Raw genomic sequence first — 144,179 nt, forward strand, 5'->3', positions numbered from 1 at the left:
ATCCATCAAACACATTTGGTGTGTCATCATAGTGGTCTCTGACTTGTGGTCAGACTCGCTCACGTGGAACAAACTTAAAGTTGTGCCCTTGTTCAATGCTGATTTGGATGTCATTGAGAAAACAGAAGTGCCCGTTTTTTTGGTTGCAAAATCCTTTCTGTATTTAAAAGTAATCCTTAAGGTAATCATCTAGTTTTTAGCTGGTAACGGATTAACAGGTACCTTTTTTGTTGTTGTAATCACTTACATGTAACGGATTACTTGTAATCCACCCATGATATAATCCGTTACTCCCCAACCCTGAATATATGGCAATCAGCAGTTGAAATAATAACAAGGCGTCTCCCACCTTTATAGTGTTTGTTTACATTTGATTTGGATCTCTTTTAGTCCCCATTTGGACTAATCTTCCAAGTCCTTAACATTAAAATACAAACACACTTTCACATATAACACACTATTACAAACATACATAATATTCTAGCATAATGACCCAATAAATACTCAATCTAAAAAATATTGATTCTTCATCTACTATAGTCCCACAACATTTTTATATACTATATTTAAATTGTTTTAAAATAATGTTTAAATGTATATATTGAAAGGTTTCTAGTTTGCTCAGTTAATTTATTCAATTTCTTTATTGCTCTAAATCGAAATGTTCTTTTGCCTATTTCTCTTTTCTGTCTGGACAACACATAGATGGTGGACAATCTATTCCTAGTATTTACGGAATGTCTGTCTCTTACCAACTGAATACCATTGTGTATAGAACTTGGCCGTTTTAAATGATGTACACTGCTCAAACAAATAAAGGGAACACTTAAACAACACAATGTAACTCCAAGTCAATCACACTTCTGTGAAATCAAACTGTCCACTTAGGAAGCAACACTGATTGACAATAAATTTCACATGCTGTTGTGCAAATGGTATAGACAACAGGTGGAAATTATAGGCAATTAGCAAGACACCCCCAATAAAGGAGTGGTTCTGCAGGTGATAACCACAGACCACTTCTCAGTTCCTATGCTTCCTGGCTGATGTTTTGGTCACTTTTGAATGCTGGCGATGCTTTCACTCTAGTGGTAGCATGAGACGGAGTCTACAACCCACACAAGTGGCTCAGGTAGTGCAGCTCATCCAGGATGGCACATCAATGCGAGCTGTGGCAAGAAGGTTTGCTGTGTCTGTCAGCGTAGTGTCCAGAGCATGGAGGCGCTACTAGGAGACAGGCCAGTACATCAGGAGACGTGGAGGGGGCCGTAGGAGGGCAACAACCCAGCAGCAGGACCGCTACCTCCACCTTTGTGCAAGGAGGAGCACTGCCAGAGCCCTGCAAAATGACCTCCAGCAGGCCACAAGTGTGCATGTGTCTGCTCAAACAGTCAGAAACAGACTCCATGAGGAGTTGTGGGGGTTGTGCTTACAGCCCAACACCGTGCAGGACGTTTGGCATTTGCCAGAGAACACCAAGATTGGCAAATTCGCCACTGGCGCCCTGTGCTCTTCACAGATGAAAGCAGGTTCACACTGAGCACGTGACAGACGTGACAGTCTGGAGACGCCGTGGAGAACGTTCTGCTGCCTGCAACGGTTTGGCGGTGGGTCAGTCATGGTGTGGGGTGGCATTTCTTTGGGGGGCCGCACAGCCCTCCATGTGCTCGCCAGAGGTAGCCTGACTGCCATTTGGTACCGAGATGAGATCCTCAGACCCCTTGTGAGACCATATGCTGGTGTGGTTGGCCCTGGGTTCCTCCTAATGCAAGACAATGCTAGACCTCATGTGGCTGGAGTGCCACAGCAGTTCCTGCAAGAGGAAGGCATTGATGCTATGGACTGGCCCGCCCGTTCCCCAGACCTGAATCCAATTGAGCACATCTGGGACATCATGTCTCGCTCCATCCACCAACGCCACGTTGCACCACAGACTGTCCAGGAGTTGGAGGATGCTTTAGTCCAGGTCTGGGAGGAGATCCCTCAGGAGACCATCCGCCACCTCATCAGGAGCATGCCCAGGCGTTGTAGGGAGGTCATACAGGCACGTGGAGGCCACACTCACTACTGAGCCTAATTTTGACTTGTTTTAAGGACATTACATCAAAGTTGGATCAGCCTGTAGTGTGGTTTTCCACTTTAATTTTGAGTGTGACTCCAAATCCAGACCTCCATGGGTTGATACATTTGATTTCTATTGATAATTTTTGTGATTTTGTTGTCAGCAAATTCAACTATGTAAAGAAAAAAGTATTTAATAAGAATATTTCATTCATTCTAGGATGTGTTATTTTAGTGTTCCCTTTATTTTTTTGAGCAGTGTATATTATAAAATAAGCATGTTTTTTTCAATTATCTGGTCGATTGATGACCAACCAAGAACACTGCGCATGACTGCAACAGAAGAACCATATCTCCACCTTAAAACAATCCTTGCTGCTTTATTCTGTGCATTCTGCAGCCTCCTAACTTCACTTGATGATGCATTTCCCCAGACCACCGAACAGTAGTTCACCCGACTCTCAATTAATGCTTGTGTTATATGCTGAATAATTTTTCCTGGTAAATATTTAGCTATCCTTTTTACTTTCTTTTACTTTCTTTAAAAACATTGTAGTTAAGGGGAAAGTAATCCAAAAGTAACGGAATGTAACCAGACTACGTTACTGGGTATTACTGATTACAATTTTGTACCGTAACTAGTAACTGTAACGGATTACATTTAGTAAGTAACCTACCCAACCTTGCTTATATTCAGACTCAAGATTGTTTCACACTACCATACATTTTTGTGTAGCTTTTCCACAAAGATGATTACAATGGCAAAAGGAGGCAATTTAAGTAGTGAAGCAACAATAGTGATTTGCTGCCTTTCTATTTTGAGAGTGCATTACTGTAAAATTGCTGTGAAGATAATGCAGCTCCCCTGGTTAACTGAGGCACCCCACTGACTACCGATGTGTTAAATGGGGAGTGAGATGAGTGTACAGAAAGGAAAAACAAGTACTGCAGTGGAAGGTGACCGTTCAGGCGCACTAAGTGGGTTTAAGGACATCTTTCAGACATAACTACTAATAGAACTAAATGGGAAACCATTGGATTTCAGGAAGGAAAATATGTCCCAAACATATTTTGAAGCGATCAGGTTCTGTCATGGTGACAACACAAATCTGTAACAGGATGAGACAAATGTAAAAAACAAAAAAAACTCTGGGGTGGACAGATTATGAAAAAGCCTATCCTGGCATTCTACAGCATTCGGGGTCTGCTAAATTAAGTTAAGTCAATCACAGGGGAGTCGTGAGCAAGGCCTACGCCCATGTAATCTTTGAACATAAAGTGCTGGGGGCTGGAGGTCTGAAAGCTGCCCCTTTGGCTCCAATCCAGGTGAGCCTCCGACAACATCAAACCACTCTGTGAGAGGCATAATAAGCTGCACCACCGATGCCAATAACAGTAATGGAGGTATTCCCTGTCGCCAACTGTGCCCCATTATTCTGAACAAATGAGTAGGGTATCTCTGGAGGGAGTGAGTGGGATAAGTGCACTACAGATACAGAAGAGGGCTGAGATCAAAGTGTAGAAGCGGAGGTATAATATTACGACATGTCACACAGAAGTTGAATGTTGTGACGTCCCAAAATTTCCAATGGGTTTTGTCAAACTAGGACAACAAAATTCCAGTAATTTTCTAAAAAAAAACTAGAAATCCCGGTTAGAATATTCCTGTAATCAGGAATAAGGAAATCCGGGACTCCTTCGTCCAGGTTTTTTGGAAAACCTGAGAGTATTACCGTAAAGGGACTTCTGCAATCCTAGACATACCCACACTACATGACCAAAAGTATGTGGACACCTGCTCGTCAAACATCTAATTCCAAAATCATGGACATTAATATGGAGTTGGTCTCCCCTTTGCTGCAATAACAGCCTCCACTCTTCTGGGAAGGCTTTCCCCTAGATGTTGGAACATTGCTGCGCGTATTTACTTCCATGTTGGGGGTTTTAGGCTTGGCTCGCAGTCAGCGTTCCAATTCATCTCAAAGGTGTTTGATGGGGTTGAGTTCAGGGCAGGTCAGTCAAGTTGGTCCACACCGATCTTGACAAACCAAACCTCACTTTGTGCACAGGGGCATTGTCATGCTGAAACAGGAAAGGGCCTTCCCCAAACAGTTGCCACAAATTTGGAAGTGCAGTATCATCTAGAATGTCATTGTTTGCTGTAGCAATAACACTTCCCTTCATTGGAACTAAGGGGCCCAAACCATGAAAAACAACCCCAGACCATTATTCCTCCTCCACCAAACGTTAATAGTTGGCATTATGCATTGGGGCAGGTGGTGTTCTCCTGGCATCCGCCAAACCCAGATGTATTCGCCGGACTGCCAGATGGTGAAGCTCGATTCATCACTCCAGAGAACGTGTTTCCACTGCTCCAGAGTCCAAAGGCGCCGAGCTTTACAGCACTCCAGCAGACGCTTGGCATGTTGATCTTAGACTTGTGTGCGGCTGCCCGGCCATGGAAACCCATTTCATGAAGCTCCCGACGAAGTTATTGTGCTTCAGCACTCGACGATCACATTCTATGAGCTTGTGTGGCCTACCACTTCCCGGCTGACCCATTGTTGCTCCTAGATGTTTCCACTTCACAATAACAGCACTTACAATTGACCGGGGAAGCTCTAGCAGGGAAGAAATTTGACTTACTGACTTGTTGGAAATCCTATGACGGTGCAGGATTGAAAGTCACTTAACTTTTCAGTTTGACAAACATTGGCAGTAGAATGTCCTGTGTAGGTTACATGGCTGTGCTCCATTTTATACACCTGTCAGCAACGGGCGTGGCTGAAATAGCCAAATTCACTCATTTGAAGGTGTGTATTTTAATATTAGTCAATGGATCTTTCCTTTCTATCAAGTCAAATACCGCAATAACAGGTGATAGGACGCAGATGGCGACTGAGACATGAAGGTATACCATTACTGTTGTTTTTGGCACAAGTGATGCAAGTTATGCTTCACCAAAGAAGGCAGTGGTTTGAAGTCATCGGAGGCTGCATTGGCAGAGCAGCTTTCAAAACATAGAACTGCAGTGAGGGGAGAGAGAAAAATGATGTATACGTGCTGAACCAGAAAGAGCCAGTGAGAGATGGAGAGAACAAAACTGAAAGAGGAGTGAGATGTAATGTGGGATAACAGTGTGATGGAGATCAACAAGAGTAAAAAAATACTACCGGAACAGCAAGAGAGGGAATTTAAGACAAAATTGTCAAAGGGACAGAAAACAGAGAGAGGTTTCGGGAGCTGGGAAAAGCATGTCTGCATAATGTACATCGGTCAGCCTGCCAGTCCCCCCTTGTAGTGTGCATCAGATCTCCTCTGGTGAGGTCACAAGGGGCTGAACGAATTATACATTCATTTCCTTCTAGAATGTGCCAAAGTCATTTACATCTGTGAAACGAAAAAGCTGAAAGTGGGCTTCAGGCTTTAACCAAGTGAGTGAAAGGTGGTCGTGTTGCACCTGCATCAAGCTAGAATCTAATCATATTACAAGAAACATCACTTGGAACGAGATGCAGAGAAACACACATGCCAAGGAAATGGCTGTGTGATTACTTTGTCATGAAATAGATGGGTACTTGAAAGGGTATTTTAGAACAATGAGAAACAAAAAACACAAGGTAGAGCAAATTACTGTATTTCAAATAAACACTTGAGGACATTTAAAAAAAACAAATAAATAGTATGTGGATGGGTACTAGCTAAAGCACTTGTTTTTCTGGTTGAATTACATTTTATGTACCAAACAAGCACACGTAATCACAGTAAAACAATAACAGGTCACTTGTAACTAACATACACTTTATTTGTTTTATGTTCCCAAAATATTGGGGAACATCCCCAAATTATGACAAGACATTGGAGAGGATCCGCCATAAGACAGTGTTGGGTAATTTGTTAGCCCTAGCTCCGGTTCCCCAGCAGATGCAGGACCAGTGCTTCGTCCTCGGCCAGAGAGAGGCCGGTGTCCAGGGGCTTGGCGGTTGCTTGTTGCCTGGGTCTCTTCCTGCTCCCCGCTGCCGCCTCCTCCTCTTCTTCTTCTTCTTCTTCTTCTTCTTCTTCTTCTTCACCCGAGTCATCGATGTGGTCACTGTGGATGCGCTTCCTCGTCCCAGCAGCAGGGCTTTAAACAGAGATAGGAGAAAGGGTTCAACAATCAGTTCAGAGCATATCAAGGGGAGTTGGGTTTATATTGAGGGCCAATCTATGGAGATGGGTTTGAAAGGGGTTATGAGCAGGGAGGGTACCCTGTGTGTTGCGCTATAATGTCACATGACCTTGTTAAGAACCTTTATTTTAAGCCTTTTCCAGAAATTAGAATTACACCAAAAAATTTAAAGCAATTGGGGATAGTGCTGGACCATCTGACATAAAAAGAAAATGGGACTGTTTGATGAAAAAGCTTTAACTAAAAAGGTTCAAATCCAGGTCATGTGACATGATTGTCCAAAACACAGGGCCTTAGTTGAGCCATACCGTGGATTATGGGAATCTGTGTAAGAAGGGCGTAGAGGAATGCAACAGAGGAAATTTGGTTAAAAGTCTTCCAAGGTTGCTAGCTGTGTGGTTGCTTGCGGTAGCCCACTGTTGGTTTTCTTTGTAATTGAGGGATGGAAAGAGGCATCCGTCACAAAACTGACTCTCTTTATTCAAAAGTTGTGAGATGGTGCGGAAAGAAGCAGTTCTATAGAGATCTCCAGGACTCCTTCAGTGTCAAGATGATCAGACACCAGCGATGGCATAATGGAATTAATCGAACAAATGAGCCGAACAAAGCAAGTCTAAGTCTTTCATGAAGTCAAATGGTGTGGATAAAGGGAGATGGGAATGCTTTATCATGTCAACGGGAAGCAGAATGAAACCATGAGTCGAGCCATCGCTCCTATTAGCCATGTCTCTGATTTTTGACACTCCACAGCTCTAGGACTGGGTGGCGAGCACTAGGTAAAACAAAATGGCTGCCGTGCATGCAGAACCCCATTGGGGTCATATTCATTAGGGCACACCATAGAGCTGTGAGATATGGCCAAAAATCCATATCACAATAAATGAACTGAATTAATCCTTTAAACTACTACTATTTTGATTGTTGTAGCCATCAATTGTCCCATTAACGACAACATATAACCAAACCTATTTCATTTCAAACGTCACATTTCTCTAGTATAGGCAACTTATCATAATGAACGATACATGCATCAGCAAAATGCCCACATTCGGTTTATCGTCCCAGCTCTAGCACACACTAACGAAACGGTGTGCAATGGAAAACTAAAACAAGCGTGTTTTTTTTTGTTAGAATGAGTAAGTTCAGATGGCCTCTTCTCGTTTCGGCCCATTTTCTTCCATTTCATGTCTAACGAATCAGGACCCAGGTGTGTACATGAGAAAGGTTACTTTCACATTAATCTTGCCAACCACAAACATGTAGGCAAGCGCATTTTGTTGACAGTCTTTCCGCTAGCCATAAGGAGGAGTGATTTCAGCTAAAGTAAAAAGGAAAGGGGAATACCAGTGGTACATTTGTCTTGCTTTGCTGTTTCGTTAGTGCTGACAGGGTGGTTCTCGCTAACCGTAGCCCATGGTGAACACAACCTGAGCCCAAATGAAGAACATAGTGAGCAGCACATCTGTTTGGTACAGGTTATGAGACATGAGGAGTTGGGGAATGGTCCCAACTGATCAGAACTTATATTTGCAATTATCATCTGTAATAGCTAAAAGGGCAGCAACAGTACATTTCAAAGAACAGAAATGGGACTCATTCTGACGAGTTCCTAATTTACCCCTTAGTCGGATTTCTGTGCCTCTGTCTCATTGCTCTTATCCTAAGTGTTTTTGCTTAGACTCAATTTAATTCCTCAGGCCAGCAGGTCTCATATAGTTTTGTGTTTAATATACTCCTGGGCGCCATAACACACCAGCCAAGCTGTATTTTACACTTGGCTGAGAACAAGAACCTGACCAGTGGAAAATAAACAACCGAGTGACAATAACATACCCTATATAGATACATGTCTATGATGGAATAATTACTACTGTGTCTTAAATAAATGAATTCATCTTTACACAAGTTCCAAAGCTTAGGAAGGCTCAATGTACTGTGTAGTGTTGAAGATGATTTCACCAAACAATTTCTGCCTGTATTGTTTGGTTCAATCACTGTCAAATCTAAGTCTCTGTTGAATTATTTAAGGCTTTTAGCCAACAGAACTGCATGTGCTAGTGTATAAAGTATAGACTGGAATGGGGTTAACAACTGATATGAGGGAACGTTTCACATGTCATGGCCCTCATGTCAATCATGGCTTGAGTTGGGTTGCTGTCCCCCTAGTGGTGGTTATACATAATTAACATTGTGCTAGAAACAAGAGAAATATGGGCTGCTCAAGGCTGTGCATTGATCAATAGCTCCCTTACAGGTTAGCAAGTAACATGCTTATGAATGTCTATATCCAGGTACAGCCAATTGGCCTTAGAGCTGTCTTGGGGACATCCATCCATCCGCTACTCCATAATCCTACCACCATGCATCATACCACCATCTGTTGCCCTGGAGATCATGGTCAAACAGCTCAGTGGTTAAGTCAGACAGGGAGACTCAATTACACTTCCATTCATCATCACCACAGGATGTGAGCAATGGAGTCAGACAGAAGAACTGGCCAGTACAGGCATGGATGGACAGTATATTCTTGGTGTGCTGTAACAATGGCCAGGCCTTATACAAGCAGCACAGGGAGGTTTCTCTTACAGATAGTGGTGTGTGGAAATCTGCCAGAAGAAGACACTAGGAGGAAAGAGAGAGATGGAAAGAGAGAGGAGGAGGTGCAGTAGAAGGTGTCAAGGAGAGGGTGATATATAAGTGGTGGTGTTCTGAGAAATCCCTCCCTAGTATAAACCAGCATCCTGGGGAGAGAGAGAGGCAGGCTGGCGGTAGATCTGCGTGGTAAAGGGCCATCGTAGTCATGCAGTGAACGCGGGGAAGTGGAGCGGACTGTAAATCTGCTCTCGCCTGCAGCCCCCTGGGCTCACGGAGGAGGAGGACGAAGGAACATCTGCTGATCCTCCACACACGGGAAGCCGAAGGGAGGAATAAATGCAGGCGAAGGGAGCGAAAGACAGGCAGAGAGAGAGAAGCATGAGGAATTGAAAGGGAGATAAGTAGAAACAAGTCAGAGCACAAAGACAATAGTCCGTAGTACAGTGGTTCCCAACCTTTTCCAGTTGCTCTATCCACCAACTGAATTTTGCTCTGCCCGGAGTACCCCCTCATGTGCATTTTACCAGTAAGACTATGGTCTCATGAGTCTCCTCAAGTACCTAGTACCCCTGAATGGGAACCACTGCCGTAGTAGAGAAAACATTGAGAAGAGAGAGGGAGACGTGGAGCAGAAAACCAGAAGCCTCGTCCTGCCTGCCTCTCCGCCTTTAAATCCTTGGTGCATTACCCTGTAGCGAGAGGCCGCGTTGCCCTTCACCCTCGGCTGCCACTTTAAATCTGCCTCTAATTACACACTTTATGGCCTATCTGCTGTCCGACCCGCGATCAATGCCTCGGCAAGCTACAGAGTGAGTCCTCCCTCCTGGAAAGGGTATAATTCTGCTCCGGAGGCAATTACACCACAAATCCCAATAACCCCAGGCAGCCAAGCAGTGATACAACATTGCAAATCTAATGAATCTATTAATGCTCAATAGAAACAACCCCTCTACGACAGACCACCAGGCCTAAAATGCTGAGCACCTCCTTTTCCCCAATATGGATTCCTTGAGAAATGTCAAACCATGGCTTCTCGACTCTGTCTGGTAGTTTTGAAAGGATTGGAATGCATCAGTGATATCCAGACATCTAATCTATGCTTGGTCGAGTTGATGCCTGTTCTTTTAGATTTACTCATCACAAAATCCGTACAGGTAAAAGCCCTGTATGGAACCTTTAGTCTATCATGCATCTAGTTTCAGCCTAAAGACTAGATGGTAAAGTAGCACTTTTTTTACCTGATCTGGTCATCTTCTTCCTCTGAGTCGTAGTGTAGTTTGTCCGGGTCGGGCAGTGTGCTGGGGTCAAACTCTTCTCCATCAGAACCGCCCAGGTACGCTACCACCTCCTCTTCATCCTCCTCACCGGACTTCTGCTCCTGGGACAAAATACACCATTACTACAAATACCTCAGGTGCTGGATCCAGTAAGCAAATCAACTAATTGCATGAAGACTATATGAAACCCTATGAATGTTCCACCGAATGTCTTGAAAAGGTTCTTACTGACCGAAACAGACACATTTAAAAAGGTACAGGTGTAACTGTGAGTGAGGGGAAGACAGGAAATTAGCAGTTGGCATTAGCAATGCAATCAATGAATTGACATGGTTAGAGGGAGAAAACGTCACCCATAAACAGTAATGTATATGTGCCAATGTTTGTGTGCCCAATTAATGAACGTCATTTTCCACAAAGCGAAAGATTGCCAAGCCACACTAAATCACACCCCTAAATGAACTCGGCGATAATGCTGCAAGTCTGACGCTGGCAAGTGGAAATACTGCAGTGGCGGACCAAAATAATAGTATGAAAATATATTCACAGTGAAAGCCTGACGGATACAAATATCTAGAAGGTTAAAGCAGTATAGGATGAGTCAAACAAACTCGGTCTGAATCAAGAGCAGGTTAAAAGAAGAGGGGCAAGATAAACGCAGCCCAATAAAAAGGTTTACAGAGACAGGCAGAGGGGTAAGCCTCTATGTGAGCAGTGTAAACACCGAATCGGGGGCACCAAACCACTCTGCTTCTGTGTGTTTCACTAATAACCCGTGGATCTCCCTCACACAATGTAACCTACATATTCGGAGGGCAATAAAAAGCTACAAATAAAACAAGTGGAAGTTTTAAGGCGTTTCACTGGGTGCTCTTTAATCTAAGCAGGGAATGAGAGGGGAGGTACTGAGGGAGGGAGAGGGAAAAGAGGGAAATAATTGATCTACTTAAAATGGATGAAACTGCCCAGTGGAACGCACTTGTTAATGAGCTCGGGTTCGCAGACCCACAGGGACGCCATTTTATGAAAGAATTTGGGACAAACGCATCTGTGGTAGATTTCTCTATGGACAGCTATAATGAGAGGGCCCTGTTTGTTCCACATATCTGAGTCCGTGTTGCTAACCTCAGTGTTCAACAAGCCTTATTTGCCCGTCCCAGACTATTAATAGCTTCTAGAAAGCCTTGAAAGAGAGGACAATATTGCTGGTTTTAGCAACTCGATGGAACGTTAAGACCTAAGCTGATTTTCATGACTATGAAAATGCTCAATTTCAACTGGCTTTGAAAACAGTCTTCAAAGCTCCGCTTTCTAAACCAACAGCTCTATCCAGAATGTTTTTTTTTTATCAGGCCACCTGATATGTGTGAAAGACCTCCCCCACGGATTGTTTGAAAAAGGTTAAAAAAAATGTTTTTTTTAAAAAGGCTACCGTGGAAAACAAAGGGTCATGAGCATGAAATGTTATGGGAGACTGAGTTAGCTACAGCACTACACTCTACCCCTTTCAGAACTTTCCAAACATAACCTGCGGTATGGATTTTCCTACATTCTTGTGACTACAGACTAAAGCGCTGGTAAGTCAATAGTTCAATGCACTTTGCTGATTTAAATGAAGAGATATCCACATGAAATGGAATAAAAGAGTTCTAAGCTTAGTGGATGACACTGAAGCAATAGCCATGCCGCATATGTAGGCTTAATATGGATATAGTAATAATACATTTCATTCTAAACGCTTTTCAAGACACCCCAAATTACTTTACATGCAGCAGGATGAAAAGCAATAAAATCCCATAGAAATAAGTAAGTATATAAAAGTACACCGAACACGATGACAGACTAACCAGGGAGAAGACTAAACACGATGACATACTAACTAGGGAGAAGACTAAACACAATGACAGACTTTTTTGAGTGGACCCAGATTCAGTGTCTGTGCAGGCTGTAAACAAATCCTGTATGGAGACCTGGCTTTTGTACGATTCATTTGAAATTCTGCTAGCAAGACCTGGGGCAAGAACAGTCCTGTCATATCCACTTGAACAGAATAAAAACAAGAGTTCGCCCTGCCTCATGCTGACGTCAGGGACAGTTACAAATCAGACCCATGAAACAGAGCAGGGAGAAACACACAGTACACCAGTGTCCCAACAAACTTGAAATCAGATGAGTAGGGCAATTTGGCCAAAATATCATATCACAATATTTGATGTATGGTATGACGGTATTTTACGTTTTTCAATAATAAAAAAACTTTCTAAATATGCTTTATGGGTAGTTCATGACCCTAGGTTGGAAACTACCATTCTGAACATTTTATACCGTTCGAACTTCAAACTAAAATTATCAGCATTTTCATCAATTTCTGCATTTTTGTTATCATTACCACACTGTTCCCCACAGAGCTGCATAATATGGGGGAAAAAAATATATGCCTAGTTAATTGGTTAACTGTTGGGATCATGGAAATAGAATGATTCATCTAATTCTATGGTTGGAATATAGTGGGCAGCACCTTGAATATATTGTTTGACATGACAATGAATGACTACGCCAAGGAGGAATTATTGACAGGGTAGGAACCAAAGTGTTGGTCAGTGTTTCCAGGGGACTAATTAGATGTTACATTACATGGTTTCTTACCATTGCACAAACATGCCTATCTAGGCCTACATCATCACTGGTACCCGAGGAGTATTTACGTTTTTAATAAAGCCCTTTTGTGGGGGAAAACACATTCTGATTGGTTGTGCCTGACTTCACCCCTGCCCAGTCATGTGAAATCCATAGATTAGGCCCTAAAGAATTTCAATTGACGTATTTCCTTATCTGAACTGTAACTCAGTAAAATCATTGAAATTGTGACATGTTACGTTTATATTTCTGTTCAGTATAGTAAAATATGGTATACTGCCCAGCACTATAGATGAGAACTGTATTTTTTTCTAACCTGATCATTATGTACAGATTAACAGCAACAATGAGTCTCTTTCTTACTTTGACCAATATATTAGTAATTATAACAACAAAAAACAAGGCTGACAGTATCATAAACTAAATATACTGAAGAACTGGCAGCATAATTCCATACCACCAAGCAGACCTGTGCGTGGTCTCATCTCATTATCTTCAGTACAGTCTCAGATGTTCAAGTTAGTGCAATCTCAGCTCCCTCTAGGGAGACTTATGTACTCATCAAAACAAGAATGCCATATTGAGCTGAGAGAGGAGCCAGTGTTACCGTAGAAACTGAAAACCCTTTAGACATATTACAGATACTGTCTGGAAAATAGCAATACAATACTCAGAGCACTTTTAGTTGTAAATTCCACAGTATATGGCATGCCATGTATTGATTGAAACAGGATGTCATATTATACATCAATAACGTCAAGTTCAGTGGTTGCCATGGCGCCGTGGGATCGTCTAGGCAGAAAGCTCTAAATGTTGTGCATATGTTCGTTATTTTAAGTGTTTTTTAACTGCATTTTTTCAATCAACTTCTTTGGTTTTTAACTTAATGAGGGTTGATCTGAAATAACTGGTGGTAACCCACAGAGTTACAGGAATGATGACGGCAAGCCAGTTTATTCAGCTTGGCTTGGCTCCCTCCCCTCAAGCTACTGCTACTGACTGCCTATCCCAACTGCCTAGACATCGGAAGCTGTGGAAGACCAACTGCCTGGACATCGGAAGCTGTGGAAGACCAACCATGAACTGCAAGATCCGTACATTAGTTTTTGTTTTCAATGCGACTGACATTCTTGTTTGTAATGAAAAGCTCTATATAAAATAAATAAATATATTATTATCTCAAAGCTTTAAAGGCACCACCATTATTTTAAGGTCAAAGTAAAAAGCTGACATTCAACATCATGCAATGTTTATTTCCCTTGTGTGTGAGCACAGCCTTCTTTTACACGCCTTCACTGTGTCAGCTAGTTTAACACACATCTTCAGAGGCACCACCTGGGATGTCACGTCGATTAAGGTGTCTCAATCTACACACACAGGCAAAATCCATGCCTCGTGCCAGCTTAGAATGGCTCCAGCCAGCACTTTAGCCAATGAATATTTAAATAAATGCTGTAATCACTTAGCATTTAGGAGACCATCAAATGTATGTGACGCTTTAAACGCTGGAATACTAGGCATTCATTTTTCAGGACACGCTCATCTAGATCATCCAGGAAGCCGTATTTCCACCTATTCATTCAATTTAGGAGTTTACTGATTAAAGCATGGGCTCTGTATCAACATTGGGCCAACAACTAGGCACAAAACACGAACACAGACAGAAATCCCAGTGTGGGAGCAATAAAAGAGAAGGGAGGACAGATTGATGAGAACACAGAAGTATTTTAGGAGAAATTCTGACATGCCACCACAGCTCACGCTCCCTGGTGGACTTTAATCAAATCTCTTCAGGCCCCTGGTGATGGATTCTCATTTAGAGCTTCATCTCTTGAAAGTCTAACTCTGGGAAAAGTGGAAAGCAGTTTCAGGCAGCATGGAGGGAACATTTATTACTAACCTGTCAGACATTAGGCTGTCTGAACTCATTGGCGCATGCAGAGCTACCACCGGCATTTCTCATCAGGATTACATAAAAGTAAGACCTAAAAGGCTTGCCAGGATTCGAAAACGCACAGATGCTAAATCTAAGAGGGTTTATAGATAATATAGTGAAGGTTATGAGACAAGGAAATGAACAAACCCGAAAAGCCTTGAGCTCAACATTGATACGGCTCATTAGATAATATTCTCTAGGTTCTTTAGCTTTTAGGTATCAATTGAAAGCAATAAATGATACCCCCGGTTCAGGTACAAAACACTGTAGATGTGGTAACTGAGCACAAGAGCACCACCAGGTCCATTGAGAATCGGTTGTCAAAGGGTGGTATGGATACCTCTTCCCAACACCTGCATTTGCATATGCTTGTTATACGAGGTATCCCCCAGAGAGAGTGGGAAAAGAATAGACATGACAGCTGCCATCTAGAAACTGTGGACGGCCTCCTGAAACGGATGACAACGGCTGCTTTCCAGTTATGTCGGACTCTGCCGGATAGAATTATTCCAGGAGGAGCAGAGAAACACTGGATTGGCCATCAGGTTGCTGCCAAGTTCTCTGCAAAGATTACTTTTAAAATACCAACAAAGGGCGGTTACCCCTTCTAACGTCAACTTCTGATGCAGAGAGTCCGGGCATTGTGGTTCTCCTGGCATGCCATCACAGCAATACACTTACCCTGGGTTTGGAAATGAGTCAAGCAAAATGCCATCTGTCCGAAGTGGGGGCTTTGTTTGATAAATCTTAGTCTTGGGAGATCTCTATTTAAAAGAGTTGGAGTGAGTGGTGGTTAAATCAGCTTCACTCAAACTTCAGCGAGCTCAGTGGGCTTGGTAGGGCCAGCATCAAAATGTTCATGTTTGTGTACTGGTCTGTGCGAGGATGATAAGGGACTCCAAAGCCTAACAGCTTTGTACATGAAATGTTCTTTACATGACTGAACTGTGTCACATCGGGAAGCACATCACATAAAATCAACATATACAGTCAGGTCCAAAACTATTGGTAGCCTTGATAAAATGAATACAAATACTGAGGTATATTATACTAATACAATTGCTCAGATAGAGATTTTGTTTAACAAGTACTATTATTTTCTCTCGACTAGATGGATGTCAAAATTATTGGTACCCCTGTTTTCAATACCTTACCTTGTGTACAGCTGTTACGGTGAACCGGCAGTCAAGATTAATGATTAGTGCAAAATCATGGGTAATAATATGGAGTTGGTCCCCCCTTTGCTGCTATAACAGCCTCTACTCTTTTGGGAAGGTTTTCCAGTAGATGTTGGAACATTGCTGCAGGGATTGCTTCCATTCAGCCACAAGAGCATTGGTGACGTCGGGCATTGATGTTGGGCGACTAGGCTTGACTCGCAGTTGGCGTTCCAATTCACTCCAAAGGTATTCGATGTGGATGTGGTCAGGTCTCTGTGCAGGCTAGTCAAGTTCTTCCACACCGATCTCAAACTATTTCTGTGTGGACCTCGCTGAAACAGGAAAGGACCTTCCCTAAACTGTTGCCACAAAGTTGGAAGCACAGAATCGTCTAGAATGTCCTTCTATGCTGTAGTTTTAAGATTTCCCTTCACTGGAACTAAGGGGCCTAACCCGAACCATGAAAAACCAGCACCAGACAATTATTCCTCCTCCACCAAACATTACAGTTGGCACTATACATTCGGGCAGTAAGCGTTCTCCTGTCAGCCACCAAACCCAGATTCGTCCGTCGGACTGCCAGATGGTGAAGCGTGATTCATTACTCCAGAGTCCAATGGCGGTGAACTTTACACCACTCTAGTCGACACTTGGCATTGCGATCTTATGTTTGTGTGCGGCTGCTTGGTCATGAAAACACATTTCATGAAGCTCCTGACAATTTTTTTGTCCTGAAGTTGCTTCCACAGGCAGTTTGGAAGTCAGTAGTGAATGCTGAAATTGAGGACAGATGCGCTATGATTTTCAGCACTCGGGGGTCCCGTTCTGTGAGCTTGTGTGGCCTACCACTTCGCAGCTGAGCCGTTGTTGCTCCTAGAAGTTTCCACTTCACATAACGGCACTTACAGTTGACCTGGGGCAGCTCTAGCAGGACAGAAATTTGGTGAACTGACTTGTTGAAAAGGTGGCACCCTAGTTAATGAGCTCTTCAGTAAAGCCATTCTACTGCCAATGTTTGTCTAGGTCAAAGGGTGTGGCAGATCTAGCAATGCGATGCAGTGCGTTAGACCGCTGCACCACTCGGGAGGCCCTATGCTTATACGTTTTGAAAAGGTTTGTAACAACTAAAGTGGCCAAATAACTCTAAACATAGCCTTTAGGCCCAAGATCCCAGAAACACTGTTGGAGAGCCCATATCTTAGTGATACATGTGTTATTATAAGCCCAGTCAATGAGCAACCGTGTGTGAAAACCTTGTTCTGACTGGCCCCTATTTAAAAGAGACAGCTTTCTCGTGCTGCTCTGTTGATTACTACATTCTTCAAATTAAGCACATTCATCTGCTTTACAAACCACACTTATTTTTACATTCGCTATTCAAGTGCAGGCTATAGATAACTTTTTTTTAATGGCCATTCTAAATAAAATAAAAATTCTGCACATATTACAGGCTCTATGTAAAGACCAGATTCAATTGAGAATAGTCTGATGGGTGAGAATATCATATGCTTGTCAACTTGTGAATGAGAGACTGATGAAGTGTGTGCAGCCTGCGCAAAAAACAGAGTAGCGCGACTGCCTTTCATTAAACTTTTTTCAAATAATAATTTGTCGCATCATGCAGCCTTAAGCCGAAAACACATGGAGGGACGCTGTTGAAATTTGCGAGTGACAGTAGAGCGTGTCAATTCAGCCCCTTTCACTTTATCCACATTTTGTTAAGTTACAGCCTTCTTCTAAAATGTATTAAATGTTTTAATCATGAATCTACAAACAATACACCATAGTGAGAAAGCTAAAACAGGCTAAAAAAAACAAAAACAGAAATATCTTATTTACATAAATATTCAGAGCCTTTGCTATGAGACTCGAAATTGAGCTCCGGTGCATCCTGTTTCCATTGATCAAATTTGAGATGCTGCTACAATTTGATTCGTGTCCACCTGTGGCACATTCAATTGATTGGATATAACTTGGAAAGGCACACATCTGTCTATATAAGGTCCCACAGTTGACAGTGCAATGTCAGAGCAAAGACCAAGCAACGAGGTCGAAGGAATTGTCCATAGAGCTTCGAGACAGGATTGTGTCAAGGCACAGATCTGGGGAAGGGCTACAAAACATTTCTGCAGCATTGAAGGTCCCCAAGAACACAGTGGGCTCCAAATGGAAGAAGTTTGAAACCACCAAGACTTTTCCTTGAGCTGGCTGCCTGGCCAAACTGAGCAATCGGGGGAGAAGGGACTTGGTCAGTGAGTTGACCAAGAACCCGATGGCCCCTCGTACAGAGCTCCAGAATTCCTCTGTGGAGACGGGAGAACCTTCCAGAAAGGACAACCATCTCTGCAGCACTCCGCCAAATCAGGCCTTTATGGTAGAGTGGCCAGATGGAAGCCACTCCTCAGTAAAAGGCACATGACAGCCCACTAGGAAGTTTGCCAAAAGGCAACTAAAGGACTCAAACAAGATTCTATGGTCTGATGAAACCAAGATTGAACTCTGGTAGATGCCAGGAAAACGCTACCTGCCCGAATGCATCGTGTCAACTTGTAAGGTTTGGTGGAGGAGGAATAATGCTCTGGGGCTGTTTTTCATAGTTTGGGCTAGGCCCCTTAGTTCCAGTGAAGGGAAATCTTAACGCTACAGCATGCAATGCCATTCTAGACGATTCTGTGCTTTCAACTTTGTGGCAACAGTTTGGGGAAGGCCCATGTTCAGCATAACAATGCCCCTGTGCACAAAGCGAGGCCCATACGTAAATGGTTTGCAGAGATCGGTGTAGAAGAACCTGACTGGACTGCACAGAGCCCTGATATCAACCCCATCAAACAGATTTGGGATGAATTGCAACGCCAACTGCTGGCCAGGCCTAATCGCTCAACATTAGTACCCAACCTCACTAATGGTCATGGCTACAGCAAATGTTCCAACATCTATTGGAAAGCCTTCCCAGAAGAGTGCAGGCTGTTATAGCAGCAAAAGGGAGTACCAACTCCATATTAATGCCCATGATTTTGGAATGAGATGTTCAAAAAGCAGGTGTCCACATACTTTTGGTCATGTAGTCCACACACACTAGGCTCTTTATTTATTACTGCTAATAGTGCACATTTTAAAAACACTTGCCCACCAATACCCCCTTCCCTGATACATGTGTAAATATTGTACTATAAATTGTGCCTTCCTGTATTATACTTATGCTAAACATTTTATTCAATTTTTATATTTTATTATTTCTTATTGTTGCATTGTTCAGAAAAAACTTGTACGCATTTCGTTGGACAATACCACGTATATACAATACATACAACTAATAAAATGTAAAATTTGAAACTTATTATAAATAGCGTACACTTCAAAAATGTTTTTCCTATAGCTGGTGCTGAGCTCCAAACAAGTGCAAAGAATGGACAAGAAACGCATATTTCAGAACGGCAGCCAATTTTTTTTTGCAAACAGTGAGTGAACTATTAGAATCTTAATTCATTACCATCCAATCTACTCATCAAATTAGGAATAGTAGGCTCTTACATTAGTCTGAAACTGCTAAGATGGATGCATTAAATGCTTCCCCAAATTTGAATCTCACGCACAGCCTAGGAGCCCGGTCATTCGCCAGAGACAAATCTCATCTTTATAATATCCTTAAGGCAGTGGTTCCCAAACTTTTTAAAGTCCCGTACCCTTCAAACGTTCAACCTCCAGCTGCGTACCCCCTTCTAGCACCAGGGTCAGCGCAATGTCAAATTTGAGAGTAGATTTTTTTTTTTTTTCTATCATTGTAAGCCTGCCACGCACACACTATATGATACGCTCATTCTTATGTTTAATTCATGTTTTGTTACAACCTGGCTTGTGGGAAGTGACAAAGAGCTCTTACAGGACCAGGGCACAAATAACAATTATAATAAATAATTGTACTCTTTAATTCAGATATTGGTAAGTGGACTGGAGGAAGGTTAGTGTTAGTGACCTTGTTAGTGCAGACAGAGAAGAGCTCCAAATTCTTAATCATAGCCTCAATTTTGTCCCGCACATTGAATATAGCCGCGGAGAGTCCCTGTAAATCTAGATTCAGATCATTAAGGCGAGAAAAAACATCACCCAGATAGGCCAGTCATGTGAGAAACTCTTCAAGTGAAAATTATGGTCAGTGAAGAGCTTAAAGTTTTTGTCTCTCAATTTTAAAACAATGTGTCAATACTTTGCCCCTTGATAACCAGTGCATGTATGTTGTAAAAGTGTTACATGGTTGCTGCCCATATCATTGCATAGTTCAGAAAATACACAGTGGTTTGCAGAAGAGGATGTCTTCCTTAATTGAACCTCCATAAATGTAACTGACATATACTAGGAGCTGTGCCAGGCCCGCCACGTCTGTTGACTCATCCAGCTGTAACGCATAGAAATCACAGGCTTGTATGTGAAGCAGTAATTGTTTCAAAACATCTCCTGCCATGTCACTGATGCATCGTGAAACAGTGTTGTTTGATGAAGGCATTTTTTGGGCCTATTCCCCCAGCATGGTCCCAGCCATATCTGCGGCAGCAGGAAGAATTAAAGTCCTCCACAATAGTCTGGGGGTTGCCTGTGCTAACTACTCCGTAGCTCACCATATAAGACGATTCTAACCCCTTCTTATTAATGGTATCGGTTGCTTTTATACATGTCTTACTACTCGAAAGTCTTTCATTCTCGCTCAAAAAACTCCTGTGGCTTATTTTTTTTAAATTGGCATGTTTTGTTTCTAAATGTGTGCGCAAAAGTGAAGGTTTCATTGTGTTGTGAGATGGTACTTTGCACATTAAACACACTGTGGCTGAGGAAAGGCACTACTCCCAATAGAAGTGAACCCCAAATCAATGTAGGGGTCATATTTGCGCCTCTTCGATGGTCCAACGTCATTGTCTGTTCGGTGCTTTCCCGGGTAAGGGGGCAGTAGCTCTTTCGGCTGCATGAGATTCACAAATGTACCCGCCCAAATGTATAGCCCTGTTGGAAACTATAAATGGACTGCTTGAAAATGTGAAAAAATAATAATTTATTAATCACATTTTTATTTGGCGTACCCACGACGGCAACCCAGTTTGGGAATACCTGCCTTAAGGTATCCAACTACTGGACATTGTGCTTATATGATCAATAGCACCCTTAGAAACAAGATGCTGCATCTTTATCTTGCCCAGAGAACTTGAAGATTAAATAAGACCTTGAAGACTAAATAAATACGCCAGGATCACAAAACCACACAAAAGCAAAACTTCAAATGACAAAAAAAACGTTAAACTCAAGGACAGTGTAGAAGGCACTTCATTTTGTTAACAAGCTATATCTGACCTAAGACTTTCCCAATTCCTTCCAAATCCTTAACAAACAAGCACGAAGTCTCCCCAAGCGTTAGCCTGGATAAGTCTGGCCTGCTGCTTTATTGAGGGCACCATGGTTGCGCTCGCAGGCTTTGGGGAAAAGTGTTAGCGATGATAAATGAGACAACAGTGGAGGGCTGAAGGCACGTTGCCCAGTGGAGACAGCCTGTAATGCTCTAATTGTCTCTGTGTGAGTGGGAGTATGGCAGAGTGAGAAGTGTTCAGTATGGCGGAGCATAGTTCAACACACAGCCCCCATCAATACCAGGAGGAAGCAGCCTGGTTTACCATGCAGCTGGTAAAACATAAGAGCAGACTTCAGGGGCAACAGAAGCTTAACGAATTGAGAAAAAAAGCTAAAATGGGCAGATTTAAAGCTGCAATGTGTAGGTTTTTGTGATACCCAACCAAATTCACAGAAATGTGTCATTGAAAGCAAGTCTAAGAAGTTGTAGATATGTTCTATGTGCTCTATTTCTATGATTCCCGGTCTTCTGCATCTTACTTTAGGTTTTGTCCACCAGCTTCAAACAGCTGAAAATACAATATTTTTAGTTATGGAAAATGTATTTCACAGCGTTTAGATGTTTAGATGGTACAAAAATTCTCTACACCAACCTTTTATTTTTGATTATACCCCTTTATCTCCCCAATTTCGTGGTATCCAAACAGTAGTTCGAGTCTAGTCCCGTCGCTGAAATTCCCGTACGGACTCGGGAGAGGCGAAGGTCAAAACACAACCCAGCCAAGCCGCACTGCTTCTTCACACAATGCCCGCTTAACCCGGAAGCCAGCCGCACCAATGTGTTGTACACCTGGCAATCGTGTCAGTGTGCATGCACCCAGCCCACCACAGGAGTCACTAGTGCGCGATGGGACAAGAACATCCCTGCCGGCCAAACGCTCTCCTAACCCGGACGACGCTGGGCCAATTGTGCGCCGCCCCCTTAGGTCTTCTGGTTGCAGCCTGCTGCAACAGAGCCTGGACTCGAACCAGGATCTATAGTGGCCCAGGTAGCACTGCCTTAGACCACTGCGCCATTTGGGATGCCTACCAACCTTTTCTAAGTCAAGATCACCAAGTCAAAATGCAAGCCGACCTCTACTGCTCAGATTATTAGAATTTGTTTAACATGAGGTCTGTGCTGTAGGCCCAATACATTAGCACTGCATATTGGCCACACTTGAACTGCCCCACCAATTTTGTGTGGCTCAGACCATTTTCAAAATTATATTTAAACATTTTAGGTATATGACCACACTGCTAGATCATTTGATGCATTACCTCGAATGTCGGATGTGAGGCTCCCTCCCCCAGCTGATGGCGAAACTTAAGTCAAACTGCATTATTTATGCCTCATGCGCAAATTAATGGTGTTACTCCTATGACCAGAGAAAGAAAAATACCTCTATATATTAAAAAAGACAAGCAGCAAATAATAACGTAAGCTTATCAAAACACGTCGCTATATTCATTCATTGTAGCTGCAGGCTGCTTGTAGCGTGAGTGGAATTAGAGAGAACGCATATTTTATGGCTTATAAAACTGTTGAGCAAAGTGTCGACAGTGCTGAATAACTTAATTATAAGCTAACTCATAATAACAGCAGCTCTTCGCTGTATTCGTTGAGTCTTTCTCTAGTCATGGTTTTAAAAGTGTTGAAATCTCACATTATCAACTTTGCTGTGCGGTCGAAGCTTCTTTTATCAGTCTATGGCTCGAGGAAACTGTGCAGACACGGTAATCTGATTGGCTAGTGGTAGGCCTATAGGTGCACTTGATTTTCCCTCTGGGCCTGCCGAATAGGCGGAGTTCTACTTTCAGACACATGAAGAGCTTAAAAAAAATGGGAACACCTTGCCTTCCCGGCGCTAGGGCTGCTGAATCAAGTGCACCTACCACCAACAGTGCAAAATGAAAAAAATAAATAGCAAGGCTTTATCGTATTTTTTTTTTTTTTACAGAAACGTTTGGTGAGCAACTAGGAATGGCTTGGAGATCGACCGATTGGTGAACACTGCGCGACACGATTGTTGCTTGTTTTGTCACAAACTGATATTAGGCGAAATATTAGAATTTTAGCAGCCAGGAAATGCAGGAGCTATTTCTACATAGTATTTATTTAAAGAAAGATGGGAAACGTGGATTCTGAACCCAATGAAATAAGGGATAATTGTGAAGTATTCATCAATGTCTGATTTAACTAAATCGGAAGTCTATGGTGTAGGAGTGGAGTCAGCGTCGAACGAGATCAGGGGGATAGGAGGTGTATGATAATCCCACCCATGACGCCGCATTCAGATGTTGCATTCATTTTCCCCTTATTAGTCTCCCGCGTCACTGAAGAGGCCAAATAGGAGTGCTAAACAGAGCAGGAGACGTGAGGTAGGCTATACACCAGAGTGCTAGGAGGCATCAGAAGAGCTGCCGGAAGGGGGATTAGAGAAATGCCACCCTAACACCTCCGGAGTATCTATCACTGCAAGCCAGCATTAATGTAATGACACTGGGTGTGTTTGATTGACAGGAGAGAAAGAAAGAGTGCTGGCATGGTAATTATGCTGAGGTTGAAGACAAGATTTTTCATTTCCACATTACGCAAGACGAATTCAGCAGGCGGGCAGACTGACACAAGCTGAGCAGAGGGGGATTTAATATTACACGGAGAGGAAGAGGGGCTCGCCTCTGCTGAAGACACCCCAGATGCTTTGTGACCGGGATCTTGCGTAAGACAAGGAACTACTCTCTGTCTCATCATCACGTGGCAGGAGTGGAGCGAATTCAACTGGCGATAAAGAAGCTCTATGGAGCGTTTGGTATTTGTCTGCAGAAAAGCATGTCCCCTTTTGTGAAGATAACACTTCACATGACTCACTAGAGGGGCTGACATTAATGACCCTGTAAAGTACCATTGTGCTTGTCCCATTCTCTCCTCAATGAATTCTGTTCCAATCTAAAAGCTAAGTGCTACATCGGCATCAGGGGACTCTGTGTTCTTCGTCTGACATTGGCTGAAGAAGAGAGAAGGCTCCTTTCTGCCTTTGTTACAAAGACGAAGGGGTAGAGTGTGGCCCTCACTTTTAGAGACTGCCTCTCCTTTTGAAGCTAGACTGGAGTTCAATAGCAGCATCCTGACAGAAGTATCACTTTAAACAGCCACGGTTTAACGTAACACGAGTGAAGGGGAGCTAGTGACTGGAGTCAAACCCATTCAGGATGTGATGGATTTTAAGAGGGGTTTGGGGGGAGAAATTCTAATGTAAAATGGAGGAGAGAGACTTACCTCAGCGTACTGCTTGCTGGCTTCTCTTCTGGCAGCGTTTTCCTTCAGTCTCTTCTCCTGTGGGAGAGAAGAGGGAGACTGAGTTTGGAGCAATGTCAGTCTGACCAGATTTAGGTGTCGTATATCTCTGACAATCCATGCCTTTCAGGGCAGGTTGTTTTGGGGTGAAATGGCTGTATTTCGTTAGATTGTCAGAGATTCCATGAGAGGATATGCTTTCTCTTTTTTGTTCTATGTAGTTTTTTTTAATGATAAGATTCTCTGGTTACTGCCTCTAAGCTAAGACATTTTCCATGGGTCATAGAAGAGAGGGGATGGGAGGAAAGAAAGCAGACAGGAGTGGAGGTTAGACAGGTCACAATAGAGTATCGAGAGGCAGCCACATCCTTCAGGTGGGAAAAAAACACCAAACAAATCTAAACAAAATGGCTGACTTGCAAAACACAGTCCAAAAGAAAGCAGACCTCCACCATTATCATTTGGCCAACACGGCATATTCAGGGAGAACTGACCACAGTAAACGACTTGACACGGGAGTGAAACCCTCACCAGAGGGGAAAAATAATGATAGTGTGTGAAAACAGAAGCCTATTTATATGCGGCGGGAGAATGCATTAGGAAATGTCAGCAGCTGATACATGAGTTCTTAATGTCTGCTCCAAATGTCACTCAGTGAATACCACCTTTTGCATTAGAATGTGTGTGTGTATTAGGGTTGAATATTTTCCCGGTATTTTACAAAATGTTCCATCCAGAGAATAAATAAGTAATCCAGTATTTCCCGCCCAAAACGGAAGTGTCATTCTAAAGCATATAGCTTTGATTAAAGCTTTGATCGGCATTAAAATGAAAGCCTGATGAGCCCTACATTAAAATACATGTTATGAGCCATACATTAAATACATTTTATGAGCCCAAGGCCAAATGATTGTGCCATTATCCAATACATAGAGACTATTGTTAGGTTCTAATTTTCAGAGTAAAAACTCCACGGATACTATGAAAGCTCAAACCAAGTTTATTCTTCTTAGAGGATCAATACAGCTGCATTAGACAAAAACATTGTTCACACAAGCACCGATATTTAACCATTTCTCCTAGGCTGAGTCTCCTCCTACACATCTGAACAAACATTGTTTCTTTATTGCTAGGCAGAAAACTAAGTGATACGTGCCATAAACTTTTTTCTCCCTTAACATGACCCTTAAAAAAACATGTTTTAATAATTTTTAAAATTTCACCTTTACTTAACCAGGTAGGCTAGTTGAGACCAAGTTCTCATTTACAACTGCGACCTGGCCGAGAGAAAGCAAAGCAGTTTGACACATACAACAACAGAGTTACACATAACCCAAAGTGATGAAGCTGTTTGTATGTGGCTGCTATGAAAGTGAACTGTGTGTGCAGGTGATCAAGGGTGTATTCATTCTGCCGATTCTGTTGAAAAACATTTCTGAAAAGGAAGCAAATGGAATGAAACAGGGATAAATATAGCTGAATTTGTCTAATCGAAACTTGTTTGCAACTGCTGTTGGGACTAATGATTACACCCTAGATCAGCTAGATGCAGGTGTGCAAGGCGGAGTGTGCAAGGCGGTATTGAATGAGTCACTCTCTGTCACCTTGAATACTCCAATGTGTCTTTCGCCCTGTGCACCTACGTTATAAACTTTCATTTGTAGACTAGGTTGTAGCAACCTTATGATGGGTATAGGGCAAATTCGAGTATCATGTAGTAGCCTAAATCTATCGATGTTACATTGAGCTGGGTGAATGGAATATGAATGATTCATCCAATATGCTGTAATTTAATTTTTATTTATCCTTTATTTAACTAGGCATGTCAGTGAAGGACAAATTATTTTACAATGACATCCTACCTCGGAAATAAGGCCAAGCAACAAAAAGAATGGTCCTCCCTAATCTTAAAACAGAACCGACCGCCACTAGTGGGTGTGTGTGTAGTGGGGAGGAGGGGAATGGCTGCTGTCCTACAGCCATCCACTCCCTCCTCATTTGTCTGTGATATGGGAGGAAGGCTAGAACCAGGCTCTCATTGGTTTTCACCTGACTCTCATTGGTTTTCACCTGACTCTCATTGGTTTTCACCTGACTCTCATTGGTTTTCACCTGACTCTCATTGGTTTTCACCTGACTCTCATTGGTTTTCACCTGACTCTCATTGGTTTTCAGGCCACAAGGTTCATGAGCAGGGGGGAGGGTTTCTAAAGCATTTTACAGAGCTAGTGAGGAGCACAGGGCCGTGACCGAATGAAAATATGAGAATCTACTCTGGCCCGGCCTCCAAACGATGCAGAAAAGTGGTGGAGGGAGAGCGATAGCAAGAGCATAAGAAAGGAAGTGGGAGAAGAGAGAGCAAACACCAGAGGGAGTCGTGACTAACAAATAAGTTATGGATCTATTAGGACGGTCTGGGGAGAGTAATACATTTTCCCCACTGAGCTGCCTTCCATTAGTATGGGCCACGGCCACCAGACTAGTAACTGCCCATCTAGTTGGCAGTCTGTCAGCATGCCTCCGGTCCCTCAGTCAGCATGCTGTGTGCAGTTACAGTAGCTACAGTGGTCCAGAGCGGTTGGCTCTCTACTGTAGAAGTATAGGGGGCAAGTTCAGTTAGAACGTCAAACTAAAACGATCACAACAGTGTTTGAGTAGGGCCTTAGTACAGCCAGAGACAGAGTTAGCTACATGAGGGATATTTAGCACGCCAGCCAGCCAGGAATGATTCATGTTGGTGAATGCTGCTAATTGATTTCTGGACACGCGTCTGAGTGTCGGAGGCAGCGTGCTGCACAGAAATTTAAATGGATTTTTAAAGTGTCTGTTTTTCCCTTCACGCGTCAGCCGTCATCACAACAACCATTCTTGCCAATGCTCGGCGAGCACGACAAATGAACGGGACAAGGCGTTAATCACAACAGCCATGCCTAATAGACGTGCGGGGGGAGTGCCTGCGGCATAACTTAATTGTCGAGACCATGAGATGAGCCACTCGAGGGCCGCCCTTTACGGGGGAGGTGGCTCACCTACACAACACTTCAGCAGAGCTAATGCATGCTTGACATTAACCACATTTTCATCCACAGTTTGAGTAACGTCATGTTTTTTTAATCACGACAGATGGTGGAAACAGGTAGCTTCGGTACAATTTTATAAATGGCAACAGAATTTGTTCGTTCGACACGGGGGGATCTTTTTGTGTCTGTAAAATGAAGTATGTGAGAAATGGTGGTACAAATGCCTTTGTGCGCAAACATTGATATAATAACCATCATATCGAAGTAAACTTGGAGTCGTGCTATGACATGGTGTTGTCTTGCCAAGGTGACTCGGGAAACCATGCAGTTTATTAGGCTACAGATGAAATACGTTATGATGAACTTAACAGGGTGGTGAGAGTGCACATCTTGATGCTCCTTCCAAATAAATAGAGGGTCTTACTCTGGTGACATGATGATTGATGCTTGACTGCCGTTTGACAAAAACAAATATTACCGCTCTTATCCATAATAATTATGTAGACTAGCCTACTCGCACTGTATCTGTGAGCTGTTGGCTAGAGCGCATGTGCCAAAACCAGAGTAGGTACACTTCTATTTAACTCAATAGTTTGTGACAAAACTAATCGGTAGAGTTGAAAATGCGATAGAAACACATTGAACTTTAGATTTGTATTTGGTACATGAAAACTTAAGCAAAAACGTACATTGAGTGCACTATGTCATCACGCACTGACTTTTATCCGCAACAAGTCCGAATGGTGGAGAAACACCACTGGTGGGAAAATGCGCAAATTGTCTTTGTTAATTTCAGAATATTCAGATGAAAATCAAACTTTTTACCATAAATCTCTCAAGTAAATCAGTCATTTGTGTAAGTGCTGTGCTTGTTGAATGTCCTTCCTTATAAGCGTGCTGAAAGTCTGTTGTCAATTTGTTTACTGTAAAATAGCATTGTATCTGGTCAAAAAAAAAATCCAAAACTTTACTAAAAGGTTGGTAACAGGTTGATTGGTCAGCTATTTGAACCAGTAAAGGGGGCTTTACTATTCTTAGGTAGAGGAATGACTTTAGCTTCCTCCAGGCCTGAGGGCACACACTTTCATGGCAAATAGGAGTGGCAATATCGTCTGCTATTATCCTCAGTCATTTTCCATCCAAGTTGTCAGACCCCGGTGGCTTGTCATTGTTGATAGACAACAAAAAAACTTCCTCTTACACACACACTAGTTGCTGGCATGTCATGCATAAGTTTGCTAATCTTGCCAATTAAAAAATATTTTAAGTAGTATCAGTGGGTTTTGTAATGAATCTGATTCAATGAATGATGGAACGGAGTTTGCATTTCCCCCAAAATGTCATTGAAGGCGCTCCAAAGCTTTTTACTATCATTCTTTGTTTTAAAGTGTAGCTTCGTCTTTTTATTCAGTTGAATCACTTTATTTATACATTTGCAGTACGTTTGCCAATCGGTTGTGCAGCCAGACTTATTTGCAATTCCTTCTGCTTCATCCCTCTCAACCATAACATTTTTCAATTCAATTTTGATGAACTGTAACCTTTGCTAGTAAAGTGAAATACTAGTGGGTTATTTAGCTTTGGGTTAATTGAGTAGAAGGTAATTGTATAAGTGTGAAAAAGAAATCCCTGACATTGACTACACTGCTAAAAATGACTTTATTCGGTTCTATATGAGTTTTCTACACATTGTGCAATGTATATATTCCCTCAACACAACACATGCCTTTCAAAGGCCAGTCATTACTACTTCCAATCAAATCATAAGATAATAATCTCATAAAATAAAAATAAGGTAGCAACGAGTGGGTGAGACAATAGCATCCAGCAGTCAATATTTATCCCAGCAGTCAATATTTATCCACTGGCAAGGAAAGTACTTTCTCTGCAAATCAGATAAGCTGAGCAAACTTTCTGCAGTTATTTTAGTGGAGAAACGAAGCTCGCTCTCGAAAATATTAACTGAACCTAATCTCCCCGTCTGCCTGTGGGCTCCCAAGCTGTGTGCCAGACTCAGACATGTCTGTTATTGTCATTTGGGTTTCAACCTGCGATATACTATATATGGGATTAAAAATAGAACCTGGAGTGGGAGGGACGGGTGCAGCACGACAGGCTTTGCCTTCTCTTCTGGGCAAATCTAGAACACTCATATCCAAAACAGAGTTTCAGCCCCAGAACTGTACTAGCCCACATTTTTGAGCTTTTACTGCAGTAGAACTGAGACGTTCTTTTAATAGCTTACATTTTGACCTTGTTATACATAAAAGCTAAAAAAAAAATTAAAAAAAAGGCAATTAGATATCAATCATGTTTATTGAGATATATATATATATATATATATATATATATATATATACACACACACAATACAAGGCCTATAAAGATCACCTAGTTTCTGATAAATTTTTCTGCCCTAATCTAACAGGTTATTGAATTTAATGTGCAGAGCCCATTTCGAAGCACATTGAATGCTTGGTCTTGCCTTCCCTTGGCCTTGCCTTCCCTTTCATCTGGTCCCCACTGATACTGTGCAGCTCCAACAGCTGCTTCAAGTCATTCCAGAGACCCATCTGGCCCATGCCTGTCCTCAATCACTGAGGTTATAACCTCAGTGTGTGTGTGTGTGTGTGTGTGTGTGTGTGTGTGTGTGTATATCTATGCATATGTGTGAGCGTGCACGTGTCACAGCTGTGACATTTATTTTTCATACAGTACCTGCTGGGTGCAGAGTGGGGGAGATTAAGTTGGAGCATTTAACTGGCTCCGTTGACAGCGATTCGTATAAACATCCAACCAGGTGCTAAGGTACCATAAGGGACCTTGCAGCAGTAACAATACAGGAATATATTATGTCATGTACATTATGATTATGCAGTTTGTACTACTTCATTGTCACCCCCCCCCCTTCAGCGCAGGAGGATCACCATTAGGATCAAATGCTACGTTCCCAAATGATGCAGGGAAATAATAGACTAACCTCCTGCCCGAGGCTGCTGTATGGGCTAGTGAAGCAACCGTTTGACACTGACTGAACTACAGTCTTACCCTGTGTTTTTGCTTCTGTCTACAGTCTTGCCTGCTTTTTCTGCTTGATTTGATGCATTTTTTTGGCTGACCTTTGACGGCTGTGCGGCAGTCTTCACCCGTGTGTTTGTTTAACTTAATGATTGTACTACAGTCTTACCCTGTGTTTCTCTTTGACTTTACGCCTGTACTCCAGCTTGTCAAACTCCTGGTCCTCTCGGCGCAGCCTCTCTCTGGCCTCCTCCACATTGATGCCCGACGTGCAGTCATCCTCCTCCCCCTCTGTGGCTGGCACGGCCGTCCTCTGGAGCGGGGGCCACTGCTGCACCATCTGGAGAGCGAGGGGCATAGACCAACACAGAGTTAAATCACAACACTGCAATGGTGCCATCTCATTTTCAGCTGGATAGGAATCAACACATATGCACACACAAAAACATTTATCCACACACAAACGCACACATAGAAGTGGGCATACAACACACGTTTAGTCTCCTTAATTACATGTGCAGCTGGCTGGGATTCAATGCAGCCAACACAACTAAACATCACAGGTGCCATCTAATTTTCTTACAATGATGGTTGTAATGGCAAAGCAATTACGCTGAGACTCAGAATTGTAACTTTAAAATGTATACCAAAGAAAAAAACATTGATTTCAAAGTTCAACAAAACTCTAGGCACAAGGACTACTTTTTATGTTCCACAGAATTTTACAAAAACACATTTATAGGAAGAACTGTACAGATACAAAGATTGGTAACAGAATAAAACTGAGGAAGATGTTACCGTAATTAATACATACATTAAACAAACTGTGCAGATGCAACATTTGGTAACAGAATTACAGTAAAATCTCCCGCAGTTTTATTGTTACCAATATATTGTTACCAATATATCTGCACATGCTTTATTTATACAAATGATTGCGCAAATTATTCAAAGTCATTGTGCATAGAGTTGTTTGTTTTGTTCAACTTTAAAATCCATGGTTTTTGTTTGGCAGATATTTTAAAGTGAAAAATCTAAGCGTAAATCTGTTAGCGTGGAATTGCCCGTAAACAAACGGGTTCTCTTATTTAGCTGATGCAGAGCCTGAAGCCAAAAAATGGTATCACTGGATCTGACTCAAAATAAAATGGAATGTAGATAAATGTTTGCACAAACCTGTCCCTCTTCAGTGAAGACTAATTTGGTGTTGACTTGGAAGTTTCTCTTCAGGACTTTCTTGGCCTCTTTGAACTTGGTCTCTTTTTCTGTTTTCTTAATGGTGTTACTGTCAGTTTCCTGTAATGAGAGAGGAAATGATAACAATGCTGCATATATTTACATTTATAAACTGGGTGGTTCGAGCCCTGAATGCTGATTGGCCTATGACAAAAAACACATTTTTACTGCACTAATTACATTGGTAACCACTTTATAATAGCAATAAGGGACCATGGGTTTGTGATGTACGGCCAATACCAGTGCTAAGGGCTCTTCTTAAGCACGACGCAATGCAGAGTGCCTGGACACAGCCCTTAGCTGTGGTATACTGGTTATATACCACCACCCATCGGGCCTTATAGCTTAAATAAACCTAACACAATCAAACCGCTAATGTAACACCTCATAATATTGATCATGTTGACTTCCTTGCCTGAAACGGTCAGTCCCTGCTACAGGTAGCTAGACAACTTTGCCATTATGTCAACAGGTTAAGACCGGAGACTCAGGGATGCTGACCAAGACAAACTAAGCATCTTTACAGAGAGCCATTAGGAGTGCCCACACATTGCCTCAGCTGATTTTTTTGCAAAAAGAAATGCATTTCCCAGCCCCTGACGGAGTGCAGTTTTGCGATCTCTATTGGTAGTAAATAGTTTAATTCTTAAATTAATGTCAAACAATTTACAGGGCAACTGGCCTATCTTCTGATGTAGGAATCAAGACAAAGGTCAGTAGTACACTACAGCAGCAGCCTACTCTCTCAAAGTGAGCCTCGGACATGTCAGAGTAAAAAGAGTATATACAGTATGAGTCAAAAGTTTGAAAACACCTCATTCAAGGGTTTTAAAATATATTTTTTTACGATGTTCTACTTTGTAGGATAATAGAAGACAAACTATGAAATAAAATATGGAATCATGTAGTAACCAAAAAAGTGTTAAACAAATCTAAATATATTTTAGATGAGATTCTTCAAAGTAGCCACCCTTTGCCTTGACAGCTTTGCACACTTGGCATTCTCTCAACCAGCTTCATGAGGTAGTCACTGGAATGCATTTCAATTAATAGGTGTGCCTTGTTAAAAGTACATTTTTAGAATTTCTTTACTTCTTAATGCGTTTGAGAAAATTGGTTGTGCTGTGACAAGGAAGGGTTGGTATACAGTTGATAGCCCTATATGGGGTAAAGACCAAGTCCATATTATGGCAAGAACTGCTCAAATAAGCAAAGACCAACAGTTACTTTAACACAAAGGTCAGAAATTTGAACGTTTCTTCAAGTGCAGTCACAAAAACCATCAAGCCTAGGATAAAATAGGCTCATGAGGACCGCCACAGGAAAGGAAGACACAGTTACCGCTGCTGCAGAGGATACGTTCATTAGAATTACCAGCCTCAAAAACCGGCAAATAACTGCACCTCAGATTGCAGCCCAAATAAATCCTTCAGAGTTCAAGTAACAGACACATCTCAACATCAACTGTAAGAAGAAGAGACTTGCTTGAGCCAAGAAACACGAGCAATGGACATTAGACCGATGGAAATCTGTTATTTTGTCTGATGAGTCCAAATTTGATATTTTTGGATCCAAACAATGTGTCTTTGTGAGACGCATGTGTGGTTCCCACCGTGAAGCATGGAGGTGGTGGTGTGATGGTGCTTTGCTGGTGACACGGTCTGTGATGTATTTAGAATTCAAGGCACCCTTAACCAGCATGGCTACCACAGCATTCTGCAGCAATACACCATCCCATCTGGTTTGCCCTTAGTGGGACTATCATATGCTGCATATGTGGGAACTCCTTTAAGACTGTTGGAAAAGCATTCCAGTTGACTACCTCATGAAGTTGGTTGAGAGAATGCTGAGAGTGTGCAAATCTGTCAGAGGCCAAGGGTGGCTACTTTAAAGAATCTCAAATTATATTTTGATTTGTTGAACACTTTGTTACAACATGACTCCATGTGTTATTCATAGTTTTGATGTCTACACTATTACTCTACAATGTAGAAAATTGTAAAAATAGGTGTCCAAACTTGACTGGTACTGCATATGCAGTGCATTCAGAAAGCATTCAGACACAGCCTTATTCTAAAACAGATAAAATGGTCTCCCCCCCTCAATCTACACACAATTGAATTTTCAGCAAATTTATAAAACAAAATACAACTGAAATATGACATTAACATAAGTATTCAGACCCTTTACTCAGTACTTTGTTGAAGCACCTTTGACAGCGATTACAGACTCAAGTCTTCTTGAGTATGACGCTACAAGCTTGGCACACCTGTATTTGGCGAGTTTCTCACATTGTCCTCTGCAGATCCTCTCAAGCGCTGTCAGGTTGGATGGTGGGCATCGCTGCACAACTATTTTCAGGTCTCTCCAGAGATGATCGATCGGGTTCAAATCCAGGCTCTGGCTGGGCCAATCAAGGACATTCAGAGACCTGTACCGAAGCCGCTCCTGTGTTGTCTTGGCTGTGTGCTTAGGGTCGTTGTCCTGTTGGAAGGTGAACCTTCGCCTCCAGGCTGAGGTCTTGAGAGCTCTGGAGCATGTTTTCATCAAGGATATCTGTACTTTGCTCCATTAATCTTTCCCTCGATCCTGACTAGTCTCCCAGTCCCTGCTGCTGAAAAACATCCCCACAGCATGACGCTGCCACCACCATGCTTCACCGTAGGGATTGTGAGAGGTTTCCTCCAGATGTGACGCTTGGCATTCAGGCCAAAGAGTTCAATCTTGGTTTCATCAGTCCAGAGTCCTTTAGGTTCCTTTTGGCAAACTCAAAGCGGGCTGCCATGAGCCTTTTACTGAAGAGTGGCTTCCATCTGGCCACAAAGGCCTGATTGGAGTGCTGCAGAGATGGGAGAACCTTCCAGAAGGACACACATCTCCACAGAGGAACTCTGGAGCTCTGTCAAAGTGACCATCAGGTTCTTGGTCACCTCCCTGACCAAGGCCCTTCTCCCCAGATTGCTCAGTTTGGCAGGGAGGCCAGCTCTAGGAAGAGTCTTGGTGGTGTCAAACTTCTTTTACTTAAGAATGATGGAGGCCACCGTGTTCTTGGGGACCTTCAATGCTGCAGAAACGTTAGATACCCTTCCCCAGATCTGTGCCTCTACATAATTCTGTCTCGCAGCTCTAAGGACAATTCCTTCAACCTCATAGCTTGGTTTTTGCTCTGACATGCAATGTCAACTGTGGGAACCTATATAGACAGGTGTGCCTTTCCTAATCAATTGAATTTACCACAGGTGAACTCTAATCAAGTTGTAGAGACATCAAGGATGATCAATGGAAACAGGATGTACCTGAGCTCAATTTCGAGTCTCATAGCAAAGGGTCTGAATACTTATGTAAATAAATGTTTTAATCTTTAATAAATGTGCAAATATTTCACTGTCATTATGAGGTATTGTGTGTAGATTGATGAGAAAAAAAACATTGAATCAATTTTAGAATAATGGTGTAACGTAACAGAATGTGTAAAAAGAATGCACTGTAGATAAATAATTATCCATCAGTCGGGGTCTTAACTTCCTGTTGAGAATTAGAATAGTGGATTCTAATAGTGAATAGTGCCATATTTGATTGCGCATCGGCAGTTTCTCTCTTGTTATGTCAGTCCCTGACAGTAGCTCAATTAGCCATGTCAGCAAAAATATGATTTGATTGTTAAGTTATTCTAGCCTGTCATCATGTCCGAATGTGCGCCCAGGGGCCCTGACTTCCAGGGGTCCCCATTCAGGAACCCTTGTGATTTTGTTAGTCACTCTCAATCAGATATATTAACATGGCATTAATCATGGAAAAAATGTGTATAATTGCAAGAAATTTGCTATAAAAATTGCTACAACATCTTCTCTCCTCCCCATGGCATGAATCATGGAAAATTGTGTAGAATTGCAGGATATTAACTTTAAAACTAGTAAGTCTTGTTTGGTTACCAAGGCAACTACTGTCACTATTAAACTTGCTAGCTACTTCAGTGGATGTTGAAAACATTTCTACCTGCAAATGTGTTAAATTATAGCCATGGTATAAAAGGGATAATTAACTCTGGGCTCTGGAAAATAATACAACTCAATATAAGGTCCGTGCCTCAACTCGTTCATTATTATTCAAGAAATTAACACAATTTCAATTGCTCCTTTAATTAGAATCTGGCCTAAATACAACCTGTAGGCTTTATAGTGCTCCAATGTTTGCCCAGATTTAGATCTCTGGTTAAGAGGTTGACAAGGACACTAGGCATAACATAAACAAAGGGAATCTGATGAACATCTTTCAGTCCCGAATTGGCGTTTCGCGACAGTGATTATCCCCTAGGAATGATTCTGTGCGAACAAACGATGTTGTCGATGTAGTCAAAGCAGGAGGATAAATCAACTTTCCTTGACACATCCCAAACAATGTGCTCCATATCCAGAGCAATAGAGCAATTTGCCTAGGGTCTTAATCAAACAAGCCCTTGGAATATGACTTGACTAACCAGCACTAGACTCTGCTGAGCTGGCACTCAGAAGATAAATATTGCATGCCAGATTATTAAGAAACTCTTTTTCACTTCAGAATGACCTAGGGCTACAAGGCGCTGCCTCAATGGCCGGCTTTCAGAATTTCTACCACACAGTTTATGTAGGCGTTCTCACTAAACCATATGTTGATGTATTTGGGGTCCAATTGGCAAGGTGGTGCATTTTATGGTTCAATAAATGATGAAATTCCTCCCTTGGGGACATTGATCGCCATCTTCAATTAGGAATAACTGATGTGAGCTTTTGATAGAGAGAAAAACGTGTTTAAAAAACATGTGGCGGTAAAAACTAAATAACAGCCCATGAAATTGTTGGCTATTATGCTGGGATACTTTGTCATACCGAAAGACATTAGATTTCCCCCAGCCAAATGAAGGAGAATTGTTCATTTTCTCAATAGAAATAGAATGAAAGAATGAATAGAACGGACGTCCCAACACAAGTCAACGACGCGATAATGGGTGGACTGTCAGCCATTTTGAGTGTACGCATGCAAGGAATTAAAAGCAGAAATTGTACCTTTCAATCAGTTGAGTCAACTCAACTGACATTACAACAACAAATACATTCCATTGCATGAACCACATCAGTTAGCATAATTTGAATGGACATCCTACATTACCATGGCAATCCAGCATTAGTTGATAGAATATTCCAAATTAGCATGAAAATCATTTCATCACAATACCAGGCAGCCATTGCGAGTGTACCCATGAGTTTCCCAGTCAAATTGCCAGGGTTAGCGCTTCCAAGCCAGTTCTATTAATTATATTTCTATGACTCACACTATTCATCTATTGAAGGTTCTTTTTAGAGTCATCTCGGAAAAAAAGGACAGCAAACCATTACGTTTCTATAGTTTGTTCTGCTGACAAACCCAGAGTCTGCCATCAGAAGGTAGTGCCATCAATTTCGAGAGCCCTATTCAAAAAACACATCAAGTGTTCTGAACAAAATGAACTTCTTTGCACAACAACGAACACTAGGAGACTACTGGAGCAATGCAATAATGTGTGGCAGAGGAAAATATGTTTGGGGGGTGGGGGGGTTTCATTCATTCAGCCAACTACTGAATTAGACTTCAACATTCAACCTGTTGCAAAATTCACTTCGTAAACATAATGAGGTCAGCACATCATTAGCAGTACAAGACAACACCCCTCCACCGTCCCACCTCCCTTGTCAAAACCGAATCAGTAAATGTCACTCCCTCTCCATCCCCAGTTTCTATCTCCCCACTGAGAATCTAATTGGAAGGCGCCGGCGTTGGGATTCTCACCTCAGGACCTCATTTCTTAACCCTCCCAGTTTAATAAGCGTTTCCCACAGGAGGCAGAGTCTCGCCGCGATTCTGAATCAATTAAATATCTTTGGGTGTGAAGTTATTGCACTGCATTTATGGAAAAATGATGGGCCCCGTCAAAAATAAATTCTTGAGGAAAAAAAAACTATTGAGGAGGAATCCAATACCAGCAGTTTGCACAAAGGCTCGTGGCTTTCTGTATGCATTTGAAAAGACTTAAGAAGATGGGGGGCCACAGAGTCAATTCTTACCCCATCTATATTCCATGCATTTTCATCCCAATTTAAGAGCAAGTCTTACCAATTTGCTTTGCTCTCCTCAACCTTTGGACTTCCCAGTGCATGCTGCTCTTATCTTAAATGTTAAAATGTTCTCAGGGTTAGGTAGCTGGCAGGTTGGCCTCTTGAATGGGAGCGACAATGGAAATTTGCAATATGTGAGCTTAGCAGCCAGAGTCGGCAAGCTGTTTTCGCAGCGAAGGAACTCGCTAATCTAAAAAAGGTCCTACCTTTCAAAGTTGAACAAAATCTTAATTAAAAAAAATATAATTAGCATGTTTGTACGTATTTAGCAATTTCGTTAGGCAAGGACAAACAAACTTCAACAATGATTCAGGTGAAACCACAAGACTCATAATGAAATGTGATGCTTAGACACACAGTATATCATAAGCAGAGGGTAAGTTAAATCTCACAGAGGGGTGATTTATTGCTTGTTTCATCACTGGACAGTTGTGCGTTGAGGAGCATTCCTCTCACTGTCAGCCGAGGCTGCCCATTCTGACATGAATGGCTGAGGGCAAATGAATCAACTAGAGTGTGAATCAGACGCTCATCAATCAATTAACCAAACAATCCTTCAATCAATGAGCCGGATCAAACACCACTGTATACAGGGGGGAACGGGGACATCAAAACAACCTGTAAGGACTTAGCATTATGCAATGAATGGAGTCTCTATAGTCTGATCGTTTAAATTATTACTTTTACCCATTAGTATACTGAAGTGTTGGTCCCATTTTTCATCATCTGAAATAAAAGATCCCAAAAATGTTCCACGCGCACAAAAAGCGTATTTCTCTATTTTTGTTTATGCACAAATTTCTTTACAACCCTGTTAGTGAGCATTTCTCCTTAGCCAAAATAATACATCCACTTGACAGGTGTGAAATATTAAGAAGCTGGTTAAACAGCATGATCATTACACAGGTGCACCTTGTGCTGGGGAAAATAAATGCTACTAAAATGTGGACAGCAATGTTCAATACGGCTGTTGCCAGAGAATTGAATGTTAGTTTCTCTACCATAAGCCACGTCCAATGTCGTTTAGAAAATTTGGCAGTATGTCCAACCGGCCTCACAACCACGCCGGCCCAGGACCTCCACATCCTTGCTTCTTCACCTGTGGGATCGTCTGGGGATGGGGGGGGGGGGACTGAGGAGGATATCTGTCTTTAGTAAATCCCTTTCGTGGGGAAAAAGTAATTCTGATTGGCTGGGTCTGGCTCCCCGGTGGGTGGACATGGCGCCCAAGTGGGTAGGCCTAAGACCTCCCAAGCTCACCCTTGGCTGCGCCATCACTTAGGGAATAATGGCTACTTCAATTGACTGATTTCCATCTGTAACTCAGTAAAATCTTTGAAAGTGTTGCGTTTATATTGTTGTTCAGTATTGATTTAAAAGTAACGGAGAGGAAGACAGCATTGAACTAACACAACTGAGGTGCAACCTAATCTAACTCTAGCATTCCTCTGAATAGAAACAAAGTTCCCTGCGGCTCAGTGTCAAACTATTTCATCACATTTGCCAAATTGACAGTCATAACTCTACAGCACTTACTCGGAAAACAAAACGCAGCATGCACCAACCAGCCTTAAGGCATCTAAGGTTGACAGTCAAGGTACACTATATGACTAAAAGTATGTGGACGCCCCCAAACACCTCACTCTAAAATCATGGGCATTAATATGGAGTTGGTCCCTCCTTTGCTGCCATAACAACCTCCACTCTGGGAAGGCTTTCCACTAGATTTTGAAACACTGCTGCTGGGACTTGCTTCCATTCAGCCACGAGCATTAGTGAGGTCGGGCAATGATGTTGGGCGATTAGGCCCGGCTCGCAGTCGGCATTCCAATTCATCCCAAAGGTGTTTGATGCGGTCGAGGTCAGGGCTCTGTACAGGCCAGTCAAGCTCTTCCACACCGATCTCGACAAACTATTTCTGTATGGACCTTGCTTTGTGCATGGGGGCATTGTCATGCTGAAACAGGAAAGGGCCTAACCCAAACTGTTGGAAGCACAGAATCATCTAGAACATCATTCTATGGTGTAGTGTTAAGATTTCCCTTCACTGGAACTAAGGGGCCTAGCCGGAACCATGAAAAACAGCCCCAGACCATAATTCCTCCTCCAACAAACTTTACAGTTGGCACTATGCATTCAGGCAGGTAGCGGTCTCCTGGCATCCACCAAACCCAGATTTGTCAGTCGGACTGCCAGATGGTGAAGCGTGATTCATCACTCAAGAGAAGGTATTTCCATTGCTCCAAAGTCCAATGGCGGAGAGCTTTACACCACACCAGCCAACGCTTGGGATTGCGGATGGTGATCTTAGGCTTGTATGCGGCTGCTGAGCCATGGAAACCCATTTCATGAAGATCCAGATGAACAGTTCTTGTGCTGGCATTGCTTCCAGAAGCAGTTTGGAACTTGGTAGTGAGTGTTGCAATCAATTTGACAAACTGAATTGTTGGAAAGATGGCATCCTATGACGGTGCCACTTTGAAAATCACTGAGCTCTTAAGGCTATTCTACTGCCAGTGTTTGTCTCTGGAGATTGCATGGCTGTGTGCTCAAATGTAATACACCTGTCAGCAATGATAGCGGCTGAAATAGGGGTGTCCACATACTTTTGTATATATAGTGTATATAAAACTTCTATAGGCAGAATAAATTAAGCTATAGTGTCTGAAAAAACACCTATAGGCTTTGAAAAAGAGAAATTCTAGCATTCTCTATTATATCATAAGCTTTTAGCATACCATCTGTACGATAGGCCTTAATAACCTTAAAGGGATGTCCAACGGATTTGTTTTTGTCAGGAGACAGTTTCAACAGTCTTCAAAATGAGGGAGAGGGGACGACAAGGATGCAATTAGGATAATGGAATTGCGGTGCTTTGCGTTCCCAATGAAAGGTGTCATTTGACACAGAGGACTGTCGACAAGCTCCTGTCCTCTCCTGAGATTGTTATTGCGGGTTGCTCTCACGATTGCTTCAATCAATCTCATCCTAACAAAGCTGCATTTTAAAGGACATCTCCTGGGAATGAGGGATGTGTTATTATGAACGGCTAGCACCACCTCAAAGACAGAAACTGAAGATTAACGATGGCATTAACGGGAAGCCTTATTAACGTTTAGTGATTCCTAATTTTTTGTATTCATATTACGTTATCCGATGATAGAACGGACAAAAAAAACAAACACCGATTGACCCTAATGTTTTTAGTTGGAGAATTTTACTTTTTATTTATTTATTATTTAATTTTTTACATCATTTGTATTTTCTTTATGTAAATGGGGTGTTATAGAAGGGACCTATTTCTCTTGTTTTTGAGAAACACACCATAATCAGCAATTCACTTCCTAATCCTCGTTGTGGAGAATGCGGGCTCTGAAAAATCATGAACAAAGGCTCAGAAAAAACGTCTCAGTATAGTGATGCAGGTCTTTAGATATTATACAAATTAAATTCTGTGTATATCCACAACGTTACAGTGCATTCGGAAAGTATTCAGGCCGCTTCACCTTTTCCACTTTGTTACGTTACAGCCTTTATTCAAAAATGGATGAAATTGTTTTCCCCCCATCATCTACACACAATACCCCATAATGAAAAAAGCAAAAACAGGTTCTTAGAAATGTTTGCACATTTACACACACACACACACACACACACACACACACACACACACACACTAGCATTCAGACCCTTTACTCAGTAATTTGTTGAGGGACCTTTGGTAGTGATTACAGCCTCAAGTCTTCTTGGGTATGACACTACTCGCTTTGCCACTCAAGGACATTCAGACCCAAAGCCACTCCTTCGTTGTCTTGGCTGTATGCTTAGGGTTGTTGTCCTGTTTGAAGGTGAACCTTAGCTACAGTCCCTGCCGCTGAAAAACACCATGCTTCACCGTAGGGATGATGGTGCAGGTTTCCTCCAGATGTGAGAGTCTTTTAGGTGCATTTTTGCAAACACCAAGTGGGCTGTCATGCGCCTTTTACTGAGGAGTGGCTTTCATCTGGCCACTCTACCATAAAGGCCTGATTGGTGGAGTGTTGCAGAGATGGTTGTCCTTCTGGAAGGTCCTCCTATCGCCACAGAGGAACTCTGGAGCTCTGTCAGAGTGACCATCAAGTTCTTGGTCACCTCACTGACCAAGGCCCTTCTCCCCCAATTGCTCAGTTTGACCAGGCCGGTCAGCTCTAGGAAGGTTCTTGCTGGTGCCAAACTTCTTCCATTTAAGAATGATGTAGGCCACGGTGTTCTTGGGGACCTTCAATGCCTCAGATTTTTTTTAATACCCTTCACCAGATCTGTGCCTCGAGAAAATCCTGTCTTGGAGCTCTACAGACAATTCCTTCGAACTCATGGCTTGATTTTTGCTATGACATGCACTGTCAACTGTGGAATCTTATATAGACAGGTGTGTGCCTTTCCATACCATGTCCAATCAATTTAATTTATCACAGCTGGACCCCAATGAAGTTGTAGAAACATCTCAAGGATGATCAATGGAAACAGGATACACCGTAGCTCAATTTCGAGTCTCATAGCAAACGGTCTGAATTCTTATGTAAATAAAGAATGTTTTTTAGTTTTAATACATTTGCAAAATATTCTAAAAACCTGTTTTCACTTTGTCATTATGGGGTATTGTTTATAAAAATAAAAAAATATAAAAAAAATGCATTTTAGAATAAGGCTGTAATGTAACAAAATGTGGAAAAGGTGAAGGGGTCTGAATACTTTACGAATGTACTGTATATTCCATTTTGTTGCAGCTAGAGCAATATCTCTCCGTCCATTTTAGCAGCAGGCTACACGGAGAATGGAACAGCTGTATAGAGGAAACGGGCTGAGTTGAACAACATGGAATATGTTGCGGATATATTTCGGAATGACAATTTCATGTGCACAACATCTAAGACCTGCACCACTATACTGAGAGTGTTTCTGTTTCTGAAGGACCTATTTGGGTGTTGTTGGAGCATGTGTTCATGTTTTTTCAGAACTGCCATAATGTGCAAAGAAGGTTGAGGAAGTGAATTGCTGGTTGGGGTAAGGCATAAATTAGTAGCGTATTAATATGCTCTATACCTTGTGCCAGAATATCGCAGACATTTGAGTCATTTACATTATTGATCTTTTAAAAGATGCACTATGTAGGAATCATTCCGTCATTTCCTGGTTGCTAAAATTCTAATTGTTCTCCTAATTTTAGTTTGTGTGACGAAAAAAACTATAGTGTAAAGAATCATTGTACCATGTAAACCACTGTGAAATATCTATCCAAACCAAAAATATAGTATTTACAGCTGTTTGAAGCTGTAGAACAAAACCGAAAGTAAAAGACGCAAAAACAAAACTTAAGAACTGGGAGCATAGAAATAGTACATATAGAACAGATCTACCGCTTCTTCGACTTGCTTTCAATGGTAAATGACAGATATGAAATATTTCCATGTGAATTTGGTCAGGTCGCCCAAAAAGCGCCATATTGCAGCTTTAAAACGTGTCAAGTGACAATGTCAATTCAACCAATAATTATTGAAAACATCTCTACCTGAAGGAGCTTCCCAACCCCACTAGGACAGGATCAGGCCAGAAGACAGTAGTGAGGGGTCTTTCTGTTTCACTGGGTAAAATGACAATCTCAGAGGTAACAGAGCGGAACAGACCCTGCCGGCCGGATTGAAAAGCTGGGGTGACAAGGGTGAGGTCATCCGGATCTCTATAGAGAAGGCGATAAAAGCACTCCCAAAATAGAGTCCAGACAGCGATCGTGACAGTGGGACAACTTAATTACTGTCACATGCTGGGGGTAAAGTATATGGTCTTTCTCAGAGTTTGTGTTAACTCTGAAAGTTTCCCAGTCTCTTTGATATTCATCAACTCTTATGTGGAACGGTAACTTATTCAGGTCAAGAAATCCCTATACTATAAACCATTCATTTCATATAAAAATGGCCCAAAAATAATTGTTTTACTGTTAATGATCTAACGTAAATGTGGCCATTTCACTCAATAGACAGTGTACAAAACATTAACACCTGCTCGCTCCATGATATAGACTGACCAGGTGAATGATAAGCCCTTATTGATGTCACTTGTTAAATCTACTTCAAGCCCTGTAGATGAAGGGGAGGAGAAGGTTTAAAGAAGGATTTTTAAGCCTAGAGACAATTGAGACATGGATTGTGTGTGTGCCATTCAGAGGGTGAATGGGAAAGAAAAGATTTAAGTGTCTTTGAACAGGGTTTGGTAGTAGGTGCCAGGCGCACCAGTTGTGTCAAGAACTGCAAGCCTGCTGGGTTTTTCACACTCAACAGTTTCCCATGTGTATCAAGAATGGTCCACCACCCAAAGGACATCCAAGGCAACTTGACACAACTGTGGGAAGTATTGGAGTCAACACGGGCCAGCATCCCTGTAGAACACGTTCAACACCTTGTAGAGTCTATCCTCTGACAAACTAAGGCTGTTCTGAGGGCAAAGAGGGGGGCTGCAACTCAATATTAGGAAGGTGTTCATAATGTTTTGAAGGGCAAAAAATAAAAATAAAGGATTCTCACCCCATTTAAAGAGAGTGATTCATGTCGGACTAGATGGAAAGCCAGCACTCCGCAGCCTCCCACACTCCAGCTGAAGGCACAGTAGATGTGACCCCAGCCACCTACAGCATATTCATAGCCCACTGCAGAGGAGTCAATGAAATAGCTAGCCTGGGCTAGCTAAACTCACCCTGACCTCTGTTCAAACACCTCTTCTCCAAACCGTTTCTACCCTACAGCGGCCTTTTTTTAAGGGAAAACTAGGATGTTTTATTTTCAACTTCACATGGGAGCTAGCCCAATTTGTTTGTCCCAAGGTGCACAGAAACTAAATATAAGACGAGAAAAAGCTTGGAAGGACCTATTTCGAATCAGTTGACACCAATTCCAGAGAAAGGAGCAGAAAGTTTACACTGAGTCACACTAGTTGTGTGCAGGGGTTTAAGAGCTGTAGCTGCCTGACTCCTCACTTAACAATAAAGACGAGTGCAACAGACAGATTTGTCTCAGCCATTGAATTAGATTAGAAGCTCATCACCCAAACCAGCGTTATTACTGTGATGAGGTCACCACTTCAGCATCTACATCCCCTGTTAAGGAACGTACACGTAGGTGGGAACGGGGCGCAAACAGTGATTTAGAGGTTCTCTCTCCAGCAGAGAGGAACCATCTGCCCTAAATGAAATCTGACATCGATGAGTATGCCAGGTATGCGTGTAGTGATTGAGGCTCCTGGAACATGTTGTTCCCAACTTTTATAGAAACAAAGTGAACTCTACAGAAACACAGAGCAAAGCCAGGCTAAAGCGCAGGATTATATTTACATTTGTATAGTCTTTTTTTGCTCATCTTTATCAAGGGTGCCAGTAATTTCGGTCATAACTGTATATGAGACAAAGGCATTGCAAGTTGGCAACTCAGTAGAAAACAGATGGTTGGAGATGGAACTGAACCGCTTGTCCAACTGGAGACGAAACATATGCATGTAAACAAAGTGCACCTAGGCTAGGCATGTATATAGCCATCTGGGTTTCCACAAATTGGCCATTTTGGCAGTTTCCAGAACCATTTTTCTACCTGAAATTGGCCGTGACTGTAAACAGATGCTTGTTGTGCTTGACTGTAGAGACGAATATGTCTCTGTTGGCAGCGTGGCTCCTGACTGAGCTCCGACAGCTTTGATTGTGGTTGCTCACTTATTTGGGCATGCTAATTCTACCTTTTCCCGCTTGCATTGTTCACACACACAGACGCCGCTGCTTTTCCAGAATTAGGCAGAAAAGCACACACAGCAACACATCTAAGTCGAACAAAAGCCCCAATGGCTTGTTTAACATCTATGGAGGGTTTATATATACTATGTTGAACAACATGGAGTAATTGCATTTAGCAAAAAAAAATTAAAGGCACAGTGCAGTCAAAAACATGATTTTCATGAGATCGAAGTGTGGATATATACAGTCTAAGTTGGAATACTGTGAAAATGATAAGGCACTTTTAGTGTAAGTGCTGTTTGAAAAGAAAATCTGAAATTTCACAGTATTCCAACTTAAGAGTTTTTGCCTGACATCCCCAGGCAGTAAATGAGTCAATAGATCAATAAGAAAGAGTTCCAAACCTCTGCCAATAAGAGCTAGTTTTCCCCTCCCTGCTTGAGAAATTGCTCTTTGCTAAAAAGCTATATTTGATTTAATATTGAGATAAAAACTGCTGCATTGGACCTTTAAATAAGTAAATGCAACTTGCGTAATGCGTTAAGTGGACACCAGTGTTTCCTAATCATGGTCCTGGAAATCCAAAGGGATTCATATTTAGTTTTTTGTGCCCAAGCACTACACACCTGATTCCACTAATCAAAAGGTTTGATGAGTTGATTAGTGGAATCAGGTGTGTAGAGCCATGGCAAGAACCTGCACCCCTTTGGGTCCCCAGGTCCAGAATTAAGAGACACTGGTGTCCACAGAACTGGCACCACCACAGGCAGGAGCACCTCACCTCATCATCCTGGTCAACTTCCTCCAGACTGAAGACATCTTTTCTCTTCACTGTGAGCAGGTCCAAGTCCCTCATATCTTCATCCTCCTCGGTTTCATCTTCCCCGAAGATGAGACCCTTAGGACCGGGCTGTACCTTTTCCTCATCCTCCTCCTCATCATCTTCCTCATCTGAGCTTTGGGATTCTTGAGCTTCGGACTTGAGCCCGTCTCCTCTGAGCTGAGCCTTGAAGCTCTTTAGTTCCTTCTCCTCCTCATGCGGGGCCACATCTCCCAGCCCGCCACTCTGTCCAGGGTCTGCTCTCTGCTTCTGGACTTTGTTGAGAAAACGCACCCTTGGAGCAACAGCGAGGCCCAGAGAACTAGCAAAAGTACCAAAAGGGAAGAATGACATCAAGTTGGAATTTTACTGAAATGTATGGTTCATCATGGTCTAAAAAGGCTAAAATAGCTAGCAGTGGCTAAAGCTAAGCTACTCTATGCTTGAATGAGGGGATGACACAGCTTCTTCTAATGATGCCCCACACCATATTCTCTGTTAAGGCCTTGTGGATAATGATGTCCAAGTCCCCTCACATGCACAACAAACAGGCATATTGTGGCCTGGTTGACATTCTTTCGGGATTGGGAAGCCCTAAACAACTGGAGCAGATCTAAGGAAAACGCTCCACCGCTAGGAGACAGATTAGTGGTCAAAATGGCCCGTGTCCCTTCTACTCACGCTGCATACTCCTGGAGCTTGAGCTGGAACACATCAAAGACGTCTTTGTTTTTCATGAGGTAGACGGAGCGCAGGTAGGAGACGAAACACTGCACAGAGAAAGAGGGAGAGAGTGGTGGGGGGGGGGGGGGGGGGGGGGGTGAGCGATATCGACAACTGCCATCTCCTTGAACAGCCAGCCGAGGGAGGCGATGAATCACATGGGATGGTGCAAGATGGTGATAAGGGACCCTCTTCAAGTGGGCTCTCTCCTCAGGAGAAATGTGTTGCCTGTTTCAAATTATTTGTTCTTTTTTTCCTCCTGTTTTTAGTGCTACATTGATATTGATTACAGCACTGCTGGGTTTGGAGCTGGCAAGAAATTAATACTGCGGTACTTGTGCACATACATTACAAACGTGAAATTATGATTAAACAATCTGTTGACGCATGAAATGGCAAAAAGTGGGTATAACAATTGCACCGTCTAGGCAACGAGGGTGTTAATGACAGAGCCAAAAACACACAAAAATAACATGTGTAATTTCCATTTTCAATCACATTTTAGTTACTTAGTCAGAAGTGTAAATAATGCAGTATGTAAATGCAGTCCATTACAGGTTGGGCATGTTGTCCAAAAATCTACCGGCCTAACAAAATTTCTACTGGCCCGGACATGGTGTCCTTTTTAAATGCATTGGGGTCATCCAGGGCCTATAGGTTGGCATGCGCCCTCTCTATATTCAGCTATTAAGCTACATTTGATTCCTATGATATGTATTAAAAAAACGAATAATTTAGAAATTAGTCTTTATTCTTTAGAATAGCATTTTTATTAATTGCATTCATTTTTTGTTTGTAAATTATGTCATTTTAAGAAGGAAAAACAATCTCAAAATCAGACGCTGCGCCCCTTTAAGACAATTGTGTTCCAAAAGAGATGTTGACCTGGCTACAGTTGGCTAGCCAAGACAAACGCTAGATGTCTTTTTGTAGCTTTCTTTGTGCAGATTATCAACAGTAGCCAGCATATTTCTAGTATGTTCACTATTGAAGGTTTACTTCTGTAAATCGCTTTCCCTAGCTCAAAATACAATCAGCTCAGTGAGTGAGTAGCTTCTTTTTGCTCCTGACAGCGTGTGCTATGTGAAGGCATCAACTCATGTACTGCTCGAGTAGCTGCGACGCGTGGGCGCGTGGTGGTGCTTAAATGAAAGGCCAATCATATTACTCAAATGTAAATACATTTCCGTGCGTAGTCTTCAAAATGGTAGACTAAAACAGAGGAGGCAAACGTTGAACTGGAATGCAAAAACGCACACAGAAGTTGACAAGATCCACTGGCACGACATGTTTTTACTGTCCCCGGGCCAGTGGGCCATCGTTAATGTCGGACCCTGCATTATCATCCCGGTGACAACTCTGGATGTTATGGGTGTAAGCACTATGGCTGAAAATAACTCCTGTCCTGGAAAGCTAATGGCTTGACCCCTGATCCATCCCAATCCTGTAATGGTCTCGCCCCCCCTGCCCTTAACCCCCTCCCAGGATACTGACCCTCTGAGCTCGCTCCTTCTGTTCCTTCTCCTGGGCCAGGAAAGCCTCCAGCTTCTGCTGCACGCTCGTCAGCTTCTCTGGGTTCACCCTGGCAACAAGAAAATACTTTGTGAATCCACAAATCACATTTTGTAAAATCTATTCAAAAAAAGGTCACAGATGCATGGACACGCTCATGGAAAAAACTATTTTTTAAACCCCCCCTCCCCACACAGGTTATTAGTGGTCCGTAACAAAACTTGCCATTCATATCAAAAGGTCATATATTTGCACACGTGATGAGCCTGAAAACAGTTGCCCTATCATCATTATCATATTGGACAAGAGATCATTTCAGCCCCCCAAAAACAGTCAAAGCTATTTAGGTCACAGCATGTCATATCTAGCATTATCTCCTTCGTTGAAAAAGCTAGCCCAGCTAAGTCCATTTGTAGCACTGTGATGGATGGACTTCTTCTCTGTCAAGGTCTAGTGGCCCTCTGTGCCAGGCAGCTTTGCGTGAGAGAAGGGGCACATCTAAAATGTCAATTTTCCTCTCCATTGCCCACCTCAGTGTCACAGAGGCAACAGGAGACTGAAGGGGAATCGTATAGTGGGGATGACATGGAAATGAGCAACTGTCCCCCTAACTGTCCAATGACAACATTAACAACCAGTCAGGCTGAAATAAGGATGTTCTTTGTTTTGAGGTAAAAACCAGGGCTGCATTCCAATTCCCTACCCCTTAGCTAAAAGTGTGTACTTGCTCACTACACTTGTTCCCTCCCCTAATAGATTTAGAAGCCATTGGTTGGGTGTTAGCATAAACCAGAGTGAGTTCCCACAATATTTATTACAGCAGTCCATCAATGAGGGGGAGTGAATGAGTGCCAACTTCGGGGAAAATTAAATCAACCCGTCTAGAGCATATTAGCTGTCAGGTCTTTTGGAAGTCAGGGAGAGTTCATAAAAAAGACACTCGTAGGTTAATTGGGGGGCACTCACTATTGTCCATCTTTCAGAGTACGGCTGCACAATGCACTTCCCTCTCCAGAATGCACTCTCTCCAGCCATTTTGTGCACATTCATTGTTTCGTAACTTCATTGTGTAAGTTGTTTGATTGTTAGTGTCTATCAATTCCCTATTACATATATCACCAGTAGTACATTTACTGTTAATTCCTATAAATTCTAATCTACAAAATGTTTGTTTGGTTACGGTAATGTGTTAATGCGTTCAATATAATATTATTCCAGTCTTTTATCGTTCTCATTGTCAGAGTGGACAATGTCATGATACTTATTATGGCATTATTAAAGATATTGATATAGGTTTGACTACAGTGTCGACAATGGAGTAGTCAATGCTGTTTTCTGTGTAGCTAAGACCAAGTTTAACACCTGCTTAATTCTTTAATCATACCTGTATGTCATGGGTGCCTGACTTTGAATAAAAGTGGTGGTTCACACACTGTTGGGGGGGTCTGGAGATCCAGTTTTTCTGACTAGAATACTAATCTACCGCCTTCCCTCAAAGTCCCACCCACAGTGATTGATTGACGTCTGAAATCCTACCAACGCTTTGACACAAACATCCTGCCCCCTCCACAGTGATTGATTGACAGGTCAAACTGTTAAAGGGATGGTTCACCCAAATTACAAAATGACGCTGTTTTCCTTACCTAACTGTCCACAGCAGCTGAGACAATTAAATACATCATTTCAAGAAACAAACAGAATTTGAATGACTGAAAATGCATGAATTCAAAGGTCATGACTTTCTACTCAATACCACAACTCAGTACCAATCTGGGAGGTAAAGTCAGTCAAGTCCTCAATAATTTAGCTTTGTCTTTTGGATGGCATCAAGGCATAATAATGTACTAGAGGCCACCAAAATAGAGCTTGTTCGTCAACAAACAAACAAAATTCTCAAACCCCTCAGCCCGGAACTCCCTCGCTGGCTACTTTTTCTATTTGGCTGGTGGAAAACACTGCTATAGGGCTAGGTTACAGGAAACCTACAGAAGGCTTGGTTTGTAATAATATGAAACAGAAACCAAGCAATTTTTACAGGAAAATAAGTTCTAAATACAAGGTTTACCAGCATCATCTCATCTCTCGATGATGAGCATACGGACATGTAGCCTAAACTGACATTTTTTAGACGGCTAAAATGATGTAGGCCTAACTTCGGGTTGACCCCCCTCCATTTAGTTGACTAAATGTTTGGTCGATAGGCTGTTGGTTTTTCATAAACGGCTACTGCTTTGGACCCAACACTGGTTGTGAGAGTATTTCTTAGGCCTACAGTAATGTGTGAAGATAATGTGTCTTGGGTATAAATGTTAAATGTTGAGTCAAGAAGGGGAGTGTGGCTTAGATGCACAAGTCACGCGGTTCAGGAATGCGTTCTCTCCCGCCAATTGGTGCGCATTCAGTAGTAAATCTCCAGTAGTAAATTTACCATTCATTCCCATCATTTCTAATCTACAATGTTTCTTTGGTTATGCTTACTTATGTTAATGCATTACATGTATTATTACAGTCGTTCTCATTGTCGGAGTGGACACGTTGTTCACAGAGCTCACAACCTGTGTTACACTTGTGAGAAAAGGTCTTGATTCTCATGATCAGAGATCTTTAGGTTCCTTTGGCAGGTGACCAAAAGGTCACTGACAGAGCTTCAGAGTTCCTCTGTTGGGATGGGAGAACCTTCCAGACGGACAACCATCTCTGCAGCACACCAGGCAGAAGCCACTCCTCAGTAAAAGGCACAACAAACCGCTTGAGGTTGGCCAAAAGGAAATTAAAGGACTCTCAGACCACGAGAAACAAGATTATGATGAAACCAAGATTGGCTATTATTTTCTTTCAATTATCGAGTTCAATCAGCTTTGCGCTAAACTGAGTGAGCTCAGCTATGAATGGTCCTGGCTCACCAACAACAACATAAAAGTCAAAGGAAAGCCGTTTGGATTTGGCTTCAGACCAATTACATCACAAGCCAAACGTCATTATTGACGGAAAAAAACAAATTGTTGAGTCTCATAGTGTTGTTGTCCTCCAGTGGCTAGAATCATCCCTTTCATAAATTAGCCATGGATGGAGATAGGGATTTGGACTTGAGGTTTTACGTACTGGCCAATGATTATAAATTCATACATTGTACCCCTGGCCTGAGAGGATGGAGGTTCAATGTGTAGCATGATAATGTTAACTAGCTGGCCTGGTGTATTGTTGCCCCTGAAAGGAAGTTAAACTAGAGAAAGTATTTTAGACAGATAAACTAGGACAACAAAAACTAAAAGCGCGTACTGTATGACAGTCAGAAACCGCTTGGGCTTCCGAGTGGTGCAGCGATCTAAGGCACCAATTCCAGGCTGTATCACAGCTGGCCGTGATCGGGAGTCCCATAGGGCAGCGCAAAATAGGCCCAGCGTCGTTTGGGTTAGGGTTTGGCCGGGGTAGGCCGTCTTTGTAAATAAGAATTTGTTAGTAACTTTTATTTTTTTTATTTCAACTTTATTTAACCGGGTAGGCTAGTTGAGAACAAGTTCTCATTTACAACTGCGACCTAGCCAAGATAAAGCAAAGCAGTTCGAAACACATACAACAGCACAAAGTTACACATGGAATAAACAAATATGCAGTTAATAATACAGTAGAAAAAGTTTATATACAGTGTGTGCAAATGAGGTAAGGCAATAAATAGGCCATGGTGGCGAGGTAATAACGATATAGCAATTAAACACTGGAGAGATTGATGTCCAGAAGAAGAATGTGCAAGTAAAGATACTGTGGTGCAAAGGAGCAAAATAAATAAATACAGTATGGGGATGAGGTAGTTTGGTGGGGTATTTATAGATGGGCTATGTACAGGTGCAATGATCTGTGATCTGCTCTGACAGCTCACAACCGACTTGCCTAGTTAAAAAAAAGGTTGAATAAAAAAATCAATTAAAACAGGGGAGGATGGCACTGGCGTTTCTCTACAAGTAGGGTGAGTCAACATGTATTTTTCTACTACAGAAATCAGTACCATGGACAGCCACATCATATTTAGCTTATGTTGATTGGACTAAATAGTTTTTGCCATCTTTTAGTTGTCACTGTATTAGACTAAGCATAGATGTTTAAGATGATGTTGAAATGGTGCTGGAATAGTGGAGGCAGCTCCTGTTTTCTATGTGACCTGCAGTAACTCTCCGTGGTTTGAAATCAATAGTTGTTTAGTTGTCTAAAAAAAAACATTGGAAACATTACTTTGCTTGACCATGCTGTAGGTCTTGTAACTGTTTGTTACATGCAATATGATTTGTGGACTCCCACGGACAGATGTTGCTCTCCAGTTTTGTGATGAAACAAAGGTGTGGTTGAACATATTATTTTCTCGGCCTTTGCATATACAGTGCGGAGAACAAGTATTTGATAACCTGCAAAATCGGCAGTGTTTCCTACTTACAAAGCATGTACGGTCTGTCATTTTTATCATAGGTACACTTCAACTGTGAGAGACGGAATCTAAAACAAAAATCAAGAAAATCACATTGTATGATTAAGTAATTAATTTGCCTTTTATTGCATGACATAAGTATTTGATCACCTACCAATCAGTAAGAATTCCGGCTCTCACAGACCTGTTCGTTTTTCTTTAACTTTTTATGGCTGCAGGGGCAGTATTGAGTAGCTTGGATGAAAAGGTGCCCATTGTAAACAGCCAGCTCCTCAGTCTCAGTTGCTAATATATGCATATTAGTAGTAGTATTGGATAGAAAACACTCTGAAGTTTCCAAAACTGTCAAAATATTGTATGTGAGTATAACAGAACATTAGAGGCGAAACCCTGAGGAAAATCAAAACAGGAAGTGGCTTCTATTTTGAAAACTCCATGTTCCATAGCCTCCCGTTGCTGGATTTAAAGGGATATGAACCAGATTCCTTTTCCTATCGCTTCCTCAAGGTGTCAACAGTCTTCAGACACAGTTAAAGGCTTTTATTTTGAAAAATGAGCCAGAACGATAACATCGCATCAAGTGGTCACATGAGTTTTGCTCACGCAATAGAGTTTGGATAGGTATTGCTTTTCCCTCTCCTACTGTGAAAGACATTTGCGGTTGATATATTATCGATTATATATTTTTAAAACAACCTGAGGATTGATTATAAAAAAAAGTTTAACATGTTTCTGTGGACATTATGGAAACTATTTGGAATTTTTGTCTATGTTTTCATGACCGCTCTTTCCTGCGGATTTCTGAACATAACGCGCCAAACAAACTGGTATTTTGGATATAAAAATAATCTTAATGGAACAAAAGGAACATTTGTTGTGTAACAGAGTCTCGTGAGTGAAAACATCCGAAGATCAAAGGTAAACGATTAATTTGATTGCTTTTCTGATTTTCGTGACCAAGCTACCTGATGCTAAGTGTACTTAATGTTTTGTCGTGCGATCGATAAACTTACACAAACGCTTGGATTGCTTTCGCTGTAAAGCATAATTTCAAAATCAGACACGAAAGGTGGATTTACAAAAGGCTCAAATGTGTTTTCCTATAATGCACTTGTAATTCTAACTTCCGGCGCCGACAGAGATGGCCGCCTCGCTTCGCGTTCCTAGGAAACTATGCAGTTTTTTGTTTTTTTTACGTGTTATTTCTTACATTGGTACCCCAGGTCATCTTAGGTTTCATTACATACAGTCGAGAAGAACTACTGAACATAAGAGCAGCGTCAACTCACCATCAGTACGACCAAGAATATGACTTTCGCGAAGCGGATCCTGTGTTCTGCCTTTCACCCAGGACAACGGAATGGATCCCAGCCGGCGACCGAAAAAAACGACTTCGTAAAAGGGGGAAACGAAGCGGTCTTCTGGTCAGACTCCGGAGACGGGCACATCGTGCACCACTCCCTAGCATTCTTCTCGCCAATGTCCAGTCTCTTGACAACAAGGTTGATGAAATCCGAGCAAGGGTAGCATTACAGAGGGACATCAGAGACTGTAACTTTCTTTGCTTCACGGAAACATGGCTCACTGGAGAGACGCTATCGGAGTCGGTGCAGCCAGCTGGTTTCTCCACGCATCGCGCCGACAGAAACAAACATCTTTCTGGTAAGAAGAGGGGTGGGGGCGTATGCTTCATGGTTAACGTGATGTGGTGTGGCCACAACAACATACAGGAACTCAAGTCCTTCTGTTCACCAGATTTAGAATTCCTCACAATCAAATGTTGACTGCATTATCTACCAAGGGAATTCTCTTTGATTATAATCACAGCCGTATATATTCCCCCCCCCCCAAGCAGACACATCGATGGCTCTGAACGAACTTTATTTGACTCTTTGCAAACTGGAATCCATATATCCGGAGGCTGCATTCATTGTAGCTGGGGATTTTAACAAGGCTAATCTGAAAACAAGACTCCCTAAATTGTATCAGCATATCGATTGTGCAACCAGGGCTGGAAAAACCTTGGATCATTGCTATTCTAACTTCCGTGACGCATATAAGGCCCTGCTCCGCTCTCCTTTCGGAAAAGCTGACCACGACTCCATTTTGTTGATCCCTGCCTACAGACAGAAACTAAAACGAGAAGCTCCCGCGCTGAGGTCTGTTCAACGCTGGTCCGACCAATCTGTTTCCACACTCCAAGACTGCTTCCATCACGTGGACTGGGATATGTTTCGTATTGCGTCAGACAACAACATTGACGAATACGCTGATTCGGTGAGCGAGTTCATTAGAACGTGCGTTGAAGATGTCATTCCCATAGCAACGATTAAAACATTCCCAAACCAGAAACCGTGGATTGATGGCAGCATTCGCGTGAAACTGAAAGCGCGAACCACTGCTTTTAATCAGGGCAAGGTGACCGGAAACATGACCGAATACAAACAGTGTAACTATTCCCTCCGCAAGGCAATCAAACAAGCTAAGCGTCAGTATAGAGACAAAGTAGAATCTCAATTCAACGGCTCAGACACAAGAGGTATGTGGCAGGGTCTACAGTCAATCACGGATTACAAAAAGAAAACCAGCCCCGTCACGGACCAGGATGTCTTGTTCCCAGGCAGACTAAATAACTTTTTTGCCCGCTTTGAGGACAATACAGTGCCACTGACACAGCCCGCAACTAAAACATGCGGACTATCCTTCACTGCAGCCGACGTGAGGAAAACATTTAAACGTGTCAACCCTCGCAAGGCTGCAGGCCCAGACGGCATCCCCAGCCGCGCCCTCAGAGCATGCGCAGACCAGCTGGCTGGTGTGTTTACGGACATATTCAATCAATCCCTATCCCAGTCTGTTGTTCCCACATGCTTCAAGAGGGCCACCATTGTTCCTGTTCCCAGTGAGTAGCACTCACTTCCGTCATCATGAAGTGCTTTGAGAGACTAGTCAAGGACCATATCACCTCCACCCTACCTGACACCCTAGACCCACTCCAATTTGCTTACCGCCCAAATAGGTCCACAGACGATGCAATCTCAACCACACTGCACACTGCCCTAACCCATCTGGACAAGAGGAATACCTATGTGAGAATGCTGTTCATCGACTACAGCTCGGCATTTAACACCATAGTGCACTCCAAGCTCGTCATCAAGCTCGAGACCCTGGGTCTCGACCCCGCCCTGTGCAACTGGGTACTGGACTTCCTGACGGGCCACCCCCAGGTGGTGAGGGTAGGCAACAACATCTCCACCCCGCTGATCCTCAACACTGGGGCCCCACAAGGGTACGTTCTGAGCCCTCTCCTGTACTCCCTGTTCACCCACGACTGCGTGGCCACGCACGCCTCCAACTCAATCATCAAGTTTGCGGACGACACAACAGTGGTAGGCTTGATTACCAACAACGACGAGACGGCCTACAGGGAGGAGGTGAGGGCCCTCGGAGTGTGGTGTCAGGAAAATAACCTCACACTCAACGTCAACAAAACTAAGGAGATGATTGTGGACTTCAGGAAACAGCGGAGGGAACACCCCCCTATCCACGTCGATGGAACAGTAGTGGAGAGGGTAGTAAGTTAAGTTCCTCGGCGTACACATCACAGACAAACTGAATTGGTCCACCCACACAGACAGCATCGTGAAGAAGGCGCAGCAGCGCCTCTTCAACCTCAGGAGGCTGAAGAAATTCGGCTTGTCACCAAAAGCACTCACAAACTTCTACAGATGCACAATCGAGAGCATCCTGGCGGGCTGTATCACCGCCTGGTACGGCAACTGCTCCGCCCACAACCGTAAGGCTCTCCAGAGGGTAGTGAGGTCTGCACAACGCATCACCGGGGGCAAACTACCTGCCCTCCAGGACACCTACACCACCCGATGTTAAAGGAAGGCCATAAAGATCATCAAGGACAACAACCACCCGAGCCACTGCCTGTTCACCCCGCTATCATCCAGAAGGTGAGGTCAGTACAGGTGCATCAAAGCTGGGACCGAGAGACTGAAAAACAGCTTCTATCTCAAGGCCATCAGACTGTTAAACAGCCACCACTAACATTGAGTGGCTGCTGCCAACACACTGACTCAACTCCAGCCACTTTAATAATGGGAATTGATGGGAAATTATGTAAAATATATCACTAGCCACTTTAAACAATGCTACCTAATATAATGTTTACATACCCTACATTATTCATCTCATATGTATATACTGTACTCTATATCATCTACTGCATCTTTATGTAATACATGTATCACTAGCCACTAACTATGCCACTTTGTTTACATACTCATCTCATATGTATATATTTCACTCAATACCATCTACTGTATCTTGCCTATGCCGCTCTGTACCATCACTCATTCATATATCTTTATGTACATATTCTTTATCCCCTTACACTTGTGTCTATAAGGTAGTAGTTTTGGAATTGTTAGCTAGATTACTTGTTGGTTATTACTGCATTGTCGGAACTAGAAGCACAAGCATTTCGCTACACTCGCATTAACATCTGCTAACCATGTGTATGTGACAAATAAAATTTGATTTGATTTCATGAATATAAAATTTTTTAGTAATATTTATTGAATGTAGCGCTATGCTATTCAGCGGTTGTTGATGACACTTATCCCGTTAGTGGGATTGCAGCCATAACAAGTTAAGAAGCCCTCCTGCTCTCCACTCATTACCTGTATTAACTGCACCCGTTTGAACTCGTTACCTGTATAAAAGACACCTGTCCACACCCTCAATCAAACAGACTCCAACCTCTCCACAATGGCCAAGACCAGAGAGCTGTGTAAGGACATCAGGGATACAATTGTAGACGTGCACAAGGCTGGGATGGGCTACAGGACAATAGGCAAGCAGCTTGGTGAAAAGGCAACAACTGTTGGCGCAATTATTAGAAAATGGAAGAAGTTCAAGATGACGGTCAATCACCCTCGGTCTGGGGCTCCATGCAAGATCTCACCTCGTGGGGCATCAATGATCATGAGGAAGGTGAGGAATCAGCCCAGAACTACACGGCAGGACCTGGTCAATGACCTGAAGAGAGCTGGGACCACAGTCTCAAAGAAAACCATTAGTAACACACTACGCCGTCATGGATTAAAATCCTGCAGCGCACGCAAGGTCCCCCTGCTCAAGCCAGCGCATGTCCAGGCCCGTCTGAAGTTTGCCAATGACCATCTGGATGATCCAGAGGAGGAATGAGAGAAGGTCATGTGGTCTGACGAGACAAAAATAGAGCTTTTTGGTCTAAACTCCACTCACCGTGTTGGTGGAGGAAGAAGGATGAGTACAACCCCAAGAACACCATCCCAACCGTGAAGCATGGAGGTGGAAACATCATTCTTTGGGGATGCTTTTCTGCAAAGGGGACAGGACGACTGCATCGTATTGAGGGGAGGATGGATGGGGCCAGGTATCACGAGATCTTGGCCAACAACCTCCTTCCCTCAGTAAGAGCATTGAAGATGGGTCGTGGTTGTGTCTTCCAGCATGACAACGACCCGAAAAACACAGCCAGGGCAACTAAGGAGCGGCTCTGTAAGAAGCATCTCAAGGTCCTGGAGTGGCCTAGCCAGTCTCCAGACCTGAACCCAATAGAAAATCTTTGGAGGGAGCGGAAAGTCCGTATTGCCCAGCGACAGCCCCGAAACCTGAAGGATCTGGAGAAGGTCTGTATGGAGGAGTGGGCCAAAATCCCTGCTGCAGTGTGTGCAACCCTGGTCAAGAACTACAGGAAACGTATGATCTCTGTAATTGCAAACAAAGGTTTCTGTACCAAATATTAAGTTCTGCTTTTCTGATGTATCAAATACTTGTCATGCAATACAATGCAAATTAATTACTTAAAAATCATATGATGTGATTTTCTGGATTTTTGTTTTAGATTCCGTCTCTCACAGTTGAAGTGTACCTATGATGAAAATTACAGACCAATAACATGCAAAAAACCTGCAAAATCGGCAGTGTATCAAATACTTGTTCTCCCCACTGTATATATCAGTGTCAAAGCATATGAACCAACAGGTTATCGAGCAAACGACTAAATTATCACAACACGTTTTTTCCCCCCCTGGATTGGCTTCCCCGGTGATTTTACCCACGTAACACTAGTGGTCCAGAGCTCACTGGAGCGGGAAACTCAGTGTTTTAAGTTTGTTGCAGACAGGCAAGTAGAGAGACAAATGTGACTGAAAGAACATGAACAAACCTCCATGCAAAGCCATGTGATTTACAGGATATTTTCTACCTGCAGAGTTTGTATTTGTTGGCTTTATGTATGCTATTTTTACCTAGTTGGCAATAGAACAAAAAATATGTTATTACATTTTTTAAAATAAAAATCTTGATCTCTGGCTCCTCCGCGTGTCATTTGTGTCTCTTAATTTCATCAAACAGCGCGCTTAAAGCACCAGACAAGCTCAGTGCATAAAGCCGATTGATTTTATTACAACACAGGGTGTTGATTTGTTCATGTTTATTAATACAAGGATTCCAGCAGCATAAGGGCAGTGTGTTGTGGCTGGATAGCTTGCGTCACATCCATCCCATGACCAGTGTTACCGCTGAGACCTGCTTTTCGTCGGTCTTAAATCTTCCGATATGTGCTGCGAGAAATTGTGACTTTTGCGCCTGTTTTCAAGGGTGCACCTCAAATATTGCCTCCCCTCCCACCTCAGCGCAAGCGAGCCAATATTACACAAGTGTGTAATACGCAAGTGTGAAAAAGAGTGATGTGTGTGTGTGTGTGTGTGTTTGTAAACAAATTTGTGCATGTGGAAGAGAGAGTGTGTGTGTATATGTGCTGTGGGGGCATCAAGCTGGGTCTGCTGCTTATCAGCATTTAGCCAGAGGGGCTTAGGCCTGGTGTCCTCTGTGATGGCAGAGCCAGTCTCTCTCTCTCACACACACCATACACACAATTGGCCTATTTACTGCATCGCTCACAGCCCCTCAGCTCCCCCCAAATCCACTCAGTCTCTCCCCGTCTCACACACACAACTCCAACAAACAGGACATCAGGCCCCTCGTTATTACAACTTACTGTGACAACAAGTAACTGATGGTGTCAGGCACACACAGCGGACAGGACAAGGGGACAGGTTCGACATCTATATAGCATCTATATAGCACGCATCTACAACATATTAGAACTACCAGACACAATATGAGATTGTTTCAGAATCAGAAATGTGAGGAAAATCAGCTGGCTCACTTGATGGCCATGCCTGCTTTGTGAAATCTCCCCCCATCTGTCCAATGCATCTGGTAAGGTGAAATATTATTTTGAAGCATATGGTATTATGTAGAACATTCTCACAGGGCCTCTGTTTGTTTATTTGTTGTTGTTGTTTTTTTTTTGGGGGGGGAGATGAAAGAGCAGGTGGGAAGATGGAGTTAAGGGAATAAAGCTCTAAAACAGTAAGAGACAAAACAAACTACAAGACCACCACCTGTTCTGTATTAATTCCTCACATACAGAAGATCTCCACAGCCAACAGCCTTCCCAGTCCCAGTGAAATACAAGAGGTTGTAGGTGAACTCACTGAATTCTGTTGATGGGGACTTTCTTCTCCTGGAGCTGAGATACCATGTCCTTCTCTTCTGAGGGCAGCAGGACAAGCAGAGCCTCTCCTCCCTCCTTATACCTAGTCGGGAAAAAACAATTGCATTCTTATTTGGGCTGGCGCAATTATTGTGTAACCAGCTTTTCATATTTACATGAAGTGGGTAAAGTTGGCACTCATTTTACGAGCAGAGCGGCACTTGGGATGAGAAGGTTCATTTCCAGAAGTTCCAAGCGGTCAGCACTTTTTTGGGGGGGGACAGGCGTGTCACCAAAGCTGTGTGGTATTCATTAGGTATGTCGTAGGTAATTTTAAAAAATGCATTAAAGGCGAAAAATGCCAATTATGACAATAACCGTGGCCATGTGCAAGACAATTAATCGTTACCCCAAATTCCATAATCGTCACATCCCTAATTCTTATTTTATTTCCTAAATGTATGAATACGTTGCAATTGGCCAATAGTGCAGAGGAGTGGGTGTAATAATGTAAAATAATGATACGGCTCAAACTCAAATGCGTACATAACTTGTGCAATCAATCTGCAAAATCTGCACAGTTAATGGTTCGCTTCTTACGATCATGAACGACTCCTTTGTATGGTTTCGTGAACAAGTTAGAGGCACAGGGAGACAGATGGGGTGCAAGAGGAAGAGAGAGAGGTGGCAGAGAGCTATGTTCCTCCTCACACCAAGAGGAGCTGTGAAATACATGCAGTCAGACAGAGAGAGAGATATTACCTCAACTAAGGAACCCCCTTTATATAGCCTCGGTGGATATTTTACTGCTGCTGTTTAATTAATTTGATACTTTTATTTTCAATTTCGAGAGAGAGAGCAAACACACAAGTGAGAGCGCGTGCGAGAGAGCGCAAGCACACGAGAGAAAGAGAGAGCGAGCAGGAGAGAGAGCGAGCAGGAGAGAGAGCGAGCAAGAGAGAGCGAGCAAGAGAGAGCGAGCAAGAGAGAGCGAGCAAGAGAGAGCGAGCAAGAGAGAGCGAGCAAGAGAGAGCGAGCAAGAGAGAGCGAGCAAGAGAGAGCGAGCAAGAGAGCGAGCAAGAGAGCGAGCAAGAGAGAGCGAGCAAGAGAGCGAGCAAGAGAGCGAGCAAGAGAGAGAGCGAGCAAGAGAGAGAGCGAGCAAGAGAGAGAGCAAGCAAGAGAGAGCGCAAGCAAGAGAGAGCGCAAGCAAGAGAGAGCGCAAGCAAGAGAGAGCGCAAGCAAGAGAGAGCGCAAGCAAGAGAGAGCGCAAGCAAGAGAGAGCGCAAGCAAGAGAGAGCGCAAGCAAGAGAGAGCGCAAGCAAGAGAGAGCGCAAGCAAGAGAGAGCGCAAGCAAGAGAGAGCGCGAGCAAGAGAGCACGAGCAAGAGAGAGCGAGCAGGAGAGAGCGAGCAAGCAAGAGAGAGAGCAAGCAAGAGAGCAAGCAGGAGAGAGAGCAAGCAGGAGAGAGCAAGCAGGAGAGAGCAAGCAGGAGAGAGCAAGCAGGAGAGAGCAAGCAGGAGAGAGCAAGCAGGAGAGAGAGCAAGCAAGAGAGCGAGCGGGCGAGAGCAAGCAGGAGAGCGAGCAGGCGAGAGCAAGCAGGAGAGCGAGCGGGCGAGAGCAAGCAGGAGAGCGAGCGGGCGAGAGCAAGCAGGAGAGCGAGCGGGCGAGAGCAAGCAGGAGAGCGAGCGGGCGAGAGCGAGCGGGCGAGAGGGAGAGCGAGCGGGCGAGAGCAAGAGGGCGAGAGAGCGCGGGCGAGAGCAAGAGGGCGAGAGCGAGCAAGCAAGAGAGAGCAAGCAGGAGAGAGAGCAAGCAAGAGAGAGCAAGCAAGAGAGAGCAAGCAAGAGAGAGCGGGCGAGAGCAAGCAGGAGAGAGCGGGCGAGAGCAAGCAGGAGCGAGAGCGAGAGCAAGCAGGAGCGAGAGCGAGAGCAAGCAGGAGAGCGAGCGAGCGAGAGCAAGCAGGAGAGCGAGCGAGCGAGAGCAAGCAGGAGAGCGAGCGAGCGAGAGCAAGCAGGAGAGCGAGCGAGCGAGAGCAAGCAGGAGAGCGAGCGAGCGAGAGCAAGCAGGAGAGCGAGCGAGCGAGAGCAAGCAGGAGAGCGAGCGAGCGAGAGCAAGCAGGAGAGCGAGCGAGCGAGAGCAAGCAGGAGAGCGAGCGAGCGAGAGCAAGCAGGAGAGCGAGCGAGCGAGAGCAAGCAGGAGAGCGAGCGAGCGAGAGCAAGCAGGAGAGCGAGCGAGCGAGAGCAAGCAGGAGAGCGAGCGAGCGAGAGCAAGCAGGAGAGCGAGCGAGCGAGAGCAAGCAGGAGAGCGAGCGAGCGAGAGCAAGCAGGAGAGCGAGCGAGCGAGCGCAAGCAGGAGAGCGAGCGAGAGCAAGCAGGAGAGCGAGCGAGAGCAAGCAGGAGAGCGAGCGAGAGCAAGCAGGAGAGCGAGCGAGAGCAAGCAGGAGAGCGAGCGAGAGCAAGCAGGAGAGCGAGCGAGAGGGCGGGCGAGACTACAGTCCTGGTTGGTAGAGTGCACATGATGAGCACTTGGCCTTCCTTCAAACTCACTGACTCCCAAAATGGAATAACACCAGGCAGCTAGGGGACATCTCACTCCAACAGCAGCAGGATGCTGAAAGCCTCCCAACATATACAAATGGCTGATTGCAATAAGCCCAGAAAGGATTACCCTTCAGTCCTGTCACGCCACACAAAAGAACCGACACGCAAGAGGTTTGTCAAGGGGTACGGCAACACAAAAGCAAAAGAAATTGAGAGAAGAGCAGCACAGAGGTTTTAGCAGCTCACTAATCACTGTGGCAGCGCAGCGACTCGAAGCACATCCTGTCTGCTTAAGATGCACATTGCGGCTGTCGGAAAGTGTGCTGCACAGAGCGCCATAGAAGCAAAGCACACTAATATCCGTTGTTTTCCTGTCTCAGACACACACTCCCTCTCATTTTCACACTGATGCAATTACCGGGTGCTACCGGTGAGAGATCACACACAGCCCCATGAGTCAGCACTGCAGTTGGCAAACATGGCCAAAGCTGAGAGATATTCCCCCCACTACACTACTGCTCCCAAGTGTTATCCAAAGGAAGTTCAGTTTACACAACACTACCAACCGGAGGTAAACATGGTTTGTACCACGTGGCCAATGAACTGCATGTTCAGAATCAACATAGCTGGACGCAAGTTCTCTGCTTAAGCTATTTTTTCTCTCTATCAGCACTGCAAATGGTACCAACTCACCATTGTACTAGCAGAGAACAATACCCCACAGCATCATAGTAGGTAGCTCTGGATTTTGGAACACATTTGAAAGCCAGGCTGATAAAATGTGTGTCTATAATGACTGTGTGAGGCTGTAGGCTTCGGGGAGAGATAGCGTGAGAGGTGGAACATACAACAACACTGCCATCTAGTGAGTAGGTCAACCAACTGTTGAGAGGAGAGATTGTGAGATGAAGCGATAGGATAATGGCTCGACTTTGAAGGAACCTTCAACTGTTGCACACCGTACAATAACTATAATGGTGGCTTGTTGTGGGTACATGTGTAAATGGCAGTGTCCCTGTAAGATTCAGTAGTACTACACGGTGATAACTTCACTTTAATACTACTGTTGGAGAAACATAGTATTTTCAGGAGGTATGTATAGACTCACTCTGCATATACAATGAAAACATGCCCTTAAAGGAGACGATGCATAGACTGCAAACACAGTCAATGTCTTTCCTTTCGCTCTAGGTCCAGTTAAGAGGGTTTATTACCTGGCGGTTCGTCCCACTCTGTGGATGTATGTGTTGGCATCCTCTGGACAGTCAAACTGCAACACCCAGTTCACGGCAGGGAAGTCTGCAAAGTGGGAGGAGAAAACGGAATTATTATTATTCACCACAAGCAACAACCTTTTGGCTCTAGTGTCAGAGCAGTACATATTTATTTAATTTTAGGGTTCGTGTTTGAGCTGTGCCCCAAAATGTAATCTTTGTCACTACTGACTAGAGACATCCAGGCAGTCTGTAGAGTAGCATCTCTGTCCCTACTGACTGGAGACATCCAGACAGTCTGTAGAGTAGCATCTCTGTCCCTATTGACTAGAGACATCCAGACAGTCTGTAGAGTAGCATCTCTGTCCCTACTGACTAGAGACATCCAGACAGTCTGTAGAGTAGCATCTCTGTCCCTACTGACTAGAGACATCCAGACAGTCTGTAGAGTAGCATCTGTCCCTACTGACTAGACATCCAGACAGTCTGTAGAGTAGCATCTCTGTCCCTACTGACTAGAGACATCCAGACAGTCTGTAGAGTAGCATCTCTGTCCCTACTGACTAGACATCCAGACAGTCTGTAGAGTAGCATCTCTGTCCCTACTGACTAGAGACATCTAGACAGTCTGTAGAGTAGCATCTCTGTCCCTACTGACTAGAGACATCCAGACAGTCTGTAGAGTAGCATCTCTGTCCCTACTGACTAGAGACATCCATACAGTCTGTAGAGTAGCATCTGTCCCTACTGACTAGACATCCAGACAGTCTGTAGAGTATCATCTCTGTCCCTACTGACTAGAGACATCCAGACAGTCTGTAGAGTAGCATCTGTCCCTACTGACTAGAGACATCCAGACAGTCCTTAGAGTAGCATCTCTGTCCCTACTGACTAGAGACATCCATACAGTCTGTAGAGTAGCATCTGTCCCTACTGACTAGACATCCAGACAGTCTGTAGAGTAGCATCTCTGTCCCTACTGACTAGAGACATCCAGACAGTCTGTAGAGTAGCATCTGTCCCTACTGACTAGAGACATCCAGACAGTCCTTAGAGTAGCATCTCTGTCCCTACTGACTAGAGACATCCAGACAGTCCTTAGAGTAGCATCTCTGTCCCTACTGACTGGAGACATCCAGACAGTCCTTAGAGTAGCATCTCTGTCCCTACTGACTAGAGACATCCAGACAGTCTGTAGAGTAGAATCTGTCCCTACTGACTAGAGACATCCAGACAGTCTGTAGAGTAGCATCTGTCCCTACTGACTAGAGACATCCAGACAGTCTGTAGAGTAGCATCTGTCCCTACTGACTAGAGACATCCAGACAGTCTGTAGAGTAGCATCTGTCCCTACTGACTAGAGACATCCAGACAGTCTGTAGAGTAGCATCTGTCCCTACTGACTAGAGACATCCAGACAGTCTGTAGAGTAGCATCTGTCCCTACTGACTAGAGACATCCAGACAGTCTGTAGAGTAGCATCTCTGTCCCTACTGACTAGAGACATCCAGACAGTCTGTAGAGTAGCATCTCTGTCCCTACTGACTAGAGACATCCATACAGTCTGTAGAGTAGCATCTGTCCCTACTGACTAGACATCCAGACAGTCTGTAGAGTATCATCTCTGTCCCTACTGACTAGAGACATCCAGACAGTCTGTAGAGTAGCATCTGTCCCTACTGACTAGAGACATCCAGACAGTCCTTAGAGTAGCATCTCTGTCCCTACTGACTAGAGACATCCATACAGTCTGTAGAGTAGCATCTGTCCCTACTGACTAGACATCCAGACAGTCTGTAGAGTAGCATCTCTGTCCCTACTGACTAGAGACATCCAGACAGTCTGTAGAGTAGCATCTGTCCCTACTGACTAGAGACATCCAGACAGTCCTTAGAGTAGCATCTCTGTCCCTACTGACTAGAGACATCCAGACAGTCCTTAGAGTAGCATCTCTGTCCCTACTGACTGGAGACATCCAGACAGTCCTTAGAGTAGCATCTCTGTCCCTACTGACTAGAGACATCCAGACAGTCTGTAGAGTAGAATCTGTCCCTACTGACTAGAGACATCCAGACAGTCTGTAGAGTAGCATCTGTCCCTACTGACTAGAGACATCCAGACAGTCTGTAGAGTAGCATCTGTCCCTACTGACTAGAGACATCCAGACAGTCTGTAGAGTAGCATCTGTCCCTACTGACTAGAGACATCCAGACAGTCTGTAGAGTAGCATCTGTCCCTACTGACTAGAGACATCCAGACAGTCTGTAGAGTAGCATCTGTCCCTACTGACTAGAGACATCCAGACAGTCTGTAGAGTAGCATCTCTGTCCCTACTGACTAGAGACATCCAGACAGTCTGTAGAGTAGCATCTCTGTCCCTACTGACTAGAGACATCCATACAGTCTGTAGAGTAGCATCTGTCCCTACTGACTAGACATCCAGACAGTCTGTAGAGTATCATCTCTGTCCCTACTGACTAGAGACATCCAGACAGTCTGTAGAGTAGCATCTGTCCCTACTGACTAGAGACATCCAGACAGTCCTTAGAGTAGCATCTCTGTCCCTACTGACTAGAGACATCCATACAGTCTGTAGAGTAGCATCTGTCCCTACTGACTAGACATCCAGACAGTCTGTAGAGTAGCATCTCTGTCCCTACTGACTAGAGACATCCAGACAGTCTGTAGAGTAGCATCTGTCCCTACTGACTAGAGACATCCAGACAGTCCTTAGAGTAGCATCTCTGTCCCTACTGACTAGAGACATCCAGACAGTCCTTAGAGTAGCATCTCTGTCCCTACTGACTGGAGACATCCAGACAGTCCTTAGAGTAGCATCTCTGTCCCTACTGACTAGAGACATCCAGACAGTCTGTAGAGTAGAATCTGTCCCTACTGACTAGAGACATCCAGACAGTCTGTAGAGTAGCATCTGTCCCTACTGACTAGAGACATCCAGACAGTCTGTAGAGTAGCATCTGTCCCTACTGACTAGAGACATCCAGACAGTCTGTAGAGTAGCATCTGTCCCTACTGACTAGAGACATCCAGACAGTCTGTAGAGTAGCATCTGTCCCTACTGACTAGAGACATCCAGACAGTCTGTAGAGTAGCATCTGTCCCTACTGACTAGAGACATCCAGACAGTCTGTAGAGTAGCATCTGTCCCTACTGACTAGAGACATCCAGACAGTCTGTAGAGTAGCATCTCTGTCCCTACTGACTAGAGACATCCAGATAGTCTGTAGAGTAGCATCTGTCCCTACTGACTAGAGACATCCAGACAGTCTGTAGAGTAGCATCTCTGTCCCTACTGACTAGAGACATCTAGACAGTCTGTAGAGTAGCAGCTCTGTCCCTACTGACTAGAGACATCCAGACAGTCTGTAGAGTAGCATCTGTCCCTACTGACTAGAGACATCCAGACAGTCTGTAGAGTAGCATCTGTCCCTACTGACTAGAGACATCCAGATAGTCTGTAGAGTAGCATCTGTCCCTACTGACTAGAGACATCCAGATAGTCTGTAGAGTAGCATCTCTGTCCCTACTGACTAGAGACATCTAGACAGTCTGTAGAGTAGCATCTCTGTCCCTACTGACTAGAGACATCCAGACAGTCTGTAGAGTAGCATCTGTCCCTACTGACTAGAGACATCCAGACAGTCTGTAGAGTAGAATCTGTCCCTACTGACTAGAGACATCCAGACAGTCTGTAGAGTAGCATCTGTCCCTACTGACTAGAGACATCCAGATAGTCTGTAGAGTAGGCTGCTGATGTGTTAGTACCTAGGCCTCTGGCTGCAATGTCTGTGGCGAAGAGCACAGCATTCTTCTTCTTGATGAAGTCATTGTAGACCTCCACCCTCTTCATCTGCTGTTGCTTCCCATGCAGGGCCAGGATGGGCATGCCCGGACGCAGCCGACAGAACACCCGGAACAGGTATTGCACCTACGGAGGGAGAGAGAAAAAGAGGCTTCATGTTTGCAGCCAAGACTACGACTAGACCGTGAAGCGATAAGCCTAATGGAGGAACGTTTGCACAAACTAGCGAAGCCTCACCTCTTTGCAACAGGCAAAGAAGACAATGACTTTCTTCTGCAGGTGGCTCCTGATGAAGGAGAAGAGCATGTTGACTTTCTGGTGCAGCTCACACACCACGTAGTTCTGCTCCAGCGTGGCCGGCGTGCTGCATGGGGACACAGAAACATGTAGTCTTTTAATTGGTCTCTTTCAGGTCGTTTGTGTTGTACTTGAACTTGTTGCTACTGAGGACAGAGAACTAAGGAATTGTGTGCCTTAAAAGAATGTTTAAAGCTGGGGTTGCATTTGATTGTACAGCAGACCTGGGTTCAAAAAGGCAAGAATTTAAATAATTTCAAAAACTTGAGTTGAGCTTGACTGAACTTGCCTTTTGCAACGAGCCAATGGGAAAGTCCCAAAAGTGCAAACCTCATCCACGGCGACCTGGCACTCCAGGCAGGCTAAAGCAAACTCACAAGTATTTGAAATTTCAAATAGTAGGCTATATCCAAGGCATGTCTGTTGTGCAGTGCTCCTGCTTTGCTCCTAACAGGTTTCAGGTCAAATGTGGTTTAAAACACTGACGTGCACTGAGGAGCCCTGATAAGGCTGAATCAGAGGAAGCAAAGAGTTCTCTTTCATCTCTCCCATATAACAAAACAGCTTCAAAGTCGAGGACAAAGCTATAAAAGCATAAACTCTAAACCAGCCTATCAGCAAAGACTCATCGAAAAAGAAGTACAGCTGGAGCAAAAAGAAGGAGCATAAAACAAGAGTAGTATGATAAAAAGAAAGTGTCAGCTGGTGCCTCTAAACCTGAATTGAAGTAGCTGACATTCAGATAAAAACAGTCTATGTTAACGGTCGACCCAATTAGCATGCGGTCCTGAAAGTGGGAGAGAATCCGCCCTATTAAATCAGCACCTGGCTGCACAGTGACATGTCATTATTTAGTAGAGCAAGGGACTTCACAGAGCCTCCATGACAGCACTCGTATTTGTTGCATGTCCCGGCCCACTTTTACCTCCCCTGAATTCATACCACATACTGGATGTCAGTTTGTCCAAACACACTACATGACCAAACGTTTGTGGACACCTGCTCGATGAACATCTCATTCCAAAATCATGGGCATTAATATGGAGTTGATCCCCCCTTTCTTGCTATAACAGCCTCCACTCTTCTGGGAAGGCTTTCCACTAGATGTTGGAACATTGCTGCAGGGACTCGCTTCCATTCAGCCACAAGCATTAGTGAGGTCGGGCACTGATGTTGGGCGATTAGGTCTGGCTCGAAGTCGGCATTCCAATTTATCCAAAAGGTGTTTGATGGGGTTGCGGTTAGGTCTCTGCTTAGGCCAGTCAAGTTCTTCCACACTGATCTCGACAAACCATTTCTGTATGGACCTCGATTTGTGCACGGGGGCATTGTCACACTGAAACAGTAAAATGGCCAAACTGTTGCCACAAAGTTGGAAGCACAGAATCGTCTAGAACATAATTCTATGGTGTAGAGTTAATATTTCCCTTCAGTCCTAGCCCGAACCATAAAAACAGCCCCAGACCGTTATTTCTCCTCCGCAGAAATTTGATGAACTGCCTTGCTGGAAAGGCGGCATCCTATGACAGTGCCTCGTTGAAAGTCACAGAGCTTAAGGCCATTCTACTGCCAACATTTTTCTATGGAGATTGCATGGCTGTGTGATTAATTGTACAAAACTGTCAGCAACGGGTGTGGCTGAAATAGCAAAATCCACTAATTTGAAGGCGTGTCCACATACACTATACAGTGCCTTGTGAAAGTATTCGGCCCCCTTGAACTTTGCGACCTTTTGCCACATTTCAGGCTTCAAACATAAACATATAAAACATATTTTTTTGTGAAGAATCAACAACAAGTGGGACACAATCATGAAGTGGAACGACATTTATTGGATATTTCAAACTTTTTTAACAAATCAAAAACTGAAAAATTGGGCGTGCAAAATTATTCAGCCCCTTTACTTTCAGTGCAGCAAACTCTCTCCAGAAGTTCAGTGAGGATCTCTGAATGATCCAATGTTGACCTAAATGACTAATGATGATAAATACAATCCACCTGTGTGTAATCAAGTCTCCGTATAAATGCACCTGCACTGTGATAGTCTCAGAGGTCCGTTAAAAGCGCAGAGAGCATCATGAAGAACAAGGAACACACCAGGCAGGTCCGAGATACTGTTGTGAAGAAGTTTAAAGCCGGATTTCGATACAAAAATATTTCCCAAGCTTTAAACATCCCAAGGAGCACTGTGCAAGCGATAATATTGAAATGGAAGGAGTATCAGACCACTGCAAATCTACCAAGACCTGGCCGTCCCTCTAAACTTTCAGCTCATACAAGGAGAAGACTGATCAGAGATGCAGTCAAGAGGCCCATGATCACTCTGGATGAACTGCAGAGATCTACAGCTGAGGTGGGAGACTCTGTCCATAGGACAACAATCAGTCGTATATTGCACAAATCTGGCCTTTATGGAAGAGTGGCAAGAAGAAAGCCATTTCTTAAAGACATCCATAAAAAGTGTTGTTTAAAGTTTGCCACAAGCCACCTGGGAGACACACCAAACATGTGGAAGAAGGTGCTCTGGTCACATGAAACCAAAATTGAACTTTTTGGCAACAATGCAAAACGTTATGTTTGGCGTAAAAGCAACACAGCTGAACACACCATCCCCACTGTCAAACATGGTGGTGGCAGCATCATGGTTTGGGCCTGCTTTTCTTCAGCAGGGACAGGGAAGATGGTTAAAATTGATGGGAAGATGGATGGAGCCAAATACAAGACCATTCTGGAAGAAAACCTGATGGAGTCTGCAAAAGACCTGAGACTGGGACGGAGATTTGTCTTCCAACAAGACAATGATTCAAAACATAAAGCAAAATCTACAATGGAATGGTTAACAAATAAACATATCCAGGTGTTAGAATGGCCAAGTCAAAGTCCAGACCTGAATCCAATCGAGAATCTGTGGAAAGAACTGAAAACTGCTGTTCACAAATGCTCTCCATCCAACCTCACTGAGCTCGAGCTGTTTTGCAAGGAGGAATGGGAAAAAATTTCAGTCTCTCGATGTGCAGAACTGATAGAGACATACCCCAAGCGACTTACAGCTGTAATTGCAGCAAAAGGTGGCGCTACAAAGTATTAACTTAAGGGGGCTGAATAATTTTGCACGCCCAATTTTTCAGTTTTTGATTTGTTAAAAAAGTTTAAAATATATATGATTGTGTCCCACTTGTTGTTGATTCTTCACAAAAAAAATACAGTTTTATATCTTTATGTTTGAAGCCTGAAATGTGGCAAAAGGTCGCAAAGTTCAAGGGGGCCGAATACTTTCGCAAGGCACTGTATATACAAAAGTATAAGCAATCAATGTAAGCTCCCTGCAATTGCTGAGTAATAACATTCACATGACCTAACAGTGGCTTAGGAGACTCACTGAAATCCCAACAGAATTCAAACATCACCCTGCACAATCATTTTTAACTGTGATATCATGTTTCATTTCCAGAGTTCATAGAAATCCAAGTGACGTTAACACCAACTGACAGATTTGTAAACGCTAAGACTAAGAGTCTACAGACACAGGACTATAGTGGCGTTGTTGTGGTGTGTGATATAATAGAGCCCCTACCTGAACTTGGCCTTCTCGTGCACCCAGACGTACTCTGGGTCTTTGAGGCTGAGGCGGGCCAGGTCTTTCACTGACTTGGTCTGTGTGGCTGAGAACAGCAGTGTCTGACGGGTCTTGGGGAGGTTCTCCACTATGGCGTTGATAGTGTCGGCAAAACCCATGTCCAGGATACGATCCGCCTCATCCAAAACTAAAAATAATTAAAATCACATGATGTCAACCATGTCAGAAATCCATCTTTTTTTTAACCAATGATCTGACTACAGATCAAAACAAACAGAGCTACTAAATGAAAGTTGCTTAACATTAACAGTAAGAATGTAAAATGCCCATAAACAACTTTGAGCTCATACCACAGTGAAACTATTTTTATGATGGCCTAGTAGCTAAGGGGTAACTCTACCGCATGTACCTAGCATGTGCAGATCGGAGGCATGGAACGCAGCAGTCTCGTCCATGTGCTGGAGCAGGCGTCCTGGCGTGCAGATGATGATGTTGGTGCGGTGGATCTTCTCAGACTCATTTTTCAGGTCCTACAAAAAACCATACCACAGAGGTTACACTCTGGATTCCAACAAAATAACCAGGCACAAACCTTTAATTTCAAACAACACCAACAGGTGTCAAAACCAACATGAAATTAACTGCCAATACCGGCACTTGAAAGTAAATAAAGTACCTTTCCGCCAATGATGAGGCCGGCAGAGAACTCGTGGTTCTTGCCCACTTTACGGAGTACTTCGAAGGTCTGATAGGCCAGCTCTCGTGTCGGGGAGATGATGAGGGCCCCCAGGCCATCCATGGCTGTCCACTGCTGACGATACAAACACTCCAAAACCTGGAAATAACACCAACACGTGTGAACAGCAATGACACATCAATAGCCTCAAATAATGGATGCACACTGCATCTGCCTTCATATCAGCTAGCAATATTGCACAGCTATACAGTAGAAAACAATTGGGTACTCACAGGAATGAGAAAGGCCAGTGTTTTTCCAGAGCCCGTCTTTGCAGCACCCAGAACATCTTTACCTTGCAACGCAAAGCCAATGGTCTGTCTCTGTATTTCTGTGGGCTGACGATACTGTGCTTCCATCAGACCTGGAGTAAACAACAAAACTGTCAATGGCATAACAGTGGCATGTTGGTCCATATTGCATGGCACAGTCAAGGTAATTTCATAACCAATTGATATTTACCTCGCAGGGTATTCTTTGAGATGGGGAAATCTGAAAACCTCTCAGCATCCTTGGCATTTATCTAGATGACAAAGGTGTTAGTTTCTCTCTCTCTCACACACACTGAAGAGTAATATAATGAAATCATTGTCAAAATAAATAATTTAGCTAACATTACAATATAAACGTTACCTAGCCTAGGAAATCGTGAAATGTACAGGACAGGAGATTGCTTTGATAAAACTGAAAACGTGATAGCCTATTTGCAGTTCTTGTGCCGTTTGTGGCGATGCTTTCCATTGCATGTACAGCATAGCCATGCAGATTTACATAGCAAAAACCTAAACGTCACTTGTCAGTCATCAATATTGAATACAATTATTTGGGCGGCAGGTAGCCAAGTGGGTAGATCAAATCTCCGAGCTGACAAGGTAAAAAAAAAGAATCTGTCGTTCTGCCCCTGAACAAGGCAGTTACGGAGGTAGGCCGTCATTGTACATAAGAAATTGTTCTTAATTAACTGACTTGCCTAGTTAAATAAATAACTTAAGGAATGTGCACAGAAGTACATGCACGCGATTCATAACGTTAGTCTAGCATGTGTTTACATGGAAGGTTTTGCGCATGTGATAGAAATAACAGTACAGGCAGTACATATCTTTGGTAACGTTACTGGCACTCAAATCGGGCAAATCATTTCCTGTGGATATTTTACCTCAAATTTTGAACAGCTGAAGGACCAATCGCACAGACAACCACTAAAGTGTATTTTACTCAACATTCTGACCTGTGAAGAAACTTACGTTTTTGCATTGTTTTGTTTCAGACTAATGTTATACCATGAATTGGTATCGGTCTGATTTATTAGGCAATTATCTAGCCATCTAGCCTCGCCCAACTTCGTAGGCTAAAACAAACGTTGCTTACCTCGTTATATTTGTTGACAAGCCTTTGAATAGCTTCTTTCTCCACCTGCCATTCAGGTCTCCTTTTCTGTCTTTTCTCTTGTTTAACTCGTGTTTTCGTCTTGTTGTATTTCTTCTTCCATCGCTCGAAGTTCTTCACCGGATCAATAGTGTCGGTTGGGTTTTTCTTTCTTGTTTTTTTATTGAGGGACACGTTTGGTCGTTTGCCCTTCTCCATGGTTAAATAAACCAATTCAAGAATGTTTTAAAAATAAATATTTGGTGATTCAGCTAAACCGCATGTAAACGCTGGCGCACAAGCATGTAGACGCATAAATATGACGTCAACGCAACCCGGAAATTTCCACATGGGACGTAGTTCAACGAAAACTGATCAAATGAGCTATTACTCCGGAAACAGTTTACTCCAAACGCTGTTGAATTCCGTTTTTTTCTTAAGCGGAAGTTGTAGTAGTTCAGTCGTTGTTCTTCAGGAAAAAAGAGTGGAATAAGTTGAAAGAAACGCAGACTTCACTCCACTTCTTAGCATGGAAGAATCAATCATTTATAGATGTGAACTTCACGCCAAACACGTCGCAGACTATATGGATTGAAATTACAATGAGTAGAAACCATAAAATGTAAATTTACTACAACTTCCATTGACCAACACAACAGTTTGTCACGCTGATGAGGGTTGCGTAAATTATTTGTTGCAACATTTTTGCAACAGACGAAAAGTTTTTCAACTTAATGAATACTACCCTAGCTTGTTGAATTTGATAGGAAATTATAATTTATCGCATAACTAAAATATACATTAACTGATAGATGTACCGGTTGCTCCATGTAGCTACCAGCACTTCTTCAACCATATTCCTGCATTATCAATTCACAATGTAATTTCTAAGTACACAACAAAAAAAATCCAAGCACGAAACATTAAGAAAAATAGTAAAGCATTTGGATTATCATGGTAGAAGAGACATGTAGAAATGTCCCATCTGAACGTTTCAGTTCACATAGTGCTCATTCAGAATGCAGTTTCAGGTACAAATAACTTTATGAAATATTGGAGAAAGAAAACACAGTTTCATGAAAGGCAATAGCCCGAGCCTTTTGCAGTAATGTGGTAGAGCTTGTCCTCATTGCATTAATGGCTTTGCTGAAAGTAGAAGCGTTATTGGGATTTTAAAACAGCAGTTTATATGCCACAGTTATCGTATACAATGGCATATTGCATTTAAGTTCACAACTAGGCATTAAGATATTAATGAACACTTTTCCACAGCAGTGAAGGAAAGTGCTGCGCATATTAGGGTTGTTTGTTGGAATCAAGAGTCTTTGATTTTGCTGAGAGCCACCGCCCGCCTCTCAGTGTTCTGGAACAAAGCTCGAATCAGGCTCTTCATCTCGGAACTACAGAACTCCAGTGCCAGAGGTCCTTTGCCCTCCGCCCACCTTCAGACAGGAAACAAAGACAAATCAGAGTACTCAGTGGTATACCAATAAAACAACAACCACAATTCCAAAAGTGTACACACGACTACTATAGATACATTTACTTTTTTATGATGATGAAAATAAAATCGCTTTAATGGTGATTTGAGAAGCTCCCTTTTTTTGTACCTGTCAACTATCTCCTGCAGGTTAGCTCGCAGCACTATGACCAGCTCCTTGAAGGTGATCCACTTTGTCACGTACACGGATACCTCCTCCTGGTACTTCTTGTTCTTGCTCTCCTCAGGCAGAGGAATGAACACCAGGGGTCCTTCCTCGATAATAGTCTGACAGAGGATGTGTAGGTGCTCCCCATCTTCAGTGGAGATATCCTAGAGGAGCAAATTGCATAGAAACCATAGGATGAGGAAGACCACTCATTCAACCAAGATTAACAATAATGTGCCCTCTAAAATCATGGAGAAAACAAGTCACATGATCAAATAAGAACCTGTCCTCACCTCCAGCATCATGATTTTGGCAATCAGCTCTGAGATGGCAGTGTTGAGTAGAGTCCCTATGGCTTTACAGTATATGTTGACTGGTAGAACATCTTGCCAGACTGTGCCCAGCCTCTTCAGCTGATGGATGACCTGCAAATGAAACAAGTCATTTTCAGTAATGGAACAGTGACCACATCCTGTAAGAATTCTAACTGTGCATTTGATACAAGCCAAGCATTTCTAACTTTTGATCTGAAGCTTAAAGAGATAGTTCAGCCAAAAGTTGTTTGGGGCAAATTCCTCTTACCTTGAGTTGTCTTGTAGGCCAGTAGGGACAACATCCACAATCATCCGTTTTTTACTTTTGCCACAGGCACGAGTTAGTATAATTAGCATCGTCCCAACAATTGATGGCCTCCTGCTATGCTAATCACGCTTCCTTCAAAGTTTGACCAAAACATACATTTCCCCTGAACTATCCCTTTAACTGATGCTTAACTCACCATTCTAGAATCTTTGATAGTTGCCATTTGAGACAACTTCTTTGAAAATACTGGATATCTAATGCCATATTTGTGGCAACAGTCATCATATGAACAATTGTAGATCTTTCAGCTATACTGCTGGTTCACTTGAACACCGACCTGCCTGACAGCCTTGCTGGCTGCGGAGTAGTTCTCCTCGTCATCCAGGTTGGAGAAGTTGCGTGCCGTGGAGAGACGCTCCAGCATCTCTGCTCTCTGGACGTTCAGCTGGGCCAGGAAACACTGAGCGCCTGGGGAACACAGCTACAGTCAGATAGCTAGAAATGTATTCTCCTTTCACCAAAACTGGAGTTGGGATGTCTCTAGAAGATGATTTGTCTCAAATCTCCCTGGTCTCATCCTCATCCTCATCCTTTTTGGAAATAAAAACAACAGCAGTTCAACCCCCACAAAAGCCCATCAGGAGTGTAGCCATTCTAATGCTCGGCAAGCCATGGGACACGCTCATTCCCTTACCCAGTTTCCTGAAGCCGGGCACCAGGTCCACGAAGGTGGCAGCGCCCTCGCTGAGGGGGTCGGGCAGGTGTGGCCTGAACTGGTGGCCGAGGGTGAGCAGGTGGTGGGCGATGTACATGCAGTTGTTGTGCTGGATGGCTGCCAGGTGGGGGAACTTGAGTAGGTTCCCTCTGGAGAGCAGACACAGAGAGAAGTCAGTGAGACAGACGGTCTCGGGGGGAAACGTTAATATAGTATAAATTAACTATACTCACTTATGGTATGTAGGCACAACATCATAGAACAGCTGGAATATATTCCGCACCGTGAAGAACAGTTGGGTAGCACTTCGAGGGACAAATGAGAGGGGGGGGGGGACTTTTTTAGCAAAACTAAAAACTTCAGGGAAACACTGGGCTAAAGCTGAAGAGTTATTAATATTATGTCATCATGTGCAGTGGGTAACATGAGAGCGTACCATTGGCTGGAGCTGCCCACGGCCTCGGACAGCGTGTGCAGGGCCAGCTCCATCAGCTGCTGCACCGACTCGCTGATGCGACACACAGGCAGACACAGCGTCAGTGCACCCAGCTGCTTCTCGTTCTCCAACCGGGGCGCCTCAAGCTTCTTGGCCTTCTGCTTGCCCTTGTTGTCTCCAGAGCCTGGGCTGGGTAGCTTGGGGACTGAGAGCTTAGAATCTGGTGTGATCTGTTGTCAGGAAGTGATGTTAGAATTACAATCAAGTCCAACCTCTGTGCATTTACCTGCAGTGCAAGATACAAAGCAGTTCACCTGTCCTAGTTGTGTTCATTTTCTCTGGGTATCTGTAGGTTCTGATTTAGTGCATGCATTCACATGTTGCAGTGGCAAGAAACCACATACTGTACATCGGGAGTCATCTGTGTGACTGTGTACCTAATAAATAGAAACCACACATATAAGACCATGGATAGACTGTAGGAGAACATCACACACTTTGACGGTGTTGTGCATCTCAGAGGTCATCAGCTTGCGTGCCGCCACAATCACGTCTTTGCATTTCTTGCTGGCAAAGTGGCAGTTGATGTCCCGGGCGTACTTGAGCAGCTCGGTGGCGTCTCCCCTGAGGTACTGCATCTCCTTCAGGGACTTCTCAAACTCCTCAGTCTCTTTGATCACCTGGGGGTGAGAACATACAGGGTGGTATGAATGACAAAATGAAAAGTCTCCTTTCGAGCACATCTTTGCAGCTAATGTTCTTTACACAGTCTATATCAAGTTATTCATTTGAAAAATATAGTTATTTGTATCTCTTCAATAAAACCAACAGGAACAAACTGCATTGCTTCATCAATTCTGACCTTTTGCATGGCAAAATGCAAAGATTGTCTAATTTGTCACATATCTGCTGACGAGGGGAAAAAAGTTGGTTGACGTGTGGCTTGATTGAGCCATTTTATGCAGTAAATGTGGAGATTGGTTGAAATGGGGAGCCCTCTTTTTGTACTGCTGTGATGAGTCAGTTATATGCAATAATAGTGAGAATTTTGCTATTTGATTCGGAAATAGTGTGGTCATTGGTCAAATTTACAAGCCTTTGCATAATATGCGGGGAATTGTTGATTTTGAGACAAAAATTCTGATCTCAGAATCCTGGAGGGACTGATAAGGGTGTATTCAGAGTACGTGGTTAGCCTTTGATACATACCACACTGTACTGTTCAAGCTGACTGCTATTGGTTGGGATGGAGTGCAGGAGGCACTCATGGATGATGCAGTGAGACATCTCCTGCCATACCAGGTCTCCCAGTATGACAGACACTTTTCTCCTGCCAACTGATACATCTGCAACGGATACGTCTGCAAAGCAAAACAAAAGAGATGCATCGTTATAGTGCCAATGGCACAGCTCTAAAATGGCGGCTGGCATATCAACTCCTTTCATATTTGCTGTGACCAAAGGATATTTTTTAGTTCAATTGAAACTCAATAATCCTTCTAAACAGGAGACCATGGGGCCAGTTTCCCAGATACAGATAAAGCCTAGTCTTGGGACTAAAAAGCATGACCAATGGAGATTCTCCATTAAAATACTGTAGCTTTTTAGTCTCGGACTAGGCTTAATCTGTGTGTGGGGAACCAGGAGTGCCTACCTAGCAGGTGTGTGTGTAGGGTCTTGAGTACCACCAGGACTTTGGTGTAGACCTGCGAGGGACTTGGGTGCTCCTCGGGGGTCTCGGCACACTGGAGAGAGAGTAGGATGCCCTCGCCTTGCTGCTCCGACACATCCACGTTCAGAGAGGGGTACGTAATCAGGGGCTTCAGCAGGTACTTCAGCAGCACCTGGCCTAGAGCAGGGAGAGGCTGGCTGTCTCATGATGGACTAACAGGATGCTATGGAAGCAGCCTCGCAGTGTATGTACAGAACAGAGGCGGTCCACATTGTATTAATCAGACTATTGAGTTTTAACAAACAGAAAATCATCCTTATTCAAATAATAAGGGGGTATTTCACAAGGTGGTTTCAACAAGTTCAACTTCAATAAAATGTAGTCAGCTTTAGAGTAAAACATTTATTTTAAATGTTTTAATTGACTGGACACTGGGTCTTACTGAAGAGTTTGATCTTGTGTTGGAGTTCCCCTTGGATGGCCAGGGCCTGGAGGATACAGGAAAGCAGAGGGGGAGGGCTCTGCTGGGGCTCCTTGGTCCCGCCTAGGGTCAGCTTTAGCTCCATCTTCAGGAACGACTTCATCCCCGTCGACTCTGAGGACAGATGGACACACAATCAGTGTCTGTGGTGGCATAACACAGTACCACTGTTCACCTGAGTTAACATGAATCAAGCAGGGCTGGGAATTGCCAGGGACCTCAAGACACGATATTATCACAATAAGTTAGGTGCCGATACGATATGTATTTCGATATTGTGATTTTATTGCGATTCGATGTTCCAAACATATTGCTCACCATATGTCTGCTGTATAGGGACAAGAGAGCCATGAGAAACCAGTTTTGATCAGTCATGGAAATAAATGATTGGCTTCTTATTTAAAAAGAAGATAACAAGCTATGCAGGTATAGCCAACTAGTGAAAAAATCATATTGGATATTGTCGAAACGATATTATATAATATCCAAACACGTAACAATTGATTACCCCCCCCCCCCCAATCACTAGAAGAGTGCAATTTACCACAATAAGTCAAATAAAATGTTTTAAATAATACATTTATATCAGGGGATTCCATGCTATATCCCCAACTGATACCCCTCAGGAAACTTACTTATCCTCAATACAAGTGCCCTAGAATGGCTACCTGCTACTTACTAACATCGCATGGTCAATAAATTAAGCCGTGTGCTTAGGAGCCCAAGCATCAGACCAGGGTCCCCCCCACAATGCCTCGGAGAGTCTTTTTACCTTTGGAAGGAGGCAGTTTCCAGACAGCCAGTCTCTTCCACTCATCCCCCAGATGGTAGATGAGGTTCTCCCTCTGGACAGTGAGCTCTGAGCTGAGGGCTCTCAGCAGGGGCAGGTCAGAGCCTTTCCACGCCTTCAGAGCGTCTGCACTGTGCCGGGCCTTTTCTAACTGCGTGGCCGAAATGACATACTTCTTCTCCAGTAGGGCTTTGTGAAACTCCTCCATAGCAATGTGAAACTAAATCGACAACAGAAAGACATATAAATATGCTTTGACATGTACCAATATTATTGACGATCATCCCAAATTCGTGTCTCGGGCCAGGTACACAGGGACCGAACTCAAGCGCTAAATCTGTGCATTATTATAAATTACATTCAGTTGAAACAGGGCCATGTGTAGATATCAGTGGAGACCAGATTAGAGCTACAGTTAGGAGGGATGTAGGCTACCTCTTCTAGGTGCCTGAGCATGGCAATGACAGTAGTGTTTCTCTCCAGCTGCTGCTTCAGCTTGGCATGTTCTGTCACAGCTGTATGTAGATTATGCTGCACCTGTATACACACACACACACACACACACAGTCAACAGTAGATCTCTGCCAACTGTCAAAAACACAAAGCGAACCATGACCCATGAGTAGTTAGTGAAGCTTACCTCTGTCTCAATGCAGCTTTTGAGGATGTCAATTTCTTTAGAGACCTCTTCGGCCTGTCCCATAAGTGCCTCTGCCCCCTGCATGCTAGGTAGGAACTCATTGTACCTCTTGTTAATAATGTCACATACCTCTTCCTATGGAAGAAACGCAGATGGTGAGATTGAGGGAAAGAATCAAAGTGTGAGGCAAAGACGAGAAGAGTCAAAGCTATACAACATTGCATAAATATACCCCTGGTAAAAAAAGAGGCACAATACAGTATTTTTCAATTTGGGCAGAGTACGTAGGCACTACCATGACACGTCATTGAACAGTGAACAGTGGTGTCTAGGTAGAATGGTCACGAGTGATCAAAAGTTGTATAGTGTGCGAGAGTAAACTAGTAACCTAGCTTCTTACTAAGCTAACTTGTTCAGAACACATTGCTAGACAAGTGCTTAGTAAGGCGCTAGCGTGGCTAGCTAGGTAGGTACAGCTACTTCTGACACGATCCTCATCTGTAACGTTATAGCTACTAGTTTGTAACTAGCTAGCAACTTTAGTGTAGTCAACTAGACGTGTGTGTCGTGAACAAGAGTATGAGCAACAGTGGAATTGGTGGTTCGCCTTAAAAATAAAAGCTGGTGTTGAGGATATATTGGCACGGGTGTTACGCCCAAGACAAATAATAATTTACATTTTCATTGAAAACTTTATTTTTATTAATTTATCCATAATATTTCATCTTTCCACAAGATATAGTCCCGACACAAATCTAGGGTTGCTACCCAAGCCGGCTGGTCGTTGGTTCTTTCAGTTCGGTTGCCAGAGATGTAGCCGATGTGAAATGGCTAGCTAGTTAGTGGTGGTGCGAGCTAGTGGCGTTTCAATCGGTGACGTCACTTGCTCTGCGATAAGGTGGACAGATCGAGTGAAAAAAAGCAATTTTCCCACACATCATCTCTCCTTCTCACTAGCACCATTAGTTTCGCTTCCCCACCCGCCATTTTTAAAAAGACCTGACGGGGCTCATTGCCTGCTTGAATTATGCAAAAACGGGCAGCGTTTAGGTCATGTAATTGATTCTGTTGGAAAGGGGAGAAATTGTGCTTTACAATGGTATTGACATTACAGTTGATCTGGAAGTATTACGTTTTTGGTGCGCTAAAATAAGGGCAATTGTTTATTTTATTTTAAATAGGGGCAATTGTACAGACCAAGGAGATGTACGAATTTACGTTATAGTTCCTACACATCACCTATAGTCAAAATAGGCATTTTATAGGCTAAGTTAATGAGCAACATCATGCCAATCGCAGGTTGCTCATGTCAGTACTCTAAAACGCAAACGTAGTCTTACGAGTAGTATTCGGCAATAATGACGTGGAGTTTGTGTGCGCGCATTCATTTTAGCGTGTTTTGGGAGTCGAGCAAGAGTTGACAGCAACCACAGTAGTCGGAGTTGACTGTGCACGACTACGGAAATGTTGGACTGGATGACAGTTTGTCACAGCTGCGATTGGTTTCCAAATATTCTGGGGCGGGGCTTAGCGAAGGGTCAATTGTGGCATGATTCGATTCTTTATTATACGTTTGCATCTGTTTCAATGGGGACTTTTATTTTGAAGACAACCCGCCGATTCCAGAATTTCCACTATGCTCGAGCTAATGTAATGTTGTTCACCACACAATGGGACACCTAGCTGCCACCAACAAGGCTGTTGCATCTAGCTAACAGCATCTAGCTAACCATAGTTAGCAGCTAACGTTAGTTAGGCTAACAATTACTTAAGACAGCCAATCGGGGTAGTTAGCATAACAATTTAGCAAGACTGTTTCGAACGATGAAACCAAATATTTTAAACGAGTTCGAACGATAAAATCACGTTATATACAATGAGCTAGATAGCTTTGTGTAAAAGTTAGCCGAATGTTTTGATTATTTCGCGGGCTAGGTAACGTTAGCTAAATCGCTTGCTTACCTTAGTTTCTTCTACTTTCCGTGACAGCTTGCTTATTTTACAATTGAGATCTTCTTTTTCAAGTTTACCAGAACTAGCAAGGACTTCTGTCACGAAAGATGCCATAGTTGAAGAACAGCTAGCTGGCTAGCACCAAAATCCTTCAGGGCTGTGTGCAGGTTGAAGAAGCCCGCTCACAATAACCAATCAAATCTGCGTTCCACTTCGTTATACGCCCAGCCTAGAGGAGGGTTTGCCAAACTCGGTCCTGTCCCCTTGTTTTTTTTGCCCTAGCACTCCACAGCCGACTGAAATAACCAACTCATTATCAAGTTTGGATTATAATTTTTTTTAAAGGCTGTTCTGAGGGCAAAAAGGGCTTAGTAAAATGCACAAGGTGCAATTTCGAAATTGGGTAGTGCATCTTCAGTTTTCCTGTTGTCATGTGTTAGTCATTGCATACCTTAGAGAGCCATCGATAACTTGCAGACATGTCCAGATCGACTAGCCCATGTCAGCGATTGTTTTTTTTACCTAGATTTTGTTGTAATGTTTCATTTACTCGAATACACAGACATGGCAAAATGTATAAAATTGCAAGAAAGAGCTTTAAACTGCAAAAATGTCTCCAACAAGAAGGGTGTGAACAGTTTGTGTCATGAACAGTGCTTGTGCCCATAGAAATAGACACACACGAGATTCCTCAATGCTGGAAGGGGGGCCTGAGTGAAAAAGTTTAGGAACCCCTTGTCTAGACTAGGGCAGAAATATTTCCAAAACTTCAACTACCAAATAATGTGAAAGGACTAATATCATGACTTGAGTGTGGAAATGCATTTTCAGTAGAAGTTATACTGAACCAAAAAAGCAATAATGAACAATACCATGGTCCATAACATGTCAAGTATCATTTACAAACAAATTCTTATTTTCAATGACAGCCTAGGACCTTGTTCAGGGGCAGAACAACAGATTTTTACCTTGTCAGCTCGGGGATTCGATCTGGCAACCTATCGGTTACTAGTCCAACGCTCAAACCACTAGGCTACCTGCCGCCCCAACATCATGGTATTGTTCAGTTGTCTTACCTGTGGACAGGTTAGAAACCTGATAAGACACAATGGCCCAACAAATAATGTTGCTACGTGCAAGAAAAATAGGAAATTGGAGGGCTGCTGGTCTGATCCCAGCTATGAATCACTACTGTTGTGCCCTTGAGCAAGGCAAATGGCTCTCCTACCAGGGGTGCTGCACCATGACTGACTGACCCTGTGCATGTCTGGACTGGGAGTGTTACTCTTTTTATTTCTATGTTCGAATCAAATTGACAATAATTTATCTATTCTAATCTATTGATAAATCAGCAACTACAGTAGATAATTGGAGTAGAGTTGTACTCTCAAGCGGAGGGCCATTTATGTGATAAAAGCAGCATTTGGTGTATTTCACAACTTTTTCTTGGATATACAGAGCTGGAACCTATTATAAACTATAAATCATGAGTCCCTTTATGTGAAAGGACAAAAATCCAAGTTTAATGTGTCAAAAGGCACATTTGAAAACTGTGGGAGGACACATTCAAGGCACTGCATAGGACTGATATGTGTAATACATTTGCGTATTAGGATAGAGTACATATAATATAGAAACAGATTAACGACACTGACATCCTTCAAAATGTATCACATTTTGAATCATAATGGCCGTATCACTACATCATCATGCATTCATGATCACCATGAAAATACAAGTGACTACAAATAAGGAACAATATTTGTGCAGTACTTAGCACATTATGATTTCAAAACAAACAGACTTAAGATGTAACAAGTCTTCAAAACAACAACAAAACTGACAAAAACAAGAGGGGAGCAGGAGACATAATTCTATGATTTAGGAGGTAGCAGTTAACACATAACTACAACTATCCATTATAAACCATAAACTAGACACACAGATAAATAAACAGTATTGTAAAGTAACAACGCATGGAGTCATGGCTGCATACTCATTTCTACACTTAACCAGGATTGGATAACTTCTTTGTAAATCACCCACATGAATGCTGTCACTGTCAACAAAGTTCAAATTATGGTTAAGAGTGTACAGTGTATTCGGTGAGTATTCAGACCCCTTCCCTTTCACTACATTTTGTTACGTTAAAGCATTATTCTAAAAGTGAATAAATAAAAATAAATCATCAATCTACACACAATACCCCATGACAGAGAGAAAACATGGTTGTAGACATTTTTGCAAATGTATTAAAAATAAAACACATAAATACCTTATTTACATAGATATTCAGACCCTTTGCTATGAGACTCAAAATTGCATCCTGTTTCCATTGATCATCCTTGATATTTCTATAACTTGGTTGGAGTCCACCCGCGACATGATTTGGAAAGGCACACACCTGTCTATATAAGTTCCCACAGTTGACATTGCATGTCAGAGCAAAAACCAAGCCATGAAATCAAAGGAATTGTGCATAGAGCTCCGAGACAGGATTGTGTCGAAGGCACAGATCTAGGGAAGGGTACCAAAACCTTTCTGCAGAATTGAAGGTCCCCAAGAACACAGTGGCCTCCATCCTTCTTAAAGTTAAGAATTGGATAACACTAAAACTCTTCCTGGAGCTGGCCGCCCGGCCAAACTGAGCAATCAGGGGAGAAGGGCCTTGAAAACAAAGATTGAACTCTTTGGCCTGAATGCCAAGCGTCACATCTGGAGTAAACCTGGCACCATCCCTACAGTGAAGCATGGTGGTGGCAGCATCATGCTGTGGGGATGTTTTTCAGCAGCAGGGACTGGGAGACTAGTCAGGATCGAGGGAAAGATGAACGGTGCAAAGTACAGAGAGATCCTTGATGAAAACCTGCTCCATAGCTCTCAGGACCTCAGACTGGGGTGAAGGTTCACCTTCCAACAGGACAACGACCCTAAGCACACAGCCAAGACAACTCAGGAGTGGCGTCGGGACAAGTCTCTGAATGTCTTTGAATGGCGCAGCCAGAGCCCGAACTTGAAACCGATCAAACATCTCTGGAGATACCTGAAAATAGCTATGCCGCGATGGTCCCCATCCAACCTGAGAGCTTGAGAGGATCCGCAGAGGAGAATGGGAGAAACTCCCAAATACAGGTGTGCCAAGCTTGTAGCGTCATACCCAAGAAGACTCTAGTCTGTAATCTTTGTCAAAGGTACTTCAACAAAGTACTTAATAAAGGGTCTAAATACTTATGTAAATGTGATATTTACAAATTGACAAAAAAAACTTTTGCTTTGTCCTTATGGGGTATTGTGTGTAGATTGAGGGGAAAAAAACAATTTAATACATTTTAGAATAAGGCTGTTATGTAACAAAATGTGGAAAAAGTCAAGGGGTCTGAATACTTTCCGAATGCACTGTAGATTAGCATGTCAATGTGTAATTCTTGGAGAATGTTTGTCCACAATATTAGAGACAACAGGAAAGTTAATTTTAAGGAGAGAAACCTAGTCATTCACAAGTATTGGCCTTGAAATTCCATTAATACAAGGGCTGTTTGCTCAGTGTGTATAGTACTGATCTAAAAGAGGACCTCGTCTTCTTTTTCATCACTCTTCTCTTTAGCACTAAGGGTGAGGGTATGTACTGGGAAGGTTTTATCAAATGCACCATTGTCCACCCGGTAAGACCCTTTCTCCAGAGACATGCAGGATTCAAATCTGTGGCCCCACAGAATCTCCTCCTCAGTATAGGAAGTTCTGGCTTGGCATGTCATACCTACAACACAAAGGAGACAGCACAGCAAGGCAATTATGAAATGTTTCATCTTTACACATCTAGCTCTTATGCTACAGTCACAGACATGAAGACATTAAAACTTGTTCAAATGATTTGACATATCACATTCTAACATTCAAAGCCAACCAACCTGATGCCTCCACGATTCCCTCCAGAATGATGATGATCTCAAATCTCTCCCTTGTCAGACGCTCAGCCCCTATTTCCCAGAAGGGACTGCTTTCATTGATGACATGGGTGATGGTCTGAGGCTCAACCAACAGAAGCCTGTCTCCTCCGGTATCGTAGCCCAGGTTGATCTCTGACTGCTCCAGTGGTATGAACTCCCCTTCCTTGGTCTGTCTGGACTTAATAAGCTTGGCTCGAATCTTGGCGTCCACCATGTGACTCGCCCTCAGGTCTCCAATGCGGAAGAGAAGGCAGAGTTTCTCGTCACGCTCCGATATGACACAGTGTTTGCTGAAGATCAGAGTCTGGGCCCTTTTCTGAGGCCTGGAGATTTTGACGAACATACAGCCGACCATGAGGGCGTCAATGATTGAGCCAATGATAGACTGGGCCATGAGGAGAACCACTCCCTCCATGCAGTTGGCCGTCACCAATCTGGAGCCGTAGCCAATGGTCCTCTGGCTCTCCACCGACAGAAGCAGGGCGGAGATGAAACTGTCCACGTTCTCGAAGCACGGCTGCCATTGCGGGTCATGGACGTGGGCCACGTCATCCCTCAGCCAGGCGTCTAGGAAGTAGATCTCTGCGAAGGCCACCCACGTAACAATGTAGCACATGGTAAAGACAAAGAGGAACCAGCGGTACTTCAGGTCCACCAAAGTGGTGAAGATGTCCGAGAGGAAACGGCTCTTGTCCTCGATGGGGCCCAGGTTCACCTGGCACTTCCCGTCTTTGGTGACGTAGCGTTGACGCTGCTTGTTGGCGGTACCGTAATTTGGCCTCCCTTCACCTAGAAGTTTGCAGCGCGGCTTGTGGGGCTTGTTCTCACCACTTGTGCCTTGGTTGGGGCTATGGGTGCTATCAAAGGGGCCACCAGAAGGAGCGCCTGAGTACCACCTGGAGCTGAAGCGCTTGAGGTGGCGTCTGCGGTGAGCATGATGAGCAGTGACAGGCTCCTCTGGCTCCTCAGTGGGAATGATGTACTGGCCGGTGTCTACCTCCCGGCTGATCAATCCTGCAACAACCCTATGGGGGGCTGGGCTCTTGGGATGTGACTGGGGGGATGCAGAGGGGACTAGCTGGGGTGGGAGAGCTGGGAAGTTGTTATTTGTGCTGGTGAAGAGAGAGGCTCTTCTGGAGTGGAGCATCATCACGGCCATGTTGGTTTTTGCTGCAACCTAAAAAAAATTATATACATATATATATATATATAAATATATCAATTGACTGACTTGTACATTACATACATGATCTACAATGTATTTGTGATGGAAACAGAGTGTCCAGTGTAAACACAACCCACTGAACAATATCCCAAAACACAAATGAATGAAATTGACTCTGCAATAGTTACCTTCTTTGGATATGGGGTAAAGCGCGTTGACTCTGGGGGTGGTCTAGGGTATGCCAGGAGATGTTTGGCTGTGAGAGCCTTTGTTGGGGGAATAGAGTTCCTGCGAGGGACAATTCTCATAGGACTCCTGTAGTCTCCATTATGGGGCTCGTGTAATGTCACCCTGCTGCACATCATGGTGGAAACCATCACAGAGACTACTGTAGATTCCTGTGCTCTGTGTGGCAGCTGAGCTGCCGAGGGCTCAGGAAGTTGATTTCGTGTTCCTGTTGAAGCAATAGAATCTGATTGAGAGTTGTCACACAATTAACAACCACCACCACAGAGGAAAGAGGAGACTAAATGAAACTCTTCCACCAGGCAATACTGGTTGAACTTACTTCCTTTTGTCCTGATAATTTAGTCATACGCTGTAGGGATTGCTAGAACGTTAAATCCAGCTGTGTGTCAGTGGGTGTATGACAGATCTCTGATACGGAGGGACTTCTTCCACCAGATGGTTACCTCTCCCTCAGTATAATTTCTTACATCATCCCCCCCCTCTCATCCCAACCCGATGACCTTTCAGATCATTCTAATGTGACGTGTGTCGTGTGATATCATCGGTCTCTGCTGGATCTAATTAAACATCCAGGATTATGACTAATCCCTTTAAATTAATCTGGGAACAACCAAGGAGCACGGTGATGGATTTTGAGGAGATTACGGTCTTTCTCTTAGTTACGAGGGTTTAGGTAATTGTTTTTTCCCAGATGTGGTCAAATAAACCCTGGGCAAGTCTCTATTATTTATTGCGGTCACTGTTACTGTTTGTGTTGTCACTCTATCCTCTACTGGTCCGCCAAACAGCTCGTAGCAGCAGCTCGTAGCAGCAGACGTGCTGCGTGTAGGATTTTGGAACACGTCAATATCGACTCTGACTCCAGAGTGCAGTAGACCATGAACTGCCCAAGGCATTGTAATCAACAGCGCTAATTAAGGCTTGCACTCCGAATGATGTAGAGGAAAATCTAGAGATGTATAATAAACCCTTATCTGTAGAATAGTTGAGATGCGACATTTATGATGTGTCGCTAATGTTTAACAACATCTTCATAAATGTGTTGATTTTACACAGATGGGGCTTCACCAATTCTGAGATGTGTGGCCCATTACTAAAAGTTACATAACTGTAAAAAAAATAAAAAGTCCCTTTTTCAGTTGTAACCTTACAACAACCTCCATATAACCAGACCAACACGAGAAGGAATTAGCTAGAACAACCAGGGAAACTATAAAAATACAAACAGAGGAGGAAAGTAGAGGATGGAGGTATGTATGTCTGTACATTAAGGAGAGTCATCACAACTAACTGCCAAAAGAAAGAAAGAAACTAAACCATACCTGAATAGAGATGCTAGTATTTGTTCTCAGTTTCAGATCATCTTCCACATGAGATATAACGAGCAGCTATCAACAAAAAAAAAGAAGCAGGATAGCTTTTTGAGTGGTAAAGCTGGTGCTGTGGTGCCTCTCCGGTGATGTCAAGGCGAACTGGCAGGGCGCCTGCTGTCCAGCTGCGGACCAGAGGCCCCCCCACCCACCCCCACAGTCCCCCCAGCCATTGGTCTGATCACACAGGGAGGTCAGCTGTTAATCTGCTCGTGAGGTCAGCAGGGCTGGTAAACTGTGCAGCCAGGAAGTAGTGCAACACCATGGGAAGTGAGAAATAAACAAACACAATGTACAGTGCATTCGGAAAGTATTCAGACCCCTTGACCTTTTCCACATTTTGTTACGTTACAGCCAGGGTTGGGGAGTAACGGATTACATGTTTATTATTTTATTTAACCTTTATTTAACTAGGCAAGTCGATTAAGAACAAATTCTTATTTACAATGACGGCCTACCCTGGCCAAACCCGGACGACGCTGGGCACAATCACGGGCGGATGTGATACATCCTGGACTCGAACCAGGAACTGTAGTGATGCCTCTTGCACCGAGATGCAGTGCCGTAGACCGCTGCGCCCATGTGTGTGTTAACTATTTAACTACTAGAATGCTTTAAAGGCTGCTAAAATTTTAAATATCAGTTATAGGTATCGTTTTTTTTGGGGCAAGGAAAATATTGGTATCAGCCCAAAATGTAATTGTTAGATGATGATACCTAGCTATATACTTTATTTTGCCTAGTTAAATAAAGGTTACACACACACCACACTGACCAAAAAGTTATTTTGTTGGCATTCACGTATGTCTCCATTACCAGTAAAAAAACAATCAAAACCTATTTATTTCACTAACTTGCAGTGCTGTTTTGGTGTTCATTTGTTCTGTTGTTTCATTCTCAACCAGGATTTCTATGGAACGCCGTCTGAGTCTTTGCATGTCAAAAAAGATAGACGTATTTGACGTGTCAAATAAACTTGTTGACCAATCAGGACCTGAATATGACTGCACATCACATAATTTAACGCCTTACTTAATTTGTTTTACGTAGTTATTACACATTGATTACACTATCACTCGTATTTCATATGTCACAACGATTCATCGATATGTATGCTATGATGCAGGTAAAGTTGTCTCGCGCGCCTACAGTGCTGGTCATAAAAAAAGCTAGCTAGCTCATGGATGCAAACATTGTTCTCCAAAAAGATAGAAAAACGACAAATTGATTCAGTAGGTGTCATCATCTAAAACAACCCTAATTTATAACATTTATTATTTCATTAATGGTGGTCGGACCCATCTATGTGTAGCTAGCAACAATAAGGATGAGCCACAAGAGTGGAATTTGCGGTTAGCCTTCAAAATCAAAGTGTCATTGAAAGTGATGCAAATTAATACAAATAGAATTATGCCATAGATCATGCTAAACGAGGTTGGAATGTTATATAAAAATCAACAAAAGACCATTTGTTAATTTCACAAATCTGTTGAAATCACACTGGATGCAATATACTTTAGAATTGCATTGGCAGCATTCTTATTCCACTGTACAGCCTTACCTATGGATTGTTGATCAATGAAGGTATCAGTCTACTCAGTGACACCAAGAAAACATTAGCGTCGTAACTCTTATTGCGGAACTCTGAAACAACTGTGAATTGAGCCACGTTTATTGTCAACCTATGTGTATTGAACACTATTCCCGAGGAAAAACAATACTGAGTGGATGTTTTGGAGTCTGATAACTGAGGAGGACATTGGGGAAAAATATATTGGGTATTGAGTAGACTGATATCCCATTTCATTGATACCCAATTGTTAGGTAAAGCTGTACAGTGCAATTTGAATGTCAATACACACAATTGACTGACTGGGAGGGGATTTCACAGTCAGTCCCGTGATAAGAGCTACAACGCTAATATTTGCATAAACTCTTCACAGTTGTGTTCTGTGTGTGTCACAGAGTAGACTTGATACCCATTTTCATTGTTTAACATTACCTAGTCTAAATATGGTATGAATCCACCAATTGTAACCTCCACTTTCAAATAGCTACTTTTATTTTGAAGGCAAACCGCAAATTCCACTATTGTGCCTAATCCTTATTGTGGCTAGCTTTACAACACATAACCCGGTCCGGTGGAGCCTCACTAGCCAGATGAAGCTAGCTGACTGCTTATAGCTTTGGGTAACCGGGTTAAGTAGCTGGCCAGCTATTTATTTTCATGAACTGAAGTTAATTTTCAATAGGCGATACTTACTCAAGGATTCCTAAATCATTGCTAAGAGTAATGTTAATGACTGCAGTTTCTACTGGTCATTGTTTTCAGGCTGGTTGTATTGGAGCTACCCCAAAAGTTGCTGTCGAACAAATAAGGCTTTTTTACCAACGCGGTATTGTAACGCATCGTTCGAGGCCAGTGTTTGCTTGTTTGCAGACGTTTTTGTACAGCTTTGATAGTACTAATAGTAGTGGTGGCGCTTGGCTTGCAAGTGCAAATTCAGAACACAACATTCTATAATACAACGGTGTTATTTGACGTTCATATTAAAAGCTTTTTCGGCACATCAAATAGTGTTATTTGACGTGTATCATTTTTTGACACGCAAAGACCGTTCCATAATATGTTGTAAAGCTAATAGCAGTGACTACTGTGCAACTCCGGTAGGGCAACATCTGGAAAAATAGCCACTTGGTAGTGTGTACTGGTACTCGACCAGTCACGAAAGCCAATATTACCCACTACAGAGTATGGTTGACTGTCAAGGGCAATGAATTCCATTATCTTGGCCTTAATGGATTTCGCCTTTGCAGTTGTCTTGCTGAAATGTTCTTACTCTTTCAAAAGACTGCTTGATCCACACAGGATACATTGTGGGCTAAGTTAGGAATGCTGTGTTGCACCTTATATAGGTATGCATGTCAGCTTTGAAATAGGTTTTGCACATTGGTTAAAGTAGACATCAGGCCGATACCGATTTTCAGCTAATATCGCAGATTCCGATATGTTCACCAATATATCTGCATCCCTAAAATAATGGTTACATGTAATCAGTTACAATGAAGGGATGACAAAAAAACGGCAACTGTAGTCTTTTACCAGCTAAAATATTGTAATCAGATTATAAATACTTTTGAAAAACTAGATCACTTTTAAAATCAGAAAGGATATTTGTGGAAAAAAATCTGACACTTCTCTGTTTTCTCAATAACATTCAAATCAGCATTGAAAAAAGGCACAACTTTTAAGTTTGTTCCAACTGAGAGTCTGACCACAAGTCAGAGACCACTATGATGACACACCAAATGTGTTAGATGGATCATGGCAAAAGAGCATGAATAGACTTGTAGGCTACAGTCCAAGCTATGTCTTCCAAAAGATTATCCAACTTCAATAAATGCTTGGCGGTAAGGATGACAGCAGTGGTGTAGTCTACGGGGATACGGATATCACTTATTATTGATATCAACATAGGTCATTGATGTGAATTGCACTGCTGCTCTCATTTAGCTATTTGCGCTTTTCGGATTGTGGCTGTTGTGGATGGCTGTTCACAAAAGTAAATGTGTATTTGAACCCAATAATGGTTGAATTCAAGAAGTTAAGCTGCCTATCAATCATTGTTTTTGAAACCAGTGGACAGCCAGTGAAAAATGCGCTCTTGCAGCAGCTGCATAGTGAAGATCCCAGCCTATGGAATAAAAGTGGGCTTTTATTGCTCATCTAATTCATGCTGATTTAAAATTAAAATAAATCCATAGGCCTAATGGACAAATGCTCAAACTCACACCCTTTTGATAGAAGTAAAGGGGCAATTTGTAGTTGCTACATCCATTTTTTGACCATTGATTCTGGAAGAATAACATTTATAATTGCCTCATGAGTTTAGTTAAACTTTCACACTCCACGAGAACCCAAAATATATGCTTGTTTTTCTTCAATGTTTGTAAACATTATAAATGTAAACAAAACACTGCCTCATAACATGGTTAAAACAATAATTTTGATATCATGGATGGTCAGTTCTTACCTCCATAGCTGTCTATTAATCTGAGAGTGGATACATTTCTCCAGGTCCACCCCCCTTGATTTTCAATAATATGACTTGGAAATATGGAAGTTTAGGCTAGCCAAATTGCTTTACCTGAGCATAACCACAAAATTAAGGATTTATTAGCCAGCCCTACTCTGTATATGATTTTCAAATCAAAGTTTATTTGTCATGTGCGCCAAATACAACAGGTGAAATGCTTACTTACAGGCTCTAACCAATAGTGCAAAAAAGGTATTACTTTTTGTTGTCATGGAGGACTGATTGGACTCATTGATTCGAGTTGAAAAATAAATGCCGCTCTCATGGAATGGCATGCTTTGAGCGCTACTGAAAAGTGCTATTTACATGTGAAAAATGAATTCCATATGCAGCATTTGCTATAGGCCAATTGTTTACTTTTTGTTGGTGACACAGATATTTTGAGAATATGCAGCTGTTTAAATGGCAAATCCAAAGATGAAACAGAGGCGGGGTGGCCGTTTTTGTTATTGTTTCATAAACAACAGTGTAGAGCTGGCTAATACATCCTTAGTTGTGTGGTTATGCTCAGGAAAAACAATTTGCCTAACCAATACTTCCATATTCCCAAGTCCTATTACTGAAGATCAAGGGTTATTACATATATTGGAATGCCTGGAATTCTGATAGACTTTGGTTAATGTAAACATATAATTGAATCGTATAATTAATTGTATGTAGTAGAAAGCGATGGGTTAGAAGAAGCCTACATAACCAACCCATAAAGTAAAAATTAACATCTATATATGGCCAGCTATTTAAACTTTAACATTGATTTATCTTGCAATATATGTCATTCAAGTGGTAACATACATTTTTGTTGTCCTCTAATGTCTCTTAAGGGGAACGTAATCTAAAAGTAACTGAATGTAATCAGATTACATTACTGAGTTTGGGTAATCCAAAAGTTGTGTTACTGATGTCATCATGGCACCGGTGAAGACCGCTGATGTTTTACGTGCTCCTAAGCAACTGTTTTTTCAATCATTTTTTTGCATTGTTTGTCAATCATTTTTTTACTTATTCTGTACATAATGTTGCTGCTACCGTCTCTTATGACCGAAAATAACTCCTGGACATCAGAACAGCGATTACTCAACACGAACTGGCAGAAGTTTTTTTTTTCCTTTAATAAATCAGACGAGCCCGATGTGAAGGACATACTGCTTTCCTGGGAACAGGCCCAAATCCCCGTCGTTTACGTGAAGAGAAGACGGAGAAAAAGAGGATTTGTAATAATGACAATTACAACAATACTGAATTTACATTTTTATTTTAACTTAATACATAAATGAAATCTATTTAGTCTCAAATAAATAATGAAACATGTCAATTTGGTTTAAATAATGCAAAAAAAGTGCAATATGTGCCATGTAAAAAAGCTAACGTTTAAGTTCCTTGCTCAGAACATATGAAAGCTGGTGGTTCAATATTCGCAATTCTTCAATATTCCCAGTTAAAAAGTTTTAAGTTGTAGTTATTATTATGACACGCCGACTATTTCGCTCTATACCATTTGTATTTCATACACCTTTGACTATTGGAAGTCTAAATAGGCACTTTAGTATTGCCAGCCTAATCTCAGGAGTTGATAGGCTTGAAGTCATAAACAGCACTGTGCATCAAGCATTGCTAAGAGCTGCTGGCAAACAGAGTAAAGTTTGAATGAATGATTACGAGCCTGCTACTGCTCAGTCAGACTGCTCTATCAAATCATAGACTTAATTATAATATAACAAACACAGAAATATGAGCCTTTGGTCATTAACATGGTCAAATCTGGAAACCCATTTCGAAAACAAAACGTTTATTCTTTCAGTGAAATACGGAACCGTTCCGTATTTTATCGAACGGGTGGCAACCCTAAGTCTAAATATTACTGTTACATTGCACAACCTTCAATGTTATGTCATAATTATGTACAATTCTAGACAATTAGTTTGCGACGAGCCAGGCGGCCCAAATTGTTGCATATACCCTGACTCTGTGTGCAATGAACGCAAGAGAAGTGACAATTTCCATAGTTAATATTGCCTGCTAACATGAATTTCCTTTAACTAAATATACAGGTTTTAAAAACTATACTTCTATGTATTATTTTTAAGAAAGGCATTAATGTTTATAGTTAGGTACATATATGTAGCGATTGTGCTTTTGTTAAATCATCACCCATTTGGCAAGTAGGCTGTGATTCGATGATAAATTAACAGGCACCGCATTGATTATATGCAACGCAGGATAAGCTAGTTAACCTAGTAATATCATCAACCATGTGTAGTTAACTAGAAATTATGTGAAGATTGATTGATTGTTTTGTTATAGGATAAGTTTAATGCTAGCTAGCAACTTACCTTGGCTCCTTGCTGCACTCGTGTAACAGGTGGTCAGCCTGCCACGCAGTTTCCTCATGTAATCAGCATCCAAAAATTCAGATTACCGATTGTTATGAAAACGTAAAAATCGGCCCTAATTAAAAATCGGTCGACCTCTAGTACGTACATACCCCAACCAGAAGCCATGGATTAAAAGCAACATCCGCACTGAGCTAAAGGGTACAGCTGCCGAGGAGCGGGACTATAACTCGGAAGCTTATACGAAATTCCGCTATGCCCGCCGACGAACCATCAAACAGGCAAAGCGTCAATGCAGGACTAAGATCGAATCGTGATCCGACGCTCGTCGGATGTGGCGGGGCTTGCAAGCTATTACAGACTACAAAGGGAAGTACAGCCGCAGTGACACAAGCCTGCCAGACGAGCTAAATAATTTCTATGCTCGCTTTGAGGCAAGTAACATTGAAACATGCATGAGCGCATCAGCTGTTCCGGATGACTGTGTGATCACACTCTCCGCAGCCGATGTGAGTAAGACCTTTAAACAGGCCAACATTCACAAGGCCGCAGGGCCAGATGGATTACCAGGACGTGTACTGCGAGCATGCGCTGACCAATTGGCAAGTGTCTTCACTGACATTTTCAACCTCTCCCTGTCCAAGTCTGTAATACCAACATGTTTCGACCAGACCACCCTAGTCCCTGTGCCCAAGAACACTAAGGTAATCTGCCTAAATGACTACTGACCCATAGCACACACATCTGTAGCCATGAAGTGCTTTGAAAGGTTGGTCATGGCTCACATCAACACCATTATCCCAAAAACCCTAGACCCACTACAATTTGCATACCACCCTAATAGTTCCACAGATGATGCAATCTCTATTGCACTCCACACTGCCCTTAACCACCCGGACAAAAGGAACACCTATGTAAGAATGCTATTCCTTGACTACAGCTCAGCGTTCAACACCATTGTGCCCTCAAAACTCACCCCCTGTATATAGTCTCACCATTGTTATTTTACTGTTGCTCTTCAATTACTTGTTCATTTAATTTCTTATTCGTATTTTTTAAACTGCATTGTTGGTTAGGGGCTTGTAAGTAAGCATTTCACTAAGGTTGTATTACCCATTTTATTCGGCGCATGTGACCAATAAAATGTTATTTTAATTTGATTACAATTTGACAGATAACTAGTACCTGTAACAGATTACATTTAGAAAGTAACCTGCCTAACCCTGGATACAGCCTTATTCTAAAATGGATTAAATAATGTTTTCCCCTCATCAATCTACAGACAGTACCCCATAATGACAAAGTGTAAACAGGTTTTTTGAAATGTTTGTTCATAATAAAAAATAAAAAACAGAAGTACCTTATTTACGTATTCAGACCCTTTGCTATGAGACTCGAAATTGAGCTCAGGTGCATACTGTTTCAACTGATCATCCTTGAGAAGTTTCTACAACTTGACTGGACATGACTTGGAAAAGCACACACCTGTCTATATAAGGTCCCACAGTTGACAGTGCATGTAAGAGCAAAAACCAAGCCATGAGGTCATTGTCCGTAGAGCTCCAATACAGGATTGTGTCGAGGCACAGATCTGGTGAAGGGTAACATAAAAATTCTACAGCATTAAATGTCCCCAAGAACACAGTGGCCTCCATCATTCTTAAATGGAAGAAATTTGGAACCACCAAGACTCTTCCTAGAGCTGGCCGCCTGGCCAAACTGAGCAATCGGGGGAGAAGGGCCTTGGTCAGCGAGGTGACCAAGAACCTGATGGTCACTCTGACAGAGCTCCAGAGTTCCTCTGTGGAGATGTGAGAGCCTTCCACCAATCAGGCCTTTATGGTAGAAAGGCCAGAGGGAAGCCACTCCTCAGTAAAAGGCATATGACAGCCCGCTTGGAGTTTGCCAAAAGACACTCAGACCATGAAAAACAAGATTCTCTGGTCTGATGAAACCAAGACTGAACTCTCTGGCCTGAATGCCCCACATAATGTCTGGAAGAAACCTGGCACCATCCCTACAGTGAAGAATGGGGGTGGCAGCATCATGCTGTTGAGATGTTTTTCAGCGGCAGGGACTGGGAGACTAGTCAGGATCGAGGGAAAGATGAACGGAGCAAAGTACAGAGAGATCCTTGACGAAAACCTGCTCCAGAGCACTCAGGACCTCAGACTGGGGCGAACGTTCACCTTCCAACAGGACCATGACCCTAAGCTCACAGCCAAGATAACAGGGAGTGGCTTCAGGACAAGTCTCTGAATGTCATTGAGTGGCCCAGCCAGAGCCCGGATTTGAATCTAATCAAACATCTCTGGAGAGATCTGAAAATAGCTGCAGCAACTCTCCCCATCCAACCTGACAGAGCTTGAGAAGATCTGCAGAGAAGAATGGAAGAAACTCCCAAATAAAGGTGTGCCCAGCTTGTAGCGTCATACCCAAGAAGACTCGAGGCTGTAATCGCTGCCAAAGGTCCTTCAACAAAGTACTGCGTAAAGGGTCTGAATACTTATGTAAATGTGATATCAGTTTTTATTTGTAATACATTTACGAAAAATAAAAAATAAACTGTTTTTGCATTGCCATTATGGGCTATTGTGTGTAAATTGATGAGGAAAAGAAACGATTTCCAAAATGTGGAAAAAGTCAAGAGGTCTGAGGTCTACTTTCCGAATGCACTGTACAATACATACTGTAAGTTTTAAATTGGATGCTAGATCCAATGTACAGTGTTCATTCAATTATTGATCGTGTTTTCTCTGTGTGTGGAGGGGTGACGAGGGGTGTGATAAGGTGAGACAGAAATATAGATTGAAAAATGGGTCAGGCACAAAAGAAGCCTTGAGCGCAAATCAAGGAGAAAAGAAGAACAGAAAGTTTATTGAGCGTCAACACAGTTTTCAAGAAGTGGAAAACAGGAGTGGAAGGAAAGGCTTACATATATAAACAGGAAAATACAAAACAAGACAAAGGAAGCTGAATTTCTAAACACCTAAATCTTCAAGAGCCTGTTGTTCACTGCAATCCTAATGTATCATGGTACATGTAAAATATCTAACAAACAATAACAAACTCTTATTTCTTGTGTTTTCACTTTCTTAAAACATACGTAAATAGGTTCAAAGCAATAATACCTTATTAATGTATAATAAAGACATTTCTCTCTCTCCTCTTGATGTGTCTGCGAGTATCATATGACCATATAAACTCTGCCTCAAGTCACTCAGAATCTACTTAATGTTCTGTGGCCCCTTGGTCTTACTTGACAGCGACCACAGAGGTGTTGGTGATAGACTCCATGATGGCGGCCAGGCGGCTGCACAAGTCGTGGGGCACTTTGGAGAGCACCGTTGGTGGATCTTTTAAGAACACCCTCTCTGTTGAGCAATCCAGAACCCTGGGCAGAAACTCACCCAGCTTTAACTGTAGGGAGTCTGAGAATTAGAGGAAGGGGGGAGAGGAAGAGAAAAACAGAGCTTCCATAAGAGGAGTAAAATACAGTTAAGATGTGTGATAAATTAGATGAGAGGAAAATGTGCTACAGAGAGAATTTATTTTAATTATAAGCCTTATAATAACGCAATTATACCTCTCAGCTTTAAGTAAGGTGTTACTGAATTCTGCAAATGACAGCAGTGTTGATGTAGATAAACATTTAGCACCGCTTGGATAAAGCCCAGTAAGAACCTCTTCCCCTCCCTCTGTCCTCACCATCCAGGTCCACTTCCAGGTAGGAGCACCAGTGGCTGCGGATAGCCTCCATGGTGTCCAGGTCCTCCTGGCTGATCATGTCCGGCCGGCTCATCAGGTGCATGCAGGGGATAACCGCCTCGTTCATGATGATCACGCCCTCCTCTGCGCCGCTCACCTCGCTGCTCCGGAACAGGGTGGCCGCATTGTCATTCAATTCCTAGGAAGAGGGTAGAAGGGGGAGGGGATATGCATATGCAGTGTCACTATGGAGTCTTTTTGGATAAGAGCATATGCAAAATGACCAATCTGTAGCCAAATAAAATGTATAGAGATAAGTGGTCTATACACAGACAAAGTGTTAATATACTATATAGCAGGGCTATTAACTTCAGCCCTGTGAAACTTTCACTCACACTGAAGTTTAGCCTTCTTATTCTCCATTTTATTAACCTTTAATACATCTTGATTTTTATATTCCCAACTGACAATATCAGTCTCATGTCCCAAATCTTCACAACCAGGTCTTTCACAGTGATGCATCTGCATCATCAGTAGCACTCACTTTGAGACATCTCCTCCTGTAAAGTGCAATAAGTGACTGCTCCACCCCTCTCTTCTCCCCTCTTCTCAGTAGCATGGTGTTGTCTTTGTAGGCGTGGTTGAGGTAATTCAGCGCCTCTCTCACCCTGGTGGAACACAATGATATCACGCCACGTCAGCCAGTCAGCCCACTGATGACATCACATCAGACAGTCAGCCCACTCATTCACTCAAACCACCATACAGGCTGATCACGTAGGGGCAGAACCCCGGTCGCCATGACAACACCTACTTTCCATGCTGGTACTGTTCCAAGCCCGTCAGCAGGTAGACAAACACTGTCCGGAACAGGCTGTAGTCGTCATGCCATTGCTGAGGAGAAGAGCACACAGACACAATCAATGCAAGTTTGGTCTGATTTCCAATGGAGAAAAAAGCCTACCTAGAGTCTTGGTATAAATCCATCCATCAAGGCCTGTGTAATGTAGGTTTATGCTCAATTAAGCATTTTATAGTGTTTAGCTTGTCCACATGTGTAATGACACAAAGGACCAGTAATCACTGATCTTAGATTATTTATGATTGTTGGAACAAACTGCTTAACAGTGGGGACAACATTTTGGAACATCACAGGTAATGGATCATTCATACTCCAACCATTTTTATGCCAGTAAAAATGTGTATGCTGGCGACATGATGATCGGTTGCCTGGCTGCCAATTTTCAACTAAAAATGAACTCCAATAACCAGAAAAATATTAAATCTACTTTTTGCACAGAGTGAGAGGTTCCCGCGCCATTCTAGCTGCCGGACATCTTGCATTTCCCAAAATTTTGCTTGAAGTAGTCATTTCTAAGCTCCACAGCCACATGTAGAAGAATGACAGCGTGTCACACAGTATAACTCAAACACCACAAACAAAGATCTATACACATGCCAGAGGCATTTCTTACTCGGAACAAAAAGTGGATTTAATATTTTTTGGGAATATTCTCCCGTTACCCGAGTTCCACCTGCAACTGAAAACAGGTATTTATAAGACAAATGCCTTCAAAATCAAGAATAAAGAAAGTATCAGCAGTAAAGGTTGGTTGAAAGTTAGCCAATCTAATTCCAGCCTCCAGGGGCATAGCTAAGGGAAACCTAGCTATTGACACATACCATATATTCCTCCATATCCATATCCTCTGGCTTGATGAGGCGTAGTTTGGCGCGCGCCTCTCTCATGATACTGATGGACCTACACAGGAAGTGATGATTTGCCCCACAGAAATAAACGTATGAATAATACTGTCAACTTGATAATGTTGATGAAATGCTTTTTAATTGTTCAACAAATAATTGTAAAAATAGCAGCAACAAGCTGAATTGCTTGTACAATTTACAATGAAATGACAAAACATGAACACATTTAAACGTTTTTAAATATACATTTCATCGCATGTCAGAGAGTGGTGCTGACTGACATGTCGTCGAAGCTGAGGTTGCGGTCGGTGAAGCCATCCAGCAGGGTCCTCTCGATGACGCGATTGGGCGCCTTGTTCTGGAAGAAGTAGACCAGGGCGTGGTGCAGGCGTGGGTCCTGCTGGGCAGTGGTCTCCTCCTGGGACAACTCAAACAGACGGGAGTACTCCTCCTGGAACGCCTGAGGAGAGGGGTGTGAGAGATGTTAGAGCCCACTGGGCATAGACGTCATCTCAACGTACAGTTTTGATTTAAATTTGGTTGAGTTGTCAACTCACCCAGTGTTCAATAATGTCATTTTTTCCCTCCATTCAGATTACTACCTCTCACTTTTGGTTATTTGAAAATGAAATAATCTCCAAAATATCGCTATTTTTATAACAAGCAATAGAAAGTTGGTTTCATTTTCAGTTTAATCCACCAGAAAGAGACAGAACAAATATTACAACAAATATTATGGTTAAACAGAAATATATAAATTGATTAAAAAAACATTATTTTTGAAAAACATTTATAAAAATTGTATAATCTTCGTAAATTATATCATAAATAGGACTGGTGGAGTTATGTCACACATGCAGTTAACAAATAAATGTCTGCTCTATCCAAAATTACAAACAACTAATTGCAGCATTACCGCAAAAATGGAGAAGGCAGGCAAGTGGAAAGGGGAGAAGGTAAGGAACTTGTCTGTTGGCCCCTGCATTAAAGGCCATAATTGGCTAAAGAAAATTGTGAGAAATAAAAAAAGTATACCAGTTTCATTTAAGGACCAAACAATTGACAGCTGTGCCATACAGGTTGCAAAATAGTTGGGAGGAGATTTTTGATGTACCGATTCCATGGCACATGGTTTATGAACTGTAAAATATACTGTCCATGAAATTATGTCTGCCAAGACTCTACCTCTCCCCTTAATGTACATACATCTGTCTCTACAAGAGGAGACTGACAGAATATTTACAAGTATAGCATGGTAGAAGGACATAGACTAGTGAGATTGCACAAACAACTTTACCTTGATGAGGCCAGCCTCAGGGCCTTCATTGTCGAATGCCTGTCTGGCTTTGGCTATGGCCATAATGATTCCCTGCATAGCTGGAGTGAGCATCATCTGAAACACAGAACCACAGAGAAGTACAAAGAATGGGCATTAGGGCGAGGCCATGCACAAATAAACTACTATAGCAATGATGCACCTTTCAGGGAGTCATGTATGCTGTATCCATTCATTGGATTGATGCAAACGATCGTATTATAAATTGAAGCCACAGTCAAAAGAGTGGCATTGCCCAAAATGTATCCAAATGATTTTCTAACCAATAATCAATAGAAGTCATCGACCAAGGAACAGCATGCTTTCAAAGTATTGGAGTTGGATTTATATATGTGCCTTCGGAAAGTATTCAGACCCCCTTGACTTTTTGAACATTGTTACATTACAGCTTTGTTCTAAAATGGATTAAATAAAACAATGTTCCTCAGCAATCTACACACAATACCCCATAATGACAAAGCGAAAACAGGTTTTTATATATTTTTAAAAACGGTCTTAAATATAAAAAACAGAAATACATTATTTGCATAAGTATTCAGACCCTTTGCTATGAGACTCTTAATTTAGCTCAGGTACATCCTGAGCAAAAACCAAGTCATGAGGTCGAAGAAATTGTCCATAGAGCTCTGAGACAGGATTGTGTGGAGGCACAAATCTGATGATGGGCAACAAAACATTTCTGCAGCATTGAAGGTCCCCAAGAACAAAGTGGCCTCCATCATTCTTAAATGGAAGACGTTTGGAACCACCAAGACTCTTCCGAGAGCTGGCCGCCAGGTCAAACTGAGCAGACAGGGGAGAAGGGCCTTTATGGTTGTCCAGAAGGACAACCATCTCTGCAGCACTCCACCAATCAGACCGTTATGGTAGAGCGGCCAGACGGAAGCCACTCCTCAGTAAAAGGCACATGACAGCCCACTTGGAGTTTGCCAAAAGGCACCTAAAGACTCAGACCATGAGAAACAAGATTCTCTGGTCTGATGAAACTAAGAGTGAACTACTTGGCCTGAATTCGAAGTGTCACATCTGGAGGAAACCTGGCATCATCCCCACTGTGAAGCATGGTGGTGGCAGTATCATGCTGTTGGGAGGTTTTTCAGCTGCAGGGACTGGGAGACTGGTCAGGATCAAGGCAAAGATGAACGGAGCAAAGTACAGAGAGGAATCTTGACGAAAACATGCTCCAGAGTGCTCACAACCTCAGACTGGGGAGACGGGTCACCTTCCAACGGGACAACGACCCTACAAGTGACAAAACAACGCAGGAGTAGCTTCGGGACAAGTTTTTGAATGTCCTTGAATGGCCCATCCAGAGCCCGGACTTGAACCCGATCGAACATCTATGGAGAGACCTGAAAACAGCTGTGCAGCAACGCTCCCCATCCAATCTGACAGAGCTTGAGAGGATCTGCAGAGGAGAATGGGAGAAACTCCCCAAATACAGGTGCGCCAAGCTTGTAGCGTCATACCCAAGAAGACTTGATGCTGTAATCATTGCCAAAGGTGTTTCAACAAAGTACTATGTAAAAGGTCTGAATACTTACGTAAATGTAATATTTCAAAAAAATGTTTAACTGTTTTTGCTTTTCATTATGAGGTATAGTGTGTAGATTGACGAGAGGAATGTGGAAAATTCAAGGGATCTGAATACTATCTGAAGGCAGTGTATTTATTTAAATTATGTATGGGGCGAATCTCTACCTCTTCATTGTAGCCGTCATTGTCAGCCTGCACCAGGATCCTGCCCACGTTGGGGATCTCCACCTCCAACACCACGTTCTCTGGTTGCTGCTGCTGGCGACAAGGTGCCGGCAGGGCGTCCTGACCATCCTCGCTGTCTGCCTGGGTGTCGGGCGCTGCCGCAGCTTCCGCCCCTGCCTCTCTGACTCCAGTCTCGCTGTCGGTCTCAGTGGTGAACTCTGTGGAGGGGTCATGGGTCACAGCTGCAGTCTGGGCCTGGCCATTCATCTCTGCTGCAGGGCTGGGAGACTGTGGTGGGGGGAGCTGCTGGGCATATGAAGTTGACATTAAGTTAGATAGATCAAGTTAGCTGGTTAATGCCAAGTCTAAGGCATATAGAGACCTAACATGCATTCTTGTCTGGTACTTGTCTGATAATAAAAAAAGTTGTCACCTCTCCCAAACAATTTGTTTTATTATGCTTACACAATAAAAAGCTTAATTGCAGCATATATAATTTAAAGAAAATAGAATGATTTTTCTGACTGGATCCCCTTTTGATTGACAAACTGAGTCGTAAAATGTACATTTACTGTGCATTAACATAGCTGGATTATTAAAATAATGGAATGACCATAAACAAAACCAAAAGCACTTCACTACATTGGGATTCATTCAGGACTATATACCATATATCACCACTAGAGGTCGTATGTACACCATTTATGAATACGTTTGACGTTTGCACAGGCAGGTAGTCTGTCTGGCAAGTAATGGAATGTGACACACGCCAAGCGGATTACAGTTATATTTAACATAAGGTGGGTAAAATCTAGACATAACATTCAGATACTACTGATACTACTTGGACAACTTTCTACCAAAAATTAGACAACAAAGAGCAACCAGGAATACACCCATTCTGTTTCATACACAATCACAAAATTCTGCTGTTACGCAATGTTGACAACAGCCACATCAGAAACATTCTCATAACATTTCACAGGCCTGAAAAAGAGCATCGGTCCAATCAATCAACCTACGGCTTGGCAGGTTGCCTAGTGGTTAGAGTGTTGGGCCAGTAACCGAAAGGTTGCTGGATCGAATCCCAGAGCTGACAAGGTAAAAATCTGTCCTTCTGCCCCTGAGTGTTTTGGCCCACTGTTCCCCGGGCACCAGAGACGTGGATGTCGATTAAGGCAGCCCCCCGCACCTCTCAGATTCAGAGGGGTTGGGTTAAATGCGGTAGACACATTTCAGTTGAATGTACAACATCCCCCTTTTAATACGCCAGAATCTCTCCAACTAACCGACCGTAAAGTACAGTAAGAGGAATAAAAAGCTCCTGTTCTACTTAAAGACTGGCCACAGCTCCTGTGTCCTCCTGACAGTGTCCGCAAGAACCCCCAGTGGTAAACCAACTGACTGTGTGGAATGCTGCTGGGATGACCGGGGGAGGGTGTGCAGTGACTGACTGCTAAGGCCGTATTGCCTCCAGGGAGGGGGTGGGATGTGGGTGGGAAGGACTTTGGCCAAACACTTGGGGTATACTAACTACAGAATCTGTTTAGTCACAACACATCTAGCATGAAAATGGCATACTAAAACAAAAATTAAACTCACCAGTACAATCTCACAAAAGACTTGGTTAAAACTCAGACAAGATAGGTAGGTTAGCCCAGTGGTAAACACAGCTGCCTTTAGCCACTGTCTAAAAGATAAACAATAACTCTGAGAATAACACACTCCTTTCTTATATGTTGTTTATATAAAACTGAATGACTCGCTCCCAAAACATCTAGTAGCAGAAGCTATCACTATGCAACAGTAAGAGATATAGGCCTAGGTCTATATGTGTACCGTGGCCTAGATAAGAGTATGTGACCGATATTCAATTGGTGCTCAGATGACAACCCCAGACCCCTCTTTTCACCCTGCCCACTTGACTGTGTTGCTGCCCCTCCTTGTCCTCGCTGGTATGTTGGCAGGGCTCTGGCGTGACAGTCTGGTGGTCGCTCTCCTCTGGGCTGCTGCCAGCGTTCTCCAGGGACACAGGTACTGGGGACACAGGTACTGGGGACTGGGGCTGGCTTGTTGGGACAGGCTCTGAAACAGGACAAGGACCTGTTTCAGATCTGAAATATTTGCTAGTGCTTAATTGAACAATTGAATTTAATACATTTGATACATTTTATGAAGAGGGAAATTGATTTGTCCCCATCGGTAGACAGACAGGGACAATAGGGCTTGGCCAAATGTGGTGACCATATCATTCAGTATCTGACTAAAAGACAAGGACAAAAACCAACAAACACCGCCACCCTCAAAGAGCATTATCATGTAACCCTGCCATATAAATTGATGTCCAGACTGACTTTCAGATTCCACTGCCGGTTTAACAGCCAACTCTGCCTCTGGTTCCTGTCCCTGCTCCCCAGTGGGTTCCTGGGCAGGTCCAGGTTGGGGGACTGGTTCTGCTGCCTCGTCTTTTTTTTTACTGGGAACACGAGTGGAGGTGGAGGCTGCTGTGGGAGCGGCCGGCTCCTCCTGTGGCGGCTGGTATAACTGCTCTTCCCACTCCCTGAGCTCTTGCTGGAACCAGTGGTTGTCCTCGCGCACGTAGCGCCCGAGGATGGGTGGCAGAGAGTCCATGCCCTGCATGACCTGGCCCGTCTCGTCATCTGTGTCTTCTGTGGACAGAAATATCATAAATATAAACAACATCACAATGAGCTAACTGATCACATTCAATAGTAACATAAACTAAGCAGCATACCCTGAAAAGACAAGCAAAACACACTAAAAAACATTATGGAAAAAAACACCTGTTCAGGCTATGAATTGGATAATCATGAATGTATTTATGTATACATCCTGAGCAACAGTTACAGTGTGCACATATATAGCAGGTATACAGTATAGGTGTGGCCAGATATACAGGCCATTCAGACAGTATTCAGATCCCTGCACGTTTTCCAAATTTTGTTACATTACAGCCTTATTCTAAAAATTATAATAAAAACATATATAAAAATCTTCATAAATCTACACACAACAACCGATAATGACAAAGAAAAAAATGTTTAGATTTTTTTGTAAATGTATATATAAAAAAAACATCACATAAGTATTCAGACCCTTTGCTCAATACTTTGTTGAAGCACCTTTGGCAGGTGGTTACAGCCTCGAGTCTTCTTGGGTATGACGTTACAAGGTTGGCACACCTGTATTTGGGGAGTTACACATTCTTCTCTGCAGATCCTCTCAAGCTCTGTCAGGTTGGATGGGGAGCATCGCTGCACAGCACTTTTCAGGTCTCTCCAGAGATGTTCGATCGGGTTCAAGATCGGGCTCTGTCTGGGCCACTCAAGGACATTCAGAGACTTGTCCCGAAGCCACTCCTGCATTGTCTTGGCTGTGTGCTTAGTTGTAGTCCTGTTGGAAGGTGAACCTTCACCCCAGTCAGAGGTCCTGAACAGGTTTTCATCAAGATTCCTCTCTGTACTTTGCTATGTTCATCTTTGACTTTTTTATACATTTGCAAACATTTCTAAACCTGTTTTTGCTTTGTCATTATGGGTTATTGTGTGTAGATTGCTGAATATTTATTTATTTAATCAATTTTAGAATAAGGCTGAAACAAAATGTGTGAAAAGTCAAGGGGTCTGAATACTTTCCAATGCACCATATATAAACAGCACTGTGACATGTCAACTTGCACATGTTGACACAAAAACATTTCCGACGTTGCAGAGCACGACTGGCTTCATGTTTTTGGTCCCTGGCATACATCGCTAGTTCAGTTTGTGGTCATACACACATCCTTCAAAAATGAAGGTGCTGGCCTAAGGAAGGATACCTGAAGAGAACAGAAAGGCCTGCACACTGAATTTGCTCCCAATTACCACCTTTATTGACAACATTTCGATCCAACACGGATCTCCTTCAGGTCAAACGGACTGAGTGCTCACTTCACAATATATTGTACATAAAAATGTTCACCTTGCAAACATAACTCGTTTCTCAGGAGAATGGGGAGGAGGGATACAGGTACCTGCAATTAGGTGAGGCAGCCTGTTGTCGATATACATGAGACAATAGGCGCTGGCGTTGGTCATGCCTCCGTACGAGTCCCTGACCAGCTCCTCCCAGGAGGACTCGCTGACGATGACGTCGTTGTACTTCATCCAGCACTGGTTGCTGTGGTCGTAGATATAGGCCCAGTAGTGGCCAGCCAAGGCTTGGCCCTCGTGGACGAGGACAGCGTGAAGCCTGTACGGAACCTTCACACACATCAAAACAAGAGAAACTTTCTGTATTGGCATGTGCACACATCAAACAAGAGATTAGGACTAGAAAAGTAAAGTTTTAGCACAAACCATGAATCATTATAGTCTCTTGTGACAGAGCGGTAACATAATGCCAAATCGAGTACCTGACAAGATTTGGTTCTGGGTTCCGAGATGAATCATTATGCAATGCTTGTGACACATGTTCAATCTAACAAAGTTCTATTAGTGTATCACATGCTTTAACCTGACATGGACTGTCAGATAGATGGGATCTTACCTGACACAGACGGTTATCCGAGTACACGCCCTCCAGCGCTTGGCTGACCCTGTCGATGCTGGCCTTTAGCTCTGAGCACCGAGACACAGACACACAGATCAATGCAGTGCACCTGGGGCCGGGCCAGACACACACACACACACACACACACACACACTCTCTCTCTCTCTGGGATAACTGACTGACAGCTAGGGTAGGCTGTCTGCTCATAATATACATCCAAATTAAGAATTATCACTAGATATGTACAGTAAATTAGTATTATCACATAATGCATCTAATCATGTTTAAACAGGTCAACATGCTCTAATGGAAGAGAATCTCGCAATCACTACAGAGCTATCACAGAAATGAAGGGCTATTTGCATGTGAAAATGTCACAGGATGTAGAAGATCCATTGTTCACACTTTGCCTGTGCTATGCATAGCTGTAATGGACAACAATACATTTAAACTTGAACACAATTGCAGAGAGGTTATCATTAGTGAATCCAGGTGTAAGTGACCGTACCGTCCATGTTGTTCTCCATCTCTGTCCTCCAGCGCTGCAGGCAGGTCTTGACGAATCGCAGCTCCTCCTCCGTCACACTGTGGGGGGCGGGATGAGGTGGGGCGTCCATGGGGGGTCTGCACTGGGTGAAGGGCTTGTAGACGGGCATCCTCTGGCTCGAGGAGTGCTTCTGCTGACAGGTGGAGCTGTCGGACGGGCCTGCGTCTCCTGGCTCATGACACTGACTGAGGAGACCCACAGAGGAAAGGCAAGATGTCAACAAATGGGGTTGGCATACATTGAAGACAGAGTGGGTGATGTACTATACATAGGCTAACAGGTAAAACATTACAGGGGCGATTTGGTAAATCTCATATCTGAAATCATTTTAATATTACCCATCATTTTTTACTAGGATTTTCAAATTGTATTCTTTGATTTTCAATTATCCCCTGAATTGACTGACTTCACACTGACATTATAGGTAGGAACACATCAAAGTGTTTACTCTGTGACTGCAGCTGTCACTGCTGTCACATTGACTAATAAGTCGTGACAGGACTAGATATCGTGTAAGCACTAGAAACTTCTACATGTACACATAGTTGTCCCAGAGGTCATTGCCTGGTATCGTCAGGGTTGGCGTCTGTGTGCTGGGGGTTGCTGCTGGGGGGAGTGGGGGAAGAGGCAGCCAGCCTCGGGTCTTCAGCAGGGGACACACTGGTGGGCTTAGTGCAGGCGAACTCCAACATGTACTGTAACATGTCTGCCAGGGGATAGTTTGTCGGTCCGGAGCCATAGCTTCTGTAGCTGGAAAAAGAAGGAGACAAAAGGTTGAACTCGTGGTAAATTGGTGACAAACAGATTTCATTTAAAAAAATGTCAGTCGTGATTCACGAGCAGGACATTTCCTACGTGAATCAAAATACTCATATTAGAGAAACACTGTGTGTACGTCAGTTTTTCTACTAACTCATGGTTTATTCACTCTCAATGGACACACTTGGAGGTACCCATCCTGGTGCAGTCAGTGAATTCTTCAATCAAAAATGATTAGCTAAAAGAGCACAGTTGTCCTCCAAAATGTGTATTGGCGTGTACCTGATGTGCCACACTGCTTTTACAAACAGTAAACTCAATAGTGAACTCACCATTCCAGTTTCTGCTGCAGGACCGTAAGATGCTCCTTCAGTCGCTTCACCTCTCCTCTCCTGTTGTGGGTCTGCTCATTGTTCTTGTGAAGGTATCTGTTTGCATACAGTAAACTTAGTTTACCACAATAAGAGTTTGACTCTGATTCCCTAATTACAGTATCATCATTACAATGCAATACAATGCTCAGTCTACTGTAAATGCATGCTGGTACTCAATATCTTTGAAGAGTTTCTATCCAAAAAGCTATATTTCCATTTTCAGAAACGATGGTAAATGAGCTTTTATTTAAAGGATTTATGAAAGAGATTGGTGTGTTTTTTCACTAACTAATCAAGGCATGAGGTTGTTCAAATGACAAGGTGAAAAAAATAAAAATAATAATCACTTGAAGGTTTAATTTCAGAGAAACATGTGTTTTTTGAGAAAAAATAAAGTAGTACTGCTAGGTTTTACACAGTCAAATGTAACAAATAAGTACTTATATATTATATTAAATATATAAAGAACGGTATAAATGACACATTTGTGACATCAACAATTAAACAAATAAAATAATAATCAATATAGTAATATGAGATCTGTTTGTGAAACACTGACATTTTAGTCATTTAGCAGATGCTCTTATTCAGAGTGACTTACAGTTAGTGCATTCATCTTCAGATAGCTAAGTGAAACAACCTCATACAGTATATCACATACCGTAGCGTTTGGGAATATACTCTTCATATGAATATACACTGCTCAAACAAATAAAGGGAACACTTAAACAACACAATGTAACTCCAAGTCAATCACACTTCTGTGAAATCAAACTGTCCACTTAGGAAGCAACACTGATTGACAATAAATTTCACATGCTGCTGTGCAAATGGAATAGACAACAGGTGGAAATTATAGGCAATTAGCAAGACACCCCCAATAAAGGAGTGGTTCTGCAGGTGGTGACCACAGACCACTTCTCAGTTCCTATGCTTCCTGGCTGATGTTTTGGTCACTTTTGAATGCTGGCGGTGCTTTCACTCTAGTGGTAGCATGAGACGGAGTCTACAACCCACACAAGTGGCTCAGGTAGTGCAGCTCATCCAGGATGGTACATCAATGCGAGCTGTGGCAAGAAGGTTTGCTGTGTCTGTCAGCGTAGTGTCCAGAGCATGGAGGCGCTACCAGGAGACAGGCCAGTACATCAAGAGACGTGGAGGAGGCCGTAGGAGGGCAACAACCCAGCAGCAGGACCACTACCTTCACCTTTGTGCAAGGAGGATCAGGAGGAGCACTGCCAGAGCCCTGCAAAATGACCTCCAGCAGGCCACAAATGTGCATGTGTCTGCTCAAACGGTCAGAAACAGACTCCATGAGGGTGGTATGAGGGCCCGACGTCCACAGGTGGGGGTTTGCTTACAGCCCAACACCGTGCAGGACGTTTGGCATTTGCCAGAGAACACCAAGATTGGCAAATTCGCCAATAGCGCCCTGTGCTCTTCACAGATGAAAGCAGGTTCACACTGAGCACATGTGACAGACGTGACAGAGTCTGGAGACGCCGTGGAGAACGTTCTGCTGCCTGCAACATCCTCCAGCATGACCAGTTTGGCGGTGGGTCAGTCATGGTGTGGGGTGGCATTTTTTGTTTGGGGGGCCGCACAGCCCTCCATGTGCTCGCCAGAGGTAGCCCGACTGCCATTTGGTACCGAGATGAGATCCTCAGACCCCTTGTGAGACCATATGCTGGTGTGGTTGGCCCTGGGTTCCTCCTAATGCAAGACAATGCTAGACCTCATGTGGCTGGAGTCGGTCAGCAGTTCCTGCAAGAGGAAGGCATTGATGCTATGGACTGGCCCGCCCGTTCCCCAGACCTTAATCCAATTGAGCACATCTGGGACATCATGTCTCGCTCCATCCACCAACGCCACGTTGCACCACAGACTGTCCAGGAGTTGGCGGATGCTTTAGTCCAGGTCTGGGAGGAGATCCCTCAGGAGACCATCCGCCACCTCATCAGGAGCATGCCCAGGCGTTGTAGGGAGGTCATACAGGCACGTGGAGGCCACACACACTACTGAGCCTAATTTTGACTTGTTTTAAGGACATTACATCAAAGTTGGATCAGCCTGTAGTGTGGTTTTCCACTTTAATTTTGAGTGTGACTCCAAATCCAGACCTCCATGGGTTGATAAATTTGATTTCCATTGATAATTTTTGTGTGATTTTGTTGTCAGCACATTCAATTATGTAAAGAAAAAAGTATTTAATAAGAATATTTCATTCATTCAGATCTAGGATGTGTTATTTTAGTGTTTTTTTTGAGCAGTGTATATGTTTAGATACATATTATAACACATGCACTACCGGTCAAAAGTTTTAGAACACCTACTCATTCAAGGGTTTCTTTATATTTACTATTTTCTACATTGTAGAAAAATAGTGAAGACATTAAAACTATTAAATATATGGAATAATGTAGTAACCAAAAAAAAAAAAAAAAAAAAAAAAAGTGTCAATATATATCCATCCTTTGCCTTGATGACAGCTTTGCACACTCTTGGCATTCTCTCAACCAGCTTCATGAGGTAGTTACCTGGAATGCATTTCAATGAACAGTGCCTTGTTTAAAGTTAATTTGTGTAATTTCTTTCCTTCTTAATGCGTTTGAGCCAATCTACAATAGTTTGAGCCTGTGTTGTGACAAGGTAGGGGTGATATACAGAAGAAAGCCCTATTTGGAAAAAGACCAAGTCCATATTTTGGCAAGAACACCTCAAATAAGCAAAAGGAAACGACAGTCTATCATTACTTTAAGACATGAAGGTCAGTCAATACGGAAAATTTCAAGAACTTTGTAAGTTTCTTCAAGTGTAGTCACAAAAAACATCAAGCGCTATGATGAAACTGTCTCATGAGGACCACCACAGGAATGGAAGACCCAGAGTTACCTCTGCTGCAGAGGATAAGTTCATTAGAGTTACCAGCCTCAGAAATTGCAGCCCAAATAAATGCTTCACAGAGTTCAAGTAACAGACATCTCAAAATCAACTGTTCAGAGGACACTGCGTGAATCAGGCTTCCATGGTCGAATTGCTGCAAAGAAACCACTACTAAAGTAAACCGATAATTAGAAGAGACTTGCTTGGGCCAAGAAAGACGAGCAATGGACATTAGACCGGTGGGAATTTGGTCTGATGAGTCCAATTTGAGATTTTTTGGTTCAAACCGCAGTGTCTTTGTGAGATGTTCTAATACTTTTGACTGGTCGTGTACACAGTTTTAGCTTTTCCACAAATTAATATCAAGCAGCTCACCTGTCCATATAAATGATTTGTGGGAACTCCAGTTTCTTGTGAATCTTCTCTGGGCGTCCTAACGACTGGTTGAACTCAAACCTGGACAGTTCAAAGGTCAACACTGGTGGTAACTTTGAGAACCATCTCTGAAACATAGAATTCCCACCCACATGAATATTCCCATATACTGTACATTTCTATGTATATCTACACTACCGTTCAAAAGTTTGGGGTCACTTAGAAATGTCTTTGTTTTTGAAAGAAAATATATATTTTTTGTCCATTAAAATCACATCAAATTGATCAGAAATACAGTGTAGACATTGTTAATGCTGTAAATGACTATTGTAGCTGGAAACGGCAGATTGTTTATGGAATATCAACATAGGCGTACAGAGGCCATTATCAGCAACCATCACTCCTGTGTTCCAATGGCACGTTGTGTTAGCTAATCCAAGTTTATCATTTTAAAAGGCTAATTGATCATTAGAAAACCCTTTTGCAATGATGTTAGCACAGCTGAAAATTGTTGTGCTGAAGCAATAAAACTGGCCTTCTTTAAACTAGTATCTTGAGCATCAGCATTTGTGGGTTTGATTACAGGCTCAAAATGTCAAGAAACTCAGTCTATTCTTGTTCTGAGAAATGAAAGCTATTCCATGCAACTCTGGGATGCTGGCCTTCTAGGCAAAGTTCCTCTGTCCAGTGTCTGTGTTCTTTTGCCCATTTTAATATTTTCTTTTCCTTTTATTGGCCAGTCTGAGATACAGCTTTTTCTTTGCAACTCTACCTAGAAGGCCAGCATCGCGGAGTCGCCTCTTCACTGTTGACGTTGAGACTGGTGTTTTGCGGGTACTATTTAATGAAGCTGCCAGTTGAGGACAGGTGAGGTGTTTGTTTCTCAAACTAGACACTCTAATATATTTGTCCTCTTGCTAATTTGTGCACTGGGGCCTCCCACTCCTCTTTCTATTCTGTTAGAGCCAGTTTGCGCTGTTCTGTGAAGGGAGTAGTACACAGCGTTGTACGAGATCTTTAGTTTCTTGGCAATTTCTCGCATGGAATAGCCTTCATTTCTCAGAACAAGAATGGACTGACGAGTTTCAGAAGAAAGTTATTTGCTTCTGGCCATTTTGAGCCTGTAATCAAACCCACAAATGCTGATGCTCCAGATACTCAACTGGTCTAAAGAAGGCCAGTTGTATTGCTTCTTTAATCAGATCAACAGTTTTCAGCTGTGCTAACATAATTGCAAAAGCGTTTTCTAATGATCAATTAGCCTTTTTAAATGATAAACTTGGATTAGCTAACACAATGTGCCATTGGAACACAGGAGTGATGGTTGCTGATAATGGGCCTCTGTACGTCTATGTAGATATTCCATAAAAAAAAATCTGCCATTTCCAGCTACAATAGTCATTTACAACATTAACAATGTCTACACTGTATTTATGATACATTTTATGTTATTTTAATGGGCAAAAAATTAGCTTTTCTTTCAAAAACAAGGACATTTCTAAGTGACCCCAAACTTTTGAACGGTAGTGTATATTACATTAACATTTAGATTTGGCTTAACATTCACAACAACATACAAAGTAAACATAAAGCTAGGAATTTGGTATGCTCACCTTGCTGCCAGATGAAATGGTTTGATCCGGATGGAGGGCTTCAATCTCCCCCTCTACCATGGCACCTTCCAGACATTCCTCCAAGTTGTTGAAACCGTTGACTTGTAAGGGGTACTGGCCAAACTGCTCGATGTTGGATAAGGTCTTGCCTAAACATGGTCAAACATCAATATAAATTGATAGAAGAAATACTGATGGAATAAGAAGGGTCAGGAGTTTTTCTTCATGATGGGACCTCCAGGAAAATCTCTGGGGCCTAGTTAAAGGCTATATCAGGTTATGACAAAAGTCACAGCCCTTGATAGTGAAGAGTCATAGCCTAATAACTAGAGTTTTTCCTGATCAGCTCATGTGATCAGGAAATACTTGAGGCCCCTCAGTATGTATAACCAAAATTAAAATGTTCATTCTATACTTACCCTCATGTGTTCTCTCTGCCACAAACGTCCCATAGAAAAGCTGAACCATTGGATTTTCTTTTTTATCTTCTAGGCTGCTGAAGATAAGATGTCACGTTCATACCTCAAGCAACTCAGTATCTGACGTACTGTACTTCAATACAGAGATAATACTGGAACAGGATTTTATGGAATGTCAATGTCACATACACTAGTTGAACCAACTACAACAACAAAAAAATACTGTAGCTATGGCATCTTAGTTAGCTATGACAATATGTACTTTAAGTGCTCTCGTACAGCGCTGTCTGTTAATGATCAAATCCTTGACTTACTTTCCATTGGCAGCCAGCTGAAAGGCATCTTCAAGCCAGTCAAGGAGTTTGTGGGTGCACTCACTCACATCCTAGAATTAACACGTATACACAGTAGTTGTTGTAAAGTCGTGGCAATGACCCAAGTGTGTGTACGCATTGACAGGAGTTTGTGTGTACCGGTTGGGCCTCAGTGTGTACCTGTTGGGCCTCACTGGATCTGAAAGCCTCTCTCAAAAGCTCGACGGCAGCAGACGGGTCCACAAACCTGCGAGTGGAGCCCACCATGAGAGCAAAGAGACAGCGCAGCTCCTGCAAGAAGGCTATGTTCCTCTTGTCCTGAGAACACAGGCATATGTTAGGCTTCTCTCACTTCACAGAGCTGCAATGGAAAACCTGCATAACCCTTTACAGTTTTCAACAATATTTCTATATGCAAAGGAGTTGTTCAGCCCAACTTTCACGAGCAAATATAAATATAAAATGTATTTACATTTGTATAACATTTGCTTATAACATGTACACCATTTATAAATGGTTTATCAATGCTTATTCAAGGAAGTTAGCATAGAGTGTTAACTTTATCTTTATGCACACTCTATAACCCTCTAGTCTAGTTTCCTCTCTAACACCAGCCAGCCTTCCACTGACTCTTCAGTCTCTGGGATCCAAAGGTTCCCTACTCTATTCCTCAGGGCTCCTGGCCCTCCATTGGACACTCACCGAGTGGCTCTTACACTTCTCCAGGATTCGCTCAGACAGGCAGTAGTTGAGTACCAATCTGCGGAACACGGGCAGGTGGAAAAGGGACTGAAATAACAAAGATGAGATTGGTCACCTTTCCTTAACACCGTCTTTTCATTTGTAAAATGTAACTGTCGAGGATACTTAAGGAGGGTTTAACACACAAGAGTCACAGTTAAGCAAACAAAAGAAAATGCCACTGAAAATAATATAACTTTTTTGTGTGATACGGGGAGATGGTGATTTTCCTCTCATAACAAGCCAAACCAATGTGATTGTTTTCTATTTATACAAATGAGTGACATGATGCTTCATTGATGCTGGCGAGCTGTAGTATGTTTTATTGCTAAGTCTTAACTCTGTGTAACATATACAACACAAAATAATGGAGCCTTACGTGCAGTTTCGAAGCGACAACAATATACCAGAGTTTTTGATCGCATTATGCCCATGTGTCTTCTCAACTTTCTTGTTTCCCAGAAACCCAATTACAGCTTATCACAATCTTACTGGAAAGCGTACCACATCAGATACCACAGAAATATGAGTACACAGCCACATGGAGGTCTCAATCAAACTTTCTATGAGCAAATTGTGATGTTTTTTTTTTTTTTAAAGCACAAACAAGTACAATCAACAGAATATGTCATCAGGGTTAGCTAAAGAAAAGGTTGGATTTAGAATGCAACTATTTCAAACAACTTCCCAGCCACTCAAAATGTGTGCATTCCTTCCAATCCCCTGATGATATTCCTCTGGGATTTTAGTGCTTTTTCGATGTGACCCATATCTGAATGAAATTAAGACAAATGAGCGTTCCCATTCGGCCTAATCTACCGATATAAACTAATTTCAGTCCAGGCTACAGAGTTCATCGCCTGCTCTATCATCACAACACTGCACTATTTAATTACCCTTGCAGTCTATCAATATCAATGAAGGCTTGAATTTCAGCGGGGCCACCTGATAGGCCCAGCTAAATTCAGTCTGGAATGGACACTTAATAGTATTAGAGTAGCAAGAAGCTTTTGCGTTAGGAAAGTAAAAACCCCACCACCGCACCTCATCTTTCCCCATCCTCCTGGTATTACCGATAACTCAATTAGTACAATATGGCTTGATTGTGTGAAAACTGGTTGATTTTTTTTTCCTGAAATGTTTGGTTTCAGTTGAGAGAGCAGGGGAGAAGTCAGGTAATATCTCGACAGAAGTCGACATCGTTCAGCGAATTGGACACAAACAAACGTGTTAGGGGCCTTCTCTCCTAGTTGTAATATTTTGAACCAAGTCACACGAAAAGTCTTGAAAGGTTTCAGAAAACAGAGAGAAGTTGTACACATGGCCACCACATATGCACCACTTAGGAGGTGGTGTAGAAAGTCAAGGTCGTATTACAGAGACCAGAGGAGTCCTAGGGATTCTGCAGACCAACACAAAATTCAAATACAACCTTTACTGTATGATATCAACTTTGGTAATTGTCTCCAGAGGCTTCAAATTAAGGTTTGCAATTACCAACTCCCCAAAGTTCCAAACTTGATAACCATATAACCTTTACATAATGCAAATGCTTGTTAACAGCCAAGGGAAGAAGCTCATAGGGGAAAAAAAACAGGTGTGTGAGACACTGAGACAGACTGAAAGAGAGAGTCACAGCCAGGGCCTGACTGGTGATAACAGGTGGGCCTAAATGGCACAGCATTAAGATACACAGCACAAACCCAGAATTTTCCACTAAACTTTTTATCCTGTTCATATTGGGGTTCTCATCTCACTGGCACAATTCTCTTTTACTGTGCATATATTTTGTGTATATTTTGCAGTGCAAGCTCTAGAACAGACTCTCTTAATAACTTTTTGTGAATACTGTGTGTGTTATCTCACCTGTATAACGGCACTGAACCAGCAGGTGTTGCCCATGTTGTGGATGCCCACAGGCCACCCATCCTGGCGGATCCAGTCTGCAGGGCTGCAGCTCTCTCCCTGGGCCTCGCAGCTCTTCCTCTTCACTCGTGCAGCCCTGTCCTCCTGTGCTCTGGTACACACCAACACATGTCACTCATCAACTGTAGGCAATGGTCTACAATGAGTTACACCTGGGTTGTGTTCATTGGGCACCAAATGGAAGAAAACTGACTCAAATGGGGAGGGAGTACATGAACTTGTCCAATGAGAAATGCTAATTTTAGTTTTCTGTTGCGAAATGTTTCAAAACATTTTCTGTTGCGTGCCCCTATGAACAAGACCCTGGTATTTCACAGTCATCCATTTTTGTTTACGTTATTTATTGCTCATACCACTGTGTTCACTTCAGATATTATCACTTTTTAATTGAGAGATTACTTAATTGGTGACTTTGTTCAGCAAGAAAACAGCAAGCTAAGGGGCGATGGTGAGGTACTGGACTACAATACCTGTTGAGCTCTATCTCCTCTGCCTGGGATTTTTGCAAGCTGAGCTCGATGGCTGTCTGAAGGTCATCTTTAGGTGGAGCCCCTGAGAACATTTTAGAATGAGTCACAATACAAAGCACAGATTTTATGTATTCAACATCAGATATCAGTTTGCATTGGGAAACAAATAATCGTCTTTGTTTATCACCAGACCCTCAGCATTTTTCTCCTTTCCTTCCCAACTTCCGGCCTACTTTTCTGGGTCTCCCTGTTGGCTTCTGTGTCTGCGGTCTCCTCAGTCCCCTGGCCCTCCTCTGGAGGCTGTGTGGTCAGCAGTCCAACAGCATGGCTGATGTCCCCCTGGCTGACCTGGTATCAGAGAGTGGACATTACAATGGGACCTTTCCAAGAACTATAGCTCTACCCTGGCCTTGTGCCAGTCTGTTTCTGATAACTCTGACTAAAGACATGGCAGCTCAAGCAGAGATAAACCTGCACCTTAAGTTTCACCCCTACGTGACTGAGTCCTTCTAAAGGATCTGTTCCAATGGGGAGAGAGAGAAATATATTATCTAAAGAGTCATAAGCCTGGTGAGGGAGCCAGCTGACAAAGATGTCCGGGACAAGGGACTTTATTTGACCATTTAAGCAGGTAAGTCACTGAGAACTCATTAGCAATAACGACCTGAAATCTTCATAGCTCATATGTACAATATGCAGGTTTTCCCTTCAACTAGTTCATACTCATTGACTAATGGTGTAAGCATGACATCTCACAGTTGTAATCTTAGACACTAATTCTGGGGTGTCAAACATATGGTAAACAAAGAGTGTATTCAAGAGCATGAGTTTCAACTGATGGAGGGCACAACACAAGTGTTTTTAGATAATTGACGTTTAAGGCAAGAAATGATCAAATAGTTTGACAAACCTGTTCATAAGCTTTTAAATGATAACAAACAACTATCTTTTCCAGTGACGAAGACATGGATGTATCATGGTATGGTATGCAAAATGGGTAAACTATGAGCACCTTTATCTCCTGAATGTATTGGCATTCAGGTCAAAAAAGTCACTTTCTGACTACATCTTCCATGTGCAAACTAGTATGGAAAGTTATTTTTAAATCAAAAGGGACGGAGGAAACCTGGGACCATCCCTACGGTGAAGCATGGTGGTGGCAGCAGCAGGGACTGGGAGACTAGTCAGGATCGAGAGAAAGATGAACAGAACAAAGTACAGAGAGATCCTTGATGAAAACCTGCTTCAGAGCACTCAGGACCTCAGACTGGGGTGAAGCTTCACCTTCTAACAGGACAATGACCCTAAGCACACAGCCAAGACAATGCAGGAGTGGCTTTAGGACAAGTCTCTGAATGTCCTTGAGTGGCCCAGCCAGAGCCCGGACTTGAACCCGATCTAACATCCCTGGAGAGACCTGAAAACATCTGTGCAGTGACGCTCCCCATCCAACCTGACAGAGCTTGAGAGGATCTGCAGCGAAGAATGTGAGAAACTCCCCAAATACAGGTGTGCCAACCTTAACGTCATACCCAAGAAGACTCGAGGCAGTAACCGCTGCCAAAGGTGCTTCAACAAAGTACAGAGCAAAGTGTCTGAATACTTATGTAAATGTGATATATATATGTCACATTTACATAAGTATTCAGACACTTTGCTCTGTACTATATACACTGGGGCAAACAAAGTATTTAGTCAGCCACCAATTGTGCAAGTTCTCCCACTTAAAAAGATGAGGTCTGTAATTTATATCATAGTACACTTCAACTATGACAGACAAAATGAGAAGAAAAATCCAGAAAATCACATTGTAGGATTTTTTATGAATTTATTTGTAAATTATGGTGGAAAATAAGTATTTGGTCAATAACTAAAGTTTCTCAATACTTTGTTATATACCCTTTGTTGGCAATGACAGAGGTCAAACGTTTTCTGTAAGTCTTCACAAGGTTCACACACTGTTGCTGGTATTTTGGCCCATTCCTCCATGCAGATCTCCTCTAAAGCAGTGATGTTTTGGGGCTGTTGCTGGGCAACACGGACTTTCAACTCCCTCCAAAGATTTTCTATGGGGTTGAGATCTGGAGACTGGCTAGGCCACTCCAGGACATTGAAATGCTTCTTACGAAGCCACTCCTTCGTTGCCCGGGCGGTGTGTTTGGGATCATTGTCATGCTGAAAGACCCAGCAACGTTTCATCTTCAATGCCCTTGCTGATGGAAGGAGGTTTTCACTCAAAATCTCACGATACATGGCCCCATTCATTCTTTCCTTTACACGGATCAGTCGTCCTGGTCCCTTTGCAGAAAAACAGCCCCAAAGCATGATGTTTCCACCCCTATGCTTCACAGTAGGTATGGTTCTTTGGATGCAACTCAACATTCTTTGTCCCCCAAACACGACCACAATTTATATTTTGGTTTCATCTGACCATATGACATTCTCCCAATCTTCTTCTGGATCATCAAAATGCTCTCTAGCAAACTTCAGATGGGCCTGGACATGTACTGGCTTAAGCAGGGGGACACGTCTGGCACTGCAGGTTTTGAGTCCCTGGCAGCGTAGTGTGTTACTGATGGTAGGCTTTGTTACTTTGGTCCCAGCGCTCTGCAGGTCAATCACTAGGTCCCCCCCGTGTGGTTCTGGGATTTTTGCTCACCGTTCTTGTGATCATTTTGACCCCACGGGGTGAGATCTTGCGTGGAGCCCCAGATCGAGGGAGATTATCAGTGGTCTTGTATGTCTTCCATTTCCTAATAGTTGCTCCTACAGTTGATTTCTTCCAACCAAGCTGCTTACCTATTGCAGGTTCAGTCTTCCCAGCCTGGTGCAGGTCTACAATTTTGTTTCTGGTGTACTTTGACAGCTCTTTGGTCTTGGCCATAGTGGAGTTTGGAGTGTGACTGTTTGAGGTTGTGGACAGGTCTTTTATACTGATAACAAGTTCAAACAGGTGCCATTAATACAGGTAACGAGTGGAGGACAGAGGAGCCTCTTAAAGAAGAAGAAATCTTGCTTGTTTGTAGGTGACCAAATACTTATTTTCCACTATAATTTGCAAAAAAATCCTACAATGTGATTTTCTGGATTTTTTTTCTCATTTTGTCTGTCATAGTTGAAGTATACCTATGATGAAAATTACAGGCCTCTCATCTTTTTAAGTGGGAGAACTTGCACAATTGGTGGCTGACTAAATATTTTTTTTGCCCCACTGTATGTATGTAGATAGATAGAGATACATACACACACACACATTGACAAAAAATATAAAAAACATTTTTTGTTTTGTCATTGAGGTTTTGTGTTTATAAAAAAAAAGCAATTTAATAGATTTTGGTATAAAACTGTAACGTAACAAAATGTGGAAAAAAATCAAGGGATCTGAATCATTTCCGAATGCACTGTATACAGTACCGTCAAAAGTTTGGACACACCTACTCATTCAAGGGTTTTTCTTTACTTTTACTATTTTCTACATTGTAGAATATTAGTTAAGACATCAGAACTATGAAATAACACATATTGAATCATGTAGTAACCAAAAAAGTGTTAAACAAATCAAAATATATTTTAGATTCTTCAAAGTAGCCACCTTTTGCCTTAACAGCTTTGCACACTCTTGGCATTCTCTTAACCAGCTTCACATGGAATGCTCTTCCAACAGTCTTGAAGGAGTTCCCACATAAGATGAGCACTTGTTGGCTGCTTTTCCTTCACTCTGCGATCCAACTCATCCCAAACCATCTCAATTGAGTTGAGGTCAGGTGATTGTAGAGGTCAGGTCATCTGATGCAGCACTCTATCACTCTCCTTCTTGGTCAAATAGCCTGGAAAATAGCCTGGTGTGTTGGGTTATTGTCCTGTTGAAAAACAAATGATTGCCCCACTAAGCGCAAACCAGATGGGATGGCATATCGCTTCAGAATGCTGTGATAGCCATGCTGGTTAAGAGTGCCTTGAATTCTAAATAAATCATAGACAGTGTCACCAGCAAAGCACCCCCACACCATTACACCTCCGCCTCCATGATTCACACTGGGAACCACACATGCAAAGATCATCCATTCACCTACTCTGCGTCTCTCAAAGACATGGCGAAGTGATCCAAAAATCTCCAATTTTGACACATCAGACAAAAGGACAGATTTCCACCTGTCTAATGTCCATTTCTTGTGTTTCTTGGCCCAAGCAAGTATCTTGTTATTGGTGGACTTTAGTAGTGGTTTCTTTTCAGCAATCTGACAATGAAGGCCTGATTTATGAACAGTTGATGTTGAGATGTGTCTGTTACTTGAACTCTGTGAAGCATTTATTTGGGCTGCAATTTCTGAGGCTGGTAACTCTAATGAACTTATCCTCTTCAGTAGAGGTAACTCTGGGTTTTCCATTCCTGTGGCGGTCCTCATGAGAGCCAGTTTCATCATAGCGCTTGATGGTTTTTGAGACTCCACTTGAAGAAACTTTTAAAGATCTTAAAATGTTCCATATTGACTGACCTTCATGTCTTAAAGTAATGATGGACTGCCATCTCTCTTTGCTTATTTGAGCTGTTCTTGACATAACCCTATTTGGTAAAAGACCAAGTCCATATTATCTTCTGTATACCATCCCTACATTGTCACAACACAACTGATTGTCTCAAACAGAAGGTTTTGGGTAGTCTTTCTGTCAACCCAGAAGATAGTTATCATGATCGCTAACTGGCTCCTCGAAGAGAATGATAGACAAACGCATGTGCCACACAGACATACAGAGGCAATATTGCTGGGAATTAATTGGTAGATAATGTTACCTTTGGCTTTTTAAGCCAATTACGGATATTAGGTGTGGGATAATGTCAATGTGGATTTGATGGGATGGTATGCAGAGAAAGTGAGCGGAGTGGAGCTGGAGCAGAATGGCCTTCACTCCAATTTCGCTTCTTATCCAGATCCTTATTAGATTTTGTACAAATAATGTTCTTCGGCCATACAATTTTTTTTATTTGATTTGTATGATTATTTTCCATATGGGCAGGGCCAGGATGAGGGAACAAAGAAATATGATTTGTGCGGATTTCATTTCTAGTCCATATTTCGAGGTCAATTTTTAACTGGAGTAGTGTCATTGGAAGTAAATAGGAGTCTATGTGAGGCTATATGTTCCACCACGTGGGTACTCTAACCCAATGTTTCCTGAACCGGTCCTGGCCCTGCACATATTTGATCTATTCCAACACTAAAACACCTGATTAGTTGTCTAGTTGAATCAGGTGTGCTAGTGGATTAGATCAAATATGTAGAAAGGCTGAGGGTCACAAGAATCAGTTCGGGAAACATTGCCCAAAACAATTACAATGGTACTACATGAATGGGATGGAACCAACTAAAACTTTGCTATGCACATTGTTTGCCAGTTTGCAAGCTCAGATAAGTCTCACGTAAGTCCCCAGCCTGGCAAATATGTTCAACATCACTCACTCATAGTGTACAGGAGTCATGATCCATTTTTCCTTAATACAATATACCTTAAAGTATCCTTAAGGTTTTGAAATGATACACCAGAACAGTAGTGGCCAAACAGTTCAAATAATATATATATATGTATATGTGTGTGTGTGTGTGTGTGTCAGCTGAGAGGCATGAGGCTATATAAAGTCCCCCCCAATAGAAGCAGCAGGTGGAAATGTCAGGGTAACAGTGTGGAAGACATATATGGAGAGCTGTGGTCTTGGTCAGCCCCTATTTTGGGCCCTGAAATGATAGCTGGTGCCTCTGTTTATTATTCAATTTACAACGCTACCAGGGTTTAAGTGAAAAAGGCAGTGGATGTTTTTCTGACATACACAAAAAGCCACTTGAACCCTGACCCATATTACTGTAGATAGGACATGAACACAGTTATGTCAAGCTATAAATGGGCTAGAGACATGTTGATTAATTACTAGCCAAATAGTGGACGAACTCACTAAAACTCTATCCCAAATGCCATAAATCTGATCATGTACTTACTTTGTACTGTGCGATACGTAATGTGTAATTTGCCTTGTCTTGCATTCCACTGTTACAAAATAGAATAAATAACCAATAGATACAGTGAGCAAATTAGTGTGAAACACAACAAATGGGAATTGTTTATGATGAAGCATAATGAGTTGAAGCTAGTCGGGTTTTGTCCAGTTTGTAGAATACTAGCGGACTAAACTCCACTCCATGGTGAAGTTCATCATAAACTTTCTTCACCATGGAGTGGAGTTTAGTACACTAGTAGGATACAGGTATATTCCAAAACTATGGGTAGGCTATGCATGTTGTTAGTGCTTTTGACAGACTACCTTTAGCTAATTACAGTTATTGCAAAGATTTATGACAATAACATAACTATTTTTCCACCTGGTTGTTGTGATACGTTGAACGAGACGCCATTTCAAACATATTTGTAGGTCAAACAGAATACTTCGTGACAACAGTTTAGAAACAAATATAATCTCCCACACTTGAGATACATTGAAACAAATGTGTCATTCACTGTTTCACAAAGGAATAAGGAAGGTCGTGTTGTGAAATTATTTAGTGGCTATCCACACAGAAAATGTAGGATGTATCTCTTTTGGTTAGTTGTTACCGATCTCATGGAAGGTTGAAGTTTTTTTGAAATGTCACTTGTTGCATTTTCATTCCACTCCGTTACTTAGTGCTCACCGAATTCGTTGTTTTCCCCATGTTCACTCTGTTGTTCAACTCTCATGGCAGAAAAGGCCGAATGTCTTGTTTATTTCCCCCAGACGCCTACACTTCGGATTTGAAAAAAAGTTCATCTCTCAAACAGCCACACCCAAGCAGAGCTGAGAAGAGCGTTTTCGCCTGTCCAAAAAACGGACGCGCGCAACCAACGTGGATGCGCGCGGTCACGGCAATGGACAAATAACGTTCAGGCAAATTATTGATACATCATTATCATTATTAAGGATAAATAAACGTTAGCCTAAACTGTTTTGAAATATGTGCAAGGAATCTTTAGTTCAAGCTCATTTACTGCATTTCTACTCAATTTAAAAACTCTAAACTGGTTTTTGGAGAAGAGAAAAAACAAGCAAAAATGACCCCAGCTTCCTTCACCTCAGTCGACAAGGAACATAACATTCTACAAACTCTACTTTAGTAAATCAATCAGCAGTTATGTAACTAGCCATCTACAGCCATCTTTCACCTCTGCACTGCCACAATACCAAAGGAGTGGGTCTGCCTCACTCCTTAAAACAAGTATCATCTTACCATGTTAATAGAAAATCAATACAGATGCCACTCAAACTTTCCCACACAGGTCCATTTACTGTTGAAAGCGAGTAAAGAAGAGACATCAAACTATCCAGAATACATTTCAGAACGAAAAGAAACAGAAAGAAAGGAAAATTACTTTGAAGATCATCTGACATTACAACATTTTGAAGGGGAGACTTAGGTGTATAAAACTGATTGGGGATCTGCAACTGGTTGCTCAACATGATATCTATTCTCTGGCTTCTACTAAGCTCAGGTAAGATTTACTCACAGTTTTCCTCTTCTACAATCAGTTTTGGATTAAATATCCATAAATATGAATTAAATAAAACATTAAATACCAGTTTACCAGTCAGTGCTATTAAGAATTGTCTACATGAAACAAGCAACTTTACATTTAAAGATGATTGACATGTTATTGCAAATGTATGACTTAATGGAACCCTTCTTTGAGCTTCCTATCCTGTAAATCCAATTAGATGATCACAGGCAGTCCATCCCTTTGAATCTCAGTGTTTTAACTAACTCTGAAACTAGGGTTGCAAAATTCCGATAATTTCCTCAAAATTCCCAGAAATCCTGGCTGGAGGATTCCTGGATTTCCTGTTTATTCCTTCCTGATTCCAGGAATATTCCAACTGGGATTTCTGGAAAACCTGGGAATTTGGGGAAAGTTACTGGAATTTTGCAACCCAATCTGAAACAGACAATTATTTTTCATGTGAGACAGAAAAATAAAGATTTAATGCATGGATGGTAAAATATATTTTATTTAATAATAATCTGTTTCTTCATTATGTTTAATATACATGTTTTTCATTCTTAGTAGTGGAGTTAATCATTGTGGAGACATGTCACAATGTCTGTAAACGTAGCACATTGAATTAATGGTCTTACATTAACATTTGTGACACAATAATCATGTTGAGAATAGATTATACTGTAAATTATCAGGTAGTCATATACAAGACGGGCAGGGTTTGCATTTTATTTGATAGAGATAGAGTTGCTCAATTCAGTTAACTTTCCCAGGTTTTCCAGAAATCCCAGTTGGAAGATTCCTGGAAACAGGAGGGAATAAGCAGGAAATTCTGAATGCTCCAACCAGGATTTCTGGAAAACCTGGACAGTAACCCTATATATCAATGAGTTGAATTTCAGATGATTGATTTACTACTTGACTTCCATTCAGCCCCTCTAGCTGAACAGGTAGCAGATAAACCCAAGAGGTCTGCTCTGAACCAGCTCACCAGGACCCTCCTGCGTAAATACGACTGTGGAGTGAGACCTGTTCAGAACTGGACCAGACCCACGCTAATCCACATAGACCTCATACTGCAGTCGGTCCTTGATGTGGTAAAGAAAAATAACTCTATATGGCCTCATCTAAATCCTTCATTATTTAAATATAAAATACAATACAATTACCTGCCATGCTTCTGGTAATATGTAACACAAGAAATGAAAACATTGTCAAAATGATCATTTAAAAGATTAACATTTCATACAATTTGTATGAAATGTTAATCTTGTTTCAATAAATACATTTTGACCATTTGTATTTAAACATTTCAATAATCTGCCCAAACAATTTACACACAAAAATATAATACAAATCTACTTTTTACAGGATGGAAAGACCCAGCAAGTAACCACAAGCATTTGGTACCGGCAGGTTGGTATGAATTGTCTTCTTCTATTGGTGTTAATGATAGTCCCAAATGGTTTTGCTTGTCAGCAATCAAGTCTTCAATATACTGTATGTAACTTTCAAAACATCTAAATACGCATTTTGAAAGTTACATATATTGAAAACTTGATTGCTGAGAAGCAAAACCGTTTGGGACTATGTCAACAATGGACAAATGAAACAAATACCAAAAGGTAGTTTTTGGGTGGAATTTTCCTTTAAGTACTGGGGAGTTTTTCAGGATAAAAAAAGAAACGGAATGGAGCTAAGCATAGGCAGTCCTAGAGGAAAACCTGGTTCAGTCTGCTTTCCATCAGACACAGAGATGAATTCACCTTTCAGCAGGACAATAACCTAAAACACAAGGCCAAATCTACACTTGAGTTGCTTACCAAGAAAACAGCAAATATTCTCAAGTGGCTGAGTCACAGTTTTGACTTAAATTTGATTGAAAATATATGTAAAAACTTGAAAATGGTTGTCTAGCAATGACCAACAACCAATTTGACAGAGCTTGAAGAATTTTGAAAACAATAACAGGCAAATATTGTACAATCCAGGTGTGCAAAGCTCTTAGAGACTTACCCAGAAAGACTCACAGCTGTTGTAATCACTGCCAAATATTATTCTAACATGTATTTGAATACTTACGTAAATGAGATATTTCTGTATTTCATTTTCAATAAATTTGCAAACATTTCTAAACACATGATTTCAGTTTGCTATTATGGGGTAGTGTGAAGATGGGTGAGAGAAAAAAAAAGATGTAATCCATTTTGAATTCAGGCTATAACACAAAATAAGTCAATGGGTATGAATACTTTCTGAAGGCACTGTATAACATGTCTGGAAAACAGGGAGCCTGCTTCAGCAAATGCAACTTCAACCTTGTTTGGCATGCAACAATTGCGTTGTTGAATGCCAAAACAGTCATGTACCCATCTGGCATGTACTGTACTTCATATGAATGGTCTTGTGATGCGTTTCCCGTTTGTGATGTCAGATCTGGACCGATGAGTTCCTGGTGTGGGACCCCGAGGAGTTTGACGGGATCACTGAGATCTCCCTGTCCTCTGATGCTATATGGGTGCCCGATCTCATCATCAGTGAATTGTAAGATTTGACACCATATGTATTCCTGTTCAAATTGCATAACATGTCATTGGATTACTCAATACCCTCACTCTTCTCAGAAATGTTAAATATTTGGCCTTTTACTTTAAAATGACAGACAAGTGTGCTGACCCTAACATGCTGACCACTCGTGCGTTGAAAAATACATTTACACATACATGTTATTAAATCATTGCATTCAGGCGCTAAAGTAGAACTTGGTTCTATTTGTGATGCTTGATGCACTGCAAGTCCCACCTCTCCCATCTCCTCACCCATGTGGGTTATTGAAAGATGAACTGAGGTCCACACTCCAGTCGGTGGTGGTAATGCACCTTAGAGTTGGTTGCCAACCACCATATAAAGTCCAATGAAGAAGAAGAAACCTGAAGGAGGAGAGATTACTAGAAACAAACTCGGTTTACCCTTTTATCTGTGGATTAATTGTCGGAGTAGAGGACCTAGTGCATTTCAGGCAAAATAACAACACAATGTTTATATCCCAGGACAAATTAGCTATCAACAGCAAGCTAGTTCGCTAAATTGCCATAAATGTTTGCTTTTCGACCTGTCCCCAAATTAATATAGTTGATTCAGAGTTTGTTTTCATATTTCAACCTGCGTGTCCTGATCGCGTCTGGTGTGGATGGACAAAATTAACATGCACACAATGGCACACACGCGGTCTGGTCAGCATGTTGGGGTCCGTGTCTCATGTTCAACATACTGTAAGCAGCTGGAACTCCCATCTTACCCATAAGTCTGTGGTCTTCCCCCTGTTAGTGTGGATGTAGGGGAGTCCCCTGCCATCCCCTATGTGTATGTCAACTCGTCCGGGATGGTGAAGAACAACAAACCCATCCAGGTGGTGTCTGCATGTGACCTGGAGCTGTACGCCTTCCCTTTCGATAAGCAGAACTGCACTCTGACCTTCCGCAGCTGGCTTCACTCAGGTTAGCCTAGAGAGAGAGATGTAAACATGTAGCTACCCAGTCAAATGACTACACATCTGGATCTGCACAGATGGATGACGTGGCAGTAACACACAATTAGAAGTGCAAAATAATAATGGAATATATTTTCATAGACAAAATGCATGCATTAGGCTATCATGCATACAGTATTTAGTAAATTACAGTAGTTAGTCATTTGATGTACACGGCTCAAAAAAATAAAGGGAACACTTAAACAACACAATGTAACTCCAAGTCAATCACACTTCTGTGAAAACAAACTGTCCACTTAGGAAGCAAAACAGATTGACAATAAATTTCACATGCTGCTGTGCAAATGGAATAGACAACAGGTGGAAATTACAGGCAATTAGCAAGACACCCCCAATAAAGGAGTGGTTCTGCAGGTGGTGACCACAGACCACTTCTCAGTTCCTATGCTTCCTGGCTGATGTTTTGATCACTTTTGAATGCTGGCGTTTTTTTCACTCTAGTGGTAGCATGAGACGGAGTCTACAACCCACACAAGTGGCTCAGGTAGTGCAGCTCATCCAGGATGGTACATCAATGCGAGCTGTGGCAAGAAGGTTTGCTGTGTCTGTCAGCGTAGTGTCCAGAGCATGGAGGCGCTACCAGGAGACAGGCCAGTACATCAAGAGACGTGGAGGAGGCCGTAGGAGGGCAACAACCCAGCAGCAGGACCGCTACCTCCGCCTTTGTGCAAGGAGGAGCAGGAGGAGTACTGCCAGAGCCCTGCAAAATGACCTCCAGCAGGCCACAAATGTGCATGTGTCTGCTCAAACGGTCAGCAACAGTCTCCATTAGGGTGGTATGAGGGCCCGACGTCCACAGGTGGGGGTTGTGCTTACAGCCCAACACCGTGCAGGACGTTTGGCATTTGCCAGAGAACACCAAGATTGGCAAATTCGCCACTGGCGCCCTGTGCTCTTCACAGATGAAAGCAGGTTCACACTGAGCACGTGACAGACGTGACAGTCTGGAGACGCCGTGGAGAACGTTCTGCTGCCTGCAACATCCTCCAGCATGACCGGTTTGGCGGTGGGTCAGTCATGGTGTGGGGTGGCATTTCTTTTGGGGGCCGCACAGCCCTCCATGTGCTCACCAGAGGTAGCCTGACTGCCATTAGGTACCGAGATGAGATCCTCAGACCCCTTGTGAGACCATATGCTGGTGCGGTTGGCCCTGGGTTCCTCCTAATGCAAGACAATGCTAGACCTCATGTGGCTGGAGTGTGTCAGCAGTTCCTGCAAGAGGAAGGCATTGATGCTATGGACTGGCCCGCCCGTTCCCTAGACCTGAATCCAATTGAACACATCTGGGACATCATGTCTCGCTCCATCCACCAACGCCACGTTGTACCACAGACTGTCCAGGAGTTGGCGGATGCTTTAGTCCAGGTCTGGGAGGAGATCCCTCAGGAGACCATCTGCCACCTCATCAGGAGCATGCCCAGGTGTTGTAGGGAAGTCATACAGGCACGTGGAGGCCACACTCACTACTGAGCCTCATTTTGACTTTTTTTTAAGGACATTACATCAAAGTTGGATCAGCCTGTAGTGTGGTTTTCCACTTTAATTTTGAGTGTGACTCCAAATCCAGACCTCCATGGGTTGATAAAAATTATCAATGGAAATCAAATTTATGTGATTTTGTTGTCAGCACATTCAACTATGTAAAGAAAAAAGTATTTAATAAGAATATTTCATTCATTCAGATCTAGGATGTGTTATTTTAGTGTTCCCTTTATTTTTTTGAGCAGTGTAGTATCAAATCAATAGCAGGTCATATTGACTGAGTGTCATTAAGGCTTGTGTCATTAAACTCCGTCCCTTGACCTTTACCATCGTGTATGCAGTGACTGAGGTGAACCTGACACTGTGGAGGAGTGCGGAGGAGATCGCAAATGATCAGAAGTCATTTATGGACGATGGCGAGTGGGAACTGTTGTCTGTGCCCTCCCGCTACTGGCATCTCCGCCTGGACGACAGAGACTACGCCCACATCCAGTTCAACGTGTGTACCTACCGTTTACCAGATCTCTTTTGTTTCCCTTTAGATACTTTAGATACTCGATTTGAATGAAAGTCATTTAAGGAATACAAATATGACCTATGCGTCTAGTGCCATCTGTATCGACTTACACAGCAATGCATATCCAGCCAGTCGGTAAATATAGAATATGTGAATAGGTGTGATAGTGGGATTTTCTAAATGGCTTGATGTCTATGCAACAAAAAAAGTACACACTTCTCTTGTAGGGAGAATGTGACTGTACAATGACAACTAAAGCAGATTGAGTAGCGACAGTAGTTTTTTTGCCATCCCATCCTCCTTGTCCTCCTGCTGTGAGGAAGTTAAAGGGATCAGCCAGGGCTTCACAGACGGGATTAAGCGCTAATGCTAATAGATGAGGCTGAGGCGCGTCCAGCATGCTGAGAGAGAGAGAGGCACCATAATGAGGCTGTCTCTGTGGCAGCTGATCAATGGCCGTCTTGTTCTGCCAGAGAAATGGGCTCTTGGCCCGGCACAGGTGGGTCTGAGAAGATAGGCTAGGCAGGGCTGCTGTTCTACATTCAGCTCAGAAGGGCACTTAATGATGGATTGTCTATCCAGCAGGACTTCTTGGGTTACATTTACACTATGACTCATTGTAAAAGTGTTTGTTGAGGGGATTTGTGTGTTTTTGGGCACCGGAGGAGAATAGGAGGGTAATACTATCGAATAGAGTTTTCTTGTGGGTTCAGTTGAGGAAAGTGAGTTGAAATCAATCAAAGTCAAATTCGCTCACTCTTTCCCGCTCTCACTCTTTCCCGCTCTCACTCTTTCCCGCTCTCACTCTTTCCCGCTCTCACTCTTTCCCGCTCTCACTCTTTCCCGCTCTCACTCTTTCCCACTCTCACTCTTTCCCACTCTTTCCCGCTCTCACTCTTTCCCGCTCTCTCTCTCCATCTTGCTCCCCCCCACTGGTCAGGTGTTGATCCGCCGGCGCCCCCTGCTGTACGTGGTGAGTCTGCTCATCCCCAGCATCTTCCTAATGGTGGTGGACGTCATCAGCTTCTATCTGCCGCCCAACAGTGGCACCCGTATCACCTTTAAGACCAGCATCCTCCTGGGCTACACTGTCTTCAGGGTCAACCTGATGAACGAGATGCCTGCCACCGCCATCAGAACACCACTCATAGGTAAGCACAAGCATTTCGCTACACTCGCATTAACATCTGCTAACCATGTGTATGTGACAAATAAAATTTGATTTGATTTGATTTGAGGTATCCTACACCAGCTCCTTTCCTCATCTTTGTTTTGAACTTTCTCTAATATGGTTTGACACACCAAGCATGCCATTCATACCCAGCCATGGCCAATGCTTTGTGAAATGTCTTGAGACATATTTATGAAGACATCTTGAGACATGTCTTCCTTTTCTAACAGGTGTTGTTGAGGTGTTGTTGTTTGGTGTTCTCCATCCTACAGGTGTGTTCTTTGCGGTCTGCATGGCGCTGCTTGTGCTGAATTTATCCATCTCCATCTTTGTGGTGAAGCTCCTCCACCACAACGAGAAGGAGGTCAAGGAGATGTCAGTGTCCGCCTGCCTCCTCGACAAGTACGGCTCTTCCAGCCAGACCTTCCTCGAGAGCAACTTCACCTCTGTCAAAACGCTGGTTGACGTGGATCAGTGTGGGGGTGAGAGGGAGAGGGGTGAGAGGGAGGATGTGTTGTTGAGAAGCTTTGTATTTCTAGGTCATAGGACATAAGAGAGTGACTAGGGTATGAGAAACAAACACTTAGCAGGTGGTTGTTTTCCTAACTTAACACAGATTTACTTACCTCAGATTTCTGATTCCCTTTCATTTGCATGTTGACAACATCTCTAGCTTCCTCTGTGTTAACATCAAATGAATCATATAAATTATACATCTTTACAGTATGTCTACACATACACCTAATCATTTACATTGATTGCGATGTAGCAACAAAATCTTGTCTTTGGGGTAAAAATAGATATGTTCTCTTTGGACATTAATTTGTCCAACCCCATCATCACCCTTTATCCCCCCACTTACCGTTCATGTTGTCCTACCAGGCTATGAGTTTGACCTGGCTCCAGAGGAGGACCTACTGTCCCTGAGCGAGCTCCAGGAGAGTGCTCCACGGCTGGAGAGGCTGCTCCAGGAGGTGGTGGCCCTGCGGCTCTACCTGCAAGAAGGGGAGAGTGACGATTTGGCCCAGGCCGACTGGGTGGCCCTCTGCTGCAAGGTGGACATCCTTCTTTTCCGAGTCTACCTGTTCATCCTGGTTGTCTACGCCAGCACTCTGCTGCTACTGTGGGCCAGCTGGAGCTCTGCATGAGGAGAGGAGGAATTGTTGTTCAAATGTTATCGGCATGAGGAGAAAACATTTTATTGCAGAAAAATACATATTTTTAAGTCTTTTTAGGGTTATTGATGAGGGCGACTTAATCCCTTTTCTCCCCCTTTCTTTTGATACTGTAGCTAGAAGCTATTGAGTGAACACTGTATTCCCATTTACAATTGGAAGATGGTGCCCATAAATCAATATGGGCTGATTTATTAACATATTCCTTCAACTGAAGATCTTCATAAAAAGATATCTTACTCCTATTCTCCGGGCACATTCCGCAACGTCAATGTGATGTTATTCCACATTAACTTGAATCACCATGCTCCCCTGAAACTCGTACCAAATCAATAAAGCACATTCAAAGCTTAGGCAACTGCATTCCCTGTTGGTTCACTGATAGTCATAAAAAGACACATGAGCTACTCATAAAACCCTTGGCTGGGAACAATCTTTGTAAATAGAATTTTCACTTGAACAGCAGACATTTTTCTTTGAGCAGATCACATTACAACCGGTTGTATGGACACCTCTGAGTTGAGGAGAGAAATTAATAATGGTTATTGTTTGCTGTAATGTTATGTTGTAATGTTATGTTGTATGTTATGTTGTACATTCATACTTGTGATGTAACTTTTTATTCCCCATCATATCAAGCAAGTCCTGTTGCAAGTTTTTTTTTAAATCAACTGTGGCTCTTGGTTTGATTGTTTATCCTGTTTTTAGCTGGTGTTATACAGGGATATAGATGTTTTGGAATCATATCAAAGCCTCCAGCCAGTACAGTGAGTAAAAGTTTCTATCCAAGAAAATGGCTGGTTTGCTCTTAATACACCTGTACGCTTTTAACATAGCCTGCAATGTTAATCCTTAATAAAAGAGACTACATCTTTTCAAGTGTTTTTGTGTGTGTCATAAATGGACATTATTTTTCAATCGTATTATCTCGTCCAATCACACAATAAAAGTCATAAATTCAATGTTGTTGTAGATTTCAGTACGTGTTTCCCCTAATTAAAAGCATGAGCTGGCGCACACCCAGAGAAAATTATTTAGTGTAATGTCATTACCCTGAAGAAGGCACAGTGATGCCGAAATGTTGGCGTTTTACCAAATAAATTACTGGGAGTTAAATATAATGATGCGACTCTATTTCTTATTGCTTACAGTATGTATTTCCCCAACATACACAGTTTAAGATATCAACTGATTTAAATGATAGGCTAACCTAGAGAACAAAATGAACAAAAGGATGTCTAACATCAGTATCAAATGTCAGTTCGGTCTTGTTAGTGAGAGAATAGAAAACCAATCTGCATTTGACCACCCTCATATGCCAATGTTGAAAAGCAAGCTCAAGAGAAAATAGGCCTATGCTCTTCTGTATGTTCAGGAAATCAATGTCTTAACACAGTTGTAGGTTACATACAACTAGATCATAGACTTGGCCTACATCATACTATGTTTGGAATTTTATAGAGATCAATAATTTCCCCACGGTATGAAAGATATATTGAGGATTGCGTTGAAGGAAAAATGCCAATATCCCACATGAAACTTGATCCAGACAGAGACATCTGGCTACACGATCAGATACTGTAAATAGTATGATTGCTCTGAGTTATCTGCTCAGGGCAGGTGGTGACATAACCTCCACTGCTTCCAATCCCCATCATCAAATTAACGATGAACACACCCTCATATTCATAGTTGCATCAGCTGGCTAAGCCAGCCTTATCCAGAATGCAGGAAACCTAATTTAACTAATATATGATACAGTAGACATTGGGCTACAGTCAACAATCCTGAATATGGGTCTCGGGCGGCGCCAGTTGACCGCTACATCTCAAAGCTGAGCGCTGCTCATTCTTGGCAAGCTTAAGGCAGTGAAGTGAAACTTTGGTCACAATGAGAGTTTCAGCACTCTGGACAGCGCTGGTCTTGCTTCTGATTCAAGGCACCGCGAGAGCCTGCACAGGTAAATCATTCCATATAGGCTGTGGCGTTTTTGACGGAGGTTGCTATTTTCTATAGGCTAACACAACATAATAATTGTACAACCCTTAAGATGTTGCATTTTAGTGGATAGCATTATGTTTAAATCCATATGCTGTAACAATGTGTTTTACTTGTTTTAGTCAAGAAACTGAGCAATAATACCGGACGCTTTGCCAATGCCACCTTGGTACGCCTCTCCGAATACTTGAGTGCTGGGTACAAGAAGGGTGTGCGACCCGTGCGCAACTGGCGAAATTGCACAATGGTGGCCATCGACCTTATGGTGTACTCTATCCTCAGTGTGGTATGCCGTATAAATCACATAGTAGAAGAGTTCAGTATACTGAGATAGTGTGTAGCCTATGTAGATCTTCACTATTTCCTCTGTGTGCTGCTGTGTTTTACAACAGGATGAGAAGAACCAGGTTCTGACAACATATATATGGTACAGGCAGGTAAGACATAACTATTTGTAACAGTATAATAACTATTTCAACTAATGGATTTTGTTGAATAAACGTTTCCAAGCATTTAAAACATTCCTAAAAGTACAGCAGAACATTGGATATCCTCACCTTTGGACATGTATCAAACATCTTATCAGAGGAACTAGTTAGTTATAAGCCTTTATACAATACTTATTCATTCATTAATTCATGATTAATACTAGACCATGCTTATTGCGCTTATGCTATAACTCTGTATCAGGAAATAATGCTACAAGTCTTTATCAGGAATGGACAGACGAATTCTTGGTATGGAACCCAGAGGATTTTGATGATGTGAATCAAATGTCCATACCGACTGCGAATGTGTGGGTGCCTGACATACTAATCAACGAGTTGTAAGTAGCCTGCAGTGTTTTGTTATTGTGGGGGTAGGACAACGCATGAGGCCATACAGATAACATAATTTTAGTCAAGTAAAATTATATTTTTTTATACATAATTTATCTTCTGATGTAAACTGACAAAATTGGATACTTTGATAAAGCATTACTAAAGTAACATGTAAAGTGTGACTTAGCCTACGCTAAAATATTAGTTGTCTGAATCAGCCACAAACATCTTTTTGCTTTGAGTTGTTGTGTTTCGTAATCTCTCAGTGTGGATGTGGGGAAGTCTCCGGACATTCCCTATGTGTACGTGACCCATTATGGACTAGTGCGCAACTACAAGCCTATCCAGGTGGTGACCGCCTGCACTCTCAACATCTACAACTTCCCATTCGACGTCCAGAACTGCAGCCTGACCTTTCAGAGCTGGCTCCATACCCGTAAGACATGTGTTATTTAGTTGTATAGTAATTTGCATGTGAGGTAAGGCTTTTCAACTGCACATACAGCAGTGGTGGAAAAAGTACCCGATTGTCATACTTGAGTAAAAGTAAAGATACCTTAATAGAAAATGACTCCAAGTAAAAGTGAATGTCACCCAGTAAAATACTACTTGAGTAAAATACAAAGCATTTGGTTTTAAATATACATAAGTACCACAAGTAAATTGAATTGCAAAAAATAGACTTAATGTATCAAAAGTAAAAGTATAAATCGTTTCAAATTCCTTATATTAAGCAAACCAGACGGCACAATTCTCTTGTTTTTAAAAAAAGTTTACAGATAGCCAGCGGCCCACGCCAACACTTTTGGAAGTCAAGGAAAATGTATGGAGTAAAAACTACATTATTTTCATGTAGTGAAGTAAAAGTAAAAGTTGTCAAAAATATAAATAGTAAAGTACAGATACCCCCCAAAACTACTTAAGTAGTACTTTAAAGTAAGAATGCCCTTTCATGCCCTCACTCAGTCTTAGTCCTCTATTGTTTTGTTACTTCCATCTTGATAGTTTCTGGAATTAGGAAGTACAGATGTAATTTGTCTTTTCCTTTTGTTTCAAAGTAACCTCAATATAAATGTATTCTATGTCATCAGTGCCAGATGCTACATGCTTCACCATTTTCACCCCGCTGAAAAACTAAAAAATAATCTGTGGCAGGGTACAGTTGATAATGTCCATTACATAGCCCACTGGTCTCTTTCTCCTCTGTGTCTGTAGTTAATGACATCGATCTCAAGCTGATGAGGAGCGCAGAGGAACTCAAGGTGGACAAGAGTGTATTCATGAACCAGGGGGAGTGGGAGCTTCTTCACGTCCTGTCTAAATACAAGCGCTTCAGTCTGGACAACATTGACTCCTATGCAGAGATGAAGTTCAATGTGAGTATGCATAATATTCATTACCTTGTATTTATGTATTCAAGACAGGTTATGGAAATATATTATTTGGCAAAGACTGACCTAGTCAAGTAGAAGAATGGTTAGGGTTGCAAAATTTTTGTTGAAAAAAGTATCGCCAAATTCCCAGGTTTCCCAGAAATCCTGGTTTTTGTGCTTATTCCCTCCTGATTCCAGGAATCTTCCAACCAGAGTTTCTGGAAAACCTGAGAATTTGCAGAAAGTTATCTTGCAACCCTGTGTGTGATGATTAAATAAATGTCAATAGTTAAAAGAGCACAATATTGGGTTGGCAAAGATCACCACATCAATTTAGCAAGTATCTACACCTGTTCAAATTATATGCAGTATGGTATACTTTTCAATTATTCAAAACCCCCTCAACACCTGCATATACACAATATCTTCGCTTAATCCATTTATTCAAAGCCAACTGAACATGACAGAAAGGCAAGACCTTCAGTAAGGAGATATACTAGATACTATAATATAAAAATATAGAACTATATGAGATATTAACTTTGACCTCTACTGCAAGAGGCTTTATTAGAACATCTTGAGCTGCATTAAATATGTATTGAGAATGGCTGTTTTTCTTATGTGTCAAAAAGAAAACAGGCTTACTTTTCTGAAAATTAACAAAAGCATATGACTGAGGATCTATAGGTGATCTATAGAGTGTGCACTCCCACCTCACTTTCAGGGTCATTGCTAGAATCTGTGGGTATATTGTAGTCTACCATCAAAACATTGTTCTGCCAGATATCTGTAACTACTATAGATGTGGAAGTGCGTACCTACCTGTTCATGACTCATTTATGTTAATTACTGCTCTATTGATGATGATGATCATGATGAACGTGATCAGGTGGTGATCCGACGCAGACCTCTGTTCTACACTGTGAACCTGCTGCTGCCCAGCATCTTCCTGATGGTGATGGACCTGGTGGGCTTCTATCTCCCTCCGGACAGTGGAGAGAGGGTGTCCTTCAAGATCACCCTGCTTCTGGGATACTCCGTCTTCCTCATCATCGTCTCTGACACGCTGCCCGCCACCGCCATCGGGACGCCGCTCATAGGTCAGATAGAGAAATGCACAGTGGTTGGAAAAGTACCCAATTGTCATACTTGAGTAAAAGCAAAGATATCTTAAAGACTCAGTGCAGTCAAAAACATGATTTACCTGTGTTTTATATACATTTTCATACTATGAGGTTGGAATAATACCCTGAAATTGTAAAAAGATGATAATGCTCTTTTAGTGTAAGAGCTGTTTGAAAAGCCTGAAATGTCAACCTGTTTTGGTGGGAGGACATTTTGGCCTTCCACGATGATATCACCATGCGGTAAATGAGTTATTAGACCAATACGAAAGAGTTCCAAACCTCTCTGCCCAATAACGGCACATTTTCTGTATTCCCCACTCAAATTCTTGCTTGAGAAATTGCTCTTAGCTAAGAAGCTATTTGTTTATTTTTTACAATTTTAATTGAAACAATCACAGTAGCTATTCCATCCAGTTGGCGATCGACTTCCATGCAAATATTCTAAAATATGCATAAATAAAATATGCACATTTTCCCGCCAGTGGTGTTTCCACCAAACAAACTTGTTGTGGATAAATCAGTGCGTGATAACGTGGAGCACACAAAATGTAATTTTCCGTTGTCTTGTACCGAATAAAAATCGAAAGTTCAATGTGTTTCCATCGCCTTTTCAACTCAACTGATAGTTTTGTCACAAATAATAGCAAATGTGCCTACTTTGGTGTTACGTACGCTCTAGGCAACAGTTCGCAGATACAGTGCGATTAGGTTGTGCGGGTAGGCTAGTATACATGATTATGGATAATAGTGAGAATATTTGTCAAATGGCAGTAAAGCATCAATCTTCATGTCACCAGAATAAGACCCTTGATATTTATTGGAAATGAGCATCAAGCTCATCACCATGCACTTTCACCACCTTGTGAAGTTCATCACTTATTTAAATCTGTAGACTAATAAACTGCATGGTTTCCCCGAGCCATAGTTGGAGGACCACACAACATATCGTCTCGTGACTCCAAGTTTACTTTGATATAATGGTTATTACGTCAATATTTGCGCATAAAGGTATTTCCACCACCATTTCTCGCATAAGTAATTTTTTACAGACAAAAAGAGTCCACCATGTCGGACAAACAAATTATCTGTCTGTATTTATAAAATTGTACCGAAACTTCCGGTTTCCATCACAGCTGTCCTGATTTTTAATTTTTTTTTACCGTATGACTTTGCTAGCATAAAAACTGCAGATGGAAACGTGGTTAGAACTTTAATAGAAAATGACTCAAGTGAAAGCCACCCAATAAAATACAACTTGAGTAAAAGTGTCAAATTATTTGGTTTTAAATATACTAAAGTATCAAACGCAAACGCTATAAATCATTTCAAATATATTAAGCAAACCAGATGGTTGTTTTGTTGTTGTTTACAGATAGCCAGGGGCACACTCCAACATAATTTACAAATGAAGCATGTGTTTAGTGTCGTCAGATCAGAGGCAGTAGGGATGACCACATGTTCTCCTGATAAATTCATGAATTTGATAATTTCCTCTCCTGCTAAGCATTTGAAATGAAAGTACTTTTGGGTGTCAGGGAAAATATATGGGAGCAAAAAGTACATATTTTCTTTAGAAAAGTATTGGAGTAAAAGTAAAAAAATATATAACTAGTAAAGTACAGATATCTCCCAAAAAATACGTGAGTAGTACTTGGAATAATTTTTACACCATTGGAAATGCAGCTGGTGCATTTGTGGCTCAGATTTGTCATTAAGGTTGGGATTGCAAGCTTGAGTAAGTGGTGAAGGACTAATGTTTGTTGGGGCCCTGGTCAAAAGGCCCTCATCAAAAGTAGTGTACTACATAGGGATTAGGATGCCATTTGGGATGCACATTGCTTTTTTAGGCTGTACCTTGCAGTGTGCAGAGGTAATATCGATCTTTCCTTCTCTCTCCAGGTGTATACTTTGTAGTGTGCATGGCCCTGTTGGTGATCAGCCTGACAGAGACAGTGTTGATAGTGCGACTGGTGCATAAGCAGGACCTGCAGCCCCACGTACCCCAGTGGCTCAAACACTTGGTGCTGGAGCGGGCCACAGTCCTCCTCTGCATCCGCAACAAACACAGCCTGTGCTCCATGCTGTCCAGGGACTCTGACCGTCTGGGCCACTACAAAGAGAACAACATCAGTCCAGGTAATACATCTACAGGAGGGTTGGGTAGGAAGAAGGGTATGAAAGAAGGGGCAGGAAGGAAGGAAGGGAAGGAGAAAGGAAGGGAGGGAGAGGGACAAGAAAGACCTGGGCAGTAGATCATGGTGAGCTGAAGGATCTAAGGCACTATAGAATTCTCTCTCTCAGCTGTATTCATTGATTGAAAAAAATACAGCAGCATTACGACACCTATCGTAGAGCGAGAGAGAGAAAAGGATACAAATTTACAGTTTTGTTTTCCCACTTTGGAAATAGTCAATATACGGTACAATGTCTCTCGTTTTGAGCCAATATATACATTTAGCTCCACAAGCTCAACACAACATTGGATACTCAACATACAAATAAATAATGTTATATGACCCCCCCCCCCCCCCCCCCACACACTCTCTCCCTGTGTGACATCTTGCAGCTCGATGCAATCACCACCACCACCTTCACCACACCTGCGAGAGTGGCCGTGGTGGCGGGGACATCATGGAGCGGGGTCTGGGGGGCCTGTCTGTGGTGCGTGACAACACGCCGCCCGTCATGGACAACATCCTGCAGGAAATCTCATCTATCCGTGGCTTCCTGGAGAAGAGGGACGAGTCCCGGGACATCGCCAAGGAGTGGCTGCAGGTGGGCTACGTGCTGGACGTCCTGCTCTTCAGGGTCTACCTGGTGGCCATGCTGGCCTACAGCATCACCCTGGGGACCCTCTGGTCCGTGTGGCAGTACGCCTGAGGGCCTCACAGTGGAGGAGGGCCTGACGGTGAAGGTGGAGGGCCTCACTGTGGAGAAGGGGACAGAGGGCTAAAGCGTGCCTGATACAAAAGCGTTTTATTGAGGTCGATCTATTTAGTTGAGCCTCATGGTGGAGATAAAGTAGGGGGTCGTTTGAGTCTGGGGTAATTCTCGGGAGTAGAGGAACGAGGGGGAAGATGATAGATTGGATGTTGGTATAGTTTACACTCATTTCCCTTAGCCAGTTGCCCCTTTCTAACACTGTCTATCTTACTGCTCTGTGTATTGTTCAGGTCTTGATTACCTAGGAATGGCCTAAAGAACTGTTGAAAAAGTTCAGATATTGTATCCTTTGTCAGCATACAGGTGTATTTATATTTGTTTATTTGGATCCCCATTAGCTTTTGCAGACACAGCTACTCTTCCAGGAGTCCAGAAAAACACAACACATGACAAGTGACAAAACACTGATAGACAAGGACAGTCACACACATTTAAAATACAACGAAATACTCACAGTACAACTACAAAATAAAGTATGCTACTTGATAATGGCACAATATTTCATGCATTATTCACTTTTTTTCAAAATCATCTACTAATGTGTACCAACAGCTGTATTGATGTGAAGGAAACCATATCTTTATAATAGTCGACATGGTACCATGCACATAAAATGAATAAATATGCCATACCTTAGATTTTGTATGTCCAATAATGTTTAATATAGTTGGGGAGCAATGAGCTCCCCTGCATATTTCCTGTTTTTTTATATCTCTTCAAGCTTTATTTACTTATGGAGGAGAGGTTTTGCGATTTGCTTGCATTTGCTTTT

General features: G+C 42.6%; 6 protein-coding genes across 14 annotated transcripts in view; 2 read left to right on the forward strand and 4 right to left on the reverse strand.

The window, feature by feature from the left end:
• Window positions 1–5,682: 5,682 nt before the first annotated feature.
• ddx10 (DEAD (Asp-Glu-Ala-Asp) box polypeptide 10) lies at window positions 5,683–74,582 on the reverse strand. Of its 2 annotated transcripts, none has more exons than XM_036937557.1 (18): window positions 74,236–74,582; window positions 73,330–73,390; window positions 73,101–73,231; window positions 72,808–72,966; window positions 72,541–72,661; window positions 72,129–72,318; window positions 68,495–68,621; window positions 68,221–68,383; window positions 64,435–64,519; window positions 60,686–60,787; window positions 48,692–48,779; window positions 47,156–47,244; window positions 46,436–46,796; window positions 31,717–31,836; window positions 30,710–30,880; window positions 24,485–24,541; window positions 10,063–10,196; window positions 5,683–6,184 (listed from the first exon to the last, which is right to left on the reverse strand). In XM_036937557.1, the coding sequence occupies exons 1-18, from the start codon at window positions 74,449–74,451 to the stop codon at window positions 5,965–5,967; spliced, it is 2,595 nt and encodes an 864-aa protein (XP_036793452.1). In that variant the 5' UTR covers window positions 74,452–74,582; the 3' UTR covers window positions 5,683–5,964. The 2 variants fall into 2 exon arrangements, with proteins under 2 accessions (XP_036793452.1, XP_036793451.1); XM_036937556.1 differs by having other exon boundaries at window positions 10,063–10,202.
• A 174-nt stretch (window positions 74,583–74,756) lies between these two features.
• zw10 (zw10 kinetochore protein) lies at window positions 74,757–83,373 on the reverse strand. Its single transcript, XM_036937558.1, has 15 exons — window positions 83,160–83,373; window positions 81,198–81,332; window positions 80,993–81,094; window positions 80,540–80,777; window positions 79,729–79,881; window positions 79,269–79,463; window positions 78,824–78,975; window positions 78,112–78,294; window positions 77,615–77,844; window positions 77,412–77,483; window positions 77,158–77,327; window positions 76,801–76,931; window positions 76,175–76,306; window positions 75,843–76,045; window positions 74,757–75,674 (listed from the first exon to the last, which is right to left on the reverse strand). Exons 1-15 carry the CDS (start codon window positions 83,262–83,264, stop codon window positions 75,548–75,550), a joined length of 2,328 nt encoding a protein of 775 aa, XP_036793453.1. The 5' UTR covers window positions 83,265–83,373; the 3' UTR covers window positions 74,757–75,547.
• Window positions 83,374–86,483: 3,110 nt separating this feature from the next.
• LOC110537606 (G protein-activated inward rectifier potassium channel 4-like) lies at window positions 86,484–88,703 on the reverse strand. Its single transcript, XM_021623760.2, has 3 exons — window positions 88,451–88,703; window positions 87,059–88,274; window positions 86,484–86,907 (listed from the first exon to the last, which is right to left on the reverse strand). Exons 1-3 carry the CDS (start codon window positions 88,637–88,639, stop codon window positions 86,711–86,713), a joined length of 1,602 nt encoding a protein of 533 aa, XP_021479435.1. The 5' UTR covers window positions 88,640–88,703; the 3' UTR covers window positions 86,484–86,710.
• Window positions 88,704–99,157: 10,454 nt separating this feature from the next.
• On the reverse strand, window positions 99,158–126,594 carry LOC110537607 (ubiquitin carboxyl-terminal hydrolase 28). 8 transcript variants are annotated; one of them, XM_036937560.1, is made up of 25 exons: window positions 126,413–126,594; window positions 119,966–120,080; window positions 119,733–119,814; window positions 119,203–119,353; window positions 117,298–117,384; window positions 116,776–116,913; window positions 116,596–116,666; window positions 116,282–116,355; window positions 115,863–116,011; window positions 114,250–114,377; window positions 110,950–111,045; window positions 110,423–110,608; window positions 109,820–110,043; window positions 109,309–109,379; window positions 108,794–109,022; window positions 107,115–107,429; window positions 106,673–106,845; window positions 104,761–105,066; window positions 103,021–103,116; window positions 102,005–102,183; window positions 101,700–101,778; window positions 100,831–100,910; window positions 100,561–100,684; window positions 100,017–100,215; window positions 99,158–99,739 (listed from the first exon to the last, which is right to left on the reverse strand). In XM_036937560.1, exons 1-25 carry the CDS (start codon window positions 126,431–126,433, stop codon window positions 99,564–99,566), a joined length of 3,549 nt encoding a protein of 1,182 aa, XP_036793455.1. In that variant the 5' UTR covers window positions 126,434–126,594; the 3' UTR covers window positions 99,158–99,563. The 8 variants fall into 8 exon arrangements, 7 of the variants coding, with proteins under 7 accessions (XP_036793455.1, XP_036793456.1, XP_021479438.2 ...); XM_036937561.1 differs by having other exon boundaries at window positions 107,115–107,426; window positions 116,282–116,358; XM_021623763.2 differs by having other exon boundaries at window positions 104,761–105,063; window positions 106,682–106,845; window positions 116,282–116,358.
• A 13-nt stretch (window positions 126,595–126,607) lies between these two features.
• Window positions 126,608–136,132, forward strand: htr3b (5-hydroxytryptamine (serotonin) receptor 3B). The gene is made up of 9 exons (XM_036937565.1): window positions 126,608–127,247; window positions 128,184–128,347; window positions 128,622–128,666; window positions 129,685–129,794; window positions 130,578–130,747; window positions 132,624–132,781; window positions 133,740–133,950; window positions 134,243–134,452; window positions 134,853–136,132. Exons 1-9 carry the CDS (start codon window positions 127,214–127,216, stop codon window positions 135,116–135,118), a joined length of 1,368 nt encoding a protein of 455 aa, XP_036793460.1. The 5' UTR covers window positions 126,608–127,213; the 3' UTR covers window positions 135,119–136,132.
• Window positions 136,133–137,249: 1,117 nt separating this feature from the next.
• Window positions 137,250–144,179, forward strand: part of htr3a (5-hydroxytryptamine (serotonin) receptor 3A) — a gene marked incomplete at its 5' end in the record, with an annotated part of 7,082 nt that continues 152 nt past the window's right edge. Inside the window, 8 exons of the mRNA XM_021625871.2 lie at window positions 137,250–137,429; window positions 137,536–137,580; window positions 137,860–137,969; window positions 138,231–138,400; window positions 139,180–139,340; window positions 140,227–140,437; window positions 142,364–142,600; window positions 143,031–144,179. The exon at window positions 143,031–144,179 is cut by the window's right edge and continues 152 nt beyond it. Coding sequence (XP_021481546.2) covers window positions 137,250–137,429; window positions 137,536–137,580; window positions 137,860–137,969; window positions 138,231–138,400; window positions 139,180–139,340; window positions 140,227–140,437; window positions 142,364–142,600; window positions 143,031–143,344 — 1,428 coding nt within the window. The remainder of the gene's footprint in view (window positions 137,430–137,535; window positions 137,581–137,859; window positions 137,970–138,230; window positions 138,401–139,179; window positions 139,341–140,226; window positions 140,438–142,363; window positions 142,601–143,030) is intronic.

Source organism: Oncorhynchus mykiss, chromosome 12 (genome assembly GCF_013265735.2).
Source record: "Oncorhynchus mykiss isolate Arlee chromosome 12, USDA_OmykA_1.1, whole genome shotgun sequence".
Taxonomy (NCBI): domain Eukaryota; kingdom Metazoa; phylum Chordata; class Actinopteri; order Salmoniformes; family Salmonidae; genus Oncorhynchus; species Oncorhynchus mykiss.

Excerpts from the sequence above, each read along its gene's own strand:
- htr3b (XM_036937565.1), top strand. The coding sequence starts at position 127,214 with ATGATATCTATTCTCTGGCTTCTACTAAGCTCAG. Across the intron at positions 129,795-130,577 it reads GATCTCATCATCAGTGAATT|TGTGGATGTAGGGGAGTCCC; the intron begins GTAAGATTTGAC and ends TCCCCCTGTTAG. Across the intron at positions 132,782-133,739 it reads ACGCCCACATCCAGTTCAAC|GTGTTGATCCGCCGGCGCCC; the intron begins GTGTGTACCTAC and ends CCCACTGGTCAG.
- LOC110537606 (XM_021623760.2), bottom strand. The coding sequence starts at position 88,639 with ATGGTTTCCACCATGATGTGCAGCAGGGTGACATTACACGAGCCCCAT. Across the intron at positions 88,275-88,450 it reads TTACCCCATATCCAAAGAAG|GTTGCAGCAAAAACCAACAT; the intron begins GTAACTATTGCA and ends AATTTTTTTTAG. Across the intron at positions 86,908-87,058 it reads GGGAATCGTGGAGGCATCAG|GTATGACATGCCAAGCCAGA; the intron begins GTTGGTTGGCTT and ends TTTGTGTTGTAG.
- ddx10 (XM_036937556.1), bottom strand. The coding sequence starts at position 74,451 with ATGGAGAAGGGCAAACGACCAAACGTGTCCCTCAATAAAAAAACAAGA. Across the intron at positions 72,662-72,807 it reads GCCTCATCATTGGCGGAAAG|GACCTGAAAAATGAGTCTGA; the intron begins GTACTTTATTTA and ends GGTTTTTTGTAG. Across the intron at positions 10,203-24,484 it reads CCAGCAAGCAGTACGCTGAG|GAGCAGAAGTCCGGTGAGGA; the intron begins GTAAGTCTCTCT and ends ATTTTGTCCCAG.
- LOC110537607 (XM_036937559.1), bottom strand. The coding sequence starts at position 126,433 with ATGGGGAAAACAACGAATTCG. Across the intron at positions 103,117-104,760 it reads ATGACGGCTACAATGAAGAG|ATGATGCTCACTCCAGCTAT; the intron begins GTAGAGATTCGC and ends TCTGTGTTTCAG. Across the intron at positions 100,216-100,560 it reads ACAGGAGGAGATGTCTCAAA|GAATTGAATGACAATGCGGC; the intron begins GTGAGTGCTACT and ends CCCTCTTCCTAG.
- zw10 (XM_036937558.1), bottom strand. The coding sequence starts at position 83,264 with ATGGCATCTTTCGTGACAGAAGTCCTTGCTAGTTCTGGTAAACTTGAA. Across the intron at positions 78,295-78,823 it reads AGCTTGAACAGTACAGTGTG|GTGATCAAAGAGACTGAGGA; the intron begins GTATGTATCAAA and ends TCTCACCCCCAG. Across the intron at positions 76,932-77,157 it reads GCCCGGCTTCAGGAAACTGG|GCGCTCAGTGTTTCCTGGCC; the intron begins GTAAGGGAATGA and ends TGTGTTCCCCAG.